Genomic DNA, 144179 nt, shown 5'->3' with positions numbered 1-144179 from the left:
ATAAAAAATTGAATATACAACCATAAAGTCAACAATTCATGCTATGTATATTGTTAATTATGTGTAACAAATAAAGAATACTCTAACTGTATATATGATTAAAGCAAATTGACTTTAACAAATCAACTTCATATATAACATATACAAAATAAAAAACATTATACAAATTAATAAATTTTATAAATTATTCTTAATAATTGATATATCATGTACTAATAAAATTTTTAAAATTAAAGCATGAATTATTTTAATGGTGTAATAGGTGTTATACTAGTAGTTAATTTTTTTTTATAATAAAAATTTATTAATATATATAACATTATCAATTTAAAATAGGGATAATTGATGAAAAGTCCACACTCATGGGGCCATATGTTATTTGGTTCATGAAAAATTCCAAATTCCAATTCAAACAAACTCTTAATTATGTTACTCATAAATATCTCAATTCATGAATTTCATAATATGAATTTCAATTCTCAATTATCAATTATATGAATTTCATAATATGACATTAACAATTATCAATTATATGAATTTCAATTTTTTTAATTTTATTCTTAATTAAAAAAAATTACTTTTAAAACCCTAATTTCAAACCCTAATTTCCTTTTAATTCCTCTTAACAAGCAAAAAATAAAATTTCCAATTCGACAAATATAGGTTGATTTATTCACAATTCAAAATTCCAAACCCTAATTTCAAAAAATATAGACATTTTGATTCACAAGCATAATTTCAAAATTCTAATTTCTGATTTCAAATTTCAAAATATAGACATTTCATAATTCCAATTCAACAAATATAGGTTAATTTGGGGAATGTACCAATAAATCCCAAATTAATAACTTATACACTGTTTAGTCCTAAAAGTTTTCTTATAGACTGAAAGGTCCCATTACAATGTTTCAAGCATCAGATTAATGTTTCGAACATTAGATTTCGAACATCAGATTAATGTTTCAAACATTAGATTTCGAACATCAGATTAATGTTTCGAACATTAGATTGATGTGCAAATGGAACTAAATGGAGCATAAGAAAACTTTTAAGACTAAATGGTTTAACTTTTCAGAAACTAAGACTTATGGGTAAATTTTCCTTAGTTTATTCACAAGCATAATTTCTGATTTCTGATTCATAAGCAAAATTCCAAACCCTAATTCCAAACCCTAATTTTTTATTTTAAAAAATTCCAAACCCTAATTTCTGATTTCAAAAAATTCCAAACCCTAATTTCTGAAACCACAAGCATAATTTCTGATTTCACAATTCAAAACCCTAACATTTTATGATTTCATAATTTCATAACCACACTGATAAAACCCTAACACATTACAACCCTAACACATTTAATAATTGACATTTAGAACCCTAACATTCACATTTTCACAAACACACATTCACATTTTCACAAACACAATAAATAAATACATAAAATTCAAATGATACAGACAAAGCTAGGTGCCATACCACAGAGAGAGAGAGAGCAGAGACAGAGACAGAGAGTGAGAGCAGAGGGAGAGCGAGAGCGAGAGCGACAGTGAGAGTCTAAGAGCAGAGCGAGATCGAGAGCGAGAGAGTCTGAACAAAGGGAGATCAAGAGCGAGAGGTAGAGAGTCTGAGAGCAGAGAGCAAGAGACGAAAAAACGTAAGTGTAAAAAACGCAAATGAGGTGTTTTATATAACTTTTAAAAGCGTGGTTTCAATCCACGCTTTTATTTATCAACAGTGAAAGCGTGATTCCAAATAGCGTTTTCTGAAGAAAAAATAATGCACAGTGAAAGCGCTATTTCAAATAACATTTTCTGTGAAAGCGTGATTTCAAATAAAGTGCGATTTCAAATAGCATTTTATTCAGAAAAAAAATTTATGTTAAAAGCGTGATTTACAATCACACTTTCTTAATTAAAAGCGTGATTTACAATAACGCTTTTACTATTCATCACTTTTTGAACTTTAAACAATGAAAACGTAATTTGTAATAGTACTTTAGTCTAATTTGAACATTCCGTCCAAAATAGGCCTAACATGGGAATTAAGATACAAAATAGGCTTAATTTGGCAAAAGCCCCTCAAATCTTCTTCTACTTATCAGTGAGTGAGAGAGAGAGAGAGAGAGTGTGTGTGTGTGGGAGAGAGATGGATGCGCTAGTGAAAGTACCGTATGATGCTACAGCGCGGCTGATGGTAGCTTCGCTGGAGCGCAACCTACTACCGGACGCGGTGATAAGGAGGCTCACTCGCCTTCTATTATCCTCTCGTCTCCGTTCCGGTTACCAACCCTCTTCCGACCTTCAACTCTCTCACCTCCTCCATTTTGCCCATTGTAAAAAACTCTCCTTTTACTCTCTCTCTAAATGTATTTATCTTGTTATTTCTGTTGTAATGTGAGCTAGTGTTGTTGCAATCTAATAATATAATATAATTTTTGTCCTCGTTGTTCAATTTTAACGTTGAGTTTTTCTCAAATTAAGGGTTTTTACTCAAATTTTTAAAGGCTATTTTGTGGATGGTGACATGTCAACTTTTAAATTTACCACTCTATCACTTACCAAGCTTTTAATTTATATTCTAATCTGAGTTTGGAGTACTCTACATAAATTGAGCTTTTACCCAATTTGCTACTTTATTTCGAATAAAAGGAGATGGCCAAATTAAGAAACTTTTGTGAAGTTTGTAACATTTTCTTTCTTCATTTGTTGCAAATTGCAATTATCAATTATGAATTGCGCGAATTAAAGCATTTTCTGATGATTGTTTGATGGTGGGATAAACATTTTTTTGATTAACATGGTATCACTGTATCCATTAATTAGACAAAGTTTATTTGTGTATGTACTTGTTACTTCCATTGAATAAATAGTTCACATGGTTCGTCTCTGAGACTACTTCAAACACCAGTTCACAAGGAAATAGAGTGTCTTATTTGTGGTTCGGAAGCAAGATATGCCTGTAGGGCTGTCATTAGTGTCGGCGGACATGTAAAAGTGCTCAAAACATTAACTTGTTTTTTGTTATGATTTGAGATGTTTTTCTCCATTCAGTTCACCTATGTGGTGTTAGTGGGTTAGTGGTGTCTTAATTAGACAAGCATATTTTAATGTTTTTTGCTATTACAAAATGTAGCAGAAAAAGTTTGGTATTAATCTAAGAATGTCAAGAGTTACTTTTGAACTCTATATATAGCCTTGTAGTCTAACGTTTTGAAATATGAATGAATGAAAGATTTCTAATTTATCTTCTAATTCTCTTCCAAATTGTGTGAGTGAGTGAAACATAGTTCTCTTGTCTCTGACAATGTAGTATCAAAGCGAATATGATCCTAGAAGTGTGTATAGGTCATTGTGGTACAATGATTGTGGAAGAACAAGAAAGACGTATAATTGATGTGAGGAGTTGATATTCTCTAATTACAAGAGAACGATGATGGTTCTTACTTCAAAGCTTGTTACCTATGGGATGTTGTTTAAGAAGAGCCAATGAATGATATGTGAGAAAGGTTTTGAGAGGAAAAAAAAAAAAGAAAAAAAGAGAGAGCATTTTCAATTTTGCAAAGAGCGATTCACCAAGAGATTTGGAAGGACTTTGTAGAGACAAAATCTTTGAGTCATGTTTGGAAGTTGCTCGGCCCTATTGCCTTTAATCTATGAAGCACAAACACCTCTCCACAGGCAAGTACCAGTGTCCGACACGTGCTGGGCACAGACACGCTCCGAACAAGTGTTGGACACACTAGAAGGAGTGGGACACATTGAGACACGTGGGGGACACGGTGGGACCCCATTTTTTAAATTTTTTTCATCAACATAGCATACCTAGGTTGATGAATTTGATGAGAATAAATATTTAATATAGAATAAATATATAATATTAAAAAATATTACATAATAATTATATAAAGTTATATTCTTTGCGTGTGTCCCTTACGTATCGTGTCCTACATTTTTGAAATTTTCCGTGTCCATGCTTCTTTGCCTCTAATCATCAAGGAGTCCTTTTTCCCATTGAGTATTGGGTATAGTATTGTGAAGAAGACGAGTTTAGAAAGAAGAGGGTGATTTTTAAGACACACCATTGGAGGACGGAGAAAAGTATCATCCCATTGGAGTTAAACAACTTTAGGAGGCCAAAGTTGAAGGAAAATTTGAAAAAGAAGGCAAAAAGGAAGAGATGAATGATGAAGTTGAAGAAAGGTTAGAATTTAATTGAAAATTGTAGAAATTTAATGTATAAAGAGAAATGATTGTATTATTGATTGTTGTATATTGATATTATTACAATGATTCATGATTCCTATATATAGAAGAGGGTGAGTGTGTAGTAGGTAAGGAGTAGGTGAAGTGGAGGTGGTAGTGGTGTAGTGGGTTAGGTTTAGTGGAGTAGGTGAGGTGGTAGTGGAGTAGGTGAGGTGGTAGTGGTGTAGTGGGTTAGGTTTAGTGGAGTAGGTTTAAGTGGGTGAAGTAGGTGGAGAGTAGGTGGATTTTAACAGCCCCCCGCAAACTCAAGGGGGATAGGAACTAACCAACTTGAGTTTGGAGAGAGTAACAAAACAAGAAAATACATAAAAATAAAAGAGGATAGGAGACACTGTATGGTCGTGTCAGACCGATGGTGAAGACACTGTATGGTGGTGTCATAACGTTGTAGAGGACACTGTATGGGGGTGTCATAACGTTGTAGAGGACACTGTATGGTGGTGTCATAACGGTGTAGAGGACACTGGATGGCGGTGTCAGACCGATGTCGAAGACAGTTTATGGGGTCATGTCGGACCGTTGTAGCAGACAATATTGTGACAGTTGTGGTGACAGTTTACGGAGTCTTGCTGGACCCTTGTAGAAACTAACCGGAATCAATGTCGGGACAGTTTACAGAGTCTTGTCGGACCCATAAAGGAGCTAACCGGAATCAATGTCGGGACAGTTTACAGAGTCTTGTCGGACCCATGAAGGAGCTAACCGGAATTAATGTCGGGACAGTTTACAGAGTCTTGTCGGACCCTTAAAAAATACACTGTATGATGGTGTATATAGGCTGCCCAAATATATATATATATGGATATATATAGTGAGCCCTCAAAAGTCGCGCCCTCAAAAGGCGCGCCCACTTCATCAAAAGGCGTGCCTGACAGAAAGCGTCGAGCCATCAAAAGGTGAGCCGGAGACGCGGCGAGGCACGTGAGCGACAGAGTGGCGTGTCGGCCTCGGCTATTTAACCAAGGTTGAGGCGGAGGCTGTGCAAACCAGTCTGAAACCGCCGAAAATCCTTTGAAAAAAACTCTTCCGTTTCTGAGAAAGAGATTCTGGAACACTCTGTTGCCATTCTGTAACCAACCTTTCTTTGAAACACTCAGCAACCCATAACATGGCCTCGTCTTCCCGTTCAGCTACCCAGAATATGGCCTCTTCGTCCCGTGGTCTGCTCACTCTCTTTCCCGACCTCAACGAGTCAACAAGAGAGATAACTGGTGCGGTGGCACTGGAACCTCAACCAAGCGTCCCGGAGTTTGCTCCGTTGAACTTTCCTATGCGGTCTGTGGAGCAAAGAATGGCAGTGCAGTCGGATGTGGAGGCCAATCAGTATACATTGAAGTCATGTGTGGAAACCATGACTGCGGTTACAAATTTGTCGAACCGGCTGCAGAGTAGAACAAATGAGGTGCAGCAGTTAAACGCCCAACTGGCTCTGCTCCAACGCATGTATAAGGATGCGCGAGCAGAGATAAGTGTGCTAAAGGCGGAAAACAAGGAGCTGAAGCGAAAGGCCACCGTTATGTTCCGATTTGGAAGGCCGCCATATGCTGCAGTGGAGGAGCAGGGGGAGTGAATGTGCTTGGTGGAGTGGGAAACACGGAGGCAACACTGTCAAGGGCCGCCCAGGACGGAGGCAAGAAGAAGAGACCGGCGGCAGAGTAGAGGAAGTGAGGTCGGTGTGTGGCCGTCTGCAGAAAAGAAAACAAAGCCGTTTTTTTTTTTTTTTTTTTTGTGTGTGTAAAATTGTGATCGGGGTTGATCCCTAAGATGAATAAAATATGGTTTGGTGTGCAAAGCTATATGGTATGAATGGAATTGGAAAAAGATGAAAAATAATGTGAAAGAAAAATAAAAAAAAAGAAATAATAAAAAATATAATTGAAATCAAAAATGAAAGATGGGGAAAATAAGGAAAGTGGTTTGGAGAAAATAAATAAAAATAATGGAGTTTGAAAGCAAACGGAGGAGAGATGATATTTTTTTTTTTTTTTTTTTTTAATATAATATAATAAAAAGAGATATATATATATATATATATAAAATAACGAAAGTGGGGAACAAGGAGTGCACCAAGAAGCTTTATAATAAAAAAAAAAAGTTTGGGCGGTGGATGCAAAGTGAGGAGAGAGAGTGGGAACAAGCCCATGTGATGTAAGTGAAAAAGACAAAGAAAGTGGTATTTGTTGGAAGGAAATTAAAGAGCACTGAATCAGGGGCTAAGAGGGATAAGCACACAAGGGGCCAACTCTCTCAGTCTCTCTCTAACATGGAGTTGGGTTGGAGAAGAAGGCTCCATCGCTGATGCATTGATGCTAAATGCTGGTGCAGCCCTCTTGGTCAGTGGACGTGTTAACACTCTAGCCGAAGGAGTAGCTCTGGCTCGCAAAGCACTGCTATCTGGCAAAGCTCTCAAGACCCTTGATTCGTGGATCGATATCTCCAATAAGGTGAAAAAAGTAGCCTGTGCAACCACTCCAATCTCTACTTGAGGATTGATCTTGGAGTTTCTAGGTTAAAATGAGCATGTTGTAGACCATAAGATGGGGAAAGGTTTTGTGTAGAAAATAAGCTGAATAGGTTGAGGTCCGGCGGACTAGGTTAAGGTCCGGCGGGCGGCCAAGGCGAGGTTGCCGCCCGCCGGTGACGCGAAAAAAAATACTAAACTCTTAACCTTGCTCTGATACCATGTAGAAATTTAATGTATAAAGAGAAATGATTGTATTATTGATTGTTGTATATTGATATTATTACAATGATTCATGATTCCTATATATAGAAGAGGGTGAGTGTGTAGTAGGTAAGGAGTAGGTGAAGTGGAGGTGGTAGTGGTGTAGTGGGTTAGGTTTAGTGGAGTAGGTTTAAGTGGGTGAAGTAGGTGGAGAGTAGGTGGATTTTAACAAAAATGAAAATGGATTTTGTAAAAATTTTGAAGTTATAGAAAAGGAAGTTGTGGAAATTGAGGAGTGTGAAGAAGAAAATCAAGAGGTTCATGTCAACCAAGTCATAGAACTAACACTTTCAGGCATGTCTACTTTGAAAGGGGAACCCGTATTTGACTTATTTTCTATCTACGAAAGTGAAAAGATGTTCATTCGCTTATTAAACTTTGGTCAAGAAATTGGTAAGTTCAATCGAGTTTACAATGGTGGACTTGAGTCTTATAAGTAGTGATGCGCTGTTTTATTGAAGTAAGAGAATAAATATCAAGAAGTTAGGTTTATAGCAGTTGGCATTTGCAAAGTAGTTTGGAGAGTTCTATTTTTGACTTAGGCTGAGTGGATGTGGAACATTTTTTTTTTTATCCTCAACAGCAAACAAAAGCAAAACTCAAGAAGCATAAAAATTCAAGAATAAAGATTGATAGAATGCCAATGTGAAGGAAAAACTATAAATTTTTTATTCAAATGCACTATACAAGCATGCGAAGAAGAAACGCAAGAGTGTTTATAGAAAGATCAAATTCAAGATTCACACATCTATGATGGCTATAGAAATTGTTGCTATTGATGGTGGTGGATTTCAAAATGATATCAATTGTTGCTATACAAGTATATGTTTTTTGCAAATTTAGGCGTTTGCTTGGATTTGGAAAAATCAAGTTTGATGGTGTTTATGTTTTTCTACATATAGTTCATGCATGTGATGGTGCTAGTGGGTTGGTGGTGTGTTAATTTTGCAAGTGATGGTGGAGTGGTGTGTTAATGTTTTTAGTAATTACAAAATGTAGGGAAAGTGGGTGTTAATCTAAGAATGTCATGAGTAACTTTTGAACTTTATATATGGCATTGTAATCTAACTACTTGAAGTATGAAAGAATGAAAGAGTTTTGATTCTCTTCAATTTTATTTTATTTTCAAATTATTTGAGTGAGTTTAATATAGTTCTCATCTCCAACAAAAAGTGTATTGAAATGTGTGAAAAATGTATAGAACTACAAGAAAGTTCTGTCAAATGTGCTAAAATAACTTAAGAATCTTTTACTTTTTTAGTTTTTTCCATTTTCTCCCCTTAATTTTTTTGGTTTGGTGAGAATTGGCATTTGTTTTGGGGCAAAACTTTGCTGCAGTCATGGGGGACATTAACATTTTGTGAAATTTGATGCGTCTTTTTGTAAATATTACATTTACCAAAAGCTAATATCATTAATTGATTTTAGCCATAAGATTTCATACCAAACAATTTCATGCTCGGAATACTTTCAAAATGTTCTGAACTAAATGTTTGACAAATCAAATGGTCAAAGAACTTAAAATATATTTAGTTTTCTTTTTATGATTAGCATCTAGGCAAACTCTTTATAATGATCGGTCTTGATTTTTTAAAGTAAAACAAAAAATTGCATAAATAAGAATGAAGGACATGATTGTACTATTTCTGACACTAGCAAACTCAACACTTGTTTTAGACTACAATGTGCTCATTTGTATGCATTTTGATTAGTTGTTCCTCTCTTGCAGCTTTGAGAGAAATGCCTATAGCCATCAAGACTGAGACTGCAAAATCTCAACATTATGAACTACCTACCTCTTTCTTCAAACTTGTTCTTGGAAAGCATCTCAAATACAGGCAAATAATTTCTATACTTTGGCATTTATCTTCTTCTGTGGCTTGTATGTCTGATATGTATCACTTAGAAAAATATTTTTTATAATGTGATGGCACTGAACATAGGTTTTTTGTTCTCATTTGAACATGGGCAAACAAGAGTTTTGCTTGATTTTGAAATGCTGTTAAGGTATTTGCTAAATGCTAGAAAGCATTCAATGATGAGAATTGGTGCAGAGTGGTAACATAATTATTTCTGGATTTTACCTCATTTTGCTGCTAAGTGAATTATGATATAGAAGGTGAAGGGTTATGGAAGAAGGGGTAGGCTACCTGGGAATTAGTAGTTCTTTGATCTTAATAACCAAAATTGCAGGTGCTGAAGGATGTATATATACATGTACATATGTCTGTGTGTATATATATGTAAGTGTATATATTTATATATATGGCTTAATATATCATTAAATTAGAAATTAAGTTAAAAAGTTTTGATTACATTTTTGCGTTAATAAGCTATAGAATTGGCAATTAGGTTAAAATGTTTGTCTTTCAAATCTGATTCATTTTGCAGAGAAGGGATGAAAACATTAAGGGTATATAGGTCTTTTTGCAAATAATTTTATGTTAAAATCCACCTCACCTCACCTACTTCACCCACTTAAACCTACTCCACTAAACCTAACCCACTACACCACTACCACCTTACCTACTCCACTAAACCTTCACCCACTTAAACCTACTCCACTAAACCTAACCCACTACACCACTACCACCTCACCTACTCCACTAAACCTAACCCACTACACCACTACCACCTCCACTTCACCTACTCCTCACCTACTACACACTCACCCTCTCCTATATATAGGAATCATTGTAACCATAACAATCAATATAAATCAATCAATAATACAATTCTCTATTTCTCTTTATACATTAAATTTCTGCATGGTATCAGAGCAAGGTTAAGCACTTAGTATTTTTCGTTTCACCGGCGGGCGGCAACCTCGCCTTGGCCGCCCGCCGGACCTCAACCTATTCCGCTTATTTTCTACACATACCTTCCCATCACTGCCTAAATCCTCTCTCTTGAGGCCAATGTGAATTCCTCTTCTTCATAATCTGCACTAACTGCAGCAAAAAGGAGAGAGAGATTTCTTGGGTTTGAATTCTAAGGATTCTGTAGTTGTTGTGAAGGAAGAGGCTGTTGAAGGATGTAAAGACTCAGCATTTTCAACGGGCTCCTCCTCAATTGACCATCTTCTATGCGGGAACAGTGAACGTGTATAATGATATCTCTCCTGAGAAGGCTCAGGCTATTATGTTCTTGGCTGGAAATGGGGCTTCTAACAAGGCGCAACCAAGAACTCAGGTTCAGGTCCCTACCTCCAAGCAGACTGGGGGAGATGGTGTTCTTGGCAATCAGCCCACTAATAATACTCCACCTAACTCTGGCCTTTCCAGCCCTATCTCTGTTTCTTCACATCCAGTTGGTCAGTCTGGTAATGGGCTTACTGCCAATGGTGAAATGATGGCAGCCAAACCAAATGGGGTTTCAACCACTCCGCTTAGCAAAATTGTCCCCTCTCTCTCCGCCGTTTGATTTCAAAATCCATTATTTTTATTTATTTTCTCCAAACTACTTTCCTTATTTCCCCATCTTTCATTTTGATTTCAAATATATTTTTATTATTTCTTTCTTTATTTTTCTTTCACATTATTTTTAATCTTTTTCACATTCCATTCATACCATATAGCTTTGCACACCAAACCATAATTTATTCATCTCAGGGATCAACCCCGATCACAATTTTACAAAAAAAAAAAAAAAAAAAAAAAAAACAACAACAACAACAAAAAACCAAAACACAACACCAAAAGATTTGTTTTCTTTTCTGCAGACGGCCTCCCACCGACCTCACTTCTTCGCCTATTCCGCCGGTCTTTTCTTCTTGCCTCCGTCCTGGGCGGCCCTTGACGGTGTTGCCTCCGTGTTTCCCACTCCACTGGGCACGATCACTACTCCTTGCTCCTCCACTGCAGCATATGGCGGACCTCCAAATCGGAACATCACGGTGGCCTTCCGCTTCAGCTCCTTGTTTTCTGCCTTTAGCACACTTATCTCTGCTCGCGCATCCTTATACATGCGTTGGAGCAGAGCCAGTTGGGCGTTTAAATGCTGCACCTCATTTGTCCTACTCTGCAGCCGGTTCGACAAGTTTGTGACCGCCGTCATGCTTTCCACACATGCCTTCAAAGTATATTGATTGGCCTCCACATCCGACTGCACTGCCATTCTTTGCTCCACAGACCGCATCGGAAAGTTCAGCGGAGTAAACTCCGGGGCACTCGGTTGAGGTTCCAGTGCCACCGCTCCAGTTCTCTCTCTTGTTGACTCGTTGAGGTCGGGAAAGAGAGTGAGCAGACTCCGGGAAGATGAAGCCATTTTCTGGGCTACAAAGTGTTCCACAGTTTCTCTCTCCGAAGAGGCAGAGTTTTTCAGAGAAGGGTTGGTTTCAGAGGTTTCAGAATGGTATGCCTCAGCCTCAGCCTTCGTCTTGGTTAAATAGCCGAGGCAGCCACGCGTATCGCGCGCCACTTGCCGCCAGACGACACACGGGCACGCCAACCAAGGCACTCACGTGCCTCGCCATCATGTCCGGCACACCTTTTGATGAATTGGGCATGCCTTTTGAGGGCGCGACTTTTGAGGGCTCACTATATATATCCATATATATATATATATTTGGGCAGCCTATATACACCATCATACAGTGTATTTTTTAAAGGGTCCGACAAGACTCTGTAAACTGTCCCGACATTGATTCCGGTTAGCTCCTTTATGGGTCCGACAAGACTCTGTAAACTGTCCCGACATTGATTCCGGTTAGCTCCTTTATGGGTCCGACAAGACTCTGTAAACTGTCCCGACATTGATTCCGGTTAATTTTTACAAGTGTCCGACAAGACTCTGTAAACTGTCCCGACATTGATTCCGGTTAGCTCCTTTATGGGTCCGACAAGACTCTGTAAACTGTCCCGACATTGATTCCGGTTAGTTTCTACAAGGGTCCAGCAAGACTCCGTAAACTGTCACAACATTGTCTTCTACAACGGTCCGACATGACCCCATAAACTGTCTTCTACATCGGTCTGACACCACCATACAGTGTCCTCTACAACGTTATGACACCCCATACAGTGTCTTCACCAACGGTCTGACACGACCATACAGTGTCTCCTATCCTTTTTTATTTTTATGTATTTTCTTGTTTTGTTACTCTCTCCAAACTCAAGTTGGTTAGTTCCTATCCCCCTTGAGTTTGCGGGGGGCTGTTAAAATCCACCTCACCTCACCTACTTCACCCACTTAAACCTACTCCACTAAACCTAACCCACTACACCACTACCACCTTACCTACTCCACTAAACCTTCACCCACTTAAACCTACTCCACTAAACCTAACCCACTACACCACTACCACCTCACCTACTCCACTAAACCTAACCCACTACACCACTACCACCTCCACTTCACCTACTCCTCACCTACTACACACTCACCCTCTCCTATATATAGGAATCATTGTAACCATAACAATCAATATAAATCAATCAATAATACAATTCTCTATTTCTCTTTATACATTAAATTTCTTACCTACTCCACTAAACCTTCACCCACTTAAACCTACTCCACTAAACCTAACCCACTACACCACTACCACCTCACCTACTCCACTAAACCTAACCCACTACACCACTACCACCTCCACTTCACCTACTCCTCACCTACTACACACTCACCCTCTCCTATATATAGGAATCATTGTAACCATAACAATCAATATAAATCAATCAATAATACAATTCTCTATTTCTCTTTATACATTAAATTTCTGCATTTTACTAGGAGTTAGAATAGCACTTTAGTAGAAAACCGCATCGGAGTCTCCTGCCTATATTTAAAGCATATGGGGGTAAAGTGCTTCTGAGGTAAACCACAAGAGGGTAAAGTGAATTTTACCCCCCAAAAAATCCTCAATGGCTTCATCTGCACCCGTACTTGAATCAATGGGGTGAGCATGTCACCTAATAGGGATACAACTAACAAGTCTAATATGCTAAACATGTGGCATGTGAACATGATGTATTCCGTATATAAAAATAAAGATGTTACCATTTTGAAGTCCTTTCTCATACTTAAGAGACACCCTTAACACGGGAAACCCTTCGGGATGTGTACCATATGCACCATACTTTTTTTTTTTTTTTTTTTTTTGGGGGGGGGGGTAGAATTACGATAATTTGTGGTTCAAAGTTGAAGTTACACATTGTTGTGGTAATGTTACACATTTTGTGGTTAAAATATGTTTGGATAAAAAAAATGAATAATATTGCCACAAAATGCGTGACTTCATTTTTGAACCACAAATTGTTATAATTTTACTAGAAAATATATAAACATTTACCACAAAAATGCGTAACAAATACAACAAAAATGGTTAACAACGATGCGTATGGTAGGGTGTGTACCAAAGGGTCCACCTATAACACATGCATTTCTCAAATCCATGTCATCTCATTTCTCATTTAAAAAAATAAAAAATAAAAAATAAAAAGCTGAAGACTTCTATTTTTCAAATCAAAACCAACATTACACATTGTCACAATCAACAACTCCTAGGTTGTATACTAAACCAACGATTTCTATACATGAGTCGTTATCCCCTATTTCTCAAGCTAGAACATTTGGTATCTGCGCTCTGTGGGTTTTCAAACTTTTACTGTGGAGTGAATCTAGTCTTACTTGCTTAACATTGTACACTAACCCTGAATCTATGTCAAGGATTCAATTCAAAAACCATTTCAAGGTTTGCCGTTTATTCAATACCATTTCAAGGTTTGCTCATTTTTCTTGAAACCACCATTTCTCGTTTTTATTGTTCAAACCTCAACACATTTGCCCGAAAGCCCATTTCAACTTTCAAAACTCCATTTTCCAATTTACACCCGTAATATAATCATTCCTCAACATTTAAAGATACAACACAATATCATCTAAAATCGTGTCATTTTCTCAAATAACAAAAAATTAACATGGTATTGATAATGTAATTATAAACCATATCATTTTCATACTCAAAAACATATCAATTTCATCGCGGGGTAACAATACCCAAAAATCCCCTTTTTTAATATTGAACTTCTCTAAACTTGGGGCATGCAATTCACAAAGCTATAGACTACTTTCCCACACATAACTCAAATCAGACATATTAAACTAGTAGTCAAGAAGCTCCTACCTCAAAAGGAAGAAAGAGTGAAACCCTAGGATTGACATCATTGAAAATAGACTTGGCTTGGATCAAATCGATGCCCTCGACGAGTGGATCAACTTCTTTTTTTTTTTTTTTTGGGTGTAGTGAGAATCGAACTCCGTGACCTCCAAATCATATCGGTAAGGTTTATGTTTATGGGTGTTAGATATAAAGAGAGAAAATGTGAGGTGAAGTGATGTGACCTAACCCCTAAATATAGTCTAAGCCAAAAAGTGGCATTGGGCCCCACAAAATCTAACAAATCACAACTTTTTTGTGCATAAAAAATACACTGATCACTCAAGCAGTCTCACTATCGGTCGAGTCATCAACTCCAATGTTCAAAGAGAAATGGCAAGGTAGTGTGCCACCACCCGAGCAATGACTTAGACCCAGTCACACTAACTTAGTCCAAATACATGCACGCACACCAACAACTCCACACGTCAACTAACAAGTGCGCAAGAAACACAATTAAAACTTGTAAACCAATATATAAATAGCAAAAGATATCTGAGTCATTACATTCTCACTTCTTTAAGGAATTTCGTCCCCAAAAATTGACATACAAAATCGAGGAGTAAAAAGATCCAAGTACTTAGAAAAGATTGTAGTCCTCCAAGTACTCCATCCATCGTCTCCAACACAGATTCAGATCCTTTTGAGAGAAAAGATACTTCAAGCTCCTGTGATCTGAAAACACCTCGAATCACTTGTACAAATAGTGCCTCCAAGTCTTCAATGCAAAGATGATTGTTGCTAGCTTTAAATCATTTGTTGGATGGTTTTTGTTAGTCTTTAACTGACAATAACCATATGCCATAACCTTCTTCTGATGCATCAATGCACATTTAAAAATGTGTCACAATAAATCATGCCACTTGGACCTCACTCCAGAATGATTAAAATTGGTTCTGAAGTCAATCTCCCTTTCAACTCGTAAAAACTCGCTCACAATCATCGTTACACATGAACTTGATTCCCTTCAATTTAAGTCGAGTCCTAGGTGTTGCAAGACATGAAAAATCCTCTACAAAATGTGTCGGCCACGGTCACACTTCTTGTACTTTGTATAAAGTCAATGCTCCCATAGAATTTACAACACATTCCTGAACTGCTCTTCATGCTATTCTTCTGATGGTGAATAGATCAATTTGTCATCCATTGACCACAAACTGTTCAAGATAAGCATGAAAAATCTGGTTCATCAAGTCCATGAACAATGTTGGCATGTTCGTCAAACGAACATCATCATAAGAAACTCATAGTGCCCTTACGCAATGTATAAGGTGTCTTCACAATGTCCTCCTTTGTGATCCTAAACTAATGGTAACCCAATCTGTAATCAATCTTAGAGAAGTAACTCGATCCCTTCAGTTGGTCAAACAAATCATTGATCCTCAACAATGTATACATTCTTAACCGTCACCCAAATCAATGGTCAATAGTCAATACACAAATGGAGGCATTTGCAGTTTGTTTTCATTTGTTTTGAAGTTGTGTTGGCTTACAGGTGAATATTGGAAAAAGTGAGCTTATTCCAATGGGACACATTCAGGGGTTGGCTAATTCACTGAGTTTAGAAATGGGAATCCTCCCAAGTGTACCTTGGGCTCCCTTTGGGTGTAGCTTTCGAGGCATTTCTAGTTTTGGATGAATTATGAAAAGATTTGAGAAGAAGCTCGCAAGGTGGAAGTGCTAGCCAAAGGAGGAAGGATTGCACTCATTAAGAGTACTTTGGGCAGTCTTCCCACTTATTTCATGTCGTTGTTCTCAATGACATCTTCGGTGTAGGAAAGATTGGAGAGGCTGCAGAAGGTATGGAGGAGTCTAAACTTCACTTGGTGGGATGGCAGAAGGTATGTAAGCCTATTGGAGAGTGGGCTTGGGCCCAATTTCTTCAGTTTAATCAAGCTTTGTTAAAGAAGTGGCTTTGGAGGTATTCCCTTGAGGTAGATCTATTGTGGTGGAAGGTGATCAATTGTGAGTTGGAGCAGATAGGAGAGGATAGACATCAACTGAGAGCTGTATACTATATGGAGTTGGGATGTGGAAAGCTATCGGAAATGTATAGCTGGAAGTTGTAAAAAATGTGAGATTCAATCGAGATAGGAGCTGGGAGAAGGATTCAGTTTTGGCATGATATTTGGTGTGAAAACGTGCCCGTCTCTATTGCCTTTCCAGATTTGTTTAACATTGCAAGCAACAAGAGTGCTTGGGTAGTGGATTACTTTAAGTTCTCGAGCTCAGGTGTGGTGTGGGAGCCTAGTTTCATTAAACACATGCCAGACTGAGCATTGGAATCTTTGGTGACATTTTTCAGGTGTTGTATGTTATGCGAGTTTTCCCTAATAGACAGGATAGATTGGGATAGAAATATGGCAATGGGACTTTTTCTGTTAAGTTATTATTTAAAAATAAATAAAAAATCTGCGGTGTTGAGGAGTTCATTCCCATGGAAGATTGTTTAGAAATACGGAGTTCCTTCTCGGGTGGTCTTCTTTGTATTGGATGCCTAGTAGGTGTTGTATGTGTTGTAAGGCAAAAGAAACAGTGGATCACCACTCCTTTGTTGCCCTGTTGCAAGAGTGCTGTGGGTTTTTTTCTTCTTGATCGTTGGGGCATGTCAGGTCATGCAAAATTGAGTCAATGATGTTCAGGATTGTTGGGGTAGTGATTGCCTGGAGGAAAGATAAAATGATGGCTTGGATGGATGCTCCTTCTTGCCTTACGTGGAGCATCTGGAGGGAAAGAAATTGATTCATTTTTTAAGATTCAGAGTTAAGGATCCATCAGCTTAAAATGGGCCTTCTGCATACTTCATTTTTTGGTGTAAAAGGACTACTTTTTTTTTCTTTTTATTTTTTTTTTTTTTGGATTTTTGCTGACTTTATAGCTGAGCTCAATTTTGTTGTGGAGCTTTTTACATTGTACATGCTTGCACCCTTCGTGGTGTTTTTGTTATAGTGATATAATTCAATTTCGCCTTTACTTAAAAAAATAAAAATCTCTACTGCATTTCCAATCAATTTCACTTGATTCTAGCTCGTGGCACTTGAGCTGATCTGGTATACCTCTGAACTGATGCAGCTGTTGTCTCTTCACTGATGCGTCAAAAACCTTAGAGGATGCTGAGAAAGCAATGTTAGAGTTGTACTGTGACAGGGCACAGATAAAAGATGGTCACTCTGTTCTCGATGTTGGATGTGGGTGGGGATCACTTTCTTTGTACATTGCACAGAAGTATAGTAATTGCAAGGTTACAGGGATTTGCAACTCAACGACGCAGAGAGCATATATTGAGGAGCAGTCTCGGTATGTTCGTAAATAATTTGCCATTATGTTGGACTTCTCATTCAGATTCATTTTCATTTTGACTTATAAATTTATTTCCTCACAAAAACACATCATCCAGTTGATTGCTTAGTTTAACTGGTCTGTTTTAGTAGACTAGTTTAAGTTGTACGTGATGCTAGCTAAAGATGTTGCTAGCCAATGCTTTCCCAGATATTACCATGCATGCTTCATTTCATAGGGATCTTCAGCTTCAGAATTTGGAGGTCATTGTTGCAGATATTGGCACATTTGATATGGATGCATCCCATGACAGAATATTTTCCATTGAAATGTTTGAGGTATGTTATGCAACTCTTTTCATACCCTAGAGTAAGTAGTAATGTGATGTTTATTCTCAATAGGGTTCAAAATTCTGTTGTCCTTTGAAAACAGCATATGAAGAACTACAGGGATCTTCTTAAGAAGATATCCAAGTGGATGAAACCAGATAGCCTTCTTTTTGTACATCATTTCTGCCATAAAGCATTTGCTTATCACTTTGAGGTATACGTGATTTAATTTGATTAAATAGCACTTAATTCATATTGGTAATTCATGTAAAAAATTATATGGGGAATTATATATATATTAGCTAGCTTTTTAGACACGGTGATTTGAAACCTGTGGCATATGTTCATTTTGCAGGATGTCAATGAAGATGACTGGATTACTAGGTACTTCTTCACTGGAGGTACAATGCCTTCAGCAAATCTACTTCTTTATTTTCAGGTCAGTTCAACATTCTTTGCAGCTTTTAATTATTTCTTCTGATTTCTTTGTTCTTGTTAGAAGACTTAGTTTCCCACTGTCTTTTGTTGTGCTAACTCCAGAAACAATAATTGGTCATTTTTATCTTTCTTTGTGCACACAAGTCCAATGCATGTGAAAGTACAGTTGTTTCTTCTCAAATAGCAGTGTCACTAATCATATGAATTATGTCTACCTTATGGAATATGTAGGATTTGATTCTCTAGAATGGAATGGAATGGAATGGTCATTCCTTAGCCTTCGTGTAAAATGACTATTCCCTTGCAATTGCGAATGATGATTCCATTTGTAATACATTTTCCATCATTTTATAAGTGAACCAAATGTACATTTGGATGAACTGATTATTCCATGTCACTTCATTCCAGTAAACCAAATAGAAAGAACATTAGGGTACACAATTAAAGCTTGGATGGATCACAAATTGTATAAAAACTTCCCACATGAAAAGCGAAAGGCATTCCCTCATTCATGTCCTTACAGAACCTATTAAGTTTAACTTGGTGGATCTTTCTTGCCTTTGTAAAAGTGGTCAGTCATTGGACATGATTTAGGGTTAGAATGCAATTAGCTGAACAATGATTTGTTAATAATTCAGGGCTAAACCCTTTCCCAGGCCTCCAAGCAGACTCTAAAACAGTGAGCTTAAACAGCAGTGCTGATTGTTTGAATTATAGCTCGAGACAAGAATTAGCAATGGATGAAAATTTAAACCAGAGCTTAGAGGAATTTGTGTTATTATTATTATTATTATTATTATTTTATGGCGGTTCAATGTGCAGGATGATGTTTCTGTAGTCAATCATTGGCTTATGAATGGGAAGCATTATGCGAAGACAAGGTAATGGTACTACACTTTAGAATTGTATAGTATTATTATACTTCACAGACATTAATTGCATGGTAATTAAGAATCTGTGATGCAAGGGTATCATTATACTTAACAGACATTATATTGTCTTGTCTTGCAGCGAAGAGTGGCTTAAAAGAATGGACAAAAATTTGAGTTCCATAAAACCAATAATGGAGTCAACTTACGGCAAGGATTCTGCTGTCAAGTGGACTGTCTATTGGAGAACATTCTTCATGGCAGTTGCAGAACTCTTTGGGTATAACAATGGTGACGAATGGATGGTTGCACTTTTCCTTTTCAAGAAGAAATGAATTAATTCATGTAATCTCAAAAAACAAAAACAAAAACAAATGCTTCCATTGTTGTTGTAACTTGTATGGGTCATGGATTTTGATTGTAATATGCTTCCATTGTTGTTGTATGTCTTGGATTTTGGTTGGTAACATTGGGAAGTAAAAACAATATTGCATTCCTTGAGATGAATAAGAAAATAATTCCATCAATAATCACGATTTCAGGCTTATTACATTTCTTCTGCCAAATCACGGTTTACAATGTTACATACATACATACATACAATGCAAGATTAAAGATTAGATTCTTTTGTACTAATGTTGGTAGGGGTCTCAACATAAGAACCCACAAATCAATGCAAAAAGAGAGTACTAAATTTCACCTTTAATCCTCTCCTTTTGTCTCTGCCTGCCATGCAGTTCTTAACAGCAGGCTTAAATGCTCGCTACAACACAAGATCGATCAACCACAGTTCAGAGGCTGATCAGAACTAGTACCCCATTGAACATACAACAAAATAATAGCAGCAGTTGAACAAGATGAGATTTATGGTGGTGGAAGTTGGATTATCGAGCGAGGATCACTTGTTACCTTTCAACATATTGAAAGCTAACTGCCCAAAATGAGCCAGTGAGGTAGACAATGGACAAAAATACAGACTACTTGTCCCCAGAGTCAAGCTAGCTAGATTGAGAGCTATGAATTAAACTCTAATTTAATGTTTGCCTGCAGTTAGCTTCAATTAACTCTAATCAACTCTAATTTTTGCCTTCAGAGATTTTGATATTCAATTAACTTCATTATATATATATATATATATATATATATGAAGAAGTAAAAAAGGGACTTCCAAATCTGCCAAAATCTCAACATTTGAGCTACCCTACCTCTTTTCAAGATTGTTCAAGAAATGAAACTCAATTACAGGCAAATAGTTTGCAGGAGGCAAAATTCAAGTTTGTTGGAGAACTTGGTTGGATTTCAAACTTAGGTTTGCACATCTGTGGTGACATGACCAATGACCCATTTAGAGATCCCCGTTGGTTTGAATTTAAACTACCTTATCCTAAGGATAAGTGTGCATAGCCTACTATGCTTTATATCTATCATATTCACAGAATATATTTTGTATGTTAAGGAGCTGGAATGTACTTCAAAAAGTGATTTTGTTTGTGCTGTCATTGCACCTTTGATTGTTATAATTTATGATAGCATTCATAGAAATGCAAATGTTAATGATTGAAGTAAATGATATTTGTGGTAGCTGGGAGTTCTTAGGGATGAACAGCTCTAACCATGCGTATGAGCTGTTGATACTGTCAAGCTATGCAATGTTTATGAGCTAATCATCATCTTCATATCCAACTGCAGCAGCTGTTCTTCTCTCCCGGCTGCACGGAGAATGCTGAAAAAGTAAAGTTGGCTTCTTATTGTGAGAGGGCACAGATAAAAAGGTCTCACTGTTGAAAAAAAAAATCCATTTAACAAATCTCATTCATTTTTATTGCTCATTGGCATGAATAGAATCCACTGAAATAATATGATAGAAACCATTCATGTGAGAATAATTTATAAAATTTGTTAGTTTGCATAGGATTACCCTTGCTATTGGTATTAAATTGTGAGAATTATAGAAAATTACAAGGTTAGAGGAACTCCAATGAGTTGTTAAAATAGCGTTACACTCAAAATATAGTAGCTTCACTTTAAAAACCTTTCTAGTGGAATGCTAAAAGAGCTTTGCCAGAAAATGACATTGCACCAAATTTGGCATAATGTTTGGCAATGTCATTTATGCCAACTCAGCTCACCTAAGGAGGGTTTGGATCCACAGTCTGGTTGTGAGAGATCCAATAGACATAAATAAACAATTATCAGTAAAGAAACATTGCCAAAATTAGACATTTTGACATTGTAGCATACCAACTTATAGTTTTGGCATATTTCCATTTTGAGAATGAGTGGAGATAATCTTAGAGGGATGGATTTGCAACTCAGAAAGGGATAAAGCATAATGTCCATGATAATTCAGTAATCGTATTTATAGTTTTTTCCACTTTGGCAAATGAATGATATTCTTGATTACTCCCCACATACGCATGATGAAGGTGTGAAAGCCAGACCCAAATGTTCAAACAAAGATTTTATGCTGTCAGCAGCAACCGTGATTTGTCAATTATCCAGAAAAGTGAAACCAGCAAATGAATGATATTCTTGATTGCTCCCTGCAACTACGCACGATGAAGGTGTGGAAGCCTGACCCAAAAGTTCAAACAAAGATTTTATCCTATGTTTTTGCATCATAACATAACATGAACAATGTTTCACAAAAGTGCTACCATATATCCTAAACCATGACACTCAAGTATATTTTAACAAAAGCTTGTAATGCTAGCAAATATTAACTATGCAGGGCTACTACAAATTATGTGAATATAATATAGACCCAACTGTCGTATAAGATGACCAAACATGAACAAGTTTGTGAAACTTCCACAAGTGCACCTCACTTCTAAATTTCGTAGAACCATATTGCTTCGTCAACCTTCATTAATCAACTTTGCAAGTCCATAAAAATGTGCCAGTAGAGAAGGAAGTGGCAAATCTTAACAACAAGAAATAGGAAAAAGAAAGGATAAGGAAAGAAAAAATTAAGAACATTCGAGTGTATTATCAGACATAATACACAATTGGGTGGCATCAGTAAAGCTAATCTTGCGCTACAACCAGTGCCTATATGAAAGATTTCAAAGATAATCCATCTCCAACAAAAGCAAGGAAAATGAACACATACAGAGACGCACAAACACACACAGATTGTAATGAAGGAAGACATATTTCAAATTTTCGAATAACAAACAAACGATGTTAAAATCATACATTAAATTCAATGGATAGTGAAGTGTCCAATGCAACAAAGCCATAAATAAATCAAAGGAAAAAGAAAAGAAAAAAAAAATGCCGAAAAGGAGGAAGTTGACATGTAATTGATCATAGTAAGGCAACAACCAGAACAACGTGCTCAAGCATGGTATTTTTTGTGCCATTCATCACCATCCAACGCTTTTTAAGTATTTTCAGATTGGCTGCATATTCTCATTGGTGTCCAAATGGCTTCCTTGTCATTTTAAATCATTGTTGTCATGTAATAGTGAATCCTCAAATTTCAGCATCATCGTACCTTAATATGTTATACAATATGTTTACAGGGTAAATTAGTAGGTATTGCTAATATTATCTAACTTATGTTCTGAAATCATGTACCTATGCACAATATGATACCCAATATGATAAGTTGATTGTTTTTGGCACTTTTGTAACTAGAAGCATATATACATACATTAAGAATAATTTAATAAACCATTAGTATAATTTTAGTTGAAAGGGACATAAGTTTTCAAAGAATGAATTTGCTATTGCCTTTTCCCTCCTATTAAAGATCCATCACCATAATAATTAGAAGGGTAAATTACACTTTGCACCCCAAAGTATGATCCAATTCCCGCTTTGGTCCTTCAGAAGTTTTCCCCCAATTTGGTCCTTGATTTGTCCCAATGTGACCCAATTAGTAACTACGGTCCAATTATTGGATGGACAATGACCACATGCAAGACATGTGACTTATAATAAGGAGCATTAATTATATACATAATGTACATTATGTAGTATAATTTTACATGTACAATACCATATGCGTGTATGTATAATTATACAAATATTCTAATTTTCTGTCTCCTAAAGCCCACCACCACCACAATGCAGACCCTCTCCAGTATAGGGTCTCTTCCTCACAAGTTCTATCCCAAACATCAAACATACAAGGCCAAAGATCAATCAAAACTTAAGAACTTCATTAAACACACCACCTTAGATTTGTTTGAAGTTGAATCTTTCACCATTTTGCCTATCGAGAGGTTAAGAACACAATATCTCTCCATCACTCTCTCATTGCCCTCTCTATCTATATATATACACACACATACATATATACATATGTGTTACTCCACCACCACTCAACATTTAGAACCATTTTATTTCTAAAAAAATCAAATTCATTACAAACAATCAGAGTTACCAAAACCCAATGATGTTTTTTTGATTTTTAGTGGCACTTTTCAGTTTGCTGGGGGTGTTGTATTGTTGTCGTTGCCGTTGCCGGTGGAGTGGGTAGGCTAGGAGGGGTGGAGTAGGGTGGAAAGTGCCAATTGGCTCAAGATAAAGGAAAAGGGAAGGGGGAGGGAGCTCACCTGAGGGAGAATACTCTGTGTTACCAAAAACACTAATATCCTAGCGAATTACGTATTGATACGCATGTTCCGAAATATGGTACGCTTCCGTTCCAAAATAGTAAATTTAGTGATCCAAAGCACTCTCAAAAGTTTTTTCCAATATACTTCCTTAAATGTTACTTTAGGAGGAAAAAAAATCAAATATGATGAACCAAAATCTAAAATGAGTTAAGTTTTGACAAGACAAAAATATTAAAAATGAAAAGGAAAAAAAAAAAAATTTGTTGGATGCCTAATAGTTAAAAGAAAATTATTCTAGAAGTACCTTAAATTCTTAAGTGTAATATATACTAGTCTACCCTTATTGTGTCACATTTTAAAGCATGTAGTGTATCACATTTCCATTGCCGTTCCATATACCGGAACGATCCACGTTCCAGGTAACATAGAGAATACCTTATATACATAATCCACATTATGTAGTATAATTTTATATGTAGAACACCATATGTATCAACTTATGATTATACATATTTAATATTCTAATTTTTCTTTCTCCTAAATACCACTCTCTTCCTATGAAGCATGGGTACTCCGAAAATGTTTTCATACTCAGATCGAGGACTGGTACTCGTACCGATAGGGTTGCATGCGTACCGGGTACTCAAAATACATACTGGGTACTTTTTATACATTCTTTGACAGATGGATACTCCATGGGTACTTCATGGGTACATTGAGAGAACACCAAGCTATGGGACATTAGTTAGGATACGTTTAGTAAGGATATGTTTAATTTATTAGAGAGTTCCTATTTATTTGAAATTGCAAATCCTTTACTTGATGTGTCAGAGATGAAAGATGTATTATGCAATGATGAAATTGATGGAAATGAAAAAAAAACTTCAAGTTATTAAATTTGCTTAGTTTGCTTTTGGAATGAAACTTTATTTTGTAATTTCTCATATTTAATGGTATTAAAATAGCTTGTAAACTTGGTATTGGTATTGGTATTGGTATTGGTATTGTTGAACTATGATTTCTCTTTTGATTTTGTAATTTCTCCTTTTAGTTTTGGTATTGAACTTTGATTTGTAGATTGAATCTCAAATTATAAATTATAAAAACTAAAAAATTTATTAACGTATCCCAACCATACCCGTATCTTATCTTTTTTAGATTTTGCCGTATTGACGTACCCGTATCGTACCCATACCCGTGCTTCATAGCTCTCTTCTCTCTCACCTCTCTAATGTTTCCCCCACCACCCACTACAAATGCTTAGGGCTCACTGCTGCTCACACAGTTACACATCTCACGTACATACTGCTAGAAACCACACACCCTCTCCATTATTTTTCACCATTTTTGCCTATTTGGAGGTTAAATAACTCAATATTTCTCTCTTTATCACTCTCTCATTTGCTCTCTTTCTTACATATATGTGTGTTAGTTCACTACCACCTACCTATGAAGCACAGATACTTCTAAAAGGGAGACGTATTCGGGTCGGATATTGATACTCTCGGATACATATCAAAAGTATCGGATACTTCTTAACTACATTTTCATTAATTCTGACGTATCAGAAACTTATTTTTGAAGTATCAGATACTCCAAATCACATATTACTCGTTTTACAAGATTAAAATTATAGAATTTATTGCATAATATTATAACATATATTAATTGTGAGGATAAATACAATAATATATTTCCAATATTGCTTAACTCTTTACAAGAACATAGTGAATAGAATTTGTCAAATTGTCATATCCTTAGGCCTCGTTTGGCAACTATATGTTTTAGCCAAAAAGCCAAAAGGCACAAAGTCACTATAAGTTATCACATCACTCCCTCTACTTTGCTGCACACATTTTCGTAAAAATTTAAAAAATTACTAAAATAGCTTGTTCCCAAATGAGGCCTTATTGTATCATGCATGTCCCATATAATTGCATAGAAAGTAAAGATTAACAAGTGATTATAACAATAGTAGAATTAAATATCAATAAATAAATAAGTAAACTTACATACAACAATTTTTACTAGTGTAAAAGGGAAAAGCACATGGACAAATTCATATGGATTAGTCTACTATTGTGATATAAACATAATGGACTTGATATTGAAACAAAATATTTGTAAAACCTATTGAAATTTAAGAAATAAACTAGCTAATGGCTTAAATTAATTCCTAATTCTTAAATATTAGTATTGTGCATTATAAATGACAGTATAGTTTCTCAACATTCTCGAGTTTATGTGTAACTCACAACTAATAATTTAAAAAATAATTTTTTTACAAATGTATCCTGGCCAATGTTTTTAAAGGCTCAAAGCGCACTAAGGCACCGAAGGTCTCTTCGGGCCTAGGCGCAAGGCACAAGGCGAGACGTGGGCTTTATTGAAGTAAGGCGCACAATGATAGTAAAAAATAGATAAATTAAATTATTCATAGCATGTTAGTACTAAGACAATTTAAAAATAAATAAACAACTAAGGCAAATTATAGAATAATTCTCAAAGCCATAAAAGTGCATATTACATAGCATTCTAATTTTCAAAGGTACAATAATCCACATTCAACCAAAAAAAAACCCCATAAACCCCAAACATCCAAAACAGAAATATACAACAAATACTAATATAAGCCTTTAACATTTCAAGAAGCTTCAAGAACATAACACAGTATTAAAGAAAGAAAAAAAAAAATTTAACTAATATTAAAAAAAAAAGAAGCAACAATAAAAAAAAAATAGAAGCAGCAGCGACGGGGGAGAAGAAAAAAAACAGAGAGCAAGTCGAAGATGTACCCAAAAAAGAGTTGAAGAAGAAGAACCCAAGTAGCGAAGAAGAAGAAGAAGAAGAAGCAAAAGAAGAACTCACCTGGTCCAAAGACGAGACTAGACGAACCGAAGGGAAGAGAAGAGACACCGCAAGATTTCTTCTTTCTTTCGAATTGATTAAGGCATTTTGAATCGATTTGAGGCTGGGTATCGAATAGTATAGCTTAGAGTTCTAATCCTCTCTGATTAAGGCCTTTAAAAACACAATATCAACCGTTAAATTCAATCAAAAAAAAAAAAAAATCGCAAACAGTCGCGCGATTTGCGACTTTGTTTGCCTAGCTAAGTCGCGCACCTTCTTCAACTTGTTTCACCGTGCGTGGCTTCAAGCACTTCACCTGCGCCTCCCTGGACTTTTTGGACTTTTTGGTCCATGTAATTTTTTTTAAAAGGGTAAATTACACTTTTCACAATTGTAATTTGACTCAGCTTCACTTTTGTCGCCCTCCTCTTTTAAGTTAAACTTCAATTTGGTCCTTCCATCCAAATTGCCATCATTTTTTCTATGTACTCACGTGATTGACGCGTGTTAAAAAATCATAAATTTTAATATCAATTTTTTCTATGCGTACTCCTCATGTGATTGGCACACGTTAAAAAATCATGAATTTTAATGTCCAATTTGAACAAAATAACCATGTTGAAACTAAACTTGAGTTCAGGATTAATATTGTTCAAATTGAAACAATAGGAACCAAAGCAAAATCTAGGTAGAACTATAAGGGTGAAAGTTGTAATTTCATTCAGTTAAAAACATTCAATCAAAAAACTTCCAATAATATATATATATAGAAAATCATTTTGAGTAAAAACATTTCACAAAAATATACTTTCCTCCACCCCCTTTTCCACTGCCCTCCTCTTTTCCTCCACCTGCACCAGTGCCTTCCCCAACCCCAACCCCAACCCCAACCTCTCCCAGTAGCTAACCCCAACCCCCTTCCCCTTCCCTTTCTCTTTCCTCTACCTTGAACAAATTGGCACTCTCCAAGCTTAATAACAGTTTTTTTTTTTTTTTTTGACTTTCTAGTGGAACTTTCAGTCTAATGGCGGTGGTTATGCCGTCATCAGTGGAGTGGGTAGGTTAGAAGAGTTTGGCTCTCAATTAGGTTGGGGGTTGGACAGTGCCAATTGGTTCAAGGTGGAGGAAAGGGAAGGGGGAGGAGATTAGCCCAAGGGGAAGGGGGTTTACTCAATTTCCGATTGAACAACACAATTCGAGTCATTTTAGTCAAAACTCATATCAAATTGTATGAATCAAATCATGAATCTCATGATTACCTTTCAACATCCCTTTTTTTTTTCAAATTTCTTTTTTTATTGAATCATGGGAAACAATTAAGGATCCATTATGACCCTGTTTGGGAAAGGCTATTCATTGGCTTTTTAGGCTAAAATCCACAAAAAGACAAAATAGGCTAAAATAGCCAATAAGACAAAATGTCACATCAAACCCATAATTATTTCACTTTTTCTCTCACAAAGATCATATCTAACTACAAAAAAATCCAACCATCTTCCCAAATACAAAATTTTTGGCCTACTAAAGTAGCCAAAAACTAAAATAACCTACTAAAATAGCCAACTTCCCAAACAATGCCTGTATTACAAAACTCTTCCACACTGACTAATGTAGTGAAACGAAATGCCATATTCCAAGAAGAAATCTTATCACTAGTACTGTTGTACACATTTTATATAAAGGAATGATTGTCTTCACATTATTGCATTTTCTAAATTGTATTATATTTCCCATTTACTAAAAGGCTTGGTTTAGCATTCCCTAAAAAAGTCAAAAAGTCACTATCCTATTTAAGTCACATCATCTTATTTAAGTCATATCACCTCTCTACTACATCAATTCAAACCCAACCCATATTTCATAAAAAGTCAAAAAATGCACTTATTTAGAACATTCCAAACAATATGCTGCACAATATCTTTTTTTTCTCCATTTATTAGGAGTATAAACGAATCTTACAAAATATATGATACCAAAAACACACAATTCCAAAAGTCAATTGTCCTTATGTTGCCTTCAGTTCAACATCCCTCCCACTCAATTACACCTCAAAACTCCTCTCCACCTTGCTCTTAAGATACGCAAAGTTTATAATTCCAAAAAATGTATCCCCGCTTTGGCAGTTTCTTTCTTTACAACCAGATTATACCCAGCCTGGTCCTGTCCACCTTGGACTGAGAACGTCCCACTGTGGATTCATACATAGAACTTAACAGGTTTAACTGCAGAATGCCCCTCAAATGACTAACGTCTGATACCCATTTCAACATAGTGTAAATGTATTTTTCAAGAAGAGCATTGCTAAACAAACTATAAAAGCAAATCAACAATATAAAATGAACTATCTATAAATAATTAGCTTGTAATGTGTCTTACAGACGCAACATGTATCAATTAGAGACACCAGCAGCAGGGTTCTTAGAATCAGCTTGATCAGTCAAATCAACAACACCTTCTTCAGCTTCTAAGAAGCGACTCAGATGCTTATCCTGCAAATGTTGCTGAAAGGAAATAAATAAATAAATGAACCTACTTGTATTTGTTGATAACTATGAAGAATAAAACATGAATATTATTAAGAGGAAAGAAGAAAGAAAATGAAGGAAAACAGCAGCATACTTACTAAGAGACAATTTCTGTAATTTTGCCACTCAGAAACACACTCCTGTTTATCCCAATGACCCTTGACAAACTTCTCTGAATACCACCTGTTCATAAAGGGGATTCAGAAAAACAAAAACCCTTTTATGCTTTCCATATACACAAACAAAAAAACCCTTTTTTGTACTCAAAATAGAGATACATATATACATATAATTTCGCTTATTAATTTACACATTTCACATTGTGATACCTACCAACATAAAAGTGAAACTCCTACTTCTACATTTTATCAAAGAAAGAAAGAAAAGGAGGAGGGCATGGACCTGTTAAAGCAATTGTGGTAGGCGGCTCTGAGATGGGCACAAGGGGATGTAGTAGATGAAGGGCTTCTCTTCTCTCTGTTAATCCCCATTCCAATTACCAGACACTCCAGACTCAGACTCAGACTCAGACTCAGACTCAACACTCGGTGGACTTCACTTGCCTTCTTGGAGTTGCTGTGAGTTTGGATCGGAGCTCATTTTGTCTCATTAGATTCAATCACCCCCACTCTCTATTTCTTGATTAGGCTCAGTTTTCAAGTTATTCCTGATCTAGGTCAAACTTTTTCATTTTTCACCGCCCTGACTCACCCTCCCGTGGTGGGAGAAGTTACTGGTTGGTCCTAGGTCGTGATTGATGGAGGCGGAGTTAATAATTTTATAGCGGTAAGCAATGTTTTCAAAACGGTCCGTGAGGGAACCGGAAAAAAGTGCGGGTGGGCGGCTTATCCGTTTAATAGTTGAGTCAAAGCAGTTGAATTGTGTCTCATAATTAATATTATATAATTAAAAAATATAATTATAAATTATAAATAAATAAAAGTATATATAAATAATTAAATAAAAATAAAAATTGTTACATAGTATTTATTAATAATATTTAATAAAGTCATAATTGATAAAAAAAAAAAAAAAGTCACTTATTTTAAAGAAATTAAATGTTTTAAACATTCTCTCCAAATAAATTGATTGAATGTTAGGTTTAATTTTAGAGGGAAATGAAATTTTCAATCCTCCCTCCAATTAATATGTTTCAAATAATTTGATTGAATTCCACGTAGAATTTTGTAGGTTCTCTTTGAAAAATCTTTTTCTATAAATAGAAATAGACTTTCATAATCTTCTTCCTTATGAGAAGAGCCTCTTGAAATAAGAATTTTTAATCAAAATTTTGAAATATATTTATATTTATATATATATAAATATATAAGAAAGAAAAAAGAATAAACAAAAAGGTAAAACAAAACAAAAAAAAACAGACCGGTCCGACCCTCCTAACCCGATTTGGGTCACCGATTTTCACTGATTTTGCTCCCACTCTGAGTTTAGGGGGTTGACCAGACCGAAACAAGGCCCAGTTCCCAGTCCAAAGGCCGGTCCAGTTCGAGTTTGAAAACATTGGCAGTAAGTGCTACATGAATCAATTAATGTATTAATATTAGTTATAATATTACTATTGACCCTACTTATTAATAACATTACAAATATTAAAAATATCTTAAATTATAATTATATCACATCATCAATTGATACATTAATTAGTACACTAATTAATACATATAATATTATTCATTTTATATTGGCTAGTTGGAGAATATAAGGGATATAACAATTTTGTGATTAGTGAAAAGCACTATCGTGTGACGCTTCAGGGGCACAGAATAATTTTTTTCATGGTTGCCGAGGAGGATTTTAGGTAACTATCATGCAGTACACGTCATATGTGTGCGATTTAAATAAAATAAAATATTAATTATAAATTGAGTGACACTCTGGCCTTATTTGGAAATATGTTATTTTAGTAATTTTTTAATTTTTTACGAATAGATGAATAAAAAAATAAAGAGAGTGATATAACAACTTATAATAACTTTTTAACTAAAACTGAAGATTATCAAACGATTCCTCAAATAATAAGAGTCTGAGGGCTAGTTTGGCATGTACTAAATAAGTCAAAAAGTCAAAAAGTCACTAACATCATCTTATTTAAATCACATCACCTCTCTAACACATCACATCAAACCCAACCCAAACCCACCAATAAGTCAAAAAGTGCACTTTTTTAGAACATCCCAAGCCAACCCTTATTCTTTCAACCTCATGTTCAGTCCTCACTTATTTCATTTAACAATTTTTTTTATATATTTTAATTAGAAAAATTAGTGAAAACCCATGTTATATACGAGATGTGAAAAAATTAATAAAATATATTTATATGAAATAATATAAATAGTTAGATTTTTGTATGTAAAATATGAAAATAAATAAAATATTAAAACTTACAATTTAAGTTATATAATTTTATCACAATTTATGTATCAATTTTTATTTTGTCACAATTTCAATAATGTAACTTTCAACCACCTGTTAAAGTTGTAAATTTGGGTGAGTTGAACCAAAACAACCCGAGTAAAACTTGCAAATTTTCAAAGATTTTGCGACATAATTTTAATTTCGTGAGAACCTATGTAAAATTATTAAAAAAAAAAATCGAATAAATTTGAATGTACTTTGACAGAGAAACCAAATAACCTAGGCAATTGAAACAAAATTATATATACAAATATATAAAATTACTTGCTAATTTATTTTTTTTAATAATAATAAGATTAATTAAAATTTTAATATTAATAAATAAAAGCAAATACACCTTTTAAAAAACGGTGGTGCTACATGCACCAATTAGTATACTAACTAATGTACCAACACTAATTATAACGTTATTATTGACCACACTCATTAATCACATTACAAATTTTGAAAACCTCTTAAATTATGTCACATCATTAATTGGTACACTAGTTAGTATATCAATTGGTACATATAGAAATATTTTTTAAAAAGAGATCATGGAATAAGTTGTTATTAAAAAAATTATATTTTATAATGGCATAAAATAATTTAATTATGATTTTTCAAAAAATATTTTAAATTTAAAAATTAAAATAAAATATTTAAATATAATAAAGTTAAATTTCTACAAAATAAATGTATCTATATAAAAAAAAGGATAAGAAAAAAATTTAGAATGGTATTTTTATTTGATCTGAAAATAATTATAGATAACCAATAAATTATCACTTATAACCCTCATTTTTTTTAAATAAAAAAAGATATTTCACAATCCATCACTTTTATTAGAAAAATAACATTTATATTTATTTGTTTTAGCAAAACTCACTTTTTAGCAATTTGAGCCAAAATTTTTCATTTTTTATTTTAGTTTGTTTAATTGACCAGAGAGATTTTTAAAAAAATTAACAAGATCCTCCATATCTCGCATGAACAATAAGAAAAATGTTTGAGTTTCACAAAAAAACCCACAATTGCATTCACAATGATGTAATATCATATGTGTCAACTCTTAATTTGCTATGCATTCAATGACATGGGACCCAACTTCTTTCTCACATCATTGTGGGTGAAAAAGTGTGGATATGTAGGATTGCTGAAACGATAAATTATCACATGTAACTCTCATTTTATTTTTTTATTATATAAAAAAAATAAGTTTCACTAACTATCACTTTTGATAGAAAAAAAAAATGTTTATTTCTATTTAATTTTAGTAAAAGTCACTTCTTAACTATTTAAGCCAAAAAAATTATTTTTATTTTTATTTGTTTAATTGACAATTGAGACAAAAAATAATAATAATAATAAAATCCATTATGTTTGACCATTGTTAAAAAAGTCATTCATTTTCTTATTACTTTTGTATTTTGTTGAAAAAATAGTTGTATTAAAAAAATTTATTGTTTATGTCCTTGTAGTTTAGAAATACATAATTTTTTTTATTTATAAAATTTAAAACCAAAAGTGACAAAAAAATAAAATATAAACTTTTAATAGTGATTAATAATTTGAATACCTGTATTTAATAACATATTATGCTTAGACCAATAATATTATGACACATCATTATGACACTTGTGAATATTGTTTTCATTTTAATTGTAGTAACATAATTTAAAAAATAATTTAAATTTAAAATTTTATTTTATAATTTAATAAAAGATGCATAAACTAAGGAATGAATATTGATTTTATTCTGGTAACATAATTTAAGGAATAATCTAAATTTAAAACTTTATTTTATGAATATAAAATTAATTTATAAACCAATTATATTGTGACACATATTAACAAAAATTAAAAAAATCAAAAAAAAAAGAAAAATAATTGCAACTGTAAGCTTTAATAGGATAACAACGTTTTTCAAATTATAATACTATATAGATTTTGTATGAGGTTTTGAAACACTCATAATATTTCTTCTTAAAGTCATTCTTTTGTAAAATATATAAATAATCTCAATGTCAATCTTATTACTCTTAAATATAAAAAATATGTGTTAATTATGATAATTTTAAATTTGTATTTAAAACTTATAAATCATGGGATAGATCATTATAATTTTAAATTTATGTTGTGCTAATTTTAAATTTAAATTAATAGGTTGTTTTTCATATTTAGTAACCCTCAAATTTGAATTTTGAAATCGATTAGTATACTTTTCTTTTCTTTTTTTTTAAGATTTGATATACTTTCCATTTGAAAGTTATAAATCAAGGAATATTAATTTTTATTTATTTATTTATTTTTGCTTGAATAAGAGTTATCTAATAGAAGATTTTTAAAATTTATAAAAAAAAATTATGAAATTTAAATTGAGAACTTAGAGTTCCCACAAGGCTTGTGGATTAGAAATCTCACTTTTCTTATATAATATATAGATGAGAGACACGTGGCATAAGGACAATCAAGCAAAGATTTGGATATCAAATTCAAATTTCACTTGATATAATAATATATATATATATATATATATATTAGTGGTTTACACACGTAATGCGCGTGAAATTTAAATACAAAAACAAAACATTTATAAATTGTGTACCACTTAAGTAATAAGTCTTTTATCATAGGTTTAAAGTTTGAGTCCCACTGTTCTCATTTATTTAATTTTTTGTTTTAAATAAAAAACAAACACTTAGCAACATAGGAAGCCAAGGTTGTGTTATATTTCAGAATTTGAAATGAAAGGAAAAACATGTTTTTACAAAGTTGTGGATGTATGAATGCCATTTAATAGATAACATGTTTTTTTGTGATAATTCTTCTATTGCCTCTGTTTTGTTTTGTTTATTTATTTATTTTGGTTGGTAGAAGTATTGTGTTTATAGGACTGCGTGTTCCAATTGTTTCACCTTAATTTGGATTTCAATTGGATAGTAATTAAATAAAGTCTATATTTAAATTTGCGAAAAATGTCAGGTACATGCCTCAAATTCATATCAAAATTTATAACTTCTTGCAATTTTAATAGTATACTCATGGGATGTGCACACACTAGTATGTAATACTATTACTATCTACTAGCATATCACCTGTGTTATGAAGAGGATAAAATAATATATCATTTATTAAAAACACGATAATTATTTTTAATTTTTTTATATTTTGTCTCTCTTAAATAAAATTTTATATATAAGTTTAAGTGTTTTGTTTGAAATGTTCCCTTACTATAACATATAGTATATATAGATTAAAATTGTTGTATTGACAATTAATAATTAAAATTTGGATTTTTAAAAAAAAAAGAAGATATAATCCTAATATTTCATTATTTTAGAATAAAAATATATGAATTTTGAAAATTTGTCATATTAGTTTTTGAAGGGGAAATAATTAAAAAAAATTAAAAACTTAATGAGTAAGAAAGAATCATCATAACATGTAAAACCGCTAAAATCACTATTAAACCGGCAAATCATTCAAACTAAAACTGGTTTAGCTTAGTCAGTTAGGTTAAAAGACCATCTAGCTTACACAAAAATTAATTAATTAAAACTTTTAAATTTTATTTTTTTAAAATTTAAACTATTACTAAATATGGAAAGTAATCTATTAATTTAAATTTAAAATTGACATAATATAAATTTAAAATTAAAATAATCTATCCCATAATTTACAAGTTTTAAATATAAATTTAAAATTATCATTATTATCCCATAATTTTTGTATTAAGGAGCAATAAGAGCGACATTGAGATTATCAATATCTATATAATAAGGTAAGACACTTTTTGAAAATGTCTTAAGATGTATGAGAGATACATTTTGAATCAAGGGTTGAGATTATCCTTGACAAGGGTCAAGATAATTTCTTTGTCTTTGCTTTCCCCCCAAAATGTGTCTTTTCACATATCTCTCTCTGATTTTAGCTCCAGCAACTCTCCATTTTTTAGCAACTCTCCATTTTCCTCACTGGTTTTAGCTTCAATTTCTCTCTCGGTTTCGGTTCTACAATCTCTTCACAGGTGACATTCCTATTCTCCTTTGCCCTTTCACTCTTCTAACTTATGAAATGGGTTTGTATTTCTATTTCTCGATTTCTATTTCTATTTCTGAAATGTGATGGGTTGAAAATTTGATGGATTTCATAAAATTCCATCAAATGAGTTGATGGGTTTATATATTTCTGTTTCATTGATGGGTTTTATCAATTGTATTTTGGTTTTGATTTCTATAAAATTGTATTTTGGTTTTGTATTTTGAAATGGGTTATATTTCGATTTTGGTTTCATATTTGTGGGTTTCATCAACTAAACCCATGAGGATTTCAGAAAATTATTGAGTAAGATTTCTATGAGTAAATGGGTGATACCTCATCTATGTGTAGTTGACTGTTTAAACTTCTGTTCCTTTAGCGGTTGATTCTCATCTTTTTGATGGTTTTTGGATTGCAAAAATAATTCTAAAGGGTTTATATAAATTTGTTTCAATACTTAGTTCTTACATTCCCTTGGTTAAACTGGGTAGTACCTGATAGTTAAAGAGCTTTATGAGTAAGACTTGCGATTTTTTTTCAATTGGATGGTGTGCTTTTTAGAAGGAAAATTGTTTCATCTGGTGGAGGGTGTTGTATCTAAACAGGTTTTTCTGGTAGCTGCCAACATTTACAATTATTTGATTAGCTGTGCTTCTAAAGCATGATGAGTATTTCAATTTGAATAACTTGCTATATATATGCATATATATATTTGGGATTGATTATCGGTGTTGCCTAGAAAATTTGGATGTGTCAATGGCCGATGAAGTGAGTTTCTATTTTGGGATTGAAGCATTAGCATACTATTTTTGGTTTGATTTTGTTGCATTGTTCCATTTTATTTTGCACCCTGTTTTTGGTGATAATTTATGGTCAACCAATTTCTGTTTTTTTTTTTTTGGGGGGGGGTAAATTTTCCTAAATTTTAATGATACCTAAAATTATTCAAAGCAGATTGGCTTATGTGTGTTGGTAGCATACAATTTTTTTTAATATATTCCTGTTTCCCATGATTAATTAAATGTTGAGGATGCATGAAATTAATTAATTAATTAATTAGATATAAATCAGATAAAAAACAATTTATGGTGAACATTTTCCTAAATCATATAAAAAATAGAGGAATTTCATTGGCATGCTGATTAGGCCACTAACAGCAAAAGCTGCTGGAGTTTTTTCACATGCCCCAAACCATGGCATCCCAACATGATTATTTTTTTAATTAATTAGCTTTGATTAATAATTATTTATCATCTTGCCAGCCTGAATAAATTAATGATTAAGATTCTTAATACATGTTTTATACAAAAAAAAAAAAAAAAAAAACTATTTAAGACGTTGGGTTATCCTTTTCTTGGTGAAATTTATGGTGAAATTTAACTGTGAAAGTAGTATAATATATATAGGACTTTTCAGCATAGCAGGGGGCATGACCCCTGATGGTCTCACAGTAGGTCCGTTCCTGATTGTCATTACATAGCTAGGAAAGTTGATAGAAAAACAGCTATAAAGGTCTTTACAATTTCAGAGTCAGAAATGAAAAAAATAAGATTTTGTGTTGGGTTACTTTTATATATAATGTATATTCAATATGATCTAACAATCTAAATTATTTTAACATCATTCAATAGCTAATTATTTATATGTGTTCGGTATCTTTGTTCATGCTCATCCAAATTTAATTCAAACTTATGAATTTTTGCTTAAATCCGCACAAGTTCAAAACTATTAGAGAATTTGACAAACCAACAAAGTGACAGACACAACAGACAGTTAAAAACCTTAAACCCAATGAAATTGTTGTTTATAGGCTTGGATAGCCAAATTTGCTGGTTTTTTGATTTTTCCTATCATTACATTTTTATTTTTATTTTTTTGTGTGACTTTTCTGGGTGTCTGATTATTGAAAAAAATAGAGAAAAATTTCATAGCTTCTAGAATTGTGAGGTTGGGGTTGTTGAGTTTGATTTGAATAAATTATTTGTTGGTTGTTTAGAGTTTGATTTTGTTGGTTGTTTAGCCACGCTTGGATGGGTTTAACTCTTTGTAGAGTTCAGTTAATTGCCAATTTAGACAACTTATGTTCAAGCAATGCCTTGATGATAGAGTTAATTACAATCTAAAGTACCTTTCTTACCTGAAAACAAAAAATTAAAAAAAAAAAAAACACTTCAAAAATAAATTTTGGTTCTTTAACTCTAACTTGGAACTTAGTCCTAAATAGATTTGCTTCTTTCTACATCTCCTATATTTTATACTTGCAATTGGATATAGCTTTTTCATATGTAACGTTTTCTTCTTACAATGTAACCTCTCTCCTACAAGATGTGCCTAGCCAAAAAAATTAGTGCCAAAAGTGGCAGACTTTGGACCAAAACTCATCCAACAACCAACTGTATGTACAACATCACTATATTCAAAGGAATTTTGCATATTTAGATTAGCTTAGAATTTGGACTTGCAGTGCCTTCAATTGATGATTGATTAGGAGAAGCGAAAATGTTGTTTTACTTCCATACTATTTATTTGGCAGTTTAATTGACTTTCTTCCCCTGTTTTCCTTTCCCTTATGTTTTAATCTTCTGGAATAAAATGTCACATGAAACTCTAAGGTAGTCTTTGGTTCACTGTAATAAAGTGCAAAGATTCCTTGCACTTCTCATATTTGGTTGACTAAAAGAATAATGAAAAATTCATTGCAATGGGAATCATCATTTACCTCATTCCAATGAATCAAATAAAGTATCAATGAGAGTGAAATGTTTCAAATATGATTAGTGTTCTGATAAATGATTTGGGTTATTTTGCAAAGTAATGTTCTGTGATTTTAGGTTTTTATTTGATTGTTAAAAATTAGAATTATAGTGAGAAAGAAATAGCCCATTGTACTTAAATTATGGCACAATTAAGTAATCAAATAGTCATTATACAACCCATTGGTATTTAAACCCAATTTATTTATAGCACTATTAAATGAGTTATTTCTTCACTACAGGTCTTTGGTGTTTCAACCTCTTCAACAACCTTGGAGTTCATTTTAATTCATATCACAGACCACATTCATATTTTTGGTTATGTATGTTTACTTTATAGTTTATGAATCGAGGCTTAATTTCTCACTTATTATTTATATTTTTTCTCATAATCAAATGCTTTTGTGTTATTTTTTACAGGTGGATGATATGTTAGAGGAAACAGTAATATTAGATCTCTATACTCATTTTTTTATTTAATCTTCATTCCTTATTATAATTTTTCTTTGACCTTTCAAATGCATTTCTATACATACACAGGTTCAATTTCTTCAAAACAGAAATGTCAGTGTTGTGATCCATAATGAATGGGACTTTAATGTCCTCTGTGTTCATGGGGTAAGCCCACTAATCAAATTTATTTGCTTCTCATATTTTTTTTCTTAATAATTTTTGCTTATTTTCTTAAAGGCAAAGGCAAAGGTAAAGGCGAAGGAAAATGAGAAGTTTAAAGGAAAAGGAAAGGAAAACTACTCAAGAAAGGGAATAAAAAATACACAAATGGTATGGTTGTTTTCAAGTTTGTTTTGGAACATGTATAAAGAAAATCATATGATGCATAATCTCTGTGTAATTTATTTTTTATTGTAAAGTTTGTGAAGATGGACATGGTGCTTTTAATGATGTTCAAACTAAATTATGCATCCTTAAAATATTATAAAGGATCTTTTACAAAGATATATAAAATTTTGCAAATAGAAGAGGGAAGTAACTAAAGTTTAAAAAAGATCACAAATAATGAAAGAAGGAAATAAATTGAAAGTGTATTTTAATTAAAATTGTGTTTAAATTATGATCAAGTCAAACTTTTGTAGGATTGGGTTGAAAAAGCTAGAGCTCAAGAGGATAAATAAGACTACGTTGCTCCGATGGAATTGTAATAAGGTATCCTTGGTCCATATTGTTTCAATATTTATTTTTCATATTGTTTCAATATGCTAATGTTATTGCTTTTTAAATATTAGATTATTGTGCATGCTCTTCATTGGAAAAAGTACACATAAGTTGATATATGGACATTTCAGAATGTGATGAAGAACAAGTTTGAAGGTGTCGAAGCGCTTTAGAGGCGGCCAAATACTTTTTGTAAAAGAACAAGTTTGAAGACATTATACGGCTTACATTTTGTAAAGTTGACAAATATTTTGTAAAGTATATCCTTGATGTTAACCACTTTTGTAAAGCTTCCTACTAATATGTACTTCATTGAATTTCTAATATTTTTGTGAAGTGTCTTATCAATGTAAAAGATTAGACCTTATGGATGGTTATTGAGTGTGGATAGTAAAGTGCCCTTGAAAATTCACTAAATTTAGTATCTTTGCATATTTTGGTGGAAGTCACATATGCTTGACATGGATTTTTGTGAAAATTTAGTGTGTATTGTGCAAGAATAATTTATTAGTGGGTTGAAGGAAGATATTATAGTATTATTGCTTCTTAATTTTTATATACTTTAGCTCCCCCTCCCTCCTATCATGGTTATGAATTTTCATGATTTGTTTCTGAATTCATTTTTTTTTCAAGACCTTTGACTTTCTAACACAGTTGGTTGTGAAATTAGCTTGAATTTGTTGTATCATCCATGATATTCTGGTATTAACAATAAGGTTAGTCTTTAAAGTAACTTTGGTTAGTTTTATTTCATTTATTTATAAGTAGTTAGTTGAAACTGTGAAAAAGTTTGAAGGATTTGAAGTATTCCTATTGATTTGATGTTTTATTTGATTGATTTGAATTATTTCTTAAATAGGGTTGATTTTGAAAATATGTTAAAGAATGAGGTGGGAACTTTTGAAGACATCACCCCAATTATGTGAATGAGGTGGGAAGTCTACAATCATGATAAATTCATTAGAAAATAAAAAATTTGAAATTTATTAGTTATTTATTTCAATTTTCTTTATATTTTTTGTTCCTGTTTTATATGAAATTTTAAATTGAAGTGATATTGTCATTTTAAATTAATTTATTATAATTGAATTTTGTAGCACGTATCAAACAAAAATTGTTCACAATGCCTTCAGGCACGGGTTATCCCTAGTATCTATATATTTTACAAAAGAATACTTTTAAGGATAGATATTATGAGAGTTTCAAAATCTCATACAAAATTATTTTTAAAATCAAAATCTTTATGTGGGATTGTAAAATAAAAGTTAAATAGAAGTTACAATAGTTCTTCATGCAACAATACATTAATCCAACAAGAAGTAAATAAACAAATAAATACCCTCAAGGGTTTACAAGTTTCCAAGGCATGAGTCTAGTCACACAAAATGGTTATTCAAACCCACACACATACAGCCCTTGGCTTACACACAGAGTCACAGCAAAATGAGCGTCTCGTACTCTCAACACACATTTCCTCGCCTTTAATTAGGCGGCATCACCACATCTTTCCTGCACAAAAATCCCGTAGAGTGAGTATAAAGCCCAGTAGGAAATCCTTAACAAAGTATATATATATTTTATACAAGTTTCAAGAGATGAAATGCACATGCCATGCTATGCCCCTTTTTGAAGATAAATCACATTTTCATCTTTTGAAAACTATCATGCTCAATGATGTCATGCAATTTCAATTGTTCAAAACTTAACAATTTATTTCAAGGGCGGTAAATAAGACTTTGGTAATCCCTATGTCGGTGTAGACTATACAAGTATTACCAAATTGTCATCTTTACCAGTATTAACCGGAAGGCTCGACACCTATCCGCGCAGGTTTTCGGTCTTTCACCTCGGATTCTTAGGCCAACTTATTCAATATCATTTACACCACCTATCAAGACTTATCAACGTATTTACCCCAAACCATTTCATGAAAACTTGTTTCTCAACATTCTTTTCTTAATGCAAGTTTTCAAATCAACTTTCAAAATTTAAAGTAATCAAATGAATTGTTATACCAATAACACAAGATGAATATAAATTCTTTTATTTCAATTCATCATTCAATGAATAACACAATTCTCTCTTCTCAAGTATCTTCAACAATTAGTCATTTCAAAACTATTTCAACGTTTTGAACAAGAATTTTCAAAATGAACAACAATTCTTGTATTCCCTAAAATTCATCATTTATATAAATATAAATAAGAATTTTTCCAAACATCCATTTATTTTGACACACAAAATAAATACAACAATAATATTCATGGATTTTCAGTCTCTTTAAAAAAAAATCTCCAAATTCTAAATTTTCTCACCAAAACTATATAATTCAAATATTTTGAAAGAAAACTTTCCAAAATCATCTTTTCTTCAACCAACAAAGATCAAAACCCATAAGATCATTTTAAAAGAACAAGAGACAAACCCATTTCAAAATCATTCAACTTCTTGAATCAACAATCAATTTTCAAAGCTAACTGTAGACACCCCATTTTTGACCGACCTTAAGACTCAGACGTCACCGATTGAGCGCTTGGTGATGTTGCATAATGTGCTCGTTCAGAAGTTTCAGAGTCGCGGCTGCGAGCCCTGCCTCCGGGCTTCCGAACCCTTTTCTGTGCCTTGTCTCGGTTTGCGAACCAGACTCGGTTTTCTCTGTTTCTTTTCCTGGGGGGAAGGAGAAGTCCCGTAGACTATCTTTTAATGTCCGTAGGCTACATTTGGTGGCCGTAGGCCATTTTGCCCATTTCGGGGCCCGATTCTCGGTTTTCGGAGCCGTCAGGCCGTGTGCCTCGGTTCGGGACCGCTTAACCATCTCCTATTGCTCTGATTTTTGGCATACATCTTATTTCATCCCTTTTGAGGGACACTGGGGGCTGAGAAACCCACTTCGAGGTCGAATACCATTTTCGGTGCTTAACAGCCCATTTTCGGGACCCCGAACTGCGTGTTTTGGCCCCGGAACATTCGTTTTGCAACGGTTTTCGTTCATTTTTGGCAGGTACCTCTGTTTTATCACAGGGAAGGTCACTGAAGGGCGGGAGGCCAGCAATTGTTGCAGCAACCAGTTATCTCTCCTCCGGGGCCTCCCGGCGCCCGTTTTTCCGACTTCCGGGCTAATGTTGAACACCCTAGGGTTAGTGTTGTCAACTTTCAACCACATATCTGTGATCTACACACCTGGGAGGCCACTAAAAGTTGGTGGCCGGCCATTAAGGTCACCTGACCCTTTTGACCCCTTTCTTCCGGGCTAATGTTGAACCCCTTGGACCTTTTTTCTCGAACTTTGAACCACATATCTGTGATGTACACACATGAGAGGCCCCTAAAAGTTCATGGCCGGCCAGTAATTCCAATTGACCCTTTTGAACCCCTCTTTCCGGGCTAATGTTGAACCCCTTGGACCCACTTTCTTGGAATTTTAACCACATGGTTGTGTTGTACACACATAGGGGTACCTCTCCAATAGCTGGCCGGCCAGAAAATCACATTGACCCTTTTGACCCCTAGCCGGCCGGCTAGGGGGTGTGGCCGGCCGGCCACCTCCAGCAAAAGTAAGAGGCCGGTCGTGTTCCTCGCACTGTGCACTTTACAGCTGTGGGGCAATATCCCCCAGATATTTTCTGTATCCGGGGGATATTTTGTGGGGGAGTTTTGCTCTCCTTCTCCCCCACCTTTACACCCCCTCTTTGATCCTTATAACCAGCTGGTGGCCTCCTTTCTAAGGGTTAGAAAAATTACTCTTCAAGCTTCCATAGCCAACTCCATCTTCTTCCTTCTCAATTCTTGAAAAAACCCTAAGTCCCTAACCATCATTCCTTCTACACCACCAAGCTCTACCACCACCATCTCATTTCCAGCAACAAGGAAGGGTTCTTGAAGGCTAAAGAAGCTGCAAATCCATCCAAGAGGCAACAAAAGTTCGAATCTTCAAGGGTAAGTAACACTTTGACCCTTTTGACCCTTTGCCTTGATCTATTTCTAAGCCCCACTTCTTTTTGGTTTCAAGCTCCGGCCCTAACTGAAAAGGGCCATATTTTGAGCTCATCTTCACTTCTCATTAAGGGCTCAACCCTGTTTGAGCCCTCCATATTACACTTGCTTCATTGACCCCCTTGTATGTCATGTTTTTGCATGCTACTTTTGATCCATGAGAAATTTATTTTCGAGCATGTTGTAAACTGATATAAGGCTTATTTTGAGCCCCTCTTCAACATTGGAGAAGGGCTCAACATTGTTTGGTGTCTCTATGTGTCACTTGTAGTTATATCCCTTATTTGGCCCCATTTTTGCAGAAATTGGTAGCCCTCTTTGCTTCTGTTTTTGGACCTTGGTCCGAACTGAAAGTGGCCTTTTTTTGGCCTATAATTCATGTTTCATTCACATTTTTTTCTGTTTGGTGATTATTTTGTATACTTCATGTTTTAGCACCTTTTGAGCCTCATTTTGCATCATATTTTTAGCATGTTTGTATACTGATTTTGAAGCTTCCATATACTGTAAATGTTCATATTTTTGGTCCATCTTCAGTGTTGTAGAAGGAAAATTTTCAGTTTGAGTTTTGCTTATACCACTTGCTTCATTACCCCTCTTTTGGCCCCTATTCTTGCATGCTATGTTTCCTTTACCTATGCTTGCTGTTTGGCCATGTTTATAACTGTGAAAGTGCATCTTTTGGGACTGTCTAGCTTCTGTCTTTGCATTGCATGTCCATATTGTGCATGTTTGATATAGCTATAGGCCATTTCGGGTGCCTAATGTTGCATTTCGGGACATTTCCTTGCATTTCATGTCATTTCGCTTCATTTCGGGGCTGTTTTCCCCCATATTTTAGTGCTGAAATTCCATTAGTATGCTTGCATATCATTTTTGCCACATTTCATCGCATTTTGCATTGCCTCGGTTTGCGTGCCCGTGTGCACGCATTTCGAGGCACTCCGTTTTTATCCGCTGGCATCCGATGTGAGTGTGGCTGAGGCTCACTCATGTTGGTATAAGCCCATTTGTCATTTCCATATCATTTCATTGCATTTTATCATCGCCTCGGTTTGCGTGCCCGTGTGCACGCATTTCGAGGGCACTCCGTTTTTATCCGCCGGCATCCGATGTGAGTGTGGCTGAGGCTCACTCATGTTGGTATAAGCCCATTTGTCATTTCCATATCATTTCATTGCATTTTATCATCGCCTCGGTTTGCGTACCCGTGTGCACGCATTTCGAGGGCACTCCGTTTTTATCCGCCGGCATCCGATGTGAGTGTGGCTGAGGCTCACTCATGTTGGTATAAGCCCATTTGTCATTTCCATATCATTTCATTGCATTTTATCATCGCCTCGGTTTGCGTGCCCGTGTGCACGCATTTCGAGGCACTCCGTTTTTATCCGCCGGCATCCGATGTGAGTGTGGCTGAGGCTCACTCATGTTGGTATAAGCCCATTTGTCATTTCCATATCATTTCATTGCATTTTATCATCGCCTCGGTTTGCGTGCCCGTGTGTACGTATTTCGAGGGCACTCCGTTTTTATCCGCCGGCATCCGATGTGAGTGTGGCTGAGGCTCACTCATGTTGGTATAAGCCCATTTGTCATTTCCATATCATTTTATTGCATTTTATCATCGCCTCGGTATGCGTGCCCGTGTGCACGCATTTCGAGGCACTCCGTTTTTATCCGCCGGCATCCGATGTGAGTGTGGCTGAGGCTCACTCATGTTGGTATAAGCCCATTTGTCATTTTCATATCATTTCATTGCATTTTATCATCGCCTCGGTTTGCGTGCCCATGTGCACGCATTTCGAGGGCACACCGTTTTTATCCGCCGACATCCGATGTGAGTGTGGCTGAGGCTCACTCATGTTGGTATAAGCCCATTTGTCATTTCCATATCATTTCATTGCATTTTATCATCGCCTCGGTTTGCGTGCCCGTGTGCACGCATTTCGAGGCACTCCGTTTTTATCCGCCGGCATCCGATGTGAGTGTGGCTGAGGCTCACTCATGTTGGTATAAGCCCATTTGTCATTTCCATATCATTTCATTGCATTTTATCATCGCCTCGGTATGCGTGTCCGTGTGCACGCATTTCGAGGCACTCCGTTTTTATCCGCCGGCATCCGATGTGAGTGTGGCTGAGGCTCACTCATGTTGGTATAAGCCCATTTGTCATTTCCATATCATTTCATAGCATTCTATCATCGCCTCGGTTTGCGTGCCCGTGTGCACGCACTTCGAGGCGTCTCATTTTCATTGCATATCATTGCCTCGGTTTGCGTGCCCGTGTGCACGCACTTCGAGGCGTCTTATTTTCATTGCATATCATCGCCTTGGTTTGCGTGCCCGCGTGCACGCATTTCGAGACACATATCATCGCCTCGGTTTGTGTGCCCGCGTGCACGTATTTCGAGACACATATCACCGCCTCGGTTTGCGTGCCCGCGTGCACGCATTTCGAGACACATATCATCGCCTCGATTTGCGTGCCCGCGTGCACGCATTTCGAGACACATATCATCGCCTCGGTTTGCGTGCCCGCGTGCACGCATTTCGAGACACATATCATCGCCTTGGTTTGCGTGCCCGCGTGCACGTATTTCGAGACACATATCATCGCCTCAGTTTGCGTGCCCGCGTGCACGCATTTCGAGGCATCTCAGTTTCATAGCATTCTGTATGTTAGGATTATATCTTAGTTGCATATTGCATCGTGCTCGGAATAGGAGTTAGTCCGGGCACGGGAAACGAGGTACATTTCGTACTCCGAGTGACGGAATGTGTCTCAATTCCCCAGTCACCGACACTCCGGATTATCCATGATGGAGTTAGGTTTTAGCTGTAGTTTCATATGCATTCATCCTATATTGAGTCGTGCATTTCGACTCTTCGGCCATCATACCTCGGTATGCGTGATTGGTGGCACGAGGATCGAGACATGCATATATCTGTGCAGATACATTGCTATGCCCCTTTCTTGCTCTCTGTTACAGCAAAATAAAGAATCAACAACCTTTTCGGGCCTGGCACGCATTTCAAGAACAGGTGTAAACAGAGGGTAATTGGGGCATTCCGGTGGATTTCCACGCAAGACAATCCGGACATGCATCATCCATCAGAAGCAAGGCGGTCCCTGGCTTGCACGCCAGTTTTATTTGCTTTCATAGTTAATTTATTAATTAGAATTTTGTAATATTTCGGACTGTAATATTCTTTTATTCGGGACTGTAATATTTGGACTGTATATTTATTCGGACCCTCCGAGTGAGGGCACAACTGTAATAAGTGTGCGTGAGTGTGATGTATGTCTTCCAACCCCACGTCTTTCTCCCTTTTATTTATCCGCTTATGATGGTCAGATTAGGGCATATTTAAATTAGCATACAGTATGACAGCATGTTTGCATCATTCATCTGTATCGCATGCACCGGGCTCGGCGCACCATACTAACTGCATCGTACTTTTAATTCCAAATTGAATACATGCTAGTTGTAGCATTTCATATACCATCCTAGAATAGCCGAGCCTGCTATAGTTGCATTTTTCATGTGTTGCATTAGGCATCTCTGTATACTTAGGATCATGCATGATTTCTAATACAGCTTTTGTTTTGGCTTGGAGTACCCGGTAAGTTTTATGCTTTAGCATCCTTGCATGCGTGTGAGTGATTGCCATGAGTAGCATGCTTACCATGAGGCTATGTGCTTATCTGATATAACTGCCTGAATGCCTGTGGGTGGAGGCTGTGTTATCTGAATTGGAATAAATCATCAATTGTTTCAAGCCTACCTGCGGGTAGCAAACCACTTTCAAAAATAAGCATGAAATGTTTTGTTCCAATTCGGGTGACCTGGTCTATACTTGTATGCTGTCACGACCCAAACCCGGTCCTATGGGTTTAGCACCGTAACCGGCCAGTAATCTGAGATTACCGAAGGCCTGCAGAACAGTAATACAGTAAAACAGAGTACAGGGCCTGGCGGAAGCCAATACAGTAATTAAACAATGTCCAATGAGCTGTGACAGTCTGTATGCCAAAAAGATTTTTTTCATGCATTCATACATAAACAGTACAGAACAGTATGCACAATATTTACATTCATTCAAACTAGGGACTCAACCCTAGATAGCGGTACAGTGAACAGTCAGTCTATACAAAACAGTAAAGCAGTACAGAAGGGGGAATTCTAAAACACCCCTAAGCCCTAACACGTTAGGCTCGGAACCTCGCAGTGAGGCACAAAGGCTGGCTTGACAAAACTGGAGTCTAACCCACGCTCCTAGCTCCGGTCTGGTGGCTGAGCACCTACATATATATATAAACAGTGAGCTAAAGCCCAGTGAATAACATAATGCGTAAAGGGGTTTAGAATGAATGTCCTTACAGTAATGAAAACAGTTCAATTCAATCAGTATTTCAGTTGTTCAGTACAGTAAACGGTCATATGTGGTACATCCATTAGCATAACAGTAACAGTAGGTCTTAAAAGACCGAACAGTAATGATGGCCATCAATCAGTAAACAGTAGTGGCTCCACGAGGGAACCGACAGAGATCTCTGGAACAGTAACAGTAACAGTAAACCGTAGGTACTAAGGATGCCACAGTACAGTTCAGAAATAAAGGACATACATTCATTCAGTAATACCAGTTCAGTAAACAGTTCAGTTCAGTATTCAAAAGATATCAGTTGAACATATCTTTACACAATTGTTACTCACAGAGTTTGGGCTACGGTATGCTAGAGCGTGTCTCCCCAGTCGCCAACCCTACACAGTTAACAGATTGAACACACTAAGCCACACAATTGGGAACGGTAGTAACTAAATCCCTAATGCCTCGGTGTGTTCTACATCTATATCCTCAACAAGATGTCTTAAACTAGGCCTAAGAATGCCTAGAATGGGATGAGGATGCAAAGATGTACATTAAAAAGCATTTTCAGAAAAACAGAGTCCCGCTCGAGCGCAGGTTTCCCCGCTCGAGCGGACATGCAACAAAGGTACACGCTCGAGCGTAAACTTTTCCGCTCGAGCGTACTGTGAAAGTACTGGATGGGTGAAATCTCCGCTCGACGCCCGCTCGAGCTTGAGACATGACTCCGCTCGAGCGCCCGATCCTCCGCTCGAGCAGACTGTAAAACAGTGCAGAGAGATGCTGGATGCTCGAATTCCACGCTCGAGCGGAACTTCCCCCGCTCGAGCGGAAGTGCGAAATCTGGAAAACCCAGATTGCACCTCCAAGCTCAAACTCAAGTTGTTAACAACTCAAAACCGATCCTCTTGGGCTCATTTTCTGGAAAACTCTTGCAAACATATAGAATAACATGTTTTAAAGCTCAATTTGAGAAATCAAAGCCCAAGGGTGTTTAATTCAAACTTAATTTCAAACCATTTTCAAGAACATGAAGACCATGCAAACATGCATGAATTCAAATCAATTCAAAGCTCCAATTTGATGCTCTAAGGAGCCAATTCTTTTCAAAACATGGTGAAATCATGGACTTAACATAATTATGAACATGCATGTAACATTTTTGCCATGAAAACAACTCAAAACTCAACCAAGAACACATGCAAGCATGGAATGAGCTTCAATTCAACATGTATGCACCAAAACATGGCTTAACTCTACAATTAAAGCATGAATTGTGCAAGAATGGATTCTAAGACAACAACAAGAAGATGAATGTCCTACCTTAGTCTTGTGTTCAAGGTCTAGGAGCTCAAAGTAGCAATCAACACTTCAATTCCAAGCAAGATCAAGCAAATCTCTCAAGAACAACTCAACTCTCTCTCACTCTCTAACTTGGGTCGGTTGAGGCAAGAAGAGGAGAAGAAAATGTTTGTTTGATCAATACGTGGAGTGTATACAAGGTTCAAGAGATAGTGGTCCACTAAGTGGCGGAACGGTAATTAAATCAAACTATGCGATTAATCGATATTTAATCTAATTTAATCATACCTAATCAATTTTCAGATAATTATACTATAAAATCACATTAATTCTAAGGATCATAGAACACTAATCGGTTTCGGATTCGGCCGCCGATAAGGCCTTCAATTAGCAGTTTAAACATATGAACATGAACAGATAATCATACTGTCAACAGATAAAATGCAATTAACTAACATGTACTCAGTCAATTCGGTTTTCAATTTCAGTCAGTCAGTTCAGTACTTATAATCAGTTCAATTATCAGTAATCAATGTTTAACGGTAATCAGTGGTGAGGGTTATTACATATGCTGTGTGCATCACATAGTAACCTAGGCTAATAACCGGAATAAGAGCACACAATGTTTTCAAAAATTGATATCATGGTTAGTAGAGGCCGGTCTACGACCGGGCGAGCGGGGGTGCTCACGAAGTGACCTTCCCCAATCGTACCCAAGTTCCCGAGTCGAGGCAACTTTGGTGATGACGGACACGTGGCCTTTCGGCACCGAGTCAGGGTTTCCTAAATTTCCCAAAATAAAATATTTAGGTGGCGACTCTGTATCTGGCAAAGCAGTCCATGTTTGGCACTTCTTTCAAAAATCAGTTTTCCTAAAACGATTTGCCGGATTTGGACTCTTTGGTTCAGACTTAGAACCGTGACTACGAAGAGTCGAGTCCGAGCTGTAGCGAGGTCCCCCCCGCGGGCTTGTTACACTAACGAAAGATGATTTCAAAAATCATATAGATCTTGCAAAAATATATACATAACTCTAAGAAAATCCCTACCTCAAGTTTTGAAGAAGAAATGAGATGAAACCCCCAAAATCAACGGTGTCAAAACTCGATCTTCACCGCACACAACGATGCCCTCGAGATGATAACTAACTTTGGTGAAGAACTTAGGTCTAAATCCGAATGGATTTGGAGAAATCAAAGAGAGAAGATGACTTCTAGAGAAAAAAGCCCCCGATCTGGAATTTTGGAGAATTTGAGAGAGAGAGAGGACTGAAAAAGTTATATGAAATATCAGATTCACAAACTGATATAACATAGTCTGCTCAAGCGTGGAATGCCCCGTTCGAGCGTCAAATACACTAACCCAGTACTTTTGCAGACAGGTCAAACTTCTGAAACGAAACATTCTCCGCTCAAGCGCATAAGCGGCCCCCTTGAACGGACAAGCAACTTCAAATGCATTTTACATTTTGCAACTTCGAAGCAGCTCGACCCCCGACCGGCCCAGTCAAAGTGGCAAAACATGAAAGAAAGATCGAAACCGGGATCACTACAGAAATTTTCTTAATTTTTTAAAATCAAGAAAATTCAATAATTTTACAATGAGGGTTTTGAGCTTCTATAAAGTTTTTCCCTCAAAACCCCATTTATAAGATTCAATTTATATAAGTGAAACAACTCACTTTTTTCTTTATTTTTTCGATGTGGTATTGTAATTGTTTGGGCAATAAATTTATTTATAATTAAACAATCTCAGTTCTTTAGTTTATTTCAAATCAAACAAATATAACCAATATATTTTGATAAAACCGCTAAAATCACAGTTAAACCAGCAAATCATTCAAACCAAAAATAATTTAGTTTGATTAGTTAGGTAAAAAGACCAACCAGCTTACACAAAAATTAATTAATTAATTAAAACTTTTAAATTTTATTTTATTAAAATTGAAACTGTCACTAAATATGGAAAGAAATCTATTAATTTAAATTTAAAATTGACACAATATAAATTTTAAATTATAATAATTTGTCCCATGATTTATTTTATTAAAATTGAAACTGTCACTAAATATGGAAAGAAATCTATTAATTATCTCATAATTTTTGTATTAAAGAGCAGTAAGAGTGACATTAAGTAGGTGTTTGGCATGCACTAAAAAAGTGCATTTTTTTTTTGCATAAATACACTTATTTGGGTCACATCAATCAACATCTATCAACATATTCTCTCTACTTTTGTACCAACTTTCTTTACTTTTCTACACATTTTTTTTAAAAAATAAAAAATCAAAAAATACACTTATTTAGAACATCTCAAACCACCCCTGAGATGATCAATATATCTATATATTTTACAAAAGAATACTTTTAAGGAGAGATATTATGAGAGTTTCAAAATCTCATACAAAATTATTTTTAAAATCAAAACCTCTATGTGAGATTGTAAAATAAAAGTTAAATGGAAGCTAACTAATGGAAATTTTCATAATTGTTTAAAATTAAAAAAATCAAAAAAAAAAAAAATAGTATGAGATATTGATAATAAGACTTTTCACTAAAAATCTCATTTTGCATATATAAATGAGAGTATATGATTCACTTTATGTAAGTGAAACAATTCACATTTTTTTTTTCCAATGTGGGATTGTAAAATAAAAAGTAAATGGAAGTTAGTCAACGAGAATTTTCTTAATTGTTTAAAATTAAGAAAATTCAATAATTTAGAATGAGGGTTTGAATCTCCTAAAGGCTTCTCCTTAAAACATCATTTTCCTTATATAATATATAGATAGACAGTGAAATAAACTTTGTTTTTTCTTCCCTCCCGATGTGGGATTATAAAATAAATTATAAACTAATTAGAATTTTATTTTTATATAATTCAATAGAAGTTAGGCAATGAATTTTTTTTTAATTATTTAAAATTAATAAAATCAGTATAAGAAATTGCGATTAAACAGACGAATTAGTCAAACCCAAAATGGTTCAGCCTAATCGGTTAGATCAAATGACCAACCAACTTATACAAGAATTAATTAATTAAAATTTTTAAATATTATTTTAATTTTAAAATTTGAACTGTCTTGAATTGAAATAAACATAATACTACACTATTAAGATTCACTCTATATTAGTGAAACAATTCATTTTTTCTTCTTTTTCCTATGTGAGATTATAACATAAAAGTTAACAATTATTTTAACAGAAAGTTTATTTCTAATCAAGTAATCTCAATTTTTCCATCTTTAAAAAGATTAATCTTTATTTTAGTTCGGATCAAACAAATTTAATCAATATATTTTGATAAAATCGCTAAAATCACAGTTAAACCAATGAATCAATTAAATCAAAAATGATTTAGCCTAATCAGCTAGGTCAAAATTAATTAATTAAAACTTTTAAAATTTAAATTATATTGAATTGAAACATACACAACATTACAATATTAAATGAGATGAGAGTATAAGATTCACTTTATATGAGTAAAACAACTCATTTTTTCATTCTTATCCTGATGTGGGATTATCAAATAAAAACTAACCAATGGAGATTTTCTTAATTGTTTAAAATTAAAAAAATTAGTATGAGATGTTAAACTGCTAAAATTGCGGTTGAACCAACAAATCAATCAAATAAAAAATAATTTAGCCTAATCGGTTAGGTCAAAATTAATTAATTAAATTTTTTAAAATTTAAACTATATTAAATTGAAACATGCACAATGCTACAATATTAAATGAGATGGGAGTAGATGTGGGATTATCAAATAAAAGCTAGCAAATAGAAATTTTCTTAATTGTTTAAAATTAAGAAAATTAATATGAGATATTAAACAGCTCATATGGTTAAACCGCTAAAATTGCAGTTAAACCAACGAATCAATCAAATCAAAAATGATTTAGCCTAATCAGCTAAGTCAAAATTAATTAATTAAAAATTTTAAAATTTAAATTATATTGAATTGAAATATGCACAATACTACAATTTATTAAGTGGGATAGGAGTATATGATTCACCTTATATGAGTAAACAACTCATTTTTTTTCCTTCTTCTCCCGATGTGGGATTTTTAAATAAAAGCTAATCAATGGAGATTTTCTTAATTGTTTAAAATTAAGAAAATTAAAAAAAAAAATTAGTATGAGATATTGAAACTCTTACGAGGTTGCTCACTAAAAACACCATTTTCCTTATATAATATATATAGATATAGAGTTACTTCACCAAATAGATGACTCTACAATTTACATAGGCATGGCATGGCAGTTATAACATTGTCTATGTTACTATTTTACTTTACTAACTAATTAATTCATCACGTTGACATAGTGCTTCTAGACTAATAAGAGCATCTCCAACGGTAGTAGGCATTTTACCTATCCAAATATTACTATAAAGTATATATTTTATTTTGCCTATCAACTATTTTATGTTTTTACTCCAACCATGCTCTTTATTTTAGCTATTTATCCAAATACTATTAATTTTATAGAATGCCACGTCAACAACAAAGATGGAGGGAAATGATCCTAGTGATTGAATACATTTTGCCTAGCGTTGAAGGCTAGCTACATGTAGCTAGTGAATATGAGTTGAGCCAAAATGCCTAATCATATGCCTAGTGCATTGGAATTGAAAAAAGTGAATCACACTAGGCATTTTAACTAACAAGTATTATATGCCTAGTGCATTGGAGATGCTCTAAGAGTAACAATCTCTTAATGGATAGAACAAACTTGACCTATCTTGGTCAGTTGAGTTAGAGATAAGGTAGGTCCCTGTAGACATCCCATTTTTTACCGCCCTCAGGATTTAGGCACTTTATTCTAAAACACTCGTTGATGAACTCTTATACTGTACAATCTTTCAAATCTTCAGCAAAAGAATTCAATTTTGAGCTTTAAACCCAAACTTTGCACCCCATTTGGACCAAAACCTATTTTTCTAGCTTGATCACTCAAAAAGCAACAAGACCAAAAACTGACCGGCAGGCCACATACTTTTGGCCAATTGGACATGTTTGCCGAGTGCAGATATTTTGCAGCAGCCAGCTGCTCCCATGCACAAGATTTGAACTAGCTGTCTCTTTTGCAGATATTTACGTTGAAAGGTGGTGGAAACTCTACAAAAACAGCACATTCCCTCTGAATTTAGGGTTAGAGAATTGTTTGATAAGCCTAAGAGTTCCCTCAAAGCAACCATACACCCTCTTGAATATAGATACAATATACATACACCATTAAAGCTCAAATTTGAGCTTTTTGCTGAAGCTTTGAGCCTAATTTCAGATACTTGAGAGTGCTTAGATTAGAGTTTGTGAATCAAGAAGCTCTCCCTCTTTTCAAGAGGTTGATCTTTGAACTCTTTTCATTGTCTTTTCCTTTATCCTCTTGTTCTTCATTCTTCATTTTTATACTGAATTTCATAGTGTTTTTTAGGCTTAAACATGTGATTTAAACCTTGTTAAAGGTGGAAGGGTTATCCACCCTTCCATAGGCTTGTTTTCTGGTGTTGCTATTTTGTTGTTCTTTATATTTTTGCTTCTATTATTTCATTTTTAGCATTGTTTTAGGTAGATTTTGATTAAATATGAATTATACATATGTGTTTAAAGTTTATATAGATATTTGGATTCTTGTCTCATATCTCTTTTCTTGGAAGATGTTGCAAAACTCTCTTCTAGTTCCTTCTTCATAGCATAGAAATGGATGTTTCATTCATGTTCTGTGAGTAAGAAGATGAGCTTGTAATCATATCTCCATAGCTTTCTTTTCTTGCTTTTGCTTTAGTTTTGCTTTTGCTTCAAAGCTACATGAGAGCTCTTTCATCAAGATCATTAGAGACTCTCTTCTAGTTCATTTGAAGCATGAAAATGGAGGTTTCAATCCATCTTTCATGAGTAGGAAGAAGAGTCTCTTTGATTTTCTTAATGATAGAACCTCTTGTGTATAAGCTTTGCCTCTAAAATGGCTTTCTCTAAACCTATTCTCTCTAAGTTTAAATATTCACTTGCTCTTGTTTTCCATGAGATTCAGTGGATTTTGGCATTGCCTTTGATTATATCTTTCATAATTAGTTCTAGTTAGCTTTGTATCCATTAATTGTCATCTCGTTGCTTCACTAATCATCATTTAAATACCCTTGGGATGTTTGATGATTTGTGAAGTAAACCTACTTTCTCCTTGAGAATTTTTCATGATAGGAGAGAGAAGGAAAGATGAACATCTTTTGGAAACCCCCTGATTTTGCTCTGTTCCAGTTCTGACTGCAACAGATCCTCCCCAGAATCCTTGTCCAAGCAACCATCATCTTGTACGGCCGACCACTTCTCAAGGCCAGTCGATCCCATTATTTGTACGGCTATGGTGCTTTTTTAGTGAAACAAAGCAAATCCTAAGGCCCAAAACAGAGTCATTTTCAGGCTGCAAACAGAGTAGCTTTTGGCAGTGAGTAGTGGGGGTTTCTGGAGGATGTTCTTACCCGTGTCCGCATGATCCACCACCTCTTCTTTGATCCTTTTAATTTAGCTACTTCAATTCGTATTTTGTATTAAATTAGTTAGCCAATTCATTTGTGTTTGTGATTAAGTAGTTTATGTAACTAATTAGTTCACTCACTTGTATTGTAATAATTAATAGCTTTCATCTGGGTTTGTAATAATTAATTGATTAGGCATTCGGACCCTCTTGTGCGAGGGTAAACTTGTAATATTTGTATGTCTTCTAACCCCCATTTCTTTTTTCCTTTTATTTACATGCTTACCGTGGTTGTACATAATATCATGTCTTCGTTTCATATCATTACCATTGTTTATATCCATTTTTGCATACATTAAGGTTCGGATCATCATTCTTGAATATCATTGTCATTTCCTACTTACTTGAATACGTGCATTACTGCATGTTTTAAGTTAATCCATATGACATAATAAGCCGAACCTAATAATTGCATTCTTGTATGTGTTGTATTAGTCATGTGCTTTGTTAGGATCATGTATTTTTCTAATTGCTTTATTTTTCTTTGGCTTACCTCGGAGTACTAGGTGGGCATTTTTTGCTTTAGCATGTTCATGTGTGTAATTGTTGCCATGCTTAGCATTTTACAATAAGGCTACATGCTTACTCGAAATGAACTATTTGAATGCCTGTGAATGAAGGTTATTTTACTTGCATTAGGGATGAATTTGATCAAATGTACGTATGAGTTCATTTATTTCCTTTTGAGTTATGTGCACTCAAAAATCTTTTGAAAATCATATAAAATCAAGTCATTTCCAAAGTAAGCAAAACGGTCTATACTTATGTCCCTCACATAGTAGCATAATAAAATTAGAACACGAGCATGTAATGTACATAAAATACACATCATGATTAGTAAAAGCTGATCTTTGATCGGGTGAGGGGGTGCTCAATTCATGACATTCCCCTCTCATACCTAAGTTCCCGAACTGAGACAACTTTGGTTACGATGAATAAGTGGTCTTTGGCATGAGTCACGGGTTTTCTAAATTTTTCAAAAATATTTAGGTAGCGACTCTGAAATTTGGCAATGCAGTCCATTTTTGGCATCTCTAATGATTAATGGATTTCTAAAGATTTGTCGGATTTGGACTCTCATTTGTTTTCTGTTTCACATTGCACTTGTGAAACCAGATTCAAAACCACGGTAATCCGAACTGTAGGGCTATCGTATTCGAGGAGACTAAACCCTTTCAAGGAGCTTGAAAAACCAACTACAGTCCCATTCATCCCTTTTTGTCGGGCCTTATTAGGATCACCACAAGTCATGCTGGTGTTCTATTATAACTATTGTATTACAAAAATGTTAGAGACCCCAAAAATTTTACTAAACGTCTCACGTGGGTGTGGGACCCACATGGGACCCACATTGTGTGGGTTCTCCACCCATGTGAGACGTTTTGTAAAATTTTTGGGATCTCTAGCATACTCATTGTATTATCATTAGGTAACCTTGTTAAGGAGTAACTTGTTCAAACCATTACATAATCAAAACCAAAAAGAAAACCCTATTTACTTGGCTAGGGTTTCATCAAAACCCTAGAAATAGAAGCCTAGCCACTCATGGAGGAATGAGAAGATGTGGAAGAAGATGAAACCCCTTTTGAAGCTTGAAAATCCCCATTTTCAAACCCTAGCCCTTTCTTTCTTTTGGAATTTTCGGAACCTCCATAGCAACCTCTTTTTTTCTTTTTATTCCCAGCAGAACAAACTTGAAATTTTGCGCACGCAACCCTAAATGGGCCGCTTGAGCGCCCATATTTTCCGCTTGAGTGGTGGTGGGCCGCACATGTAGTGAGGTGGCAGGCTGGGAAGTTTCACTACTCGCACAGAGAATCTGGTTCTGTACCACTTTTTGTTTGAATTTGCATGTTACTTGTTAAATCTGTATAAGTGTACAAAACACATTATCTCCACCAAATAAACAAAATTCAAAGACTAGAAATGTAATTTAAGCGGCCTCAACGTGGTACATTTCGAACTACATCAGTATTTTTTTTTTCTTCAAATGTAACAATTTTAACGTGGAGGGTATGATGTGACACTAAAAAACTCCTCAGTATATTTTTTTTTCTTCTAAATGTGACACTCTAATGTGACGGACAAATGAGTGATACATCCAAAAAGACTAAATAGATCACAAAAAAAATAAATAAAAAATATATGATTATTTAAATTACAAGTCTAAATTATGAAACTTATTGATCAATATTTCCTAAAATAATCAATTTCTAAAGAAATAGTACGACAAGCACTTCCTCTTTGTAGTTTTAGCACAGGTTAGCTGGAGAATCACATTCTTGCTCGTAAATTAAGGTTTTTCATTTGTATACACGTGGCTAACCATCATTCTTTGTAGTTTTAGCATAGGTTAATTGGAGAATCACATTCTTACTCCAATTAACGATTCTGGATCCTCTCCGGCTTTTTCTCTAAGCAACGGCTCAGATAGAGCAATGTCACCTAGAAAGAAATAAACGGCTCAAATTCATTTTTTTAAACAAAACAAAATAAACACCCACTGACACACACACTCACTCATAGCACACACTTTTCCTCCGTTCCTTTCTCACTGACACAAACACACACTCACAGCACACTCTCTCTTTCTCTCTCTCATTTCTAACCAAAAAAAATAAAAATAAAATCCCCTCTCTCTCTCTATGTCACATTCTTACTAAAAAATAAAAAATAAAACTATTTTAATCTTTTTTGTTTTATTTTCATAATATATATATATAATTTTTATTATAAAATTTTAATTTTTATAAAATTAATATCATTGAAAATATACTTTTAAAATAAGACTAATATTAAATATATTTAATAAAAATTTAAAATAAATAAAAAGTAATTACTATGTTTAGTTATGCTTTCAAAGTATTATTTTTTAAATTTTAAAATTATTTTGATGAAAATAAAGACACAAAAATCATATATTTTTGAAATTCTCAAAAATAATCTTCATTCCAAAAGAAATATATGAAAATAATGACTTTTGTGCATAGATGTAAATTTTTTATTTTCTTTAAAACACAAATTCAATCTATCCATAGGTGTAAATCAAATATTGAATTACTTTTATCTGATTTTTTCATTATTTTTTTTTTGAAATGAACATTGTTTTTGAGAATTTCAAAAATATATGATTTTTGTGTGTTTATTTCATCAAAATAATTTTTATATTTAAAAAATAATACTTTGAAAGCACAACTAAACATAGTAATTACTTTTTATTTATTTTAAATTTTTATTAAATATATTTAATATTAGTCTTATTTTAAAAGTATATTTTGAATGATATTAATTTTATAAAAATTTAAATTTTATATTAAAAATTATATATCTTATGAAAATAAAATGAAAAAGATTTAAAAAAAATTAATTTTTTTTTTTAGAGTAATGTTAGGGATACCAAATTTCCTATCAAACAAATGACTAAATGTTTCACAAATTGTGAATCCCATACCTATGTGAGATATTTGGTCATTTATTTAGTAGAAAATTTGGGACTTATAGTATTTTTTTATTTTTTTATTAAAAATGTGATAGAAAGAGAGTGTGTGCTTTTAATTTTTTTGGGTTAGAAATGTTAGAGAGAGAGAGAGTGATGTGAGCGTATGTTTGTGTCAGTGAGAAAGGGACGAAGAGAGAATGTGCTATGTGTGAGAGTGTGCGTCAGTGGGTGTTTATTTTGTCTTGTTTAAGGAAACATATCTCAGCCGTTTATTTCTTTGTAGACGACGTGACTCTATTTGAGTCGTTGCCTGAAAGAAAAGTCGGAGAGAGGATGGAGAGGATTTGGACTCGCAATTAACATTCTTACTTGTAGATTAAGGTTTTTCATTTGAGTGGAGATGTGGAGTGATTTTTTATAAAATAATTTTAAGGTGATTTTTTTAGGAGAATTTATGTGTGGATCTTAATAAATGGGTTTATTATCTAATAGATCATACGATAATTAATGATATTTTTTATTAATTACTATTAAAAAAATGTCACTAATTATTAATTTTAGCGACAGTTTGAAAATTTTGTTTCAAAAAATGTCACTAATTATAAGTTTTAACGACAATTTAAAAAAATTATCACAAATGAAAATTAAGTCTAATTATTAAAACCTATTGATAATTTAGCTATTTTTTTATGATTAAGATTTAATTTTATCAAAGTTTCAAGTATGATATGACATTAAAAAACTCCTTAATGTATTTTTTTGTAAATGTGACACTTCAATATGATGGACAAATGAGTCATTTTACATCAAAAAAGATTAAATAGATCATAAAAAATATATATAATTATTTACATTACAAATCTAAAATATAAAACTTATTGATGAATATCCCTTAAAATAATCAATTTCTAAAGAAATAGTACGGCAAGCACCTTCTTTTTTTTGTAGTTTTAGCGTAGGTTAGCTGGAGAATCACATTCTTGCTTGTAAATTAAGGTTTTTCATTTGTATACACGTGGCAAACCGTCGCTCTTTGTAGTTTTAGCGTAGGTTAAGTGGAGAATCACATTCTTACTCCAATTAACATTCTTACTTGTAGATTAAGACTTTTCATTTGAGTGGAGATGTGGAGTGATTTTTTATAAAATAATTTTATAGTTTTTTTGTGGGGAGAATTTATGTGTAGGTCTTAATGAATGAATTTATTATCTAATAAGTTTTATGATAATTAATGAAATTTTTTATTAAATATTATTAAAAAAACGTTACTAATTATTAATTTTCAACGACAGTTTGAAAATTTTATCACAAAAAATGTCACTAATTATAAGTTTTAACGTCTATTTAAAAAAATTATCACAAATGGGAATTAAGTCTAACTATTAAAACCTATTGATAATTTATTTATTTATTTTTTTTATGATTAAGATTTAATTTTATCAAAGTTGAGGGCATAATAATTGTTTCATCTTCCAATTCTTAGGCTTCATTTAGGAAGAAGGGTTAGGTTAGGTTGAGTTTTGGGCTATTTTAATCACAAAAGATAAAATAGGCTTTTTAGTCTAATAAGAGAAAATATCATATTCAATCCATAATCATTACATTATTTCTCTCACAAAAGTCAAAAAAACTCTTCCTAAACGAGGCATTTTAGCCCTAAGCTAATTGTTAAAAAGTCAACCCACTTCCTAAACGAACTCTTAAGTCTAATCTTATCACTCTACAATAATTCTATAAAAAATCACTCTAGAGGATCTTAACTTTTTTTCATATTAACAATCAAAATATTAAAGATTTCAAATATTTTATCAAAAAATCTATTTAATACTCACATAAATGTGATTTATGTGAGTGTATAATAAATTTTTTAATAAAAATTTTAATATTTCGAGCATTACTCTAATTAGGGATGTGCGTACTGGGGTTGGGATAGTTTGAAAGTAAAATTACAAATCAAATGACGGATCGGTAAATTGCGATTTGGACAATTTTTGACGGATTAGCTGATTAAAGAATATTTTAACTAATTATTAAACATTTACATAATATATAACACTAATTTGCACAATATTTTTCATATATATAACACAAATTAATTTTACATAATATGTTTCATATATATAATTGCTAATTTGTAACAAATGTCACATTTTAAATCTTTCTCATATTCATTTTTATTTTAATATTTTATTAAAAATTTAAAAATATACATATTTCAAAAATGAATTATAAATTTTAAAATTTAATCTGTGATTAACAAATAAAATAATGTGAAATTGATATAAATCAATACAATTTTAATAGATTGTACGGCCTTTTGTATGGCCCTAACTCTAACAGTGATGCTAGAGACATCTAATTTAGAGGCTCTAAACACACCTCTAATGAAGTGGAAAAGGAAAAAAAAAAAAAAAAAAAAAAAACAACAACAACAACAAACACAACACTGATAGTGGGAGTAGGTGATATCTACTGTCACATCACTAATGACACCTCTAATTAGAGGTCCAAGCATTTTTTTAACTCCAATGACATTGAAGATGTATTATGCATTACAAAAGGACGGTGGAGATGGGTAAAAAAAAAAAAAAAAAAAAAAAAAAAAAAAAAAAAAAAAAAAAAAAAAAAAAAGGAATCTCACACTATGAATTGCTGCCATGACCTATAAAGAGAGGAGTCATTATCATGAAAGGAATATGATAAAAAATTCTTTCATCTTTGGATTATTAACTCAATAAAATACCATATTATTAAATAATAAAAAATTTTAATAAATATTTTTATGTTATTTCTTGTATGATACCTAGTATCATTCACACTATTTAAAAGATGGTGTATCATATATATAAGTTATAATATAATATTTATGTTATTAATTATCATAAATATCATAATTAAATTCTTTCAATCAAAAAAATAAGAATACGTCATAATCAAACATTACAAAAAGTATAATAAAAAATAGAACAATGTTATATGCACAAATTGGTATGCCAATTAGAGTATTAACTGATGATGTAGCATAATTTTAGAAGTTTTTGATTTTTGAAATGGGGTCATAATTTTGAAATGACAATATTATAATATATGTTAGTACAATAATTAGTATATCAATTAATACGTGTAGCACCACCATAAAAAATATTTTAAATCATAACCAAAATAATAATTATGATGGGTCATGAGTAATGATTCATAATCACTACTATAATAAATTACAACCAAGTTATAACTAACCTTCAATAAGTTATAACTATAGACCAACGTCATAATTGAGACATCTCAAAATAGAAGGTGTATTATAAAATTTTTCTACATAGAGAATTGATTTTTTTTTTTTAAATCTTTTTATCAAGATTATAGGATGTTAATTTATTAGCAAAGTTAAAATATATTATAATTAAAGAGGTCGTCATTATTCCATCAATTTAAATTCTTGATATTTTTCTCGCCACACCATAAAATATGGCTAGAAAACTAGTGAGCCAAATCCAAAATTATAGAGAATTGATTCCAGGGACATAGAGATAGATATCGCATCGTATCGTTTTGCTGCTAATGCCAATGTTCTCTCCGTCATTTTGCTAAAATAAAAAATTAAGGCCATTTGGATTTTTTTTGTCAAAAAAAAAAAATAATAACTAACTGCTCTACAAAATATGTAATTAAAAAGGTTAGAAAAATTAGAAATATATCAAATAAGTTGAGTTGGGATATGATTTTTTTTTTAATAGTAATTTTTTAATTTTGTTTTCTCTTTTAATTTTAAAAAAATAAAAAATTCACTAAAAATTAAAAAAAAAAGAAAAAGAAAGAAGTGATTTTTAAGCACAAGCCAAACATGTTGGGTTATGTTAAAGAGTCGTTTTTTTTGCCCCTTTATTGTCACTTAAATCAATTGAAACAAAACAATTCTTTTTAGTGACATTTATCTTTATAGTTTTTGTGGGGACATAATTTTTAATGACAACACGTGGCCGAGGTGTCACCGAAGTGCTAACTGAAGTGCCACGTGTCCTGGTCATGATGCCGAGATGATCTCGGCTAGGCCGAGGTTATTTGCGAGAATACCGGAATCCGGAATAAGCGGATAAGGGACAAGAGTTCTAGGGAAAAGATTTCAGTTTGGGTAAAGATAAGACTTTTAGAGAATTTATCTCAATCCTACTGGGAGTCCAAGATTAACAGTAATCCTAAGTCTATTAAAGCTAGATTTCTATTGGGATTAGGTAAGTGTTAGCTATAAAAGAGAGATACCCACATAGGTCTAAGATATGCTTTTTATGTTCTGAATAGTGAGTTAAGCACTTTTGTATATTTGAGAGATAACTGACTTGATCGTCAGAGTGCCCTCGGGTGGACGAACCACTGCCGGAATCTCTTCTTTTTGTGACAAGTCATTCGGGCTTAATCCATTCTGTCAGTGTTCTCCAGCTGGGTGCTTGATTGGCAGTGTGATCGAAAATTGACACACACAGTTTTCTATTTATATTTATAAATATCTAAGAATGGCAAAGAAGAACTAAATTGATATCTATTTTTGTTTTTAGAAATAAGTAAACAATTTAGATTTTTTTTTTTTTTTTTTGCAATTTTTAAAAAGTTAGTTTTAGTTTAAATTCTTTTTTTCTTCATTTTTTTTCACTTCCTTCCGCCATTACCTATTGTGTATCATATCCACTAGTCAACTCATCTTCGGCCACCATTGTTGGTGACCTCCTTTGACTTACATCTAACTACTCCTTTCCACAAATAACTACTTTTAGCCACAACCTCTTGCCATATAATCCACCTTCGGCCACCTCCTTTGACGGCCTACCACCATCTTTAACTATTGGCAATTACATTTGGCAACCCTAAACAACCTCCAATCACCATATCTATGCGGTCAATAACCACATCTAATCATAATATGTAGTTGTCAATAACCACATTCGGCAATTAGCTTCCAATTAGTAAGATATATATATATATATATATATATTATCATATCTTGTATAGTGAAATGTATATTTTTTTATTTTTTTATTTTTGTATTTTCATACTATTTGTATTAGTTTTTGTCTCTTTAATTTTATTAAAAGGAAAGTCAATATAATTATATTAAAATTGTAAGGCTATTTGTAATTTTTTCAAACCTCAAAATATTTTTTAGTGTCCCAACAGTTTATTTTCCACAACTAACACACAATTAGTAGCTAAAAATGAAATAAATTCCAATAAAATAAATTTATAATATCCAAAGATTGTACAATTAGTGACCAACTTAATTTTCAGTCGCCCAAAATGATATTTTTAACTACTAACATGTAATTAGTAGCCAAAAGTAAATAAAATACCAACTAAATTTATTTTTAGTAGCTAACTAGTGGACTTTTGCCGACCAAATATTTTTAGTAGCTGATGCGTGTACCTTTGGTGATCAAATATTGTTTAGTAGCTAATGTGTGTACCTTTGGTGACTATAAAATTCTTTTAGTAGCTAATGCGTGTACCTTTGGTGACTAAATTTTGTTTAGTCGGCAATATTAATTGTCGAATGTGTTATTTCTTGTAGTGTATGAATGCTAGAAAAATTGCAGAAGACATTGAACAACAATGGAAAGATAGGCCAGCCAATCTAAGCCCTCACTCTTGCATCCTTTCCCCAATCCGATCATCAATTCCTAAAAAAGACGTAATTGCAATGAAAGAAGTCAGAAAAGCTACTAAATCAGAAAAATATGCTCAGAAAAGTGTTTGGAAAATGAAGTGTCAAATTTAGTATACTGTATGACACATTTAGAAAATATGATCTACGCATTTCATATGTGGTGTAGCTTCAATTTCTCTTCTTCTTCTTTTCTGTCTGTGTATATACATACATATATATGTGTGTGTATGTATATTTTCAGGTTTAAAAAAGAGAAGACGAAGAAGATAGGGGTATAAAAGTAAATTTACACGTTCGGTTAACCGAGGTTAGTGTACATTTTAGTCCACAAACCACATGGGGGTTATGTGGTGATTTCCGAATGTCAAGGGTTATCCACACCCGACCTAAACCACAAGGGAGTACAGTAAAGTTTGCCCTAAAATTTAAACAAATAAAAATATTAAACAGATAAACCATTTTAAACAAATAAAATATTTGATCAGATAAATTTAAGCAGATAAGTAAAAAAATGGAATAGATAATAAAATTAAGATATATATTTGAATAGATAAGGAATTTCAGTAGATAGATATTGGAATAGATAAATAAAAATTTGACAGATAGTAAAAAAAAATTAAACAAATAAAAAAATATTTGAATAGATAGAAAATAATTTGAATAGATCGTCAAAAAAAAAAAATTAAACAGATAAAAAAAGTCAATAGATAAATTAAGGTGTAAAATTAGAAACAAAATATTTTCCAAAATAATAAAAAGACTTCTAACAAAACTATTTTACAAATGGTGGACTTTACACCAATAAAAAATATCCACTCAACCTAATGCTTTATATAATGCTTTATACCTTTCTTACATTAGATTTTTCAACAATTTTCTCATTTAATAATTATGGGGTGTTTGGTGTGGATTAGGGGGAGTTCATTTAATAATTATGGGGTTTTGGTGTGAATTACAGGGGTGACTATAACTTATTTCAATCTGAAAATCTGTGTCAAACTGTTTGGTACAGCTTTTGCTTACAATTTTTTAGGTAAAAATAGCTTAAACAAGTTTAAAAAAATTATTTAAAAACGAGAAAATAAGTGCTTTTAATTTCTACTTTCTAATTATCAATTTTTAACTTACAATAAATTACATCAAATAACATCTATCTCTAATTAAAAATCACTTTTCACAACCATCAACTACTTTTAACTAACTTCAACCATTAGCCACCACAACTCGCCAATGACCTTTCAAATTTATTTTCAAAACAAAATGTAAAAAAACATATATATTAAGGCCTAGTTTAGGAATATTGAAAAAAGACAAAAAGTCAAAAAATCACTATCCTATTTAAGTCACATCATCTTATTTAAGTTACATCACCTCTCTAATACATCACTTCAAACCCAACCCAAACCCAATCCATATTTCATAAAAAGTCAAAAAGTGCACTTATTTAGTCTTCCCAAACTAGGCCTAAATATATACTTCCTTCGTCGCAAAATATTAGCCCCTTATTTTATTTTTTATTGTCTCAAAATGTTAGTCCATCTTCAAAAATCAAGTACAAAAATAATATAAATTTCTTATTTTGCCCTTCTTTTAAATTAATAAATAATATAAAAAATACAATTATGACATTGATATTTCAAAAAAATGTACTATCAAAAGGATCATTTTGAAAAATCAATTTTTTTCAAATGTAATAATTGTACTACTAAAAAAAGTTGAATTCTCCAAAAATGACCATTATTTTGGGACGGAAGGAGTATATATTAATTAAAAAATAAATGTAAACATGTTTAATATTTTATTATGTAAAAAAATAAGAAAATAAATAAATAAAAACAAAAAACAAACAGCGTCTAACACTATGGTGCCGTTCGGTAATACTACGTTTTCAGTTTTCTGTTTATATTTACAAAAATTTAAAAAATTCAAATAAAAACTTGTTTGGTAAAATTTTTGATTTATAAATCAGTGGTCTCAGTTTATAAATTTGGCCAAAAAAATGAAAATACAAAAAATGTGTTTCCATTTTGAATTTTCAGTTTTTTTTTTTTTTACCACCCAACACTAGCCACCACCACCCACCATTTTCCACCACCGTCTTCCGCCACCACCACCCACCACCCACCCCCCACCACCAGTTGCTACCACCACTCACCACCCACCCCCCACTACCACTTGCCACTACCACTCACCGCCCACTACTACCCGCCACCACCACCCACTCGGCACCACAACCCACCCTTCGCCACCGCCGCCACCGCCACCACCACCGCCACCGCCATCGCCATTACCACCCACACCCACCTGCCACCACCCACCACCTGCCACTACCATCCACCGCCTGCCACCACCACCCCCCACCTACTTGCCACCATCACTCACCACCCACCTGCCACCACTATCCACCACCAGCTACCCACCACCACCAGCCACTTGCCACCCATTCGCCACCCACCTACCACCACTACCCATCACCACCACCACCACCCACTCGCTACCACCTACTACCCGCCACCGTCACCCACCCACTCACTACCATCACCACCCACCACCACCACCTGCCATCCGCCACCCACCTGCCACCACCACCCACCTGCCACTACCACCCACCACCGACTACTACCACCACCCACTCGCTACCACCCGTTACCGTCACCTACCCACCCACCATCACCACCCACCACTTATCTGCCACCACCCACCACCACTCGCTATCCGCGATCTACCTGCCACTACCACCCGCCGCCGCCACCACCACCACCACCACCACCCACTCTCTACCACCTGCCACCGTCACTCACTCACTCACCTACTACCACCACCCGCCATCCGCCACCACCTGCCACCACCACCCGCCACCATCACTACAACCACCCACTCGCTGCCACCCACCACTCGCCACCGTCACCCACCCACCCACCACCATCTCCACCACCAGCTACCCACCACCCACCGTCACCACTTTCCACCACCGTTTTCCGTCGTCACTTGTCATTTCTCACTTTTTTTATATTTTTTAAATATTTTATCAATTACCAAACGTATTTGTAATTTATATTTTTTTTGAAAATAAACAAAAATTAATTTATAAAATTTTTATAAATATAAACTGAAAATATAAACGTACTATATATTATGGGTACGAGAGAGTGAGACGAGATAGAGAGAGGAGGAGAGTGTGAGAATGGAGAAGAAGTACGAGCAGTTCAAAGGGCAGTCGAGGCTCCCTAAATTCGCTGTCCCGAAACGTTACGATATCAACCTCAAACCGGACCTCGTCACCTGTAAGTTCGCCGGTGCCGTTGAAATCACCGTCGACGTCGTCACCGACACTAAGTTCATCGTCCTCAACGCCGTCGATTTCTCTGTTGACCGCAACTCCGTGCGCTTCACAGATCCCAGTGGCTCCAAGGTTTCGCTTCATCTATTTATTCTTCTTCTTCTCATTATTTTTTATAATTGTTGTTGTTGCTGTTGATGTCGATGTGAATCAATTGGGTATTATTACTTGAATGAGTTGTTGGTTTGTAATAGGTATCGGAGGTTTTGGGGGTTGAACTTTTCGAACAGGATGAGATCATGGTGGTGGAGTTTCCTCAGAATCTCCCGCTTGGACTTGGGGTTTTGTGCATTGCCTTTGAAGGAACCTTAAATGACAAAATGAAAGGCTTCTACAGAAGGTTTCTCTCCAACCATTCACCAAAATTTTCGTCTAATTTGATTCCAAATTTGAGTAAAAAGCTTGATTTGATATGAGGAGCTACAATCCTTTCATCAAAATCTTTTAAAAAATTATTTTTTCATCCCAAATTTCACTTTTCATCAATTTTGGTGAAAAAACCCAGCTCTAATCCTTCACGGTAACACTTACGTTTTTAGTTTTCTGTTCATATTTACAAAAATTTAAAAAACTCAAATAAAAACTTGTTTGGTAAAATTTTTGATTTATAAATCAGTGGTCTCAGTTTATAAATTTGGACAAAAAATGAAAACACAAAAAATGTGTTTCCATTTTGAGTTTTCAGTTTTTTTTTTTTTATCACCCAACATTAGCCACCACCCGCCACCATTTTCCACCACCGTCTTCCGCCACCACCACCACCCACCCTCTACCACCACCACCTGCGACCACCACTCACCACCCACCTGCGACCACCAACCACCACCCGCCACCACCAGCCACCACCCACCTGCTACCCACTCGCCACCACTACCCACCCCTCGCCGCCGCCACCACCACCACCACCACCACCCACCTGTGATCCACCCGCCACCACCCACCACCTGCCACTACCATTCACCACCTGCCACCACCACACGCCACTTACTTGCCACCACCATTCACCAGCCACCCACCACCACCAGCCACCCACCACCACCAGCCACCTGCTACCACCACCCACCACCCACCACCAACCTGTCACCACCACCCACCACCCACCACCCACCACCACCACCCACTCGCTACCACTTACCACCCGCCACCGTCACCCACCCATTGACCACCACCACCACCACCACCCACCTGCCACCACCACCCACCACCCACCACCACCACCACCACCCGCCACCTACCCGCCACCACCCGCCATCCGTCACCCACTTGCTACCGCCACCCACCACCCGCCGCCGCCGCCACCACCACCACCACCACTACCATTCATTCACTACCACCCATCACCCGCCACCGTCACCCACTCACCCACCCACCATCACCACCCATCCGTCACCACCCACTGCCACCCGCCATCAGCCACCCACCCGCCACCACCACCACCATGCACTCACTACTACCCACCACCCGCCACCGTCACCCACCCATCCACCACTACCACCCGCCACCCACCACCACCCTTCATCGGCCACTCACCACCCACCACCCGCCACCTACTCGCCACCCACCACCCATCACCCGTCACCACCACCTCCCACTCACTACCATCCACCACCCGCCACCGTCACCTACCCACCCACCACCACCATCCACCCGTCACCACCCACCACCACCAGCTACCCACCACCCACCGTCTTCACTTTCCACCACCGTCTTCTGCCGCCATTTGCCACCACTTGACATTTCTCACTCTTTTTATATTTTTAAATTTTTTTAAACATTTTGTCAATTACCAAACGCGTTTGTAGTTTATGTTTTTCTAAAAATAAACAAAAACCAGTTTATAAATTTTTTGTAAATATAAACTAAAAACGTAAACGTTACCAAACACACCCACAATTTCATCAAATTTAAGTAGAAAAACGCTTGTTGGAAATCTGGTGAAAGATTTGGTTCATCCTTGATTTGATGAAAAATTTGCTTCTCCCTTGATTTGATACCCAGTTTGACGAAAGGATTGGATCTCATTTTCACCAAAAATTTCATCAAATTTAAATTTGACGAAGGATTTGGTGAAGGATTGGAGATGCTCCCCCCTCTCTCTATATATATACTAGCGGATGGTACGCGATGTGTGTACAATTCAAATAAGTAAAAATAAAAGAAAATAATATTATAATGTGTACTTCAAGTTCTCCTACGTTAAACCATGGTTATGGTTCAAGCCTTGCCCATCCTCCGTGTAACTTTTTATTTTTTTCAAAAGAAAATTAAAAAATGCGGCATGAGGTGAGCAAAAGGTTTCACTACACCAATTGAGGCCTTCACTTAATAATAGTATAGATTTGTGTACTAGTGGTTACACACACATGTTGTGTGTGTGTGTGCTCTGATGAAATCTACACCCCCAAGCAGTTGATAGATTTTTTGTTTGGTATGGCATTAACTGCTCTTGTGTTTGCTATTTTCAGAAATAAAAGAAAATGTTACAAAGCTACACTAACTAATTTGTAGGCTTCATATAATTGCAACTAGCGGTGGGTGTGCACACGAAGCGCATGCGAAAAACTATATATATATTATGATTAAAGAAGATGAATAGAAACTGACCGTAGTTGTGATTTTTAAATATCTGAATCAATTTTATTTTTTTACATGACATTTTTCAAACTCATTAATTGTTAGGGACAATTTGAAATTGGTAGTTAGAGAAAGAAACCATGGGTGTGTTTAGAATCGGCAGTTATAGAAGGGTAATTTAGGAATAAAAAAAGATGTGACAAAATTGTTCATACCAAGTAACCTGCGGACTTTATATATACTAGATGTTGTGCACCGATGGGTGTGCAATGATAAATCAACAATTTAGATAGAAAAAAAAAAAAAAAAACTAAAATGTTACCAAAATTTGAAAATTTGGAAATAAATTGAAGTAGTTATAAAGGTAGTTGCACAGGTATAATTTGGGAATAGAAAAAAATGTGACTGCTTGCAACAAGAAAGGTGTGTACTTTACATAAATAGTATAGACTAGATGGTTTGCACACTCAATGGGTGTGCTATGAAAATTGACAATTTAGATGGAGGAAAAAAAAGCCTAAAAGTTATCCAAATTTGAAATTTGAAATCAAAATATGTAGTAGTTATATATAGGTAGTTTCATAGGGATAATTTAGGATTAGAGAAAATTGTGATGGTTCACACTAAGAAAGCTGTGTGCTTTACATAACACAATAGGTAGTCGAATAGATATTATATTATATATGTCAAACGGGGGTGTGAATGTGAGATGCCAGCAGAATGATCGGCCCAGACAGAGGTTAGGGCTGCATCCTTCCCACCTTATATAATATAATAGTATAGATAGTGTATATATATAGATAATATAGATATCTCTTCACTTGAATTCTCTGACATTTTCTGATACACAAAATTGTTTGTCCAGTTTTGACTTTTATCATATTCAAAACCTCTGTTATTTGTTACTTGCTGAATTTATTGAATAATGTTATTAAAGCAGTTCTGTACTTGGTAACCTCTCTCTATTATTTAATTATGAAATTTTATCAAAGTTAGTAGACAGTTATCTGTCCCCACCACTTAAAAGATGTTTGCTGATATACACTGTGGTCATTTGTAATTGTCACGGCTCGTATTTTCTATGTGAATGCTTAAGGAGTTTTTATCAATCTCACACACACATAAAGACATACAAAACTTTTTATTTTGTGATTTCTTTGGAGTATATTTAGGTTTTAATCTGCATGGGTAGTTGATGAAAGCATTTTTTTGGGTAAGCAAAAATTTATTACTAAAAAGATAAAATACAATGAAGCTTAACACATGCCTAAAGGAACACAAAAAAATAGTCAACCAGCCAACGCTCCCCAAGGAGTGATACGAAGCCTAGCCTAGAAAAGGAGAACCTCTCACAAGCCACAGAGACTAGGCTCCAAAAGAGAGAAAATACAATGAAGCCTAGAACACATCCTAAAGGAACACAAAAAGATAGTCAACTGACCAATGCCTCCCAAAGAGTGATACAAAGCCTAGCCAAGAAAAGGAGAACCTCTCGCAAGCTAGAGAGACTAGGCTCCAAAATAGAGAGCCTCATACAAACCTAAAGGTAAAGTCACTCCAACAAATTCATTACCAAGAGATGCACCAAAACATACCTTTCGAAACTCGAGACGAAGGTCAGGAATGTGACATCTTAGGTTTGGAATGTGCGGACACATACATACACATGGAGAAATTTATGGTTTACCTTATGTTGTATAATACTAAATGCTTGCTCTCCATTTCCTTCCCAAGAAAATGTGGGGAACTTATAAAGTTTTGAAAATTAAAATTTTCATTGGTACTTGTGTGGTAAAGCAAAGCTACTAATTGAGTCTCGTATTACTATCTATTGATTGTGTGAGTTTCCAATAAAGTAGAATGGCAAAACAGATCTGGATCTTTCTATAGTCGTGCTTTTATTTATTTATTTTTCCTGATGTTGTTTGACAATCAACAAATGGTGAATGTCTATTGGTTGACATTTTAAAATTTGTGGATTTTATTTTAATCATGATTATTTTTCTTCAGTACTTACGCGCATTGTGGGGAGAAGAAGAACATGGCAGTGACACAGTTTGAACCAGCTGATGCTAGGCGGTGCTTTCCATGTTGGGATGAACCTGCTTGCAAGGTGCCAATTTCTTCAACGAGCATTTCCTTATGGATAAATATGAAAAAATATGTCTTTCCTTCTTTTGTACAAAAAATATGTAATTACACGGATGAAAGATCATTGTATGATAACGGAGCTCACTTTAACTTCCACTATAGTTCTATGTATCTCTGTGGCCTGCCTGTTCAATCATGTATGACCAAAGTTTATTTTGTGAACCATATTCGCTAATCACAATCCCAACTATTATTCTGCTGCTATAAAATTAATAAAAGTACGATGACATAAAAAAAATGTTTTCAAGAAGAGGGAAGATGACTTAAACTTTTAAAGGATGTGAGATATTATTCCATTTCAAAAAGTTGAAGAGCCAGAAATATGAACCTCACTACTTTTCATGGAAAACCTTTTTAGGAAGAAAATGTGTAGAAAAACACAGTTTTAGCGCAATTAAAAGTTGAAATATGCTTCTTTTCATCTTCTCGTTGCATAATGAGGTGTTTACACTTTTCTACGTATTTATCAAAGAAATGTGATGTGTTTGTATTTGTATATAAATGAAGTGAATAATGAATATTGTATTAGTTGGCCTTAATAGTTGAACAAATTTTGCTCAGGCTACATTCAAGATCACATTGGAAGTGCCATCTGAGCTCGTAGCTCTTTCCAATATGCCAGTTGTTGATGAAAATGTTGATGGAAAGATTAAGACAATTCACTATCAGGAATCGCCTGTCATGTCTACATATTTGGTGGCAGTTGTCATTGGTTTGTTCGATTATGTGGAAGATCATACATCTGATGGTATCATACACCATCTTCCATTCTTGCTTTAAACGAGTACATTACACAATGTAAACCTTAGTCTAATGTTCTTGGTATGTAGGGATCAAAGTTAGGGTTTATAGCCAAGTTGGTAAGGCAAATCAAGGGAAATTCGCTTTAGATGTTGCTGTCAAGACACTTGGCCTTTACAAAAGGTATGTTGCATTATTTGTTTATTGCACCAAAAAATAATTATTCCTTTTGTGTGAACTTCATCTAACAAATTGTCACATACTCATTGGTTTTTCAATAATATTTTTCATAGTGCTTTTTGTAATATTAAGTTATTGTTACGATATGTGTTATTCCCTATGTAGGTTTCTTTTTGTATTTTAAGCACTTTTAATATAAATATGATGGAAAGTTGTTCTCTTCTCATCTTGCTTCACATTGTTTTCTCTTTCTCTTGCAACATCTTTGACATTATTGTTCTTATTTTTAATTCTAACTTGGTATTAGATCAGAATTTTTTATTTTTATTTTTAATGCCTCGTTCTAGTCTTTTTCTTCTTTAGTTTTTATTTATTTATTTAATTTATTTATTTATTTTTATGTAAGAAAAAAAAATCCCAACATGATTGACTGGGGTGGTAGAGTACTCAAAAACTAGGCACAGGGAGAATGATAGGCATTGGTAATGCACATGGTGGTTTGTACTTTCTAGATGTTGCATTTCATCTCCACCACTTTTATTGTCCAATCAGGCTCTTCAACTAGCTATTAGTTCAACACTACAATTGTTACATCACTAACATTGCCTTTTATAGGTCAACCATAAGAAACTTTTTCCTAGGTTAGAGCTTGTTACTGTATTACATTTTTTTTTAATTTTTTTAATCTTTTTTGGGTCACACCGCTTCTCTACTTTTATAAACATCTTTTCGTAAAAAGTCAAAAAGTATACTTATTTAGGTCATTCCAAACAATTCGTTAGTAAAATATTGTCATAGGAGCCATTTTGTCTGTTATGCTTGTGAATTTGCGAAGCGTAAACGTTCTTTTTATTCTCCAGTTAATAGAAGAAACTTTCTTATTAAAAGTGAGTTTTTTTTTTTTTTTTGGGTTTCAAAACATTTCATCTCATGGTGAGTACTCAGTTTGACACTAAAATTAAGATTTTTCACAGTGATAATGGCACTGAATATATTGATGGGGCCTTTTGCACTTTTCTTGATGACCTTGGAATTCTATTTTAGACAAGTTGTCTTGGCACTCCTAAATCGAATGGAGTTATTGAATGTAAGAATTGTTATATTCTTGAAGTAGCATTTTCTCCTTTGTTTACTATGAATTCCCAAGTCGTTTTGGGGCAACGCAATTTTCACTGGAACTTATCTTGTTAATTGCATGCCCTCTAGTGTTCTACAATATAAGACTCTTCTCGGGCTTCTTCTTGGAATTCCTTATGTTTCTACTCCTTTTCCAAAAATCTTCAATTGTGTTTGTTTTGTGCATTTTTCTAAACAACCTTATGGGAAGTTAGATTCTAGGGTTGTTCGATATGTCTTCATTGCGTATTCTGCTACCCAAAAAGGTTACAAATGTTATGACCCATGCACCTGCCAAGGCATTGTTAGAATGGATGTTACCTTAAGGTACCATGAATCATTCTTCTTGTTGTCCCAACATCTCTTCAGAAGGAGAGAGGTATATTATTAGGAACAAGAAGAGATGTTGAATCAAGAGCGTGGGTCTTTTGTTCATGTTCCCACTCTTTTTTAGGAAGATCCCACTCATAGTTAGGGGGAGAAAGATCAGACCACTGAGATTGAGAATGCGACGGAGAGTGATATCGGTGGAAGGTTGAATAAGGATGACCTGAAGACTATCTCAACATGTGAAAGATTAGGCTACTTGCGTGCCACCTTGTCAATCATTATCATCAGCTCTATACCTCTAGTTTTAGAATCCTCCATTCATCCATCTGGTAATGGTTCTTCTAATGTTATTTTGATAATTCTGATAATTTCTAATTTATCAAAAAAAATAATTCTGATAATTTCTATTGCTCTTAGAAAAGGTGTTAGGAAATTTACCCAACATCCCATAACTTTGTTTAATGTGATTCCTTATCTCCTTTATATCGTGTTTTTGTTTCATCCATGTCATCTATAACTGCTCCATAGAGTTGGAAGGTGGTTGTTAGAGACCCAAAGTGGAAAGGGACTATGGTAGAGGAGATGACAACACTGAAAAAGAATGACACCTTGGAGCTAGTATCCCTTCCAGATGGGATGAAATTGGTGGGATGTAAATGGTTCATACTTATGGTACCTTTGCCCCTATAACAAAGATGAACTCTATTTGTGTGCTTATCTCCTATATTGCTAATCTGGGATGAACTCTTCAACAGTTAGATGTTAAGAATGCTTTTTACATGGAGATTTGGAGGGAGAGGTATATGTGGATGTTCCACTGGATTTTCATCTTAAGTAACCAAAGGAAGGGGGTGTGGGTTGAATAAGGCATTTTATGGATTGAAGCAATCACCTAAAGCCTGGTTTGATAGATTTCTTAGGGCTATGCTGAGATTTGGATATAGAAAAGCCATGCAAATCATACTCTGTTTATCAAGCGCAGTGGTGACAAGATTATTTTTTTTATTATATATGTTGGTATAGTGGTGATAGGAGATAGTGTGGAGGAAGTGTGTCATCTCAAAGCATAACTAGCCCAGGAATTTGAGATTAAAGATTTAGGGTCATTGAAATAGTTTCTTGGGATTGAGGTTGCTAGATCAGATAGAGGCTTTTTCCTTTCCAAAAAGAAGTATATTCTTGACCTCTTAGAAGAAGAGACAGTGATATTTGGCTGTAGACTTGCGGACTCTTCTATTGGGGCTAACCATCATCTTAGTAGTGCAGGGAAGCCTGTAGATAAGGAAAGGAATCAGAGACGCATAGGGATATTGATATATTTGTCTCATACCAGGCTAGATATTTTGCATATGCTGTGTGGAAGTTACTAGTTAGTTTATGCATGACCCTTGTACAGTGCATCTTGATGCAGTTTACTAGATTTTGAGGTATCTCAAGTCAGTTCCAAGGAAAGGGATATTATTTTCCAATCATGGTCATTTGAGATTTGGAGCATCATTTGATGGAGGCTGGGCAGGCTAGTTGATGATAAACAGTCTACTTCTGGTTATTGTACCTTTCTAAGAGGGAATTTGGTTACTTGGAGGAGTAAAAAGCAGGCTGTGGTTGCTTAATCTAGTGCTGAATCTGAATATAGAGCCATATAGCTCATGGTATTTGTGAACTTATATGGCTTCAAATATTATTGAAGAATTTAGGGTTACTTGATGCCAGTCTTATAAAGCTGTATTGTGACAACCAAGTTACCATCAATATTGCTCATAATTTAGTTTAACATGATAGAACAAAACATATTGAGATTAATAGACACTTCATTGAGAAAAAGTTGAGAAGAGTCTAATCTGTGTACCCTTTGTAAGGTTTGAAGATCAGCTAGTTGATGTGTTTACAAAGGGGCTTAAAAGTAAGGTTTTTCACTACATTGTGTGCAGGTTGGTGAATAGATAAGTGTCACACCCTTTGATCCAGAGATCCGGAGTCATAAACAGGAACAATAACCTAAGGTGACAGGTGGCAAATCCTTTGGAAAGTTTCATTTACTAATTAAATATCGAAAGTGATGTGACTCTTTTTGAACACCTTTATTTCCAATTTAAGACTAAATATAATTTCCATGGCCTGGTCCATTAACCTTACACCTACCCTGTACAAGCATACATACAAACATTTTTTCAAATAGTCTACATAAAGAGTTTAAGTTCAAGTTTTCATACATTTTAAGGCTTACAAAGCAAGCCATCTAAATAAAATAAATACGTAAGTCTGACAAGAAAAGAAAATATTCGGGACAGCCCATAATGGCTTCAAATTTCATGAGTTGGGGTGGGAACCCCATCTGGAGTGAGTACTATCCCACACCCTTCTTTTCTGAAAATAAGTGAAACATACAAGAAATTACAATATTAAGAGAGTAACATTACTATATATTGCAAACGAATTATCTAAGTGTAAAAATGACTCTGCAAGCCTCAACCAAGCTCAATGTGGTCCCCTCTGCCCATTTCCTGAAAAGGAAGGGGTGAGCTAACAAGCCCACTAGAGAATAATCTTCTATAAACTTATATGCTAATATGGTGCACAGTGGTGTCGGGTGTGCAGATAATCTCAGTGTCAAATTAACACATAATGGGAGTCCCAAGTTACCAACTAGGATACTAATAATGAGATATGCTAATTTATTGAACATGGATGATGCCTGTGCATGAAATACAACAATTAAATAAAATGAAATCAACATTCAATTAATTCTTGATTAGAGTTCCGTGGTTTCTCAAACACACGTGCAAAACCCAACACACACACCTTGGTTTGTGTGACATCATTTCCATGCACTTTCTCTGAGGAGAAGTCATGTGACATTCCTGCTTTCTCCAATTGCTAGTGGGAAGGACTTGTTGTCCCTTTGGCCAAGTTATGGGATTTTCACCCTAGAGCCTGTAACCCAAGTTTAATTCCACAAACCTACACACACCAAAAATTCCTACCACACCAAATTGTTCCAATATAAAAACTCAGACCCATGCATGGTCTATGCAATTTTATTTAATAGATTCCTCATTAAGAGTGATGTCAAATAGCTCAATGACACAAGCATGAGGTCTCATAGATATGTTCTAGCAATAATACTGACGTGAATGATAATTTCTAGAATCTCACCAAAAACCCTTAGGCAAACAAGAAGGGGTTTTCCACCAAAAGTGTTTCAAGCACAAATTCAACCAACAACAACAGCAACCAAGCTAACACCGATTTCATCAATAAGTCATAGAATGCAAACAACATGATCTCATACACTTTAAAACCTAACCTTTGCATGGTAGACAACAATGTGTTGTAAATAAATCTAGAGGAAAGTATAATAACATATAAGGGAGAGAAGATTTATCCAACCAAAAAAAAAAAAAAAAAAAAACATATAAGAGAGAGAAGAGAACCCCCTACCTCAAGGACGGATAAAAAAGAGAGAAACCCTAGAAATGGAACTTCACCGAAATGGAATTTCAAAATGGCACTTGAAACCTAACCCTAGCATGGTAGACAACAATGTGTTGTGAAGAAATCTAGAGGAAAGCATAGTAACATAAGAGAGAGAAGAGAACCTCCTACCTCAAGGACAGAGAAAAGAGAGAAGCTCAAGAAATGGAACTTCACCAAAACGGAATTTCAGAATCGTAAGAGAATGTAGCCTTCGCCAAGATCTATGACTTTAAAGCTCGGATGGAAGCTTGGTTCTCACTCTATTTAGATCAATTCTAAGCTCTAAGTTGGTTAGCAATAGTGGAGTGTAGAAAGAAAGAGAAATATAAAGAGAGTTTGTTGTAAAAAGTGCTGGGTCTAGGCTGAAAAATCGTGCATAAGTTCAGAGGGACAGTGATGGGGAGTGGGCCACATCGCTCGAAGTGGTTTGAAATTTGTTGCACCGCTCAAGCGCTAAAACCAGTGCTCCCACTGATTTCTTAGCTTCTGCACTCAGTTGCAGAAGGAGATATTGCAAGGAGCATATGGCCACTCGAGTGCTAAAACCAGCGCTCGTGCGGTGAACGCAAGTTCATAGGAAAATTTCTGCGGCAAAAATTCTTGAAAGTTGTTCAAGATTGCTCGAGTGGTAAAATCATCGCTGGAGCAAACACTTAGGTCTTCTAATGTATAAACTAAGTGAGAAACCCAATTCAAAACGACAACAACTGCCACTAACGAGGGAAATGAAACACAACGTAATAATTTAAATAAACGAGGTTCAATTGTATCCTTACAACCTCGGGAGCACAAAATACAAATAGTCTGAACCGGGAGATATATAGAATAAAATAAGGTTTCAGAAACCTTGGATGCTACAATAAGTGTGCAAATTGGGCATGAGAGATGTCTATGTACTAACTTGAAGGGAAGCGTTGTGCTATTTGTTATTTCCTATGTAGGGTTAGTTTTGTATTTTATTATAAATATGATGGAGTGAGGGAGAGAACCCCAAGTTGCTTTCTTCTCTTGTTGCTTCATATTGTTTTCTTTCTTTTTCAACATATTCTACGTTATTGTTCTTATCTCTAATTATAATTGTTATCAACTATTATTTTCTCTAAGGTGCTTCTGTAACATCTCCATATATACATTTTTTGATTTACTAGTTGAAGTTTTGCAGTTACTTTGCTGTGCCATATTCACTTCCCAAATTGGATATGGTTGCGATCCCTGATTTTGCTGCTGGAGCCATGGAGAATTATGGTCTAGTTACATATCGTGAAACAGCTTTGCTCTATGATGATAAGCATTCTGCAGCTGCTAACAAGCAGAGGGTAATGTGCATATGTTGAAAGTATATCTGGATTCCTGAATATTTCAAATATTACATGGATTTGTCTTGCTCATGTTTTCATCAATCAACCTGATGAATTTTTTATGATGTCATTGGCTTAGGTTGCAACTGTTGTGGCCCATGAACTTGCGCACCAGTGGTTTGGCAATCTTGTAACGATGGAATGGTGGACTCATCTTTGGCTGAATGAGGGATTTGCAACATGGGTATTTCACTTTGGTTGATTTGTGCTTTTATTGTTCTTTTATTACAGTACATAGTTTGTTACTCATGTGTAAAGGGCTTCTTTTGTCCAGGTGAGCTATTTAGCAACTGATAGCTTGTTTCCAGAATGGAAAATTTGGACACAATTTCTTGATGAAAGTGCTGAGGGCCTTCGCTTGGATGGGCTTGCAGAATCACATCCCATTGAGGCATGGTGTCTACTTAAAGGATTCAGTATCGTTACTTCTGATTAATTTATTATTCAGAATTATGTATACCCAAAAGCTTGATTTGGAGCATATTTTTCTTTCCAGGTGGAGATAAATCATGCATGTGAGATTGATGAAATATTTGATGCAATTAGTTATAGGAAAGGTGCATCTGTTATCCGCATGCTGCAAAGCTATCTTGGTCCTGAGTGTTTTCAGGTTGGTCTTTTGGTTTCTTAGTATGTCATTTCACCTTAATTCTTAATGTTTTCACGTTTAGTTTGGTACTCTTCTTTATTGCATGGGTAGGATAGGATCCTGCTCCTCAATGTATAAAGCTAGATAACTTATTGGAAGAGCTCCCTTTTCTCTCTTCTTCTTTCCTAACCTCTTTCTCTTGTGTTATATCTCTTCTCATTTTCTCTCCTCTTATTCTTATCTCCTGCCTTCTCTCTCTGTCTCAGTTCTGTCTTTTTCCCCCCCCCTTTCATCTCTCCTTTTCTCATCCTTCCTATTTTATCTCTACCTCAACATATATCACATAGGTCCAAAAATAGAAAATAGAAATAAATAAATCAGCAAACTGTATTTGCTCACCACCTGTTCAAAGGAAGTCTTGTGAGAGTCAGCATACATTAGCACCTTTGTTATCAGTTATTTTTTTTCAGCAATTATACAAATTTGCTTTTTGGACAACTCTTGGCTATGCCTGTGTATCCTAATGTTTAGGAATTTGAAGGATTTGGTGCTGAGACCTTCAGCAAACATGGTTAACCCCAAGTCTGTGCGACATAGGTGATCATGATAGCTGCACATATCTTTTGAATTTGATTGATAGAGGGGTATATTAACGACAGAAGCATATGTCAGATAATAACTGATGCCTGCTTGTGTTGATTTCTTGAAGAAAATGAGAAGAATACTGTTATTCATTGCTGATTTTGTTGTGCTTTTCAGTGTTACTCGAGTCCCTTAATTTGTTCCTTGCATTGTCTGAGTCTAATCCTTTTTCTTTACATATTGTTTTTTTCTGAACAGTAACATACTTTTTTTTTGGGTGATTTCAGAGGGCACTTGCTTCATATATTAAAAAATATGCTTGCTCAAATGCAAAGACAGAAGACTTGTGGACTGTCCTCGAAGAGGAATCTGGTGAACCCGTGAACAATCTGATGAATTCATGGACAAAGCAAAAGGGTTACCCCGTTGTCTCTGTCAAAGTCAAAGATCAAAACTTGGAGTTTGAGCAGGTTCCTTGTTACTGCATTGACTTCTGAAAATTAGAACCTTTAACTAGACATCTCTTGACTGGATTGCGAAGCTATTTGTTACATCGTGTGTGAACTTCATAGGAAATTTGAGGTAATTCTAATGATGTGTATATAATTTAATGGCAGTCGCAATTCTTGCTGAGTGGTTCCTGTGAGGATGGGCAATGGATTGTTCCAATAACGTTATGTTGTGGCTCATATGATACTTGCAAGAATTTTCTGTTGCAAGTGAAATCTGAAACTCTGGATGTAAAGGAATTCATTGGTTCCAAAGATAACCTTGTGGAGACAAGAGCTTGGATAAAACTTAATGTGGACCAGGCAGGTTTCTATAGGGTGAAATATGATGAAGGGCTTGCAAGCAGACTTAGATATGCAATAGAGACCAAATGCTTATCTGCAACAGATAGATTTGGTAATTTTATTGCTCTTACTTATACTTTTATCATTTTAACGTTCAAGAATAGTAGTTAACGTTAAGATATTCTTTCCAACAGGAATTTTGGATGATTCGTATGCCTTATGCATGGCATGCCAGCAGCCTTTGGCCTCCTTGCTTACCTTGATGGGTGCTTACAGGAAGGAACTTGAGTACACTGTTCTGTCTAACTTGATTAGCGTAATGCTCACCATATTATGCATTTTTTATTTTCATTCAACCCTTCAACCAAGCCTTTGGTCCTAATTTCAAAATTTTGTTTTCACAGATAAGTTTCAAAATTGCAAGAATTGCAGCTGATGCCGCTCCTGAATTGCTGGAGTACATTAAACAATTTTTCATTAGCCTGTTCCAGTATTCTGCAGAGTTAGTTCCTTATGTTATGAACTTCTGGATTAGCTTCATCTCAGAATTTAGGGCAATCTTAGAACACACTAAGCAATATAAAGCCATGTAGTGCTGCTCTGCCTAGTGGATTCATGAATTAATTGTTATCGAGATGTTAGTTGCATTACTTCCCCCTCCCCCCAACCAAATATACATATTTATACACACAAGGGGCAAGATCATCCTGATGCAAGGCTGCTTTAGAAAATTTGAGTTAATGCTGCCTACAATAGGTATTGTAGTGGGTTTTGGTTGTAGAAAGCTTCTTGTGTTAAGGTTCTAAGAGGGAGAAGAAGGTTTCTAGGGTTAAGAGATGAATATATGCAATTTTTGGTTTGATTTTAAAAGTGGCAGCATCCTGGATTTTCGGACTCGTGGCTGTTAAGGGCTTGAACGGTGAGTAATTTAGGGTTTAATTGCTAATATTCAAGGCTAATTGGTAGGAGAATGAATTAGGGTTGATTTGGGCATTTAATGTATTGGCTATGATTGTGGGGTTGCAAATACACTTTTTGAGGGTTGTGAACAGTAACGCAAGCATTGTGCTTGGGTTAATCGTGAACAGAGGTGCTTGACCCTCACAAGGGTTAGGTAAATATACACAAGCACAATCAAATTCTCATAACATCAACTCTGTCTTGAAAATGAAATTACATGAAGAAGTAGAAGGAAAAGAAGAAGAAAAGAGGTGCTTGACCCTCAATTAGACAAATTTACACAAACACAATTTCAATACCAATGAAGAAGAGAAGGAAAATGCTAGACTCTTGCAAGGGTTAGGCCTAAGAAGCACGGACATTTCTATGGAGGAGGTTGTTGTGTTAGACACGACACTTTGCGGACACTCCAAACAGCGTGATTGACACTTCTTGAACATGTCTTAATTAAGCAACATTTTACATTCATAATATCGGACTCTTTATAGATACGTCTTGGACACTTCAACTAAACTTCTGAGCCCTCCAGACTTAGCCTACGTTATGAATCTGGTTCCTATTAAATTTCACTTTTTGAATCTTTCTAGTGGAGAGATTGGGAGAGAAAAGAAATGGAGTGATTACAAACTTTTTATACTACCAAATTTTTCTATCCAGGTACTAAAGAAATAAAAACATAAAAGGTTATTTTAATAATATAATTTGTAATAGTTTATTTTCTTTTCTTGTATATAGTCTATCCAAACAAGATAGGAGAAAAATCACAATTTTTTTTTTCTTCTCTCTAGCTTAACCAAACAAGAGGGAAAGAAAACACAATCTTCTTTTCTTTTAAACCCCAATTATAATGGTATAGGTGTAATTTTTATTCTACTTTAGCACACAACATACTACACTGCTAGAGTATGTTCTTTATGATGTGTCAAGGTTTTGAAAAGCGGTTGCGGTTGCGGTTGTGGTTGCGGGGTGTAAAGGCCATAGCGTAACGGTTGTGGTAACCAGAACCGTGAATTTTTTTATTTTTTGCACAATTTGAAAAAAATTTACCGATAAGCATATTTTTTTTCTATGATTATATTTATTGGGTTTAAAATAAATATTGATCAATTTTTGTAAATTTTTAAGTATGATCCTATATATTTTATATTTTAAATCACTATAAATTGAGTTTTTTATATTTTATTTTAATAATTATTGACTTTATATTATACAAAAAAATCAATCACTAACTATTATATATAAGATAAACAATGACAAAAGTAAGAAAATAAATAAGAGCCTAAATATATATATATATACATATTTTGACCAAGCCAAATAGATAATGATCACACTTATTATTGTTGTTATTATTATTATTATTATTTTTAAACAATATATAGATGGACACACACAAACAAACAAACAAAATGGTTGAGTGATAGTAGCTGAATAAAATAGCATAGGTTTTATAGCTTCAACAAATCAATAACATGTTCTTCATCTTCCCTCTTCTCTCTATCTCTATCTCTTGCTCCTTCATCTTCTTTCTTTATCTTCCCTCTTCTCTCTATCCCTCTTCCCCCATTTTCAGCCTTTTTTTTTTGTGTGTTTTTTGGAAAGAAATAGTTCGAAACTGTTATGTAACGGTGCGTAACAGGCCGTTACGGCTGTTACGGCACTGTTACGACCGACACACCTGTGAATCTCAATCACACTGCAAAAGCAGCCGTAACGGGTGGCGGTAACCACCACAACCGTTACGTAACGGCATTACGCAACGGTTGCGGCCGCTTTTTTAAAACCTTTTGTACTATTTTAGCACTACTCCTCCTAAACACTACACTATTGTGGAGTTGCTCTTACACCTCTTCAATTCTATGTGGGGCTTCTATTTCTCTAGGGCTAATGTCCAATTGTATTAAAGTATGAACCTGCCATGCTCATGATGTACTAAATATCGGTTAGATTGGAGGCTAGTGGCTCTTCCATACATACATTGTTCCAATTCAAGTTATAGTTTTACATATTTATTTGAGTTTATGAATTTACATGGTTAAAGATTTTAGATCCATGTGATATTCGGCATGCAGGATATACATGAGATATGTGTTCATTATTAGGTCTTGTTTTGGACCCAATAAATTTTTATTATTCGCTGTTTATATTGATATTTATATCTCTTATAGTTTGTAGGATTGGAATCATTAAGAGAAAAACATTTTGAAGTCATGCAGAAGTACAATTTCATGCTCAACAAGATCACCATATATTTTATTATTATGAACTATGAAGTTGTTAGAAGGCTAACTTTAAGTGTCTGTTCTTTAATAACTATGATATATATATTGATTAGTAAAATCTATGAAATATTTTTAATCACATTAGAACAATTTTGGAAGTAATAAATCTACAAAATTTACTAATAATTAGAGGGCTACTAGAAAATAATAGAAAGTTATTATAGTGGTGTTCACGTCCAAATAGAAATTGGATTGTAGATGACATGATATGTCACTGAATAGATGAGTTTAATGATGCTGATTACTTGTTTCATATCTGTAAATAAAGATTTCAAAAAAAAGAATGGAAGCAAAGTTTATTATTCCAATATTGTATGGGGAAGGTCCTCGAGTCCTTTGAAACTCTTGAACAATTAAATCTGCACTCTGCTGTGAAATTTATAAGATTGTTATTACAAGCCAAGTTTTATGCCAGATTCATATAGGCATTTCTGTTGTCAGGCATTGTTATTGATGGCATTTATTTGATGCATGCATTTAGTGACTGATCTATGATTCTAACCAGCTTTGCTACTGTAGTTTATATGATTATCTCAATTATCTGATTTGTACTACAGACCCTAAGAGCAAGCTCTGTTCAATTTTCCAATGCAAAATTAGTTTTCACCTTTTTATTTCTTTTATTTTTAATTTTCTGATGATATAAGTGTCTTTTCAGAAAACTTGGTTGGGATCCTAAACAAGGTGAGAGCCACTTAGATGCCATGTTGAGAGGGGAGCTTTTGACTGCCCTGGCCCAGTTTGGACATGATGTTACACAAAATGAAGCAAGGAGGCGTTTTGATGCATTCTTAAATGATAAAAATACACCACTTCTCCCACCTGACATAAGAAAGGTACATAAAAATGGTTTACTTTGAATTCATCTATTTTTAGAGTTTTGCATGTGTGCTTTATTGCCTTTCATTTTGCAGGCAGCATATGTGGCGGTGATGCAAAATGTCAGCACATCAAATAGGTCGGGTTATGAATTACTTTTGAAGGTCTACAGAGAAACTGACCAGAGCCAGGAGAAAACACGAATTCTAGGTAATAACAATTTATTTGTTTGAATGACAATTGAAATATATATGTCTTTAGTACAAGTTTCACAATTAGACTCCCTTGAATGTTTTTAGGTTCTTTAGCTTGTTGTTCAGATCCAGATATTGTGCTTGAAGTTCTCAACTTTTTGTTGTCTCCTGAGGTATCTTGGTTTTTGTTTTCCACATTAATTATGATGAAGGATTTATAAGCCATGATTTCTTGAAGCTTGATGGTGCTGAGTTTGTTGTTTGTTTGTATATTTAGGTTCGCAGCCAAGATGCTGTTTATGGAATTCATGTTAATATAGAAGGGCGTGAAACTGCTTGGAGGTGGCTGAAGGTAATTTTGATCTTATATTTATTTGATAAAACACTATCAGAAAAGTTGTTGGTTTAAAGTTATAACCTGCATGGTATTCACATATTGTAGAAGGACAACATTCCAATGAGTCATCATGAAACTTGGAAAAAGTGCTTTAAACAGAAATTATAAAAAAAAAGGTGAGTGAATGTAAGGAGATGTGTGGAAAGGTTGAGTAGGTGGTCATGGCAAAACACTGGAGACCCAGGTGAGTGAGTGATTTGGAGAGAGATCCAGCCAAGAGAAAGATAATCACTGCAGATTTAGGACTCAAAAGTGTAGAGCTTAGGGAAGATCTCAATCTCAAAATTGATGTATTCCTTACCACGATGCATGGAAAGTGACACCTTATATGTATACATATATAGAAGGTGAGAACGTAGCCATAACCAACTGTTTGGGACGGTCGTGTGTTTGTTGTTAATTTGATAGAGGAGAGAGGAAAATCTATGTATTCAAAAATATTTTATGATGAAAGAGACTCAAATAATTGGCTTGACATGTATTTATAATAAAATAAAATTCTAAAACCTAACCTTATAGAAAAGGAAATTTTTACACATGACTCTTTATCTAGTAAAAAATTTAGAACTCCATGGAAGACGGAAGAAAATCTATATATTTAGGATGAAAGAGACTGCAATAATGGGCTTTACATTTATTTATAATAAAATAAAATCTAAAACCTAACCTAATAAAAAAGGAATTTGTTAAAATCCACCTACTCTCCACCTACTTCACCCACTTAAACCTACTCCACTAAACCTAACCCACTACACCACTACCACCTCACCTACTCCACTAAACCTAACCCACTACACCACTACCACCTCCACTTCACCTACTCCTTACCTACTACACACTCACCCTCTTCTATATATAGGAATCATGAATCATTGTAATAGATATGAACAAGATATCAATCAATAATACATATACTACCACCTCCACTTCACCTACTCCTTACCTACTACACACTCACCCTCTTCTATATATAGGAATCATGAATCATTGTAATAGATATGAACAAGATATCAATCAATAATACATATATTTTTACATGGTATCAGAGCAAGGTTAAGAGTTTAGTATTTTTTTCGCGTCACCGGCGGGCGGCAACCTCGCCTTGGCCGCCCGCCGGACCTCAACCTAGTCCTCTCGGCACCTCACTGTTGCCATCGCTCAATACACACTTCCGATTTCTCTCTCTCTCTCCCTGATCACACACAGATACAACTAGCTTCTTCAAATGGAACAAAACCAAACAAGGGGCTAGCGACGATCTGATCGTACCGAAGCAGATCCGAATCGGCGATCTCAAATTGGTCTCCGGCGATGTATACGCCGGATCGGCGATCTCGCTGTCTCCGTCGCTTTCATTATAGCAGATGGAATCTTGAGTTTTACCATTGATGTTGCTACAGAGATTGGTCTTCCCATGGTCTTCCCATCGTTTGCTGCCGTACTATCAGCCCTTGTTCTCTCTGGCTTTTCTTCTGCCTTCCCATCCTCCTTCAATCTGGAGAATTTCAATTCCAAGAAAATGAGTTGGATGCGCTGATATCAAGCGTGTCGGGCATGGAAGGTGTTCTCCGGCGTCGAGATCTTCCGAGCTTCTGCCGGAGAGGTGGCCCCGATGACCCAAACATCCGACTCTACATGACGGAGAGCCATCAAGTTCCTCGAGCTGACGGACCGCTCCACGCCCACCTCAAAGCCCGACACCGCTCTCTCTTTAGTTGAAAGAGAAGAACCACAAAACCAAACAAGGGGCTGCTTTTTCAGTTGACCACAGATTCCTCTCATCTCTCTCTCACTTTACACCCACTCTTTCAATCCAACACACAGATTTTCTCCACCGAATTGGCCACCCAATGAGGGAAATATATTGTATTTAAAAAAAAAAATAAAAAAAAACACCAGCACTCACTTCTCTCTTTTATTTATTTATTTTAAGCCCTTTTCCTCGGATAGTGCGCAAGCCCTTTTTAAATAATTTTCCATTACCTTTTTATTTAAAAAAAAAAAAAAAAAAAAAAAAAAACATTCATTCCAGTTGATTTTTTTGCCTTACCACACCTCCCATTCGAGTTTGCAAAACACACTTATTTTATTCATCTCAGGGATCAACCCCGATCACCATTTTACACCAAAAAAAAAAAAAAAAAAAAAAAAAAAAAAACCAAAACAACCACATCCACAGGCAGGATTTTTTCTTCTCTACTCTGCCGCCGGTCTCTTCTTTTTGCCTCCGTCCTGGGCAGTCCTTGACGGTGTTGCCTCCGTGTTTCCCACTCCATTGGGCACGATCACTCCCCCATACTCCTCCACTGCAGCATATGGCGGACCTCCAAATCGGAACATCACGGTGGCCTTCCGCTTCAGCTCCTTGTTTTCCGCCTTTAGCACACTTATCTCTGCTCGCGCATCCTTATACATGCGCTGGAGCAGAGCCAGCTGGGAGTTTAACTGTTGCACCTCATTTGTCCTGCTCTGCAGCCGGTGCGACAAATTTGTGACCGCAGTCATGGTTTCCACGCATGACTTCAGAGTATACTGATTGGCCTCAATATCAGTTTGCACCGCCATTTTTTGCTCCACAGACCGCATCGGAAAGTTCAACGGAGCAAAACCAGAGGTGTTTGGTTGAGGTTCACTGGCCACCGCACCAGTTATTTCTCTTGTGGACTCGTTCAGGTCTGGAAAGAGCGTGAGCAGACCATGGGAAGAGGAGGCCATGTTCTGAGTAGCTGGACGGGAAGAAGAGGCCATGTTTTTGGGTTGCTGTGTGTTTCAGCGAAGCAGCGATTTCCGACTGGTACTTTCAGAGAAGGATTGGCAACAGAGTGTTACAGAGTATCTCTCTCAGAACACAAAGGGTTTTTCAAAGGATTTTCGCAGGTTTTTTTGTCTCAGACAACGAAGAATTTTTTCAGAGTTTTTAAGCAGGTTTTCTGCCTCAGCCTCAGCCTCCGCTTCGGTTTATAAAGACCATGAAGAAGAGGCAGACACGCGCATCATGCGCCGCTCGGCGCTCGACGACACATTGGCACGCCTTTTGATGGCACGCCTTTTGATGGATTGGGCACGCCTTTTGATGGCACGCCTTTTGATGGATTGGGCACGCCTTTTGATGGCACGCCTTTTGATAGATTGGGCACACCTTTTGAGGGTGCGACTTTTTAGGGGTCCGACAAGACTCTGTAAACTGTCCCGACATTGATTCCGGTTAGCTCCTTCATGGGTCTGACAAGACTCTGTAAACTGTCCCGACATTGATTCCGGTTAGCTCCTTTATGGGTCCGACAAGACTCTGTAAATTGTCCCGACATTTATTCCGGTTAGTTTCTACAAGGGTCCGACAAGACTCTGTAAACTGTCCCGACATTGATTCCGGTTAGTTTCTACAAGGGTCCAGCAAGACTCTGTAAACTGTCACAACAACTGTCACAGCATTGTCTGCTACAACGGTCCGACATGACCCCATAAACTGTCTTCTACATCGGTCTGGCACCGCCATCCAGTGTCCTCTACACCGTTATGACACCACCATACAGTGTCCTCTACAACGTTATGACACCCCCATACAGTGTCCTCTACAACGTTATGACACCACCATCCAGTGTCTTCACCAATGGTCTGACACGACCATACAGTGTCTCTTATCCTCTTTTATTTTTATGTATTTTCTTGTTTTGTTACTCTCTCCAAACTCAAGTTGGTTAGTTCCTATCCCCCTTGAGTTTGCGGGGCTGTTAAAATCCACCTACTCTCCACCTACTTCACCCACTTAAACCTACTCCACTAAACCTAACCCACTACACCACTACCACCTCACCTACTCCACTAAACCTAACCCACTACACCACTACTACCTCCACTTCACCTACTCCTTACCTACTACACACTCACCCTCTTCTATATATAGGAATCACGAATCATTGTAATAGATATGAACAAGATATCAATCAATAATACATATACTACCACCTCCACTTCACCTACTCCTTACCTACTACACACTCACCCTCTTCTATATATAGGAATCATGAATCATTGTAATAGATATGAACAAGATATCAATCAATAATACATATATTTTTACAGAATTTTTACTCGACTTCCTGTATCTTGGAAGGTTCTGTGTGCACTGAAGCGGAGCTGGGAGAGTGCTTCCGTATTTGCAATATTACTTGTAATATTTTTTTTTCCTTCACTTCATGTTGCACACACTGTCGGCAAGAGGGGAGTTTAGGCAATTCCTGCATTGCATCCAATCTGTATGATGCTAATAGTGGCACCAAAGTGCCCTTCTCACGTGACACATACATTACCAGTTGTGACCCACCATTAATTCATTCCCATGATTACCTTTCCCACGCTCTTGAATTTTATCTTAATTTTCAGATTAATCCCTACAAAAATAAAATTAATCCATTAAACTTGCATTTGAAAATAAAGTGAGAGAATTAACATAATAACAATGCATTCATATTATAGAATAATGAAATAACTACACACTTTCAAACATTCATCATTGTTCATATGATATAATAATCACCATGGTTAAGTCATAGGACCCACGGTATAACCAAAGCGGTATTGAAGTTTGTGGTTTAACCACTGCTATAGTGAGTTGGTGAGCTATTAAAAGGTCTAGGATATAGGTACATACAAAGTGTTGTAGGTTCTTATTAAAAAGTCTATTACATAGAAAATTTGAAAAATGTATGACATCACACGTGGGAGACACACAATGTATAGTTTGATATATGTATTATATATTATATAAAAGGATAAACAACTGTTATATGACATATATGAATATGTAATTCAAAGATAAAAACAAAATGCAATATAACACCAATTTCTGAAGTCCAAAGAGGAATACATATCAATTTACAGTTTTTTTAATCATTGGATTACAAGTTATTTTATTTCAAACTTGTACTGTGTTTCATGTCTCTAAGCGATAGACATTTGTTCCCCAAGTGTCTAAAAACATAACCAAGTCTACAAATATATATATATATATATATATTTTTTTTTTTCCAAATAAAGAAAAAAGTAAGACATGCTTGGATGTGTGTCCGACAAATGTTGAGAAATGTTCAATGAGTGCATGACACGCCACCTTCTTAGTTAGAAGTGTATGTGCTTCGTAGTATGTAGATGTTAAAACCTACCAAAACCTACCACTACACCTACTCCACCCACTTCACCTACTCCACCTACTACATACCTACCTCCTCTAATCTTCTATATATAGGACTCATTGTAAACATAACATATCAATCAATAATACAATTCTCTTTATACATTGAATTTTAACATGGTATCAGAGCTATAAGATTTAAGCCTGTATTTCTTTGTCACCGGCGGGCAGCCGGCCGGCAACTTTGCCTTTGCTGCCCGCTGGAATTTTCTACACATACCTTCCACTCTCCACAGCGTCTTTCATATCTCTCTCTCCTTCCATACAGATCACACACCTGGAGACACTCAACACACTCACAAACAGACAAGTGATCACAGAATCAACGGTGGAGGTGATATGGACTCAGCGCCACCGATAACTTCGGAGCTACCCCAGAAACTACGTCAATCGCCGCCGCCGCCGCCAGCAGTGGCATTGAAGGAGGAGCCACCCGCGGAATTTGGGATGTTACCGGCGGCTGCGATGCCCCTGTCGTTGCAGATCAGACCATCTGCAGCGGCGCCTCCCAAGGACCGCCACACCAAGGTGGAGGGCCGAGGGCGGAGAATCCGAATCCCCGCCACCTGCGCCGCCCGGATCTTCCAACTAACCCGAGAACTCCGCCACAAGTCCGACGGCGAGACCATCCGGTGGTTGCTGGAACACGCCGAGCCTTCCATCATCTCTGCCACCGGCACCGGCACTGTCCCCGCCATCGCCATGTCCGTCGGCGGAACCCTCCAGATCCCCACCACCTCCGCCGGACGAACCCTCCAGATTCACACACACGGTTTAGAGACAGAGAGAGCATTACACTTCACACCACCAACTTCATACACACACACCCATTCTTCTTTTATTTATTTAATCACCAAACCCAGTTCTCTCACCGAGCTTCATACACACACACCTATTTTTCTTTTATTTATTTAATCACACCCACCCAGTTTGTTTCACTCTCATTATCACATCCATACACTCCCGTATCATGTTGTCTTCCACTTTCTTTTATTTATCCTTTTAAGATACACCCTTATCATGTTGTTCCCAACTTTCTTTATTTTATATATATATATATATATATATATATCTTTTTATTATATTATATTACTCCAACCCTCTCCACTTTCACACCACGCCGTCTGATCCCACTACACCCTTTTTTTTATTTTTTTTTAATTTTATCTTCCTTCTTTCACACACAAAAAAAAAAAAAAAAAAAAAAAAATCCATTCACACCCAACTCGTTTTCCTTCCACAAACTTGTCATTTCTTCTTGCCGGGGTCAACCCCGATCACATTTTTACACAAAAAAAAAAAAAAAAAAGCAGACACAAAACTGCACACCAAATTCATTTTATTCATGTCAGGGGCGATCACCATTTTCCACAAAACACACAAAAAAAAAAAAAAAAAAAAAAAAAAAAAAAAAAAAAAACAACCACACCCACAGCGGGATTTTTCTTCTCTACTCTGCTGCCGGTCTCTTCTTCTTGCCTCCGTCCTGAGCGGCCCTTGCCGGTGCTGCCTCTGTGCTTCCTCCTCCACCGAGCACGTTCACTCCCCCATACTCCTCAAATGCCACATATGGCGAGCCTCCAAATCGGAACATCATGGTGGCCTTCCGCTTCAGCTCCTTATTTTCCGCCTTTAGCACACTTATCTCTGCTCGCGCATCCTTATACATGCGCTGGAGCAGAGCCAGTTGGGCGTTTAACTGCTGCACCTCATTTGTTCTACTCTGAAGCCGGTGCGACAAGTTTGTGACCGCAGTCATGGTCTCCACACATGACTTCAATGTATACTGATTGGCCTCAATATCCGTTTGCACTGCCATTTTTTGCTCCACAGACCGCATCGGAAAGTTCAACGGAGCAAAACCAGAGGTGTTTGGTTGAGGTTCACGGGCCACTGCACCAGTTATCTCTCTTGTTGACTCGTTGAGGTCGGGAAAGAGAGTGAGCAGACCACGGGAAGACGAGGCCATTTTCTGGGCAACCGAGTGTTACAGAATATTACAGAGTTTCTCTCTCAGACAACGAAGAGTTTTTTTCAGAGGTTTTTAGCAGTTTTTTGTCTCAGCCTCCGCCTCAGCCTCCGTCTTGGTTAAATAGCCAAGGCAGATACGCGCATCGCGCGCCACTTGACGCTAGACGACAAAACGGGCGCGCAAGCCAAGGTAGTCACGCGCCTCGCCATAATGTCCGGCACACCTTTTTATGGATTGGGCACGCCTTTTAATGGCACGTCTTTTGAAAGATTGGGCACACCTTTTGAGGGTGCAACTCTTCCAACGGTCCGACATGACCCCATAAACTGTCCCGACATTTGATTCCGGTTAGCTTCTCCATCGGTCCGGTGTGACCTCGTCAACTGTCCAGATTTTATCTGCTACAACGGTCTGCCACAACCATCCAGTGTCCTCTACAACGTTATGACACAACCATCCAGTGCCCTCTACAACGTTATGACACACCCATCACGTGTCCTCTACAACGTTATGACACAACCATCCAGTGTCCTCTACAACGTTATGACACAACCATCCAGTGTCTTCACCAACGGTCTGACACGACCATACAGTGTCTCCTATCCTCTTTTATTTTATGTATTAGTCTATTTTCTTGTTTTGTTACTCTCTCCAAACTCAAGTTGGTTAGTTCCTATCCCCCTTGAGTTTGCGGGGGGCTGTTAAAACCTACCACTACACCTACTCCACCTACTTCACCTACTCCACCTACTACTACACCTACTACATACCTACCTCCTCTAATCTTCTATATATAGGACTCATTGTAAACATAACATATCAATCAATAATACAATTCTCTTTATACATTGAATTTTAACAGTAGATTTATACTGTAAATGATACAGAAGTTTTTCCTCCATCTGGCTCTGTACTCGGTAGTTTCATTCATTAAACCTAAACCCTGTTATAATATTTGACTTATTGAAAGATAGCTCAAGTGCTATTTCATGCCATTAGAAATCAATGTTAGGGTAAACGCAATGAACCCTTTGAATTTTTATGCCCAAGGTTGAAAATGAAGCGATTGGGTAAGAGGGCTTAGTAAGGCTAGAGGGAAGTAAACTTCTCCATGAAGAGCTGCAGGTGAACTTTTTTGATTAACTAAAGTACGAAATTTGGAATAGGTGGTTATAATTTACCTGGAATAACATTAGCTAAGGTGAATCTGTTGGAAGTTCTTTAGGCCATTATCAAGTTTCAAACTTGGAATAGGTTGAATGTTTCTGTAGAATAGCTTGAGCTACCATGAAAATCTTCAAATTTAAATAATGAAGACAGCTACGACTAAATTTTTTATGTTAAATGATATCATTATGAGCATTATAGGCCAACTACCTGGTTGATTTCTCAACTTGAGGTTAAAGTCCCTTTTGTTGTTTTCTTGAAGAGAAATTTTAGAAAGTGGGAAATAAAAAAATAAGCAAGTTTTTCTGTAGAAAACCTGTATTGTGACTCGAATCATTTTCTTGTTTCCTCTTGTAGTTTGTACTTGTTCTTGCTACACCTTTTATTTGTATATTCTAAATGAAGAACATATTATGTTTTGAGGCTTTACACTGCAGTTATTTCCTCATTGGAAAATGACAGTGTCATCAATTAGTAGTGATATTTTTAGTTTTAGACGAGTTGTTACTGGAGATATGCTACAAAGAAGTTTAAAATGTATATTCGTCATCTTATGGTTTATCCTTCTTTTAATGACAGGACAATTGGGATCACATCTCAAAAACTTGGGGTTCTGGATTTTTAATCACACGCTTTGTCAGTGCCATTGTGTCACCGGTTTGCCTCTCTCTCTTACTCTCTCCAAACACTTAGTTCCTTGAACTGCCTTTTTTTATTTGTTTATTTGAGTACACATCTTATCTCTTTAATCAATTCGCATATATATTGAAGTATGAGTGATATTTGATTCCTCACCCCATCCCTTTTTCCCATTTGTCTTAGTTTTCTTCTTGCGAGAAAGCGTGTGAAGTGGAGGAGTTTTTTGCAAGCCGTGCTAAGCCTTCAATTTCAAGGACCCTGAAGCAGAGTGTTGAGCGGGTTCACATTAATGCAAAGTGGGTTCAGAGCATTCAGAATGAGAAACATCTAGCAGAGGTTGTACAAGAGTTAGCACACAGGAAACACTAGGAGACGGTTTTGTTTAGCCTGCCTCAACTCACTTGGATATTAAAGTATGTGTTGTTCAGAGCAGTACTTTAACAACCCAAAATCAACTGCTTGAGAATAAGAACATATTGAAAATGGATCACTATTAACCAACAACACTTTAACTTAATAATTAATGGTAATTTGATTTTGTATCGTTTTGGATATAGCTTGCTTCGTGTTTGTTAATTTTCCAATTCCTTGAGGTTGTCTTCTTGCGTGTTTAAGGTCAGTCGGTTTGACATTCATTCAGGGCTTAGTCTTTGTTTTCCTGAATGTGTTAAATGGTGATATGGTTAATGGTTATGATTCTGTTCAACCCAAAAGGTTTGGTTGAGAGTAAAGATCTTGGGTATTATAACCAAGGTCCTTACTCTTCCCGGGGCCAACTATTTAGGCTGCACACAAGGTTGGTAGAACAACCTTTTTAAGCTTGGGTGAACTGTACCTGATATCAGGAATGTGGGTTCGAATTCGCCTCCGAGGTGACCCCTACGCGGTTAGTTTTTTTTTTAACGATTCTGTTCTTGTCTAATTGGGAATGAAACTACGATTCAACATGGTAAGGACAGAGCCAGATAGAGTAGATTGAAATTTATTAGGGCTACTACCAAAAGTTAATGAGGAAATTACACATTAGTGAATCTTTTTGGAATAATTAATTTGAAAGTATTTTTACAACTTTTACTGATTTGTTATTTTTCCAAGTTAATTGTCTTAGCATGTGTGAGTCAAAGCATCTCTCGACTTGATAAGACCATCTCTGTCATTTAGGCAAGCTTTAATTTGACATGTTAGTATATTTCCAATTGTTCATGCTATTTTAGCATTGTTAAAATTATTGAAAACAAATTTAAATCTTTCCAAAAGGTGAGACTATTGTGTCTCCATTTTGTGTCTTTATCACAGACTATACTTATCTTTGTCTCTATCTTTTCTCATACGATTCTCTCTTCTCTCTCTCTCTCTACGACTCTCCCTTCTCTCTTCCTCTGTCAAGGAGAGTTGGGTTTGGGCTTTCCCCTCTTCCTCTGTTATTCTATTCGTCGGCTTCCTCTCTTCCTCTGTCAATGAGAGTTGGGTTTTGTTACAATATTGAACAAGATCAAAGGAGACCGTGAATCTATTGTTTCTTTTTATTGATTTTTGCTAAATAGATTCATGATTAATTCTTCATTGATCAAAGTGAAGAACTTTTGGTTCAATTTTTTGAAGGATTTTAAAGTATTTTATTAGTTAAAATCAATTTTTTTTGCTGAATAATTTTTCCAAGTGAGCAATTTGAAGATATATATATATATATATATATATTTTTTTTGGTGGACTTGCGCTTGTGAGACATCCCACTATCATTTCTTCACTTTTGTTGATTTGCAGAATAATTATTTACACTTGAATCTAATAACAAAATCAAACAAAAACCTTTTGATTTTCATCTCTATTGTTTATTGTTTGTAATATATAAATGGTGACTTTTCCTTAATTTTCTTTATAAATTTATATATTTAATTTGTTTGTTGCTGGTGATTGAGGTGAAATCAGTAAATTATTGTTGTTTATTTTGTCCATAAATTTTGTTTTGTTTTGTTTTTTTTTTTTTTTTGGGGGGGGGGGGGGTTTATATATTTTGTTGAAATTGTTTCTTGTCTTTCATTTTCTGTTTGGGGGATTTTATTAGGAAAGGGATGGAGGGAAGAAATGCAGTTGGGGATGGTGATGTGGAAGTTTTGGTATTGTTTTAATATAGTAGGCTTTTTAGAGCAATTCCAATGGTCAAGTGGTAGAAAGGATAGCTAATGTTATAATTTAGCAATGTCCAGTACAAAAAAGTTATAGAATAGTAATGTTATTCTAACGGTGAAACTGTTATTTTTTAATTTAACCAAACAACCGATCAGACAATCGGAAGGATGACTAGCCAAACGATCGGTGCGCTTCAAAATTTTGCAACTTAGCACTTTTAGCGACTTCCACCAAGGGGTCGACCACCCGGGCATCCACCGGTCTTCCAAAATTGTCACGCTGACAGCTTTAATTATAGATAAAACTGGTGTCAAATTTGACAGAATATATAATAAAGATATAGTTTAACAGCTCTGATAACTCACTGTTAGATATGAAAAAAGTGACTTCCATACTATTTTATAGCAATAATAACTATAATTTCACACCGTTAAAGTTGCTTTTAACATGTCACTGGAGAAGGCAATCTTGCCCAAAATTGCTATATTTTTTGGGAATGGCAGCCCCTATACCAACCCACTGGAGAAACTCTCACATTGTTTAAACGTTAAATTCAGGGGAGATTCTAATATACATACATTTGAAAAGGAGGTGCCATATGCACCTTTTAGTAATGTCATTTTTTTTAATAAGGTTAGCGATTTTAAATGTTTTATCGATATTTTTACCAAATATCTCACATGAGTATCGGACCTACATGGGGCCAATATGGTGTGGATTCCAAACTCATGTGAGACATTTAGTAGAAATATTAGTAAAACATTTGGAATTTCTACCATTTTTCTCTTTTTTAAGTTATAATCAATTTTATATTTTAATTATAACTCATAAAATCGTTTAGTCATCGCTAATGTTTCCTAAATTTAGCTTGTGGTTTGTGGTTGTATTTGAATTTGAATTTTTATTTTTATTTTCTTCTAAATTTTCTAGGTTTGTGGTTTATTGGTATACATTTGTTTATGGAATTTGTTGTTTTTGGGTCTGTGATTTTTCTTGGAAAATCATTGGAAGGTAGATGTTGGGTTGGATGATGTGGCAAATTTGCCAATTGCCAATTTAGAAATTTCTTTTGATAATGTCATAATTTGGCACAAGCTATAGCAGACCATTTAGAAAAAAATTCAAAGTCTTGACAATAACAACTCTAATGAATCTATCTCCACCAATACAAAACGAAATAACTCTCTTATTTTCATTTTTTTTTTCATAAATATGTTATAAAATTTGTCAGTAATATGACAATTATGTTTGACATTATTTTCAATGCATATTATAAGAGAAAATTTTCAAATATACTTGTGAAGATGGAATGTGAAGAATATTTTTCTTTTAAAAAGTGAGCACTTGATAAATGTCAATAAAATCTATTTAAATCATGATGAGCAAAATAATATATTTTGTAACAAAAAATCAAATATGGACAGTAGTGACTTAAACACCGCATAAGCTATAATTAATTTTTTTTGGAATCATAATCAAAATAATAATTGCAATAAATTATAATTTAATCATATGAAACACAACCAAAATGGGGTGTGATGATTCCATAAATTTTTATAGATGGAGTCACCCTACAAACTTAAGTTCTAAAAATTTTATGAGAACAAAAATAAATAAACAATGTTCACTCTGTTTGATTTTTAGTTTTGAAAAAAAATTGAATTTTTTATTTTTCATGTTTTGTTGTCTTTAGAATTTTTCTCTCATATTCTAGTGATTTTTTTTATTCTTAAAATGCACCTAATCTAGATGTACCTGCCACGCAAAATATTTGTGAAAAAATCTATAAAAAAATTTAATAAATATTTTATTTTTTAAATGTATTTAGATTAAGAGGATTTAAAAATTAAAAAAAAAATTACTTAAAATATTTAAAAAGTTTACTAAAGACAAAAAAATTTATCAACAATAAAAATTGTTAACTAAACAAAGTAATTTAAACTTTTCAGTAGGTCTCTAATGGTTGTAGATCTCTATTTGATGGGGTCTCTTAATTTTTTTAATTAAATTAAACTATATTAAATAAAATATTAATAATATAAATATTCTTTTTTAAAGGGCTTTTTGTGGTGTTTTGGGAAGTTAGTAAAAAACTGACTTTTTGGCTTTTTTGGCAAAAAAACTGGATTGTTTTGGGTAAAAAAAAATTGACTTTTTTGACTAAAAAAACTAAAAAAATTGACTTTTTACCATGGTTCCCAAAACACCTTGCATGATGGGTTCATGGGAACCCATCAATTCTAAGGTCGAGTCCCTCGGGGTGTGCTATAGAAATTTCTCAATGTTAATAATTTATATGCTTATCACTAAAAAATAGACTTGTATATCATTTTTTATTCATAATTATTGTGTTTGATTAGGCTAATCTATTATGATATGAAAAACAAATAGGATGATAATTTTAAATCTTGTTATAATTTTTAATTTTTAAAAAATATATTAATAACTTCGTATAAATAGAATAGAAACCATAAAAAATATATAGAATTTGAAGGCAATCATAAGTTTCTAGCTATGCTCTACAATCATGTTTTATTAAAATTAAAAGAATTTCTCATGAAATTAATACAATTAAATTTAAAAATAATAATTTAGGGTTTATTTGGTTACAAGGATCAAATTCTGGTGTTGTGTGTGTGTTTTTTTTTGTAATTTCTCCCACCATTTGTATAAATTCATTACATGCATGGCTTCAAAACTTAAATAATTTCATAGTGCCTTAATTATAAGAAAATTACCACCTATTAATCACAACAATTCATAACATGGGTAAGATCTTACCCCTAGCAAGAAGATGATTACACCAAGACTAAAAAGTACACCAATAGCAAACTGAAATGGATAGAAAGCTAGCCCTTGACAAGTTCTACAATGTTAATTCTTGATTTGAAAATCAAATCTTCTTCTAACTAGCTTGAATTCCACAAGTTTGCTTCATAAATGTGTAAAAAAGAAAAAAAGAAATATAGAGACAAGGAGAGTGAATAAGAAGAAGAGAAAGGATGAAGGAAAGCTATTCTATTTGTGGATAGGAGTGAAAGGAATATGTATACATAAGCTGGTCGTGTGACACACCACACTCACATGACTGCACTTGTGGCCGGACACTGAGACCTACGGATGCGCAGTGCAAGACAACCCAGTTACCAGTCCACAAAACACACAATTTGGTAACTCAAAACCCAATGACAGATATACAAAACTAGCAAGCAATATGAAACAATCTAAGGATGAAAAAATTGTAACGTAGAACAAAAAAAATCATGGTCAGAATCCTACAACTCGTGCAACCCAACGAATTCAAACACTATAATACGAGACTTGACTATCGAAATGAAATCGGGTATAAGACCCTAGTTATCACAATTTTGGTGTGTATGATTTGTGAAATGAAGCAAGATGGATCTGGACCCTTGGGTGAAAGACCCAAGAACATGGCCAAGATTGATAATGGGTCCCTTCACTTGGTAGCTTTGATTTGAAAGTTGCCTTGATATTATAGAAAAGCCCTAATTATGGAAAACAAAAAAAAAAAAAAAAAAAATTATTGGTTGAGTATTGAGAGTGCTTTTGAGAGAGAGTGAGGCTTGTGTTTCGTGATGATGTGAATAAAGTTTGTGCTACACTATTAAAATTTCAGTTTTTTGCGATGGTAAAATGTCGTCGCTAATACTCTTAATGCCGTCGCAAAAAACTTTTTGCGACGGCAAATGACTTTTTATGATGGCAAGAGGGGGGTCGCAACTGGGAGCGTTGCAAAAGAGTTTTTGCGATGGCACAGTGCCGTCGCTAATGTTTTGCGACGACACTTTTGCCTTTTGCGACGGCACTTTGCAGTCGCTAATAATATTTGAAATTTCTTGACTTTTTGCGACGACATCATTTTACTGTTGCTAAAAATGTTACGTGAGACGGCAATGTACTGCTGTCGCAAAAAGTATTAAAAATATGAAAATTTCTATTTTTGCGACAATGTACTGCTGTCGCAAAAAATAAAACCTCTAACAAAATCAATAAAAATATTGAAATTTTCAGTTTTTTGCGACGGTGTAGTGCCGTCACAAAAAAGAAAAAAACATTCTGCGATAAAATTATTAAAAATATTAAAATTTCTCCATAATAATTGCATAATAATATAAAAATTCCTGTATAAAAATAACAATTTCTCCATAATAAAATATTCTTCCATTCATAATTACGCATCAACAAAATTATCTCACTACATAATGTTCCATAATACATATATAATATTTAAATACATGATTTTGTTCATAATTCAAAATAACATAAACCAAAATTAAATATTTTTCTCATCATTCTTCGTAGATAACAAAAACAAAGTTAGCCATATTCTCCACAAGCATGCATTCCACAAGAAGCACACTCATATATGAGAAATATCTGAAAAATAAAAATAAAAATAATTAATGACAATACAATTATGTGTTAATGTTAATTACAAAAAAACATAAAAATTTAACTACTATAGCATCAAATACAACATTTTTTTTGCTAGTCATCAAATCCCACATGGATAATTAAACATCTCAATCAAACACAAAAATAAAAATTTAACTACTATAGCATCAAATACAAAAAAACATAAAAATTATATCTAAAATCTGGCTTTAACTCCCAACAACATCAAACACAACATTTTTTTTGTTAGTCATCAAATCCCACATGGATAAATCAACAATGAGAACAGATGCGTTTTTGAGAAAATTAAGCAATAGACATAAGTTATGACACCTTCAAAGAAATGTCAGCCTTCTAGTATCTATACAAAAGTTTATCATCCTTCAATTAATTGGCATATACGCATATATTATGTTTGTACACATAAAGGTGTAGGTATATCCTAGACTGAGCTATATGCTACACAACAAAATGTAAACCTCTAGACCTATATACAACAGGTATTTTATTTGTGTAGTTCCATAACTATGTTAATTTGTGGTTAAGCAAGCTCCAAATGCTCTTTTGGAAGAATCAAATTTTTATATACTACTCAAAACGGACTTCTTAAAAACATAGTTCTTTCTAATGTTGTAACTACAACCCTTTATTCATCAAATAGAGGTTAATATACAACCTTTAAATAAGATGACAATTAAAAAAAATGAAATAAAAGACCTAGGAACAAGCAAGGAAGATTTTTAACCCCCAACAACATGTTTGATGGGATCAATTTGTAATGTCTCTAATGAATGCAATGATAATTTCAAATTTAAATGGCCTTAAACATCAATCAGTGAGTCCAGATCAAGTTTAAACGAAAATTTAAATTGAAGAAACAAAACCACTTACAAACTTCAGAAGGCTATATCACATTTTTTTAGATAACAGCAGCGAAAAAAAGAGGAAATACCATGGAAACAGATATCTCTCCACCAAACATCTCATCCAAGGACACCGCAAAGACGATCCGCGGTTTTAAAAACCTATCCCATAAGAATATATTTTCCATTCAATTGCGATCAACACATCCTGATTCAGCACATTAAGAAATTTCTTTATTGTCTTCAAATAAATTACTAAATGACATGGGGACAATAGTAATACATACCAGGTGTAGTGGGCCAATTTCCCTCTTTGTGCCGTTTTGAACATTTTAGTCCCATTTTAGGGTGTACTTTTATCTTTATTCTCAAAGTAGGGTAAAACGGTTTTTGTAATGCTGTTTTTTAGAAACCGGCTTTCACAAAACCGTATTCATCGATTAAAATAATAATAAAATTTGAAAATGGAAACCGGCTTTTCTAAAGCCGTTTTTGATTAAGATTTTAATTATTCTGAATTAATTAAAAACGGTTTTCGTAAAACCGTTTTCCCATTAATTTTTTTTTAATTTATATTTTCAACATAAAAATTTTTTGTTCTAAAATTTTTTTTAATGAAAACCGGTTTTAGAAAAGCCGGTTTCAACATTAAATTTTTTTTTATTTATATTTTCAACATAAATACTTTTTGTTCAAAATTTTTTTTTCATGAAAACCGGTTTTAGAAAAGCCGTTTTTTAACATTAATTTTTTTTTATTTATATTTTCAACATAAATATTTTTTGTTCAAATTTTTTTTTTTCATGAAAATCGGTTTTAGAAAAGCCGTTTTTTAACATTAATTTTTTTTTAATTTATATTTTCAACATAAATATTTTTTGTTCAAAATTTTTTTTCATGAAAACCGGTTTTAGAAAAGCCGTTTTTCAACATTAAATTTTTTTTTTAATTTATATTTTCAACATAAATATTTTTTGTTCAATTTTTTTTTTTAATAAAAACCAGTTTTAGAAAAGCCGTTTTTACATTAATTTTTTTAAAATAAATATGTTATGACCAAAAATATTTTTTTAATAAAAAACGGTTTTAGAAAAATCGTTTTTCTAAACGGCTGAGAGAGGGAGAAGAAGATGGGTTGGATCAAACACGGCCTCTTCGTCGTCGGTCTTGTTCGGCTGAGAGAGGGAGAAGAAAATGGTTTGGATCAAACACGGCTTTCGTAAGGGAGAAGAAGGAATGAAATGGCTTTTCTAAAATCGGTTTTTATTAAAAATATTTTTGGTCAAAAAACGACTTTTGTAAAACCATTTTTTAAAAAAAAAAAATTCTCAAAAACGACTTTTCTAAAACCGTTTTTTATGAAAAAAAAATTTTGGTCATAAAATATTTATTTAAAAAAAATTAATGCAAAAACGGTTTTTCTAAAACCGGTTTTTATGAAAAAAAAATTTGGTCATAAAATATTTATTTAAAAAAAATTAATGCAAAAACGGTTTTTCTAAAACCGGTTTTTATTAAAAAAAAAATTTTGACCAAAAAATATTTATGTTGAAAATATAAATTAAAAAAAAATTAATTGGAAAACGGTTTTACGAATACCGTTTTTAATTAATTCAAAATAATTAAAATCTTAATCAAAAACGGCTTTAGAAAAGCCGGTTTCCATTTTCAAATTTTATTATTATTTTAATCGATGAATACGGTTTTCTGAAAGCCGGTTTCTGAAAAACGGCATTTGAAAAACCGTTTTACCCTACTTTGGGAATAAAGATAAAAGTACACCCTAAAATAGGACTAAAATGTTCAAAATGGCACAAAGAGGGAAATTGGCCGGTGTAGTGGTGTGCAAGACATGCTCTTTTGACACAAATCCCAAAAAGAAAAACAACAAAAAAAATTCGACACATAATTTCCTCTTCAAGTTATCACAAATGTTAGTAGTGGCAAATCAAAGATGTTGAAACTTGGGGTTGTCAATGGTCAATACATAGAAAAAGCAAACATAATGTTTCTAAATGTTTGAATGAACATATGATATCTGATAAAATAAAACTTCTGTATATGTTGTCCTTGTGCCATAAATTACAAATTAATCCACTTCACTGAAAAAACAAGAACAATAAAGTTATCTTTTTGTCACCTGGGAGATAAAATCTTTGATAGCATCTGGAAGCCAAGACAGTTGCACATTGGAAAATTTTGAACCTTGTAACGCTTTGGTTTTGATTTTTTCGAACCCATGTTCGTTAAGAAAAGTTCTTACTTGCAAGTCATTGTCTAAGACATACCTGTCTCACAGTCAGCACAAATCAAAAGAAACAACTCCAAAAAATAATAATAATAAATATTTAAAAAAAAAAAAACACAGGAGTATAGATAGCATTTCATGGAAGCTGAAATGATTAGAAACTTCAGTGAAGTACCATATGGATAGCATTTCACAAGTATCTACCTTTGCTTTCAATGTGAAATATAAATTTGACTTTTCTAAGACAGAATGAGCTACAAAGGAAGAGAAAAATACAAACTACCTCTTTAAGGTGCCATTCCCAAATGTGATTGAAAGAGATGATATAATAAAGCAAATATATTGTCTTTATTAAACAAATAATAAGAATCATAATATTTGCTGCAATGAAAAGACAATGACATTAGCCTTTATCCCAGCATCCCTCTTTAGCCTTTTGCCTTGTAGAAACAACAACTTCGAAAGGAAGAGGTGCTTAAGAATAGGGTCTTCCCTAGTCATAGAAGGGGAAGCTATGCTCTCTCATCCCCTTAATCATCCAAACAAGTGATGAGGAGATCTCTTTTTCTCCATTTCTTTTCTTTTCTTAGCAAACCTCTCTATCCAAACAGACAGTTAAAAAGGTAACACAAGTTGTTGAATAAGCATATTTAGAATACTACTTTATGACGACCAGTGAATTACTACTTCACGACAACCTCACATGGGTAGCACAATCAAAGTCATAGCAATATGCTTGCAATAAGAAGTCAAATATACTTTACGACTTCATATCCAACAAAACTCAAATTATTCCATTTACTTTCATCTCGGTCTCTTTTTTTTTTTTTTTTTTTTAAATAAGTACATGTCACAGAGTCAATATTGGGTGGTAAAAATGTTGGATAAGCCTTTGGACTTTCCTTCATGTTCTAGATTATGTTGCATCACATTCAAGATAAATTATTTTCCATTTTCAACAGAACCCCAATAGAAAATCTTAAACATGATTAAAGAAACTGTTATCATAATCTCAAAAAAGAGACTACAAAAAACTTGAAATATTTTCAGGAAACTTAAATTAATACAAGTATCATAACTCATTTTTGGAGTTTCATGAAACCTATACATGAGTTATTTTAGTTCTGTATTTATTTGCTATTTCCTAAATATACGCCCAACCTGTATACAAGGTGTGTGGGTGATTTTCCGACCACACTGCCCACTTAGTAACCAGCTGGAGAGCACTGGCAGAATAGATGACCCCTGTCTTACCTGTAACAGAAATATAAGAATCCCGCGGTGGTTTCGACCACCCGGGGGCACTCCGACGATCAAGTCAGTATATCTCAAAGATAAATCAAGTACTAAACTCACAAGCTTGAGTATCAAAAGCATACCTTAGACCCATGGGGGTGCCTCTCTTTTATAGCCAATACAATCCTAGTCCCAAAAGGAGCCTGGCCCTAATGGACTTAGGATTACTGCTAATCTGGGACTCCCAGTGGGATTAGAATAAACTCTCTAAGAGTCTTATCTTTACCCAAACTGAAGTCTTCTTCCAATCTAGGACTCTTGTCCATATCCAAGTTGAGTTCCCTCTTTATTTTAGGACTCTTGTCCCTTATCCGCTTATCTCGGATTCCGATATCTTCGGAGGCAACCTCGGCCTAGCCGAGATCACCTCGGCGTCACGACCAGGACACGTGGCACCTCGGCTGACACATCGGCGTCACCTTGCCACGTGTTGGTACTCAGAAAATATATCCCCACAACTGCCCCCTAGGTTCTATTACCTCGGCATTCTGAGGTGATGGAACCTACACTGTTCGTTCATCTGTGCCCCTCTATCTGAGATCAAACTTGCCGACCTCAAAGTTTCCTGGACTTCGCTGTCCACTGGTGTCAAGTATCAAGTTTCATGCATTCCAAGTTGCTCGAGATCATACCTCCTAGCCGAGGTTCTTGTTCCATTAATTCGTAAACTCCAAGAGCTTTGCAACTGCTCCACTCACACTCTCTGGTGAGTTCCCGATTTCCAGTCATCTATTTGACTCCGGCGATTTTCATATCGGCGTTCATTTCTCTTGGTAGGTTCATAAACTCTTTTATTAAGCTCAATCTTTCATAACTCTTCTGATTTACTTTGAATCTGTTTATTTGCCATCTGTGGCCTTCTGTTCTCATCTGTCTTCAATTTTTTGATTTCTTATTGCTAAAATGCCTGAAACTGTTCTTTGTCATATCCGCTTTCTGTTGCTAGCATCATGTCTGGTTCATTACTTTCTTGTTCTTCACATACTTACTTAGTGCCTGTGCACTTGGCTTTATTCTTGAACTTTGTCGTCTTCTTGACTATTTTTTTCTTTTCTCATTTAATCCTCTGGCTTCTTCTCTTTCTAGCTCTTTTGCTTGAATTCGCCATTTGTTCCAAGCTTTCAAGCTTCTACAACTGTCTTCGTTTCTCTCCTCCGGTGAAGCTTTACGTCATTCTGTCATTGTCGTCAGACTTTGGCAATTCTCATTCCGGCTTCCCTCTTTCTGGTAAGCCACTGTTCCTCCTGGTTTTATTTCTTGTTGCTTTCCAAGAAGCTCTGCTTTATTGTTAATCACCATTGCTTGTTTTACCCGTTATTTTCAAATCATCTTCTTGAATATACACTGTTCACACATCTGTTGATTTCTGCCACTGTTCTTGGCTTGTCACACTTGTGCAATCTTTTTGTCTTGATTTCCTAATAGCTTCATCACTATTTTTGATTTACGAATTACATTCTTGTTTCTGTTTTCTGTGTCTTTTCCCAGAGTTTTTGCTTTCAATTCTTGCTTTCAAAACGCCGAGGTGCCAATCGCCGAGAAAAGCTTTGATCAAACTCTTCAGGAGATTGATGCTGAGCTTCGTGGCTGAGAAGGCTACTGAGAAGTTCTTTCCAACTGTCTTCTGGGGGTGAAACACAACCTGCCGCTGATGCCGAGTAGTTTGCTTCCTTCTTGAAATTGATGCCGAGGTGGCGGTAGAGAAGCTCCTCCAACTGATTGCCGAGGCTGAACCATCGTCGTCCGTCGAAGCAGATCAATCCGATGTTATTGCTTTCAGTCCCTAGTTCTTTAAGGTCTTCATTTTTGTACTTGTCAACCTTCTATGCTCTTAACAAGCTAATTGGTCATCTCGGATGATCATATCGCGGAAACGTCTTTCAGTGTTTATCTCGACTATACCAAACTTGTAAATTGCTACAAATTTCAACAAGTGGTAGACTTCATAATCTTCGGTTAACTCATCTTGTAATTTGCTCAAAAATTTCAACAAGTGTTAACATTCCTTGCTCCTTAATTATCATTCCTTCCCCCTGTACCTTCTCCCTACCCCCTAATGTGAACATAAGTTGTACTTAGGATCACATTAGGGAGGTTGGCTTCGTGCCGTAGTCACAGACCTGATGTGTTCTGCTTTCACCAATGTATTAAAACTTCTGGTATTTAATGCACCCCCTTTAGACCCTCTTTCTCTTGGCCTTTGCAAACTATCATCGCTGTTTCTTGAAGCATTTATTCCTTTCACAATTCTGGTCACCACTTCTGGCGTGCACTTAGTGGTTCTAATCAAAACGACGTTTGACTCCGGCGAATCTTTTGCCGACATTTAACTTTGTGCACTCTTTAAGTTGTAAATTCTCTCATAATTTCAACAAGTGTTAAATATCATTTCGGTTTAACTTCGGTTAAGTATCATCTCAGTTTAACTTCAGTTAAACATCACCTCAGTTTAACTTCGGTTAAACATCATCTCGGCTTAACTTCGGTTAAGCATCATCTCAGTTTTTGAAGTTTTTTCCTTTTTTTTGTCGCTTGTACTCTTGTACCTTTTTATTCTTTAGATAATGTAAGCTCTGCATATGGCCGATGTGCCTCCTTGTTCTTGAATGTCTAATTCAACTTTCCTTCTCTGAATGAAGCGCTCTTCATCGCCCTCCTGGACGAGGATTTTCTTCAGTGTCTCTTCACTCTTTTTGGCTGGCTCCTTTCCGACATCATCTAGGACCTCCATGTCCTCGTCTTCAATCTCTGTCTTCCCTGGTTCCCGAATGTTGCAGGTAGTTTTCATTGCTGCCATGGAGCAATTCTTTACCTGCAGTTGGTCTCCTCTGACTTCTTCAATCCCATGTTCTGTGGGGAACCGCAATAGTTGATGCAACGTTTGAGGGAACTGCCCCCATTGCATGCAACCATGGCCTTCCCAAGATGATGTTGTAAGGTGAAGGCGTGTCAATCACCATGAATTCTATCTTGATCTTCTTCTAACTGCTCTTGCATGATTCTATACTTAGAATATTTTGCATGTCTTTCATACTTTGCCTCATTTGTGCGATCTTCTCGGGGTTACATACCTCGGGTATAATAGCTACAAAACTTTTATTTCGGCAAGATACTGACCTGCAAACTTTTCATAAATTCTAACAAGTGTGAAACATATACTACTCAATGTTAACTTTGCAAACTTTTTCTCAAGTTTCAACAAGTGTTTAAACAGTGATCTCGGTCTAGCCTACTTGTAAATTGCTACAAATTTCAACACGGATTAACATATACTGTAACAGGGATCAACAAGGATTAACATAACAAGTGTTAAACAATAATCTATTTGTAAATTGCTACGAATTTCAACAAGTGTTTAAACAACATACTTAGCTCTTACCTCAACCTGTAAATTGCTGCAAATTTCAACAGATAATCACATGTCGGCTTAACATTATCTTGTAAATTGCTACAAATTTCAACAAGTGTTAAGCATCTTCTCTGGTTTAACCAACCTGTAGATTGCTACAAGTGTGCATACTATAACCTCGGCTTCACTTCGACTTGTAAATTGCTACAAATTTCAACAAGTGAAGAGAAACAGTAATCTCGGCTTAACTCCAACTTGTAAATTGCTACAAATTTCAACAAGTGAAGATAAGGAATCAGCTTAACTCCAACTTGTAAATTGCTACAAATTTCAACAAGTGAAGATAAGGAATCAGCTTAATTTCAACTTGTAAATTGCTACAAATTTCAACAAGTGAATTAAGGAATCAGCTTGACTCCAACTTGTAAATTGCTACAAATTTCAACAAGTGAAGACAAGGAATCAGCTTGACTCCAACTTGTAAATTGCTACAAATTTCAACAAGTGGAGACAAGGAATCATCTCGGCTTAATTTCAATTAAGCATCATCTCGGCTTAACTTCGGTTAAGCATCGTCTCGGCTTAACTTCGGTTAAGCATTATCTCGGTTTAACTTCGGTTAAACATCATCTTCGGCTTAACTTCGGTTAAGCATTATCTCGGCTTAACTTCGGTTAAGCATCGTCTCGGTTTAACTTCGGTTAAACATCATCTGGGCTTAACTTCGGCTAAGCATTATCTCGGCTTAACTTCGGTTAAGCATCGTCTCGGTTTAACTTCGGTTAAACATCATCTGGGCTTAACTTCGGCTAAGCATCATATTGGTTTAACCAACTTGTAAATTGCTACAAATTTCAACAAGTGGTAACCGCATTCTTCTTCTCTTTGCCCCCAATGTGAACTTAAAATCCACTTGGGTTCTCATCATGTAGCTTCGACCTTGTCGCCGATGTTGAATTCAATCCGAGGTTGTCGGCCTTGATTTCTCTATTGATCTTACTTGGCTCCAACCTGAGTTTGATTTTCGGCCTCGCATCGGCGAGCCGTTTCTCTTTTCTTGTTCCGATGCCTTTGTTCCTGGCATGTCTTCCTCGGCCCTAGCATACTTCTCAATTCTGGCCAACTTTAGTCTGATCTTGTGTGTTTCCTTTTTATCTTCTGGGATTTGAGATCTGCTTATTGTGCTCTTCTCTTCTCGGACTCAAGTCCTGAGATCTTATCTTCTGGAATCTTGGATCTACTCACTCAGGTTGAGCTCTTCTTTTCTCGGACCTACTCATCTAGGCTGAGATCATGTCTTCTGGGATCTGGGATCCGGGATTTGCTCACTCAGGTTGAGCTCTTCTATACTTGAATGTTATCTTCTTGGGAGCGCTCATGCCCCCTGTCTTTGCATCCCTTCTGGAAGGGTCTTCGTTCCTCCGCAGGTATCTATCCTTCCATACATGGAGGTCATCTTCGTTGTAGTTTCCGCTTCGATCTGTTGTCTTTGGTGCGTCACCTTCCTGGCCGGCTTCTTTCACTCCGTGACTTTGGTCACGAGTGTCTGTGTTGCTATTGTCCCCTTCAACGTCGAGATCAATAGGTCTTCCACTCCCAGCAGGAGCGTAGTCTCTAATCTAGTCATTCTGTTCGTCATTGGCCATCTATTCTTCTTTCTTTCCCACAGACGGCGCCAAATTGTGTGGGTGATTTTCCGACCACACTGCCCACTTAGTAACCAGCTGGAGAGCACTGGCAGAATAGATGACCCCTGTCTTACCTGTAACAGAAATATAAGAATCCCGCGGTGGTTTCGACCACCCGGGGGCACTCCGACGATCAAGTCAGTATATCTCAAAGATAAATCAAGTACTAAACTCACAAGCTTGAGTATCAAAAGCATACCTTAGACCCATGGGGGTGCCTCTCTTTTATAGCCAATACAATCCTAGTCCCAAAAGGAGCCTGGCCCTAATGGACTTAGGATTACTGCTAATCTGGGACTCCCAGTGGGATTAGAATAAACTCTCTAAGAGTCTTATCTTTACCCAAACTGAAGTCTTCTTCCAATCTAGGACTCTTGTCCATATCCAAGTTGAGTTCCCTCTTTATTTTAGGACTCTTGTCCCTTATCCGCTTATCTCGGATTCCGATATCTTCGGAGGCAACCTCGGCCTAGCCGAGATCACCTCGGCGTCACGACCAGGACACGTGGCACCTCGGCTGACACATCGGCGTCACCTTGCCACGTGTTGGTACTCAGAAAATATATCCCCACACAAGGCTTGTGACCCGTTGGAACCTTTTAGTAAAAATCTTGACTTGATTGAAAAAAGAAATGATTCATACAATATGCACACAATGGTTCCTTATATACTAAGTTATATCATAGTTTCAGTTTCGCATTTACAACACAGTTAAACCATCTGATAGAGAAGCATAAAGGAGATACAAAATGAGGCACAATACAACAATCCTTTTAGAATCAAATACAAACACAAACCATCTGATAGAGAAGCATAAATGCCAAAGCATACCTTCAAATACTCACTATATGCAAATTATCATAATGCTGAATCTTAGGCAGGTTTCACAAATAAACATCCAATGTAATGTCGAAGGGCATGAATGAAGAAATACTCACCCCCCACCATCCCGGCTAATTAAGAATTGAGTGGACCCACCACCAAAGAACAAACAGGGCATAGGCACCAAAACATACATGAGAGCTGCAAGAACAAGTAAAAATCACATTTTTTCTTAGAGATCTCTTCATCACCTGTTTGGATGACTAGGGAAGACCCTATTCTTAAGCACCTCTTAGCTTCATCACTTGTTTATTAGAGATCTCTTAGCTTCATCACTTGTTTTGGATGACTAAGGAAGACCCTATTCTTCAATTTATTAGAGATCTCTTCATCACTTGTTTGGATGACTAGGGAAGACCCTATTCTTAAGCACCTCTTAGCTTCCCCTCCCAGTATGTTATTTCCCCTATGTTTTATGCATATAATGCCTCAAAAAAAAAAACATTTTTTCATATAATTAACATTAAAATTTTTTTTTATCTTTTACTTATTCACTAAGAGCACTTATTACTAGCAAAATCATACTTTTCTGATTTTTTGTCAATTAACAAACACTTCAATACACAGATTAATGTGCGTGTGTGTGTGTATTAGCTTTGGGGGAATTAAGAAAAGTTGCAAAACCTAGGGCATCAACATAGATAATGGGGGTATTTCACTACAAGAATTAACACTTTTGGCAACAAAAAAATTGGTCGCTAAAAGTCAATTTTTGGTCGGCAAAAGTTATCCGCGACCAATTTTTTTGGTCGCTACTTTGGTGGCCAATTGAGGGTCGGCAAAAGTAATTCGCGACCAAAATTGTGGTTGGTCGGCAAAAGTTAGATTTCGCGACTAAATTTTTGGTCGCTAAATATTTAATTACCGCGACTAATTTATTTTGTCGCCAGAACACTTTGGTCGCGAAAAATGATATTTTCCCGACCAAAAAGTTTGGTCGCCAATTATCACATTCAACGACCAAAAAGTTTGGTCGCCAATTGTGACATTCCGCGACCAAAAATTTTAGTCGTCAATCGTGACATTCCGCGACCAAAAAATTTTGGTCGCCAATCGTGACATTCCGCGACCAAAAAGTTTGGTCGTCAATTGTGACATTCCACGACCAAAAAAGGTTTTGGTCGCCATTTGTTACTTTTCGCGACTAAAACTTTTGGTCGGCAAAAATGAGTTTCCACGACCAAGAGCTGTTTTGGTCGGCAATAGATGTATTTTTTGCGACCAAAACTCTTGGTCGGCAATTGTCATTTTTTGCGGAAAAAAATAATTTATTTGTCGCGACTAATAAATTGGTCGCCAAAGCAAGAAAACAATACACCTGTAATTCCTAATAATTCATTCAATTCATAATAAACCTATAATTTTAAAGCATCATTCAAATTAACTGAATCATTAACATTCGACACAATACATAATTCATTAACATTCGACACAATACAACTATTCTAAGTTTTCATTGACAAGTCACATCCATCTTGCATAACAAATTGAAACAATACATAATTCAGATTTACAGCATCAGGAAAATTGCTTAATCCACTAAGTTGCCTTGATAGCCAATCAAAAAATCCTTGCGCCCTTCCGTGCCACGCTTCGCATCCATCAAAGCAGTAATGATGTAAGGCACCTAATAAAGAAACAAAATTGGAAAATTTATCAGAGAAGCATGATAGTGGCAGCAACACTGGATTGCAAACCCGTATCTTTGCAAAAATCAATTAAATCCTATAAACATGTACATCGTATTGAGACAACTACCTGGCATAATAAAACTGTACCTGTTGCTGTACCTGCAAATTTCAGTACACGATGATTAATAAGCTAACAACCATAACAAATACAGGCATAGTTAACTATCAAAGCTCCATTGATTCAGTTCACTTTTATATATGATTTTTTAATAAAGTTGGTAAAGTTTATTTTAACGAATAATACCACAGATTAATTAAAACCTGAATGATTCTGATGGTCTTAGCTTTAGATTAAACTTTGGGTTGTAGATGAGCAGCTTGAGCAGACATTCAATCAGCACTAATGATCAAGGCCCCTAATCTAAGTAATCACACACAAAAGATTAACGTGTACCAAAAAAAAAATATAAATTTGCAGTTCACATAAATAAGGTGGCATAACATTTGTGCCTCCTTTCCGTTCTCTTTCCCAAGACATCAAGGGAAAGCATATTCATCCATTCTGCTACCCTACCTATTAGATATGATATGAATGAATACATCTGACGAGTTTTCCTTAAAAATAATAATAGAAAACAAAATTCCTTAACCATAACCAGGGAAAACTCCAATAAAAAAAAATCACATTCATTTGAGCAATCACCTTCAACATTTCAGCTACTGTTATTAGTTGATGGATTGTCAGTTGTGTTCTTCTGCTGTTCTAAGTTTACCGGGTGTATACCATCAAATAAATGTGCTTTCTTTGCTAAATATGTAAATTTTTTTTTTGTTGGCATTAAACCCCAACCTTCTCCTGTGCACCAAGCAGAACAAAGAAACTTTAAGAGGGGAAAAAGTAGTAACCTCCATTATTGAATGATCTCGTTCAGCAAATGCAGAACCAGCACAACCTTGGAAAAATTTAACCTGCTTCTCCGGTTCCATATTCTGAAAAGGAAAATATAAATAAATGGAATCAGATTACAAGGATCAATATTATGATGGCCAACCTACCCTGAAAAATATCCCTATTGGATGCCTTTCTCTGTCCCTACTGAAAACAATGAACCATACCACTGTCAATTTAGACTCTACAAGCCAATCATTAGTTTTCATGCAAAAACAAGACCGTCTTATCTTACAAAAACAAAGGTTGAGGAGCAGCATTAATTGATGTTACTTTCCAGTATTAAGACAGCTTATTACCATTATAAATGATAAACAACCAAAACAAACAGCAATAGAAAAGCATAGAACATTGAAGGATCATAGAACTCTTTTAAAACAGCTTATTATGAAGGATCATAGAACTCTTTTATTATGATGGCCAGCATTATGAAGGATCATAGAACTCTTTCCAGTATTAAGACAGCTTATTACCATTATAAAATGTGTAAATTCTTGTAGTGTGTGAAACCCTCCACAATTATGAAGGATCATAGAACTCTTTTAAAAAAGCATAAATCCACTATCCATATTGACACTTGTATCATGAGCTTTTGGAAGACGATTTTATGAATTTGGTATCCCTTGGACCAAACACAACATTGAATCACGACCTTATTTTCTGCTGATAACTCTAATGTAGTAATAACCATTGATTTTAGGTCATTTCCCAAGGAACAAAGAAAATTATATAATATAGGTATCTAGTAGGCCACACATAACTCTTCCACTTCCACACCTCAATGTAACAATGGCACAATCACTTTAGACCTAATTTTGGAGTGTCCATATCTTGAGGGTAAAGCGCTTGATACAATAGTAAAGGTTAAGGAATCAAGCATCTGGCAGCAGAATGTGGTTCAAGTATAAGGACAAGCCACTCTTTGAGGTTGTGCCTAAAGGCCCAAGGTTGGGTACTTTGTGCACTTTGATGGAACCACCACTTAAGATAAGTTTCTTCTACTTTTTTAGTTATTCAAATACCAATTAAAATACAGGATGAATGGCCCACTCTAGATGTATGGCAATTGACCAACCAAAAGGAACAATACCACAGTAGAAGAATACAAAGGAAAGATCACCAAGTACAGATGAATTTGCAATGGAAAATCCACTTTTAAGTGTTCAAAAACTATGGCGGTACAGGGCACCACATCTGATCTATCTCTCTCTCTCTCTCTCTCTCTCTTACACACAGACACAAGCACATTCATAAGTGGTACTGTTCAACGCTTCTTTAATGCATTTAACTTTTGTCTCATCTATTCATTTTTATGCATGTTTTGGATGTACACAGACAAATGTGGACCATTAGATTGTAAGTCAGAGAACAAGTTGGATAATAAGCTGGCATGTAGAAGTACTGAATGAAGATTGACCAGAGGATTACTCACTTATTTGAGCTCCCAGCCTTCTGCACACCTGATTTGAACAATCTGAATCACATAAAGGACAAACGTTAAATAATGAGATCAAATATCCTGAGAAACTTCCAAAGTTCAGATTAAGTGCACGACGATACAAACCCATTACTGAACATATCTAAAGAGCCAACGATCATAATCCGTGCATTATTTCTAGCCTGCACCATATAAGAATTTTTAACAAATATGATTCAAGTTTGGTAGATCTCAATACAAAAAGTTAGCATTTATCCACTTAAAATATCTAAACAAAGACTTGAACCGTTGTCAACAAATATGATTTAACTACAAGTTTGGTAGATCTCAACCAAAAAGTAAGCATTTATTTATTTACAATAGTGAAAGACAAATAAAAAATAAAAAAGACTTCGACCTTTGTCAACTATAGTTAAAGTTCCAAAGTGAAACCACATAAAAAAGAAATTGGTGCAGGAAATGATTAATGCAAATGCAAACCATTCATGAATTACTTATTTCAGTTATGGGCAAATAAATATTAGATGGTCAAAGCACCCAAAACAAATGTTAAAGAATATGAAGTTCAGACATCCCTGCCAATAAGAATTTTTTTTCAAGAAAAATTTCACAAGAAATTAACTAAAAATGTTAAGATATAGGCATATAGCATTTTTTGATCAGCAGATATAGGCAAAAAGCATTACAGAGATCGCTTAAACAAACTCTAAGGCAGAAAGAAAACTTGGATTTTGGATTAGCAGGATATGTAGAAGGAACAGCAGCAACATACCTAAGGTTATATATAAGGGTTGGCTTAATGAATAGAAATTAATCTCAATTTCACACGTCTCGACTATATATATATGTGTGTGTGTACTGATTGGACTTGTCCAGTGAAAACCAGTTTGATCAAAAATCAAAACTAGCACTTTCTTGTACAATTCAACTGACAGCAATGTACAAGAAATGTTTCCCTCACCTGTTATGCAAGCAGAAATCTAGTACTCTCTTGTACTTGTATCTATGTTTGAGGGTAGGAGGTGAGATGATCCAAATGCAATGCTGTTAGACAACTAATCTAAAAGCTTAAGCAGATGGAGAGGGTTTGGTTAAGCATTTCAATCATCAACATTGGACTAAACATAATGAGAAATTATTTCCTGTAAACCGTAACGCCCTTCAAACCTGACAAAGGCTCTAGAAACTTGCCTGATAATTCATATGCATTATCCAAATGTAGAATAATTAAGGAAATAAAAAGTGAGTCTCAAAGCATATCAGCTACCGAGGCTTACTGTTCAATGAACTTAGTGATGTGTACAGACACAGATAATAAAAATAAAAATAAAAATAAAAATAGAAAGGCCCTAGATAATTTTACTGAAGCACTTGTACGAAAGAAATCTTTACCATTTTCTGGTGCTGATTTAAAGCTTGTAGTTTATGTTGCTCATATTGATTTCTTCTGCCTTCTTTCTTTAGCTGCTTGAGAAAAACGTCATCAACAATACATTCAATGATATACGTGCATACCATAAATAACATGTTCAACTAGTTTGCCTCTTTCTTTTTCTTTTTTTTTCCTTTTTGATTAATTAAATCTGAAGCATGCATAAGTTAAAACTTTTATAAGTGAAACATGTTTGCTTTTTAAAAATGAAGAATCCCAGGTTACATGGATAACTGGGAAACGTCAAGTACCTGAAGCAATTCCTTCTCATGAGAGGCCTTCCTGGGACAATAGTTCACCACCAAACATTGTTAAATCAATCTGCAAAATAAAGTTCAATTATTTGATAAGTAAAAATAAGATAATTTGGAGAGAAAAAAAAAAAAAACTGCTTAGAAAACAGAATTCAAGACAGGCTGTTCTTATACAAGCACTCTGTATAAAAAGTTTAGGTGAGTATATATTTCTTTTACCAGGTACACATCCATAATGTATAGAGTCTGCTATGCGATCACTATTGACTTGTGAACCACCGGGCATATGCAGAACTTCGTGGTATAGAATTTCTGTAGGTATACCAAATGTCCAGTGCCTCTAGTTATTCTGTTGTTCTGGATATCAAGTTCTGTGTCATTCTCTCATTCACTTGCTAGTGCAGCTCTCATTTCAGAATTGCGATGACCTGCCCAAAAACCAAGCATTTTCCTGTACATTGTGCTAAGCTGATATTAGTAGGAAATTTATGAAAAGTATTGTTCCTTCCACTAACATGAAGTTTAATTTGCAATTCAGTGGAAGCATAAACACAATGTCTAATAGATAGTGAACCACAAAAACATTAAGCAAGCTAGACATTTGAACAGAAAGGCCATGAAGGATCAACGCCAGGTCAAATCAAGCAAAACAAAGTCTTATTGGACCTTGTCCACCCCTTCAAAAAAAAAAAAAAAAAAGTATGCTCAAAAGGACTTCTGCAGCAAGATTTCTAATGTTTGAGCAATAAAATTTATTATGACCCTTTGACAGTAATGTTCAATAAATTACTAAAAGGAAAAACAGAAAGACAAGAAAGAAAAATAGTGGCTACTATGGAGATTTCATTATTATAGATAAGAATATCCGCTGTGGGTTACCCTGCTGAGCTTAAAGGATACATTATAGCAGATGGCATTTTCTCTATTATAACTACGACCTTCAGATGGTAATTAAGTGCCCAAAGAAGATACACACACAACAAAAATAAAATAAAATCATTATGTTCTGCCATTAGATGCGACAGACTATAGCATGTTTCCTTTACCACCATAACCCACTCTTCCTTCCCCACTATAGACCACAATGATTGGTAACAAAATTTGGAGAGAGAAAAATTCATAACATAATCCTAAGGGTTTGTAATTAAGATTTTATTTATTTATTTTATGGTGCACCCTTCATAAGTATTGGGGAGCGAGCTTGCACTGGCTGCTATTCAAGATCAAGACAAAGCTAGATTTATAAATGAAGATATGAATCAAGATCTAGGAAAAGGAAACATTTATCCCACAGGAAAGAATTAAGTCAATAAAGAGAATTAAGATGCCTCTTTACAAAGTTGGAAGTGATATCATATCACTCAACCTTAGGAATGTGATGAGAATACAACACAGTTGCATCAGTTGCTATTATAAACAATGAGAACTGAAATAGTTGGCTTAATCTACAACCATACCCAAAGCCATCTCAACAAGAAGTAAAATAACTAGAGCAAGGAGCCATGCCTGCATAATCAAGATAGTTAACTATGTCGAAATTAAAAGACATTGAAATGAAAATTAAATAAGAAAAAAGAAAATAGCAATTAAAGAATAAAAGAACCACTCAATTGCTTTCTCATAAATTTCTTGTCAGTAAAAGACTTCCAAACAACATAGCTCTTATTGGTCAATCAAATTTCTTGACAGTTGCTCAAAGAAATTAGTAAATGGAAATTTTTGAAGCCTTGTAAGCGTATTGATGGTTACTTGTATTCTTGCAAGAATTTAGGAGAGAAAGAGAGTTACTTGTATTCTTGACAGTTACTTGTATTCTTGACAGTTACTTGTATTCTTCCAAAATGTATGGCATTAAGAAAATTTTACTACCATTCAATCCAAGTTCTCTAGATGTGGGAACCAATTCAAGCTCTTGTAGAATTTCCAATAGAGAAAACTCAAATTCATCCACAAGAGCCTAAGAATTGAAGCAGTTTTAATTCAACAACACAAAATAGTTAACTAATGCATTTAGTTGTAGTACCTTCTTAACGAAACTAAAACCCTAAAATTGGAGTTAATCAATGAGTTCATGTTTTTCCACATACTCGTCGTACACCTAACCTAATCATTATTAAAAAATGCCTTTATTCTCATTGTTAATAGGTCTACAGTTTGAAATGTCCAATTAAGATGTGACGCAGAGAGACAATAATGTGTTTGGTTATCTTGGAAACGACTTTACTTGGAAATGACTTTAAAGCAACAGAATCATCTAGTAGCATATGCTGATCATCTTTGACAGTAAAAAATATTTAATGAAATTGTTGCTTCAACTTTCAGATTCATTGAAAATGATCATGGCTTTGAGTCACATCATCATCACTTTCTACATCTTTTAATTTTGTGAATGCATTACACTCTTAAAACTTTATTTAGATGCGTTTTATATAAATGGTAAAATTAATATCACATTTCCCTAATTGATTAACTAACTAACTTCAATCAAATATGAGTTCAGGGTATCCTCAATTGAAAAATGCAAAAATTATATTATCATAACAACTTCAAAGCTTTCTCAATCAGAGGTTATGAGATTTATTGTTTGCGTCAATTAATTTCTTAAAGAAGAACAAGAAGAAGAAAGCGTTGCTATTGATTCTAATCGTATCTAAGCTCACAGACTCTTAGGTTTCAGGAGAACCTCAGTTTACGGCAATCTCCATCATCAGCGGTGCATTTTGTAGTCATTGCTCATAGAGTCAGTCCATTATTGTGAGAAGTATGCTGTTGAAATTTTTTTACTACGTAGTTCCAAATTTAAATTTTTCGCCCCCATGTAATCCAAATTCAGTAAATATTTTCTCAAAACTGCAGTTCAAAGCTTCTCAATCATGAGTAACACTCAATGAATAAGCAGCAATATTGGCCATTTTTTCATATCAACAGTCTCAGCTCCAATAAGTAATTGTCTATCACTGCAAATCAAGACCTCTCATATAATTTAGTAAAACAATACTTTAAAGTTCCTACCAAGAACTTAATTTAAGAGCAAAGACAACTAATCAAGACCTCTCATCCTATATCTAGTATAACAATACTATAAGATCCTAAAATAACTTAATTTTATGAGCAAAACGTTTGATGCCCTTGTTCCAGCCACTCTTCACATTACAACGCAGATCCATAAGAACGCAACAAGTACAGAAAGAACAAAAATAACCAATATTTTCCCTGTAATATTTACTTGTCAAGAGGATATTGATCAAAATTGATTTAAAAAAATAATCTATAGCAAGGAAAATTTTCGCCCTGATGAATTGTTATGTTCTGATTTTTGACAGCATAGAGACAAAATTGGATGACAAAACAATCAGAAACAAGACCCATAATAAACTCATCTTCAGTTTCATAAATAACATACACATATCACCTAATTAATAACATCCACAGCAAAAAGAATAATACAAACAAACAAAATTCAAACAATTATCAGAGAAAATATAGATAAAACAGAGCACAAGAAGCTTAATTACTTACCATGAATTGATCGAGCTCCTTATCATCGCCAATGCTACCATGGCCGAGACCCGAATACTTCCCCACCACGTGCTGCGATTGAGCGAGCTGAGCGTCAATCCTCGGCAACTGATCCACCGGTGTTGCGATACGCAAGCACGCAACATGAGCCGATAACAACTGCTCGTAAAGCGGATGCGCCAGAATTTCAGATTTGAGCCTAGCACTCTGCCAATTCATAACTCCCTCGCCACTACGAACATCGCTCCCTGTTATCTCTCCTCCATTGTTCTCCACTTTATTGTTGCTCAAATCAGCCGATTCGTGCGATATCGAAGAAAGGGACCTCGTCGGTCGCCGCCTTCCCTTGCCTCGATGTCGCCTCCCCTCGCCTAGCTGCCGGAGTCGTCTGCTGGAGTCGTCTACCGGAGTCACATCGCCTTCATCTCCATGTCGTTTCGTCTCTGCATCTCTCTCAAAGACGGGTTGGGTTAGGGTTATGCAACAAATGAGCGAGAGGAAAAGAGGCTGAGATTCAAAGGGAAAAAAAATACAAAACGATTGAGAGAGAGATGAGCGCGACTGAGAAGAAGAAAAATGAGGGAAATTTTGGGGGGAATTTTGGAATAATTTGTTAATTTTTTTTTTTTTTTTTCAAACGTGGCAAATGGGTGGGTCTGAACGAGTCAAAATAGATTTTGTATTAAAAATTTGTTTCAATTTTTGAAAATTATTTGTTTGATTTTTAATTAGTATTTTTTTATTTTTAGTGAATTTTTTAATATTTTAATCAATTAAAAAAATATTTAAAATATTTAAAAAATCAACAACTAATCAAGCTATTTTTTAATTATATTTGGTTCTAATGCTCGGTTTTCTCAGCAAACAAACAGAGAAGAGAAAATTTTCAAAAAAAAAAGAAGAAACAATCTTGCATCAAAAACAAATATACAAACACAAGGGTCTAAAAGTAAAATAAGAGAGAAGCACAGATCGATTACAAATCAATCAGAAAGTCAATGTATGAAAATCAAATGATAGAGATTAAAAAGAAAAAAATCAAAAAGTATGTATGAAAATCAAATGATAGAAATATAGATATTATTATTATTTTTTATTTGGTAGAAGTAGGGGTAATATTTTAATGAAAAATATTTTCCACTAAAATAAAAGTTTATTTTCTGTGGTCAATAAAAAATATTTTTCTACAACCTATTTTTTTTGGTTAGTAAAAATCATGAACTAATTTTTTGTGGTAGAGGAAAGGTAGCAACATTAGTGGTGGAGGTGGTGGATAAGAGATGATGGTGGTGGTGGTGGTGATGGCGAAAAATATTAGTGGTGAAGTTGTGGTAGTTGTAGTGTAGATGGAGTGGAAGGGGTGAAGGAGAGGTAATGGTAGTAGTAGCGGCAGTAGTGGAGTGGTGGCGATGGTAGTAGTAATGGTAGTCGTAGAGGTGAAGTGGCGACAGTGGAAGTAGTGGTGGTGGTGGAATGACGTTTGCAGTACTGGTGAAGGTGGTAAAGGAGATGGGTGGTGAGAGAGAGAGATGAGTGAGAGATGGATAGAAGAGATAGAGAGAGAGAATAGAGCGGGAATGGAAAACAAAAACAGGCGGGAATAAAAAATATTTTTTTTTGTCAGAAATGAAATTTAAATAACAAAATAATGTCGTTTAACTTTCCTTTCTTTTTTTTTTGCGACGGGAGTTGCCGTCGTCAAAAAAAAATATTTTTTGTTAAAATATATATTTTTTTGTAATTAATGATTTTTTTTTTTTTTTTTTTTTGTAGAGGATAGAAAGTGGCAGTAGTGGTGAAGGTGGTGGATAAGAGATGGTGGTGGTGGTGGTGGTAGCGGCGAAGGAGATTAATGGTGAAGTTGTGGTAGTGGTAGAGTAGATGAAGTGGCAAGGGTGAATGAGAGGTAATGGTAGTATTAGTGGCAGTAGTGGTGAAGGTGGTGGATAAGAGATGATGGTGGTGGTGGTGGTGGTGGTGGCGAAGGAGATTAGTGGTGAAGTTGTGGTAGTGGTAGAGTAGATGAAGTGGCAAGGGTGAATGAGAGGTAATGGTAGTAATAGTGGGCAGTAGTGGTAGTGGTGGCAATGGTTGTGGCAATGGTAGTCGTAGAGGTGAAGTGGCGACAGTGGTAGTAATGGTGGTAGTGGAATGGCGTTTGCAGTAGTGGTGAAGGTGGTAAAGGAGATGGGTGGTGAGAGAGAGAAAAATGAGTGAGAGACAGATAGAGGAGAGAAAGAGAGAGAGAGAGAGAGACAAAGACAGAGTGATGAGCAAGAGAGAGACAAAGTGGTCGCTAAAAGTGCATTTTCTTGTAGTGGATAGATAAATCGAGAGGGAGCTCAGTAAATAGAGAAGACAGAAGGGAGAGAGTGAGCAACGCGAACATAGTGGGAGAGAAAGAGAAGAGAGAGAGAGGGACAAAAAGATAGAGAGTGAGAGACAGAAAAAAGATAGAGAGAGAAGAGAAATGAACGAGAGAGAGATAGAGAGAAGAGAGATGAACGAGAGAGAGAGAGAGAGAAGAGAGATGAGCGAGAGAGACAGAGAAATATGAGAGAGATAGAGAGAAGAGAGATAAACGAAAAAGACAGAGAGAGAAAAGAGATGAGAGAAGAGATAGATGAGTGAGAGACACAGAGAGAGAGAGAGAGAGAGAGAGAGACAGATAGACAGAAAGAAAAGAGTGATGAGTGAGAGAGAGAAAGAGAAGAGAGAGAGGAAGATGAAAAAATAGGTGAAAAGATATAGACAAAGAGAGGGGGAGAGAAAAAAATAGCGAAAAGAGATAAACGAGAGAGAGACAGAGAGAGATGAGCGAGAGAGATAACGAAAAGAGAGACAGAGAGAGATGAGAGACATAGACAGAGAGAAAGAGAGAGAGACAGACAGACAGAGAAGAGTGATGAGTGAGAGTGAGAGAGAGAGAGAAAAGAGAGACAGAGACAGAGAGATAGAAAGATGAAAAAATGGGTAAAAAAGTTCCGTGTCTAAAGCCTCATTTTCTAGTAGTGAGTCATCTCTATCATTCATGGGTAGAATAGAGGCGCGGATTTGGGAATTGTATATTTTATATAAAAATCAAATTGAAATATTTTATACAATCACACCTATTTAGGGAGTGTGATTAAAAAGTAGTAATGTATATATAATCACACTTTAATTAAAATGTGTGATTAAAAAATATATATATAATCACACTTATTTAAAAAGTGTGATTAAAAAGTAGTAGTGTATATATAATCACACTTTAATTAGAATGTGTGGTTAAAAAATATCTATATAATCACACCTATTTAAAAAGTGTGATTAAAAAGTAGTAGTGTATATATAATCACACTTTAATTAGAAGGTGTGATTAAAAAATATATAAATAATCACACTTTAATCAGAATGTGTGGTTAAAAAATATCTATATAATCACACCTATTTAAAAAGTGTGATTAAAAAGTAGTAGTATATATATAATCACACTTTAATTAGAAGGTGTGATTAAAAAATATATAAATAATCACACTTTAATTAGAATGTGTGGTTAAAAAATATCTATATAATCACACCTATTTAAAAAGTGTGATTAAAAAGTAGTAGTATATATATAATCACACTTTAATTAGAAGGTGTGATTAAAAAATATATAAATAATCACACTTTAATTAGAATGTGTGATTAAAAAATATATATATAATCACACTTGTTTAAAAAGTGTGATTAAAAAGTAGTAGTGTATATATAATCACACTTTGATTAGAAGGTGTGATTAAAAATATATATATATAATCACACTTAATTGAAAAGTGACATAAAAAATAAATATTATCACACTCAATCAAATTAAGTGTGATTAAAATATCAATCTAATTTTTTTTATCACACTTCCAATAAAAGTGAGATCTTTTTTTTTTTGTCAAAGTGTGATCTTTAACTATTTTTGTAGTAGTGTATGCTAGGAACCTTTGACAAAGAAAAAAATAACCGAAACGAAGGAAGTACAAAGGAAATAGAACAGAGATTCAGATAACAAATTGAGAGAGAGAGAGAAATAGAATATAGAGCAAAGAGCGGACAAATCTACCTGAGCTAGAATGAAGAGGCGATGGTGTAGCACAACAACGGTAAATGGCGAAAACCTGACGGTCGACAAATACCTATGCGAGTGTGCGATTGTGAGAGGGAGAGAATTTCCAATCGTGAGAGAATGGCTGTGCAAGGTGAAAATCGTGGAGATAGAATAGGGGTTTTACCTAGCAGCAAAAAAAAAAAAAAAACTGAGAGGGGAAATTGGGAGGGAAGGTAAAAAACAAGGTCTTGTTTGGTTTGAGTTCAACTTTCTATTTTATTATTATTATTGTTTTTACTCATCCAAAACAAGCTTTCTACTCTTTTTAAATATATTTTAAAATTAAAAATTATTCATATACTTTATAAAATTATATAACATTGATAAGTACTTTTGAGTTTATTTGGTTTCAGTTTTCTGAATTTAATTTTTTAAAAATTGAGTTTTTTTTTAGTTAATATTTTTAAATTTTAATTATTTTTTTTAAAACTTTTTTAAATGCACCTTACTTAGATGTATCTAAAAAGTAAAATATTTGTGAAAAAATATTTTAAAAAATTAAAAAATACAAAAAATATACTAAATTTTGGTTTTTTTTTTAATTTTTGATATTTAGTGAATTTAAAAAAAAATCACAAAAATTATATTTTTTAATTGTATTTATGTTAGGTGTGTCCAAAAAATTTCATTTCCCCCTCCTGGTTGTTCAAATTTCCCTCTCAAACTTGTGGCGACCAAAAGACCAAATTAGTCGCAGAAAAAGTACCTTCGCCGACAAACTTTTTTAGTCGCCAAATCTCAATCAACGGCGACTAAAATATTGGTCGCTAAAAATACAAATTTGGCGACTAATTTTTTTTGGTTGCTGAAAATAAATTTTTGGCGACCAAAAATTTGGTCGCCAAAAAATATGTGACCTTCCGCGACTAAATTTGTAGTTAGTCGGGAAAAGTATACCACTTTCTGCGACCAACTCATTTTTTGGTCGCCAAAATATAACCTTCTGCAACCAATAATATTTGGTCGCCAAAAATAATGATCATTCGCGACTAATTAATATTTGGTCGCCAAATGTCATTTTTTTGCGACTAAAATTTTTTTGGTCGGCAAAAGTGGTCGCCAAATGTGTAAATTCTTGTAGCGTTTCAAAATTTTGATAAACTGAATTGGAAGTCAAACATGAACTAATGCATATATGTATGTATGTATGTACAAACATGTGTGTGTGTGTGTGAGAGAGAGAGAGAGAGAGAGAGAGATGAGTAAAGAGTAAAGAAAGAAAAGACATAAGAGATGTTGAGGTGACGGAAGAGGAGGGCGATGCTGCTGCTGCTCCAATGCTGCTGCTCCTCCTCCTCCGACGTTGCTCCGACGCTGCTCCTCCTCCTCCGACGTTGCTCCGACGCTGCTCCTCCACCGCTCGCCGTCGATCGAGAGAGAGAGAGAGGGGGGTAAGAAGAGATTAGGGATTTTTGGGTTTGAGATTGGGGATTTTTGTTTTTGGGGGGGGGTCGCTGCTCCTCCTTCGACTTCGACGCTGCTCCTCCGTCGCTCGCCGTCGATGAGAGATAGAGAGGGGGGTAAGAAGAGATTAGGGATTTTTGGGTTTGAGATTGGGGATTTTTTGTTTTGGGGGGAGGGGGAGAAGGGAGCGGGAAGGGAAAAAAAAAAAGGGGCGGGAATAAAAAATAAAAAATAATTTTTTTTTGGTCAGAAATGAAATTTAAATAACAAAATAATGCCGTTTAACTCTTATTTTTATTTATTTATTTTTTTTGCGACGGGGGTTGCCGCCGTCAATTTTTTTTATTTTTTGTTAAAATATATATATTTTTTGTAGTTAATGAATTTTTTTTAAATTTTTTTTTTTTTTTAGTTACTTAGATTGAAAATCTATTTGTTTCATTTTTATTTTAATGAAAAAAATATTATTATTTTTTATTTGGTAGAAGTAGGGGTAATATTTTAATGAAAAATATTTTCCACTAAAATAAAAGTTAATTTTCTGTGGTTAATGAAAAATATTTTTCTGCGGCCCATTTTTTTTGGTTATTAAAAATCATGAACTAATTTTTTGTGGCGGAGGAGAGGGAGCGACAGTAGTGGTGAAGGTGGTGGATAAGAGATGATGGTGGTGGTGGTAAGGAGATTAGTGGTGAAGTTGTGGTAGTGGTAGAGTAGATGGAGTGACAGGGGTGAAGGAGAGGTAATGGTAGTAGTAGTGGTAGTAGTGGTAGTAGAGTGGTGGCAATGGTAATAGTAATGGTAGTCGTACAGGTGAAGTGACGACAGTGGTAGTAATAGTGGTAGTGGAATAGCGTTTGCAGTAGTGGTGAAGGTGGTAAAGGAGGTGGGTGGTGAGAGAGAGAGAGATGAGTGAGAGACAGATAGAGGAGAAGAGAGAGAGAGAGAGAGAGAGAGATAGAGAGAGAGTGATGAGCGAGAGAGAGACAAAATGGTCACTAAAATTGCATTTTCTTGTAGTGGATAGATAAATCGAGAGGGAGCTCAGTAAATAGAGAAGATGGAAGGAAGAGAGTGAGCAACGCGAACACAGTGGGGAAGAGAGAGAGAGAAAGAGAGGAAAGAGAGAGAGAGAGAGAGATAAAGAGATAGAGAGTGAGAGACAGAGAGACAAGAGAGATGAACGAGAGAGACATAGAGAGAGAGATAGAGAGAAGATAGATGAGCGAGAGAGACATAGAGAGAAGGGAGATAAACGAGAGAGACAGAGAGAAAAGAGATGAGCGAGAGAGACAGAGAGAGATGAGAGATGAACGAAAGGAGAGAAAAGAGATGAGAGAAGAGATAGATGAGTGAGAGACACAGAGAGAGAGAGAGAGATAGACAGAGAGAGAAGAGTGATGAGTGAGAGAGAGAAAGAGAAGAGAGTGAGGAAGATGAAAAAATTGGTGAAAAGATGTAGACAAAGAGAGAGAGAAAAAAAGAGCGAAAAGAGATAAACGAGAGAGAGACATAGAGAGATGAGCGAGAGAGATAAAGAGAAGAGAGAGAGAAGAGAGACAGAGAAACAAGAGAGATGAGAGAGATAGAGAGAAGAGAGATGGACAAGAGACACAGAGAGAAAGAGAGAGAGAGAGAGAAAGACAGACAAACAAAGAAGAGTGATGGGTGAGAGAGAGAAAAAAAAGAGAGACAGAGACACAGAGAGAAAGAGAGAGATAGACAGACAGAGAAGAGTGATGAGTGTGAGAGAGAGAGAGAGAAGAGAGATAGAGACAGAGACAGAGAGATAGGAAGATGAAAAAATGGGTGAAAAGAGAAATGTTCAAAAGAGTAAGAAGACGTCGTTTTTTTTTTGTGACAGAAAAATACCGTTGCATTTATTTAAACAATTTTGTGACTATATATATATGAAGAAGTCTCAAAACCACAATATATATATATATATATTTTTACATTTGTTTTTGTGTGCAACGGTACCTATTACGGTCGTAAAAAACTCTTTTTTTTTTTTTGCGACTGCAACTGATACCATCGCAAAAACTCTATTTTTTTGTGACAGCAATTTCTGCCGCCGCAAATACTTTATTTTTTCGTGACAGCATTTTACGCCGTCACAAATACTCTATTTTTTTGCGATGGCAAGTTGTGCCGTCTCAAAAAGTCACATTTTTTTTTACGACGGCAAGTTGTGCCATCTCAAAAGGTCACATTTTTTGCGACGGCAAGCTGTGCTGTCTAAAAAAGTCACATTTTTTGGCGACGGCAAGTTGTGCCGTCTCAAAAGGTCACATTTTTTTGCGACGGCAAGCTGTGCCGTCTCAAAAAGTCACATTTTTTGGCGACGACAAGCTGTGCCGGTCACATTTTTTGGCGACGGCAAGTTGTGCCATCTCAAAAGGTCACATTTTTTGCGACGACAAGCTGTGCCGTCTCAAAAAGTCACATTTTTTATGACAGCAAATGTGCCGTCGCAAAAAGTTCCGTCTTTTAAGCCCACTTTTCTTGTAGTGCTAGTTAACTAGTAGGTTTAGGTTGGTGTGGTTAGGTAGAGTTTGTCGTTGGATCTTTGGCCTCATTGTGAGTGGTGTGAAGTGTTCGATTGCCACATAGACATGAAAATGTGTGCTAATATCAAACCCTGTGCAATCAATATAGTGAAATGGCTCCTAAGAATGTTATTACTGACCTCACCAAAGATGAAATTCAATATTTTCTTAATGAGCAAGAAGTCATAGAAAAATTGACCACTCTTAAGATCTGATTTAAAGAAAGGACCATTGCCCAACATTGTCGTGACACAAAAACCATTAGAATTGGGTCAAGGGAGATCGATACGAGCACTATAGCAGCATGCACAATGATCTCAAGGGGGAGTTTGAGACAAACCCCATTGCTCACGACATGTGAAATCAACTAATTATTACCTATGTGACCACATCTACAACCGAGCTGCATGCTCTTATTTTGAAATTTGAACAATTTGGGCTTGAAGCGATGCGCCTGGGGTCGCACCGCAACACTGCCCTTGTCGCCCAAGCAGGGCAGCATTAGGCATTCAAGCTTAAGCGTAACAGACAAGGAAAACGTGGTGGTGTAGCTGGTAACCTTGGTCCTAAGAGAGGTAATATGGGGAAGCGTAGTCGAGGCAAGCGAGTTGGAAATAAAAACAAGACCAAAGTCAAATGCTATAACTGTGGGAAGCGAGGTCACTTTGCTCGGGAATGCCTTGATGCAAAGAAGGTAGACTTTTCACTTAACTCTTTAAATACTTGTGTTTGTTCACATGTATGTGTTGCTAATTCTCTCCATGGTTGGATTGTAGAACTCAAAAGCAACCTGCCACATAGTAAAGGAAAGAGTTGAGTTTGTGGATTACAAAAAGATATTTGTGGGCAAGTAGTACGTTACATTGGGTTATGGAACTCGAGAGGATGTCCTTGAAGTTGGTTCTTATCAGCTCAAGACGCATCCGGGACGCATTTTACTTCTCCATGATGTGCTTTATGCACCTAGTGTCCAATGCAATTTTTTATTAGTTATTGCTTTGCTAGGATTTGGTTTTAGTGGTAGTTAGTTGAATTCCTATTTGAATAAGGGCTTGTATGGAAAAGGTTTTATTCCAATAGTTTATTTATGCTAGATTTGGATTTTTCCTCATATATTTATGTGTCTTGTGATAATGATATATTAAATTTTGTTAATTGGCATGCTAGACTTGGTCACATTGGAAAAGATAGAATGACTAGACTAGCTAAAGAAGGCTTGTTGGGACATCTTGCTAATGTAAGTCTTCTTGTGTGTGAGCCTTGTTTGGCAAGAAAGCCCTATAGAAAGCCTTTTGGAAAGGCACCTAGGGCTTTATATCCTCTAGAGTTAGCCCACTCTGACATTTGCAGACCTATAAATGTAAAGGCATGCCATGACACTTCTTATTTCCTTACATTTGATGATAACTATTCACGGTTCAATTATGTGTACTTGATCTCACATCGCTTTGAGGCATTAGATTGCTTCAAGAGCTTTATTGTACTAGTTGAGAGTGAGACATATAGGAAACTGAGCATCCTTCGAATAGATCGAGGGTGTGAATATTTATCACATCAATTCTAGAGACTGTGTGAGGAAAATGGGATACACAGGCAGTTAACGATTCCAGGCACTTCACAATAAAATTATGTAGCGGAGAGATAGAATCGCACTTTTTGTTGAAATGGTTAGATCGATGATGGCGCAAGTCAACCTCCCTCTATCTTTTTATTTTTTTTAGGAGGGGGTGCTCTTATGACTGTTGCCTACATCCTTAACCCTATGCATTCAAGTCAGTTTCAACGACTCCATATGAATTATGGAAAGGCGCAAAACTTGATTTGGAGCATTTGCGGCCTTGGAGTTGTGTGGCTTTTTGTTCACAGTACTTCTCATAAGCATGGAAAATTAGGCCCTAGAGCAAATAAACAAGTGTTTGTTAGATACTCAGAATGCTCAAAAGGTTATGTGAACATACTTATAGTGGAATGACTGAAAGTGAGTCGCAAGATGTGAATTTCATTTAGAGTGAATTTTCTAATATTGGTGAAGTAAAGAAAGATCTTGTGCTATTTGAGTTGCGGGAGTCTGAGGAAGTCACACCTTCTTTTGGCGAGGGTGGAGAATTAGAGACTTATCTTGAAATCGCCAAAGATAGTGGGAGTGATTTATCTTATAGTGTCAGTGTTTCACTATAAAATGATTCAATAAAGATCCCAATTACGTAGAGGTAAACGTGGAATCATTCCTCATTATCTTATGAGATTGAGGGGAAAATTTTCATGTGTGCTTTATTAAATCTTGATGAGCTTACTTGCTATGAAGAAGTGTTAGTTTCACCGAATACTAGTGAGTGGATGGCTGCTATGAAGGATAAAAATGAGTTCTATGACTTGGAACCAAGTTTGGGAGTTAGTTGACTTTCCATCTAGGCGCAAGACCATTGGCAACAAGTGGGTCTTAAAAGTGAAGTGCAAGGCTGATGGGTCAAAAGTCCGTCTCATGGTGAAGGGCTATATCCAAAGAGAGGGTATAGACATTCTCCCTGATGGTAAGATTTGCTCTTATTTGCCTAAGAACAGATGAGGAAAAGAAACAAATGGCAAAGGTTCCTTGTGCGAGTGCAGTTGGTAGTCTGATGCACACTATGGTGTGTACTTGACCGGATATATGCTTTGTAGTGGGTGTGGTCAACTGTTACTAGAGTAACATAGACTTGGTCACTGGCAAGCAGTGAAGAGGATTTTTTCTCTATCTTTGTTCATGATGGAGTTAGAGCACGTTGCTTGTTCAACAACAATACTTAAGGCTGTTTGGTTGAGGAGATTCCTATAGCGCCTTGGGATCATGGCTCTTGGAGATGAAGTCGTTATGATCCATATGGAGAGTATGGTAGTTTTGGCATATTCTAGGGATCCTAAGTGTCTTGGTAGTACCAAACACATCGATATTCGATTTTACTTTATTCGAGGTGTGATTGCACAAGGGGAGGTAGTCTTACAGTATATCTCCACTAGTAGGATGGTGGCTGATCCACTACTAGAGATACTTTCCAAACTCATGTTAGGAGTTTAGGACTTTGCAGGATTTGATATATCTTGGATACCTCATTGAGTTTGTTGAATATTTGATGAGCATCTAATGCATAATTATTTATTCATGTGGTTTTATGGCGTAATTGATACTATTAGCACACATTGTATATGATGTCACCAGGCTTAGATCGACCTTGTCACGCTGGCGATCATCCTAGCGCTTGTAGAGCAAGCGGGATGAGACATTAATTATCTTGGCACTTAGAGAGCGAGTGAGGTAAATGTTTTGTAACTTGAGAAGTGAACAAAACTGATTTATTATTAGATGTCGCCTTAGTATTAGCTAAGATAAGACTTTAAAAAGTCCAACATGAAGTTATCCATAGCTTCATAAAGCCTAAATATAGCCGAATGCGAGATCTTAGATAGGCGCTTGATGAGTGAATATGTTAAGAAACTCAGGTTAGACGCTTGTATAGCGACTAGACTAAGATTCGTATGACGTTAGAGAGTGACAAACCCAATCTAGTGGGAGCTCCACTATAGCATACATATCATACTATATGTGCTATCATCGACCAGTTAAGGGAGTGGCTAGATGAATCCCTACTCTAGCACTGTGTGAGCCCTGTTAGGCTATATAACAAATTTGGTTTAGAACTGACCCACTTCTTGCTTTTGAATCCGGGAATTCATATCCATAACTATTGTTCATTTCATTTTCATCTTCTTGAGAGTTGAATTTGGTTGTTTAGAAGTTTTCGTTGTGTTTGAAACATGTTGGGAGTTAGTTTTTCAAAAGAGTTGTTGTCCAAATTTTTGTCTGTTCGCTCGAGCAGTCATTCTTGCGCTTAAGAGGTCTTTGAAATCTCTTAGCAGTTTTGCAAGTCTGTAAAACTTCTGGGAGTATAGTGTTCTTCGCTCAAACAATATTTCTTGCGCTCAAACAATTTGTTTCTGTCTGTAAAACTTCTAGGAGGGTGTCATTGTGTGCTCAAGTGGTCACTTGGGTCACTTGAGCGGTATCACTTATTGTGTCTGTCGCTCGAGCGGTGTTTTAATCGCTCGAGCAGTTTGCTCGTGTATTAGTTCAGGAAAGTGACTTTTTGGATCACTTTTTCATCTCTTTTTCTCTCTAAACATTTCAAAAACCTTAGATCTTCACTCTCTCTCTCTCTCTCTCTCTCTCTCTCTAGTTCTTCATTTCTAGTCCCAAATACTCTTAATCCATTGGTCTCTTCACCTTAGTCCTTTAGAGAAAAAAGGTAGAGCTCACCTAGAGTTTCGTTTTAATCGGAGAAGAGTTCGTTTTTTACTCCATTAAACTTCAATCCTTGCTCTCTCTTGTCTTCTAACTTTGAGGTAGGGATTTCTTCAACCTTTGATACGATTTTTACCTTAGTTATTTGTCTATTTAAAGAATCTAGTGATTTGGGGATTTTGGGTAAACTTATGGTCTGATTTTGAAATGGAAAAGAGGGGTTTTCAAATGAGTTATTGAGAAAGGTTGTAGGGTTGTAATTGTGAGTAAGATATGTTAAAATGGTGGACTTCTATACTTGAAATCAATTTTTAAAGAAAAGGGGGGTTTTTCCCTAAAATCATGAATTTTGGTTGTGAAAGGAAAATGTGAAATGATGTTGGATTTGAAAATGGAACGGATGTGTATATTGATGGGAATGGTGGAGTTGAATATGTAGTATCACTCCCATTTGGAAAATGTTGAGAATATGTCTTTTGTTGATAACTATCTCTTGAATAGAAATATCTATTTTGGGTTATCGGTAGAGGATAGTTTTGATTGTTGTAGAAATTGCATGAGGATTAAGTGAATTAAAACTAATCTCTCATACATATTGCATTGAGCATTGTCTCATACTTAACATTGAAAATGTATTGTTTTGAGAAAAATGAGTGAATACCTTGGTGAATATGGTTAGAGGGTGTGGTTACGGTTGTTATGTTGGCTTGTGTGTCCTTGGTGAAAGTCCAGAAACTTGCGCGGTTAGGTGCCGATCCTTCCAGTTAGTACTGGTAAAATGGCTTTGGTAGTATTTGTATAGCTTACTGCAGACACGTACCGAGAGATTCCCAGTGTTTTGTATCCACTGCCTTGTTTTTTTGATATAAAAGGGTATTTACATGAATTGATATATAATTTGGCATTGTATTGTTTTGAGATGGAAATGTAAAACATTTGACAAATGGCATGCATGTGCATTCACCTTATGACTTCGTTAAGATTCATATATAGCATTAAAGTATCTTTACTAGGCTTTGGCTCACCCTAAGTGGAAAATAACTTTCAGGTGCTGATGATATGCCTCCACCAAGAACATAGCTTGGGAGGATTTGGAGCCGAGAGCTTCTTTTCTTTTTCTTTGATGTAATTATTTTGTACAAGCCTTAGGCTTTAACTGTATTAAGTTACAATAACTTTTGTTTCACCCAAGCATTGTCTTGGGAAGATGTAGCCATTAAGGCATTAATTTATCTGTATATCCTTTTATTTCAATTTCCATCTATGTGGCATATGCTATAGATTCATGATGTAAGATTTGTGAATGTATATCTGCATATGTCACCTTTTGTATGAAAAACTTATATAAATCAAGGGTTATTGTTCCATATATGGCATTTCCTATTTAATATAATGAGCTGGTTTATTGTTGTTATTTTTGGGGTGTTATAGGCCAATAATAGGTCTACACTATGCCCTTGAACCTGGAACTATGTCATGAAGTGATGATTTGATGTCATTACTTTGGCATGTCATCCAAGGGTCACGATGAATACGATCTAGAGGACCATGTCTAGGAAAACAGTCAAGTTTGAGTGAATTGACATGAGTGGCTAGGGAAGATTATTAGAAATCATACCCTTGTATTGTAGCTCATTGCCCGGGCGATTGTGTCGGATTTGAGATCACGATATAATCATGAGTACATATACAGTGTTAAGGTCAAACATATTTATGAGCTATGACTCGCAAGGGGTTTTAAAATGTTTGATCTTGTGTGATCCAATGAATCTAGAGTGTAGACGAGATATTTTGAGTGATGTGCTATGTTAGTTTATGGTGGCTTAATATAACACTCCTACCTTTGTACTTTCTCGTCAGGTCGCATTCTCCATTTTTTCGTATGAAGAGTGGACTGAATAAGAGATTAGGAAATGACAGTCGTGAATGTAACCGATGATGTGGACGAGTGGGAGATGTTGGAAATTGGGTCAAATTTGGCCCGACCTATAACCTATGGACCGTCCACATGGGTTGTAGATAATTCACATTATTTAATAAATAAGATAATTAAGGAATTATCTAATGAAGTTTTTGAGTTGTTGTGGGAGTCTACAATCCCACTTCTATCTGCAGAGATATATACATCATATATCTAATATAGAGAAAAGAGACGTATTATTGTTATGTGAGTTTACTCGAAAAATCTCGGTATAATTTCTCCCTCTGTTCTTCCCTTTTAAGTCACCATTAGAGAACCTGGGGATTTGGAGTGTGGATACAACATTGAGAAACTTTGGTAGCTTCTCAATTGACGATGAAGGGTTTTCTAGACGAGGCTCGTAATCTAAGTATCCGATCCAAACTGTTTTCGCATCAAGTAATATGATTACCCGCATATTTTCCTTCAATTTTCTAGATTTGTAACTTAATTTGCATGTTCATTATTTTCTAGATTTTAGTTTATATTAAATGCTTATTATTGTCTAGATTTGTAATTTAATTTGCATGCTCTTTATTTTCGCGGTTCAAGTTTAATTTGCATGTTTATTATTTTTTAGAGCTTTAGTAGAATTTGCATGCTTATTTATTTCTAGTTCTCTAGAACTATTTGCATGCTAATTGCTTCTAATTTCCTACAATTGTTTGCATGCTAATTGCTTCTAGTTTCCTAGAATTATTTGCATGTTTGACTTTCTAAAATTTACATGATTATTGCTTCTACTTTCCTAGAATAGTTATGCATGATTTTGTTTTCTAGGATTATTGCATTTTTATTGCTTTGTAGTAATTTTATATAACTCTTGCCTATTAAATTTTAATTTAATTACTTGGACTTATAAGTATTCTTTGTAACGTGTCTAGCATTTTATTTTTAGTTAATTGTGCTATTAAATAGATTGCTAGAAAGGAAAAGGAAAAAAAAATAGTTTATTGCATTGCATGAAAATTTGCAATTTCTTTAGATTGTTTATTTTGTATTTTGTTCTGTTTTTCTGCTAACTTTCTTTACAGGAATACCTATGCAAAAGAGAATGGAAAAATAAGAACAAAACCAAATGAATAGAATTTGGAATTGTAAAACTTATGATTTGGACTACTAACCTTTTTGTTGAACAGAAATACCTGAGTGTGGAAAGAAATTTTTAGACCAAAAGAATCCTTATTTGGATTGGTTAATTTTTCTTATAATTAAAGCAATTTTTTGCTTGTGTTCTAGTAATGGTTGAATTACCTAATTTTTTGAAGTAAGAATGTTTGTTTGCTATATTTGGTAGCATTTTTATTTGCTTGTAAATTGTTGTAGCAATTTTGATTGCTTGTAATTTAGGTAGAAATTTTTGATTGCTTGTAAGTTTGTTTGGAACTTGGTTTGTTTAACCTAGTTTATCCCTTGGAAAAGTTAATTCTAAATTTGTTTCCCATGGACAAGGAGTCAACATACTCTTGAAAGTTCTATCTAAGGTTAACTGGGTCTTAAGTGGGATCAGTGTGACCCATCCGGTCTTTCTAGAAACTTTCCTGACCATGTTTGATTTTAAAGTTAGTGGTGAGATTAGTTTTGAATTAAATTTCAGACTTTGGGATTTTCTAGTGTTAAGTTTTGTTTCTGGAAAAACATAATAGTGATATTTTGTTGTATTTTTCAGAAATGGCAATTGTGACTAATGCTGCTGCTGCAAATGCTAGTGGGGATCAGAACCCTAGGTCAACTGGTATGGCAACCCCTGATGTGACCCTTGTGGTCAATCCTGTTGCTACTCTTGTTGTTCTAGGGGGACCGCTTAACCATCATGAGCACCGGTATAAATTCACCAGCGTGAATTTCAAGAGGTGGCAACAAAAGATGTTTTACCTAACGACTCTTAGTCTTGTGAGGTTTTTGAGTGAAAGGATCTATCAACTGTGGAAGAGAATGAGCAAGACAAGCAGAAACTCATGGTTCTAGATTCTTGGAAGTAGTCGAACTTCCTTTGTCGGAATTATGTTTTGAACAGCTTGGCAGATACATTATTCAACGTGTTTTATGCCAAAATTGAGGATGCTAGGGCAAAGACATTTGTTGTTGGCCATTTTTCGGATTTCAAAATGGTGGACTCTAAAATTGTCATTAGCCAGGTCCAAGATTTCCAAGTAATTATGCACGAGATTTATGCAAATGGAATATTGCTAAGTGAATCATTCTAGGCAGCTAGTTTGATTGAAAGCCTGCCTAATGGCTGGAAAGACTTCAAGAACTATTTGAAGCATAAGCAAAAGGAGATGACAGTCAAAGAGCTCGTTGTCAGGCTCTGCATTGAGGAAGATAACAGGAGGAAAAGAGGGAGTACCTCCACAATTAAAGGAAATATGGTTGAGCATGGCCAGTCCTCGGGGGTCAAGAAGAGGTCTCCAACAAACAAAGGCTTGAAGTTGGGGGCTAAAGGTGGTTTTTCCAAGAGGCTGGTCTACAAGCTGTAGGAAGCTACTTTTAAGTTCAATTGAAAGTACTTTAACTGTGGAAGCGATGGGTATAGGGTGATTGATTGTTGCAAGAAGAAAAGGCCTTACAAAAATAATCCTCCACCAAACAAAAATCGAGCTCACATGGCTAAAATGGAGGATTTGTCACAAGATGTTGATAACATGCACCTTTTAGCTGTCGTCTTGGAGGTGAACAAGGTGGGGTCTAATCCGAAGGAATGGTGTGGGTGGACATTGGGGCCACTCGTCACATTTGTGCTGAGAAAAAGATGTTCATAACTCTCGAACCGGTTTCAAATGGTGAGAAATTGTTCATGGGGAATTTTGTAACCTTAACTATTAGAGGGAAATGCGAGGTAGTCTTAAGATGACTTCAGGAAAAAAAATGACTCTGAACGTTGTCCTGTTTGTCTCGGACATTCGTAAAAACCTTGTCTCAGGGTCTCTCCTAAGCAAGCATGGCCTCCGCATGGTTTTTTAATTCGATAAGGTCTTGTTGACCAAAAGCAGAGTCTATGTGGTATGGGGTATATGTCGGGTGGTATGTTCAAACTCAATGTAGTGACTATTATCATGAAGATTAATGAGAAAACTTCTTCTTTTGCTAATATGCTTGAGTTCCTTGAATTATGGCATGGTGGACTAAGTCATGTAAATTTTGACTATTTGCGTAGATTAATCAAGTTAGATCACATGCCATCTTTTAAGATTAATCCAAATCACAAGTGTGAAACTTGTGTAGAAGCAAAATTGACTAGGACTTCATTTCATCTTGTTGAAAGAAGTATTGAGCCTTTAGATTTAGTGCATGGTGATGTGTGTGACTTGAAAGTCATACAATCATAGGGTGGCAACAAGTATTTCATCACTTTTGTGGATGATTGCACTAAATATTGTTATGTGTATTTACTTAAAAGCAAAGATGAGGCAATTGATAAATTTATTCATTTTAAGAATGAAGTTGAGAATCAACTAAACAGAAAGATCATGACTTTAAGAAGTGATCGTGGTGGAGAATATGAATCATCGTTTATTGAGATTTGTGCTTAATCTAGAATTATCCACCAAACTACTGCGCCCTATTCCCCTCAGTCAAATGGTGTTGCTGAGCGAAAAAATAGGATGTTGAAAGAAATGATGAATGCAATGTTGAATAGTTCTAGGTTGCCATAGAACTTGTGGGGGGAAGCAATTCTCTCCACAAATTACATTCTAAATAGAATACCTCGGAAAAAAGTTGTGACGACCCTGACATACGTACTATTTTTATATATTATTTTAGTGAGCATAATTACATGATTGTATGTTTAATTTGTGTTTATCTATTTGCTTATGGATTATCTATTAGAATACCAACTTAGAATTCAAAATTTGAAAGCCTAAACGGATTCAGAAACCAAAATTGACGAGCACAATAGGTGATTTAGAATATTTAGAACCATATGAAAAATTTGATTCAGATCAAAATAATTAGAATAAATTAATTAGATTTGATTAGAATTAATTAAGCCTAAGCTAATCCAACTATATATATATATATATATATATCTTACACCTCAATTGAACTCATTTCTTCTTCAACAATTTGAGCTGAAAATTATAGATTGAGAGTGAGAACAACACTTTTAGAGAGAGAGAGAAAGAAAGAATTGAAGAGATTGAAGGTGAATTGAGAGATTAAGCAAGCTTACACCTAAATTCAAGCTCTAGGTAAGGATCTCACCCATAATTCTTGTAAATTAGACCATGTAGAAGTTAAATTCATGAAGATGTAGGATCATTTATATGAATTTGAGAGGAAAAAGCTAGAATTAACTTGATTATGAAAGATATGAGCTATTTGTGCACATGCATGCATAATTCTTCATCCTTGAGCTTGATTTCAACAAAATTCATACATGCATGAGGCTTATACATTTGAACTTGAAGAATTTTCCATGGTTTCATACTTCTCATACCATTTTATCATGTTTGAAAAGAAAGAAAATCAATTTGTTTCATGTATGGCAAGAACATCAAGTTTTGAGCTTTGTTTTGGAGAATTGAAGAAGAATTTGAGATCGTTGTTTCATAATTTCCATGAATTCATGTTTTATGAAGAGTTTCTATATGTTTCTACCAAGTCATGCAAGCTTTGAATATAAAAGACATGCTTTTGAACTTCAAAGAGCAATCTAGAAAATCCAGAATTTGCCTAATTTGCTCGAGCGATGGATTCGTGGCTCGAGCGCACTTTGCATGATTCTAGTATTTTTGCAAACATTAGCAGTTGGCTCGAGCGACCAAGTGTATACTCGAGCGAACTTAGCTTTGCATTGCACTTGGCTCGAGCGACTAAGTGATGGCTCGAGCCTACTTTGACACCATTCAGTACTTTTACAGTCAGGCCACACCGCTCAAGTAAAGACCTTGTTTTCAACAATTTTTGATAAACTCTCATATGTGCATCTTCGCATCCTCATGTCCTCTTAGGCATTCTTAAGCATCATTTAGACATCCTTAATCATAAAATAAGCTAGAAACACACATAAGAGAATCAAATTAAGATACGATATTTGTTATAAACGTGCGCTTCATCGTGTATTTTTGTTATGTGTTTTGTGTAGGTAGTTAACTGAGGTCCAACACTTGTGCCAGCCCACTGTGAGTAGTATCTTTGTAAGGATATGTTCAAATGTTTATTTGAATTACTGCAAGAATATTATTTAGAAATGTAATTTTGATAAGAATGAATGATTGTCTCTTTTGAAAAGTACTTGTAGCATCTTCTAGTGAGGCCCTCACCCGGGAGAAACAATACCGTGGCCCTTTGTTTGATAAGGCCCTTACCTGGGGGAAACAATACCAAGGCCCTTTGTAATATGGGTATAGAGATCTCTGATGTTGACCCAAGTGGTCCCTTTGCTCGATCTATCTAGTCCCTTTGCTTAGACTCATGTGGTCCCTTTGACATGCCTTCGGGCCCTTTGCTTTGCGTTACTAGATGTACCACATATGAGCTATGATTTATGAACTCCTGATATGACAAGTAATTTGTTAAGATTCATTTCGGAACTCATGTGATATGATTTAAATTAAGCTAGACATAATTAGTTTAATCTCTTTATACTGATATTACTCACTGGGCTTTAGCTCACCCATTTTGCCTGTATATATGTAGGTGAGCCAATGAAGCGTCAAGTTTAGAGCTACCTCTGAAGTTCACCTTTTGTGAAGCTGCTTTGGTGTGCCTTCGTAATGGGGCGAACTTGGATTCAAGTGGAGCCAAGCTGTGTCAACCCTTTTGCTTAAAGTTATTTTGTTTTTATTTCTTTCAGGTCTTGTTTGAAAGCTTAGTATGTACAAGAAGTTTATTTGGATGTGTTGTATTTTTGAATATTAGATGTATGTATGAGTTTAAAGCTTTTAACTACTTGTGAAAATTGCATATATACATTGTTTGATGGACGAAGTTATGTTTTATTATTGTTTTCCTTCGGCTCCTGCCTCATCGTCTCAAGATCACGGGTCGTAATCTCGATTTGGGTATTATATGAATATTGTGCGACGAAGGCCTCGGCCATCTCCTCCCAGCTTTGTTTCACTGAATCCTCCAATTTGGCATACCAGGTGACTGCAATACCTGAAAGGGTCCTGCCAAAAAGGGAGAGCTTCTGTAATCTTGTCAAGCCCATCGGGCGCAAAACATCTGAAAACAAGCTCAAGTGGACCATGGGATCTCCTGACCCATCAAAACGGTCGATGTGAGGCATCTTGAACCTGTCTGGCAGAGTTACAGCTGCGTCGGTGTACCCATCCTCAATGCCCGGGATGGACTTTACCCCCTGGGATTTCTTGAACAGCTTTTCAAGCTTGCTCAACTTCAACGCTGTGGGGTCGACCTCGAACTCGGAGGGAGAGTCCGGTAGATTGGTAGGTGTTTTGGATAGTTGAGGTAAAATTGGGGGCGGAGCCGGCCCGTCTGGAATGTCCGTATCGTCCTGGACGTTTGGCGTCTCCCCAGGTGCGGGAGCTCCTGTTGGGGGAGGAACTTGTTGTGAAGCGGACGCATCGCTTTGCTGTTGCAGTTTGATGATGAGCTCGGCCTGCTGAGCCATGATCGCAGCCTGCTGTTTGGAAAATTCCTCCTGACGGGCAGCATCCTGCTGCATGAGTTTCATGCTTTCTTGCATCTGGCGCATCATGGTCTCCATCCCTGATGTGTTCTGCTGATCCATCTGACTGGTTGGTATCTATCCCTGTAGTAGAAACTGAGACCTCAGCCTGACTGTTCACTGGTGGGGTGGATAAGGGCCACTGATCTAGTAACTGCTGAACTGGTGATTTGTGCCTGACTAACCCTTTTTACCCTGCCTCTGGTAAAGGAACACTGATTACCCTTGAACTGAATTTCTGACCTGACAAAGTCTATCAGCACAAGTTCGATGAACCTTGGGGGATATCGGAGCCTTCTGAAGCTATAGTTCCAAGACTACCTAGCAAAAGAGAAAACAGACAGCACCTCAGCCTGATTCCATCTGAACAGATACGAGCATAGTTGAATGAGTGTGCCCTCTACTGAATTCTGCCCCAAAATCTGAGTCTGATACCCACAGGTAAAGCTGACTCCCAAATACTGATAGTAATGCCCGCGGGCCTGATGCCTAAACTCATACACTGATACATGCATTCCTGTAGAGACGCACTCTAAAGCACATAACAGATAAGTGAGAGCCAAAACACCCCTATGTTGGGGGTAGGGTTTCCCTGTCCTATTTTGTCAGGAGCTAGGGTTTAACTACGCACGCAGCGGTTTCAAACAACCTATAAACGGGTAAGCAACCTGTCCTAGTTTGGAATGGTCACTATGGACCCGAATATGCACTAGGTCGAATGGTCAAAAAGGGTGCCCCGGTAAAACCGGGGTTTGTGTTCCCATACTGGCAGAGCCCACAACCGGTCAGCCTTATGGTCATGCCTTGACAAGACAAGCCTCCGGCAAACCGTTCAGGAATAGCAGATGGCAAACACGGTGTCCTAGGCGCACCAATGCAAATGCAATGCAAAGAAACACACAAGTGTAGTAAAAAACAGATATCAAGAGTTCGAGTCAAGTTCTCTAAATCCCCAGCAGAGTCGCCAGAAACTGTAGACGTCCCCGAACGCTCCCGGGAGGAACGAGCTCCCGTTCTGTTCATTTGGGGTCACTACATGTGACACCCCTGTTCCGTAGTATGTTAATTGGTCCTTAACATGATGTGATTATGTATTTTGATATGATTTTGTGTTCCACTATGTGAAAATATGTGGTTTGAAATTTTATCTGTTCATCGTAGGAATATCTGTTTGAGTAGTCTGTTTTGGAAATTTAATTGAGGGCCTTATCGGCCACGGAACCCGAAATTGACTACGCCATTGTGGTTGGCATAATTTTTAGGGCCTACGGTGAAATTTAATTGAAATTTGATTCTGGCCAATTTAAACTGATTAAATTGATAAATTAAGTACCCCATTATTTTATATTAAAATATTTGTTAGTGGGGCTTGTTTTATATTTGCATTGCACTCCCCTTTAGCTCTCTTAAAACTCAAAATCTGAGTTAGACAATTGAGAGGGAGAGAGAGGCCGGCCATGGAGAGAAAAAGGTAGAGATTTGTGTAATTTGGGCTCAAGACTTGGGAATTTGAAGATCTAGCTCAAGATTTGGCTAGAGCTTGAGTGTTGAAGCTCTTAGGTAAGTGATTTCATGAACTCTTACTTGTAATTTGTAAGTTCAAGGGTTG

At 35.4% G+C, this 144179-nt stretch overlaps 3 protein-coding genes and 4 long non-coding RNA genes across 16 annotated transcripts; 3 read left to right on the top strand and 4 right to left on the bottom strand.

Moving 5' to 3' along the window:
- Positions 1-2057: 2057 nt before the first annotated feature.
- On the top strand, positions 2058-19587 carry LOC114322496 ((S)-coclaurine N-methyltransferase). Its single transcript, XM_028269811.2, has 8 exons — positions 2058-2329; positions 8714-8822; positions 17216-17440; positions 17661-17760; positions 17855-17965; positions 18107-18190; positions 19012-19070; positions 19201-19587. Exons 1-8 carry the CDS (start codon positions 2143-2145, stop codon positions 19391-19393), a joined length of 1068 nt encoding a protein of 355 aa, XP_028125612.2. The 5' UTR covers positions 2058-2142; the 3' UTR covers positions 19394-19587.
- A 1357-nt stretch (positions 19588-20944) lies between these two features.
- On the bottom strand, positions 20945-29786 carry LOC114322497 (protein phosphatase). 10 transcript variants are annotated; one of them, XR_003650763.2, is made up of 5 exons: positions 29404-29751; positions 29100-29184; positions 28853-28977; positions 26495-26647; positions 20945-21632 (listed from the first exon to the last, which is right to left on the bottom strand). XR_003650763.2 is itself a non-coding variant. In XM_028269814.2 (4 exons), the coding sequence occupies exons 1-3, from the start codon at positions 29490-29492 to the stop codon at positions 28867-28869; spliced, it is 285 nt and encodes a 94-aa protein (XP_028125615.2). In that variant the 5' UTR covers positions 29493-29786; the 3' UTR covers positions 20945-21632; positions 28853-28866. The 10 variants fall into 10 exon arrangements, 6 of the variants coding, with proteins under 6 accessions (XP_028125615.2, XP_028125620.2, XP_028125614.2 ...); XR_014342519.1 differs by having other exon boundaries at positions 28853-28965; XR_014342520.1 differs by lacking the exon at positions 20945-21632 and adding an exon at positions 21645-21921 and having other exon boundaries at positions 28853-28965; positions 29404-29781.
- Positions 29787-38896: 9110 nt separating this feature from the next.
- On the top strand, positions 38897-39747 carry LOC145801711 (uncharacterized). The gene is made up of 3 exons (XR_014343355.1): positions 38897-38990; positions 39302-39371; positions 39452-39747. It is a non-coding gene; the product is annotated as an uncharacterized LOC145801711 (long non-coding RNA).
- Positions 39748-67800: 28053 nt separating this feature from the next.
- LOC114322499 (aminopeptidase M1) lies at positions 67801-96080 on the top strand. The gene is made up of 19 exons (XM_028269820.2): positions 67801-68085; positions 68208-68353; positions 72598-72700; positions 73300-73486; positions 73569-73662; positions 79745-79898; positions 80020-80124; positions 80215-80331; positions 80437-80550; positions 81399-81581; positions 81729-82017; positions 82100-82221; positions 82310-82407; positions 85806-85983; positions 86062-86176; positions 86266-86333; positions 86438-86512; positions 95467-95544; positions 95710-96080. The coding sequence occupies exons 1-19, from the start codon at positions 67858-67860 to the stop codon at positions 95893-95895; spliced, it is 2640 nt and encodes an 879-aa protein (XP_028125621.1). The 5' UTR covers positions 67801-67857; the 3' UTR covers positions 95896-96080.
- A 5738-nt stretch (positions 96081-101818) lies between these two features.
- On the bottom strand, positions 101819-105722 carry LOC145801279 (uncharacterized). The gene is made up of 4 exons (XR_014342518.1): positions 105470-105722; positions 105079-105226; positions 103028-103146; positions 101819-102057 (listed from the first exon to the last, which is right to left on the bottom strand). It is a non-coding gene; the product is annotated as an uncharacterized LOC145801279 (long non-coding RNA).
- Positions 105723-113759: 8037 nt separating this feature from the next.
- Positions 113760-117883, bottom strand: LOC145801277 (uncharacterized). The gene is made up of 2 exons (XR_014342516.1): positions 116414-117883; positions 113760-115022 (listed from the first exon to the last, which is right to left on the bottom strand). It is a non-coding gene; the product is annotated as an uncharacterized LOC145801277 (long non-coding RNA).
- Positions 117884-118014: 131 nt separating this feature from the next.
- Positions 118015-125884, bottom strand: LOC114282183 (uncharacterized). Its single transcript, XR_014342515.1, has 3 exons — positions 125700-125884; positions 118325-118556; positions 118015-118172 (listed from the first exon to the last, which is right to left on the bottom strand). It is a non-coding gene; the product is annotated as an uncharacterized LOC114282183 (long non-coding RNA).
- Positions 125885-144179: the final 18295 nt, after the last annotated feature.

This window comes from Camellia sinensis, chromosome 10, assembly GCF_055761805.1.
Source record: "Camellia sinensis isolate YWXY chromosome 10, ASM5576180v1, whole genome shotgun sequence".
In the NCBI taxonomy this organism is placed as follows: Eukaryota; Viridiplantae; Streptophyta; class Magnoliopsida; order Ericales; family Theaceae; genus Camellia; species Camellia sinensis.
The sequence above is the reverse complement of the archived record's forward strand: the minus strand, read 5'-3'. Positions and strand labels throughout refer to the sequence as shown.

Bases quoted from the DNA above. Each gene is read 5' to 3' on its own strand.
- LOC114322496 (XM_028269811.2), top strand. From the start codon at position 2,143: ATGGATGCGCTAGTGAAAGTACCGTATGATGCTACAGCGCGGCTGATG. The intron at 17,441-17,660 runs GTATGTTCGTAA...TTCATTTCATAG, and splicing joins TATATTGAGGAGCAGTCTCG to GGATCTTCAGCTTCAGAATT. The intron at 19,071-19,200 runs GTAATGGTACTA...CTTGTCTTGCAG, and splicing joins AAGCATTATGCGAAGACAAG to CGAAGAGTGGCTTAAAAGAA.
- LOC114322497 (XM_028269814.2), bottom strand. From the start codon at position 29,492: ATGGGGATTAACAGAGAGAAGAGAAGCCCTTCATCTACTACATCCCCT. The intron at 29,185-29,403 runs GTCCATGCCCTC...CTTTATGAACAG, and splicing joins TACCACAATTGCTTTAACAG to GTGGTATTCAGAGAAGTTTG. The intron at 28,978-29,099 runs GTAAGTATGCTG...ATTTCCTTTCAG, and splicing joins ATTACAGAAATTGTCTCTTA to CAACATTTGCAGGATAAGCA.
- LOC114322499 (XM_028269820.2), top strand. From the start codon at position 67,858: ATGGAGAAGAAGTACGAGCAGTTCAAAGGGCAGTCGAGGCTCCCTAAA. The intron at 79,899-80,019 runs GTAATGTGCATA...TCATTGGCTTAG, and splicing joins CAGCTGCTAACAAGCAGAGG to GTTGCAACTGTTGTGGCCCA. The intron at 86,513-95,466 runs GTAATTTTGATC...TTTTAATGACAG, and splicing joins CTGCTTGGAGGTGGCTGAAG to GACAATTGGGATCACATCTC.